The sequence below is a fragment of the Gigantopelta aegis genome, chromosome 7, assembly GCF_016097555.1.
Source record: "Gigantopelta aegis isolate Gae_Host chromosome 7, Gae_host_genome, whole genome shotgun sequence".
Taxonomy (NCBI): domain Eukaryota; kingdom Metazoa; phylum Mollusca; class Gastropoda; order Neomphalida; family Peltospiridae; genus Gigantopelta; species Gigantopelta aegis.
Window position 1 is genome coordinate 3627019 of NC_054705.1, and position 131377 is coordinate 3758395.

The 131377-nt window shown below is 39.0% G+C and overlaps 6 protein-coding genes and 2 long non-coding RNA genes across 14 annotated transcripts in view; 5 read left to right on the plus strand and 3 right to left on the minus strand.

The window, feature by feature from the left end:
• LOC121377061 (dnaJ homolog subfamily C member 27-like) overlaps positions 1–3259 on the plus strand; it is a 16340-nt gene extending 13081 nt beyond the window's left edge. The window contains exon 7 of the mRNA XM_041504920.1: positions 1891–3259. Within this exon, the coding sequence (XP_041360854.1) occupies positions 1891–2026 (136 nt within the window). The 3' untranslated portion in view covers positions 2027–3259. The remainder of the gene's footprint in view (positions 1–1890) is intronic.
• An 8705-nt stretch (positions 3260–11964) lies between these two features.
• Positions 11965–40327, minus strand: LOC121378129. Its single transcript, XM_041506233.1, has 3 exons — positions 38921–40327; positions 15080–15223; positions 11965–12188 (listed from the first exon to the last, which is right to left on the minus strand). The coding sequence occupies exons 1-3, from the start codon at positions 39132–39134 to the stop codon at positions 11989–11991; spliced, it is 558 nt and encodes a 185-aa protein (XP_041362167.1). The 5' UTR covers positions 39135–40327; the 3' UTR covers positions 11965–11988.
• Positions 40328–50145: 9818 nt separating this feature from the next.
• Positions 50146–96237, minus strand: LOC121378127. 5 transcript variants are annotated; one of them, XR_005958665.1, is made up of 11 exons: positions 96037–96201; positions 94411–94541; positions 92754–92880; positions 74806–74904; positions 71471–71543; positions 69281–69340; positions 67833–68014; positions 62354–62440; positions 60399–60434; positions 52192–52252; positions 51771–51847 (listed from the first exon to the last, which is right to left on the minus strand). XR_005958665.1 is itself a non-coding variant. In XM_041506228.1 (10 exons), exons 2-10 carry the CDS (start codon positions 94522–94524, stop codon positions 51706–51708), a joined length of 945 nt encoding a protein of 314 aa, XP_041362162.1. In that variant the 5' UTR covers positions 94525–94541; positions 96210–96237; the 3' UTR covers positions 50146–51705. The 5 variants fall into 5 exon arrangements, 4 of the variants coding, with proteins under 4 accessions (XP_041362162.1, XP_041362161.1, XP_041362164.1 ...); XM_041506228.1 differs by lacking the exons at positions 60399–60434; positions 96037–96201 and adding an exon at positions 96210–96237 and having other exon boundaries at positions 50146–51847; XM_041506227.1 differs by lacking the exon at positions 60399–60434 and having other exon boundaries at positions 50146–51847.
• LOC121378131 lies at positions 75617–76764 on the plus strand. Its single transcript, XR_005958667.1, has 2 exons — positions 75617–76012; positions 76303–76764. It is a non-coding gene; the product is annotated as an uncharacterized LOC121378131 (long non-coding RNA).
• On the plus strand, positions 81356–91841 carry LOC121378130. The gene is made up of 5 exons (XR_005958666.1): positions 81356–81888; positions 82225–82281; positions 82645–82850; positions 90089–90145; positions 91380–91841. It is a non-coding gene; the product is annotated as an uncharacterized LOC121378130 (long non-coding RNA).
• LOC121378128 (FK506-binding protein 2-like) lies at positions 91879–113836 on the plus strand. 2 transcript variants are annotated; one of them, XM_041506232.1, is made up of 6 exons: positions 91879–91936; positions 100585–100647; positions 101224–101317; positions 106868–106901; positions 108419–108489; positions 113617–113836. In XM_041506232.1, the coding sequence occupies exons 1-6, from the start codon at positions 91916–91918 to the stop codon at positions 113817–113819; spliced, it is 486 nt and encodes a 161-aa protein (XP_041362166.1). In that variant the 5' UTR covers positions 91879–91915; the 3' UTR covers positions 113820–113836. The 2 variants fall into 2 exon arrangements, with proteins under 2 accessions (XP_041362166.1, XP_041362165.1); XM_041506231.1 differs by lacking the exon at positions 91879–91936 and adding an exon at positions 98007–98168.
• A 1991-nt stretch (positions 113837–115827) lies between these two features.
• On the plus strand, positions 115828–119620 carry LOC121377057 (Golgi SNAP receptor complex member 2-like). Its single transcript, XM_041504916.1, has 2 exons — positions 115828–116346; positions 119197–119620. Exons 1-2 carry the CDS (start codon positions 116075–116077, stop codon positions 119567–119569), a joined length of 645 nt encoding a protein of 214 aa, XP_041360850.1. The 5' UTR covers positions 115828–116074; the 3' UTR covers positions 119570–119620.
• A 9107-nt stretch (positions 119621–128727) lies between these two features.
• LOC121377142 overlaps positions 128728–131377 on the minus strand; it is a 35748-nt gene continuing 33098 nt past the window's right edge. For both annotated transcript variants that reach the window (XM_041505036.1, XM_041505035.1), the window contains exons 13-14: positions 130797–130862; positions 128728–129856 (exon numbers count right to left, since the gene is read on the minus strand). In XM_041505036.1, coding sequence (XP_041360970.1) covers positions 130800–130862 — 63 coding nt within the window. In that variant the 3' untranslated portion in view covers positions 128728–129856; positions 130797–130799. The remainder of the gene's footprint in view (positions 129857–130796; positions 130863–131377) is intronic.

The window sequence follows — 131377 nt, forward strand, 5'->3', positions numbered from 1 at the left end:
GGTGGGTCCATTGGGCTATTTGTCATTCTAGCCAGTGCACCACGACTGGTATATCAAAGGCTGTGGTATGTGCTATCCTGTCTGGGATGGTGGATATAAATGATCCATTGCTATGAATGGAAACATGTAACGGCTTTTCTCTCTAAGACTATATATGTCAAAATTAGCAAATGTTTGACATCCAATAGCCAGTGATTAATAAATCAATGTGCTCTAGTAGTGTCGTTAAACAAAACAAACTTGATAAATTTGATAATAATTGATACTGAGTTTTTCTTTCTTTAATAACTTTCTATTTTCATTATGACTACATTTATTTAGAAACAATGTTAACAGCTTTACACGCTATTCTGAGTATTGCTGTGACTTTGTATTTTATTGACGATCACAGATCCTTTTTAATAACCAATGTTCTATTTATTCTGTCAAAAATGTTGTAATGAACTGTATAAAAATAGCATTTTATTACAAATTTAACTTTAAAAACTTAAGAGGGTTCGAAACTCGCCCAAAAATATAGTGGCCCCAAAAATAATAATGCATGTTGGTGAATTATGGTAAGCGAACCACGAGCAAGATTTTAATGTGGAATACAAATATTAATAGTGGCTCATATGTTATAGCTCTAAAGAAGATAATATTATTTGGACGACTAACGGCATTATTGTTTTAATATTTAAGTCGCCCAAACAGGACATTGGTTTCATTTGGCGACCTGGCTACAACCTGTTACAAGCCCTGGACATAAATGCAAACACTTTAAAGTATGTGACATCTTTGGGCATGTTTGTCAGATTGTGATGATGTCATATTTAGTCCCGACACAGTCATTGGTTTGTAAGGGTCATCCTGTAATATTGTACGTTGCACCAATAAATATTAATTTCTCAGTGAACAAATTATGATTTTTATTTTCCCGGTTATGAATGCCCGCTGGGGTAATAATAGTGTTCATTATTGTGTGAACTTTGACTCACTATTTTTCCTGTCTCAACCAGTGCTCCGTGACTGAGACGTGAAAGGACATTATCTGCATGTAGGCGTATGGACTTCCATTTTAATAATGGAGTAGAGTAGGGGGCAGGCTAATATTTGTTTGAATTAACATCTATCTTCTAAAGTTTTCATGAGATGGTTCTGAAATTTCTTGAGGATTGTTTGGGAAAATCTCCACAAACTATTACTTAAAGGTGTTTTTGTTTTTTTCTTCAAAATTTATTTCTGTTTTCACAGTTTTTAAATGTAAACTTGATGTTTCCTGATAAATATTTGATTGGTTGTGAAAGTTGATAGGCTACGGTCAGGGTTTCGACCAGAGGGTATAACGGGTATGGCGCCATACCTAAAAAAAATTGCAGATTTAAGTTTTTAAAGTTAACTTATTGACAAAATTAATTAATCTTATCATTAGTATACTGTATGATTTTCTTAACCCTAACCCTAAACTTAACCCATTTTTGTTCTATGTTTTTTATGAAAGTGCTTATTTAAAGGGACATTCCTGAGTTTGCTGCAATTTTTAAAAAGTTATCAACTAACAGAAACTTTTTAACGATTGTAATTACATATCAAATATATTTTTCTGCATAAAATATTTCTGTCTTTATATTAAACGTGTTTCTGATCGTTCTAATATTTGTACTAGGTTAAATTTCATTTTGTTTCCTAAAATAAAAAAATTCATACATACGAATTTTTTTATTTGCAGACCGAATCCAGTTTGGGCTTCTTACAAATATTAAGATGACCAGAAACACATTCAATATACAGACACTGATATTCTTAAGTTTAATCGTAGAAATATTTTATTAGTCGGAAACATCTTACAATGCAGCAAACTCAGGAATGTCCCTTTAAGTGTCGCTGTGACTAATTCGTGTTATTTTACAGGGATGATGTGAACAAGGCATATCGGAGACTGGCTGTTTTACTTCACCCAGACAAGAGTGTCGCACCGGGAAGTGAAGAGGCCTTCAAACTGCTGGTTTCTGCTCGCACAGCGCTACTCAAACGATGTCAGACATAGCCACGCCTCTTTGTGTGATTGACAGTTGAATGACAAGTGACGAGAACTAATAATGATACCTCCCACATTTTACTTATTTTAAGTGGGTGTATTGATTCAAGTACCTCCCACCGTTTATTGATTGATAGTGGGATGTATTAATTAAAGTACCTCTCACTTTTTATTGATTGACGGGTGTATTGATTCTAGTACCTCCCTCTATTTAAACGATTGACAGTGGGATGTATTGGTTCTTGTACCTCACACTTTTTATTGATTGACTGGGTGCAGTGACGTAGTGTGGGTGGGGCCACCGGGGCGATTGCACTGGGTGCAAAATTCTGGACTGGTTAAAGGGACTCGGGGAGTGCTAACGGTCCACTGGTTAGGGGACGCAATAATTGCCTTGCCCCGGGCGCTGGCAACCCACGCTATGTCACTGACTGGGTGTATCGAATCTAGAATCTCTCACTTTTTATTGATTGACTGTGGGTGTATTGATTCTAGTACCTCCCACTTTTTATTGATTGACAGTTGGAGGTATTGGTTCTTTTTCATCTCATGTTTGACAAGGTTAACAATATTAAAACCTGCCACCATGATGGATCGACAGTGGGACATTTTAACTCTGCTTCCTATTTCTATCAAGTAACTGTGACAAATAGTCTGGTCATACTGATTGACACTGTGATGTACTTTTCTAGATCCGCCCACAATCTGCTGATTGACAGATTTTGTGATACATGTGACTGTGTTTTATTTACTAGTGTATGAACTGTGTGTTAACAATAGACTGGACTATGAAAGGAAACTGTGAAAGGAATGAAAAATATTCTGATAATTCCAACTTGTGATTGTTTAAACTTGTATCAATCTAGATGTTGTTATTACAGATTGCTGTTACTCCATCTTCATCATGTACAATGCAATTCGATCCAACGCTGCTTAACTTTGATCTTTCTCAGTATAACTTGACCTTAACTTGATATAAGTTAATTCGACAAACTGTTACTACAAGTTGTCCTGTTAAAAATGTTTGATTTCTACTAAAGCAGTGTTATCATTATGTGATTTGTCATGGCGACTCGAATCGTGTGTATGGGAAGACGTTACGTCATAAGAATCCACGCGATCGGTGGGTCTATGGGCTATTTCTCACTCTAGCCAGTGCACCACAACTTGTATATCAAAGGCCGTGGTATGTGCTATCCTGTCTGGTGCATATAAAAGATCCCTTGCTACTAATGGAAAAAATGTAGCGGGTTTCATCTGTGACTGTCAAAATGACCATATGTTTGACATCCAATAGCCAATGATTAATAAATCAATGTGCTCTATTGGTGTTGTTAAACAAAACAAACTTCTTCTTTTTTTCATAAGAATCCATGATGTCGAACAAAGCTCAGTTAAAAATATTTTGTTGAAAATGTAAGTGCATCCAAATTTCCACTGAAAAAAAAATAAAAAATGAATGTAGAAATTTTACAAATGATATTATGCAACTAAACAATTATTGACCACATCTGTAAAATAATAGGTTTTATGGACCCATGAAATCCAGATATTTTGACATGTTTATAAACAAAAAACTGCGAGGTGACAAAACTAACGGTTGAACTTTAATGTGATTTGATTGGCTGAGAACTTAAGATTTGTCGTGAGAAATAGGACATGTTCTAATCAGTACAATTCCGACACGTATAATAGTAAAGACGTTCCAATTCGATCGCATGTGACAAGTCGGTGTGACTAATCGCGTAATAAGAATGCCCCTTAGCACATTTACTAGTGGATCGAATCACGAGCATTTTAATTATTTGATATTATTGACATGTTGGCCATACACACTGTGTAGAAGTGTACATAATCAAAATCATTTTACTTCATCCCGTGGATGTCCTGTTTTACAGCAGTTTTACTGTACTTACTTACGTCCGTCATCCCTTCTGGGTAATAGGCCACGGACTAGAGTTTTCCAGAGTTGTTTGTCCTGGGCTCTGGTTTCAAGCTGCCTCCAGGTGTAGCCTGTCTTCTTGGTGTCCCCCAGGAGGTCCCTTCGCCATGTGTTCTCTGGTTTCAAGCTGCCTCCAGGTGTATCCTGTCTTCTTGGTGTCCACCTGGAGGTCCCTTCGCCATGTGTTCTCTGGTTTCAAGCTGCCTCCAGGTGTATCCTGTCTTCTTGGTGTCCACCTGGAGGTCCCTTCGCCATGTGTTCTCTGGTTTCAAGCTGCCTCCAGGTGTATCCTGTCTTCTTGGTGTCCCCTAGGAGGTCCCTTCGCCATGTGTTCTCTGGTTTCAAGCTGCCTCCAGGTGTATCCTGTCTTCTTGGTGTCCACCTGGAGGTCCCTTCGCCATGTGTTCTCTGGTTTCAAGCTGCCTCCAGGTGTATCCTGTCTTCTTGGTGTCCCCCAGGAGGTCCCTTCGCCATGTGTTCTCTGGTTTCAAGCTGCCTCCAGGTGTATCCTGTCTTCTTGGTGTCCACCTGGAGGTCCCTTCGCCATGTGTTCTCTGGTTTCAAGCTGCCTCCAGGTGTATCCTGTCTTCTTGGTGTCCACCTGGAGGTCCCTTCGCCATGTGTTCTCTGGTTTCAAGCTGCCTCCAGGTGTATCCTGTCTTCTTGGTGTCCCCCAGGAGGTCCCTTCGCCATGTGTTCTCTGGTTTCAAGCTGCCTCCAGGTGTATCCTGTCTTCTTGGTGTCCACCTGGAGGTCCCTTCGCCATGTGTTCTCTGGTTTCAAGCTGCCTCCAGGTGTATCCTGTCTTCTTGGTGTCCACCTGGAGGTCCCTTCGCCATGTGTTCTCTGGTTTCAAGCTGCCTCCAGGTGTATCCTGTCTTCTTGGTGTCCCCTAGGAGGTCCCTTCGCCATGTGTTCTCTGGTTTCAAGCTGCCTCCAGGTGTATCCTGTCTTCTTGGTGTCCACCTGGAGGTCCCTTCGCCATGTGTTCTCTGGTTTCAAGCTGCCTCCAGGTGTATCCTGTCTTCTTGGTGTCCACCTGGAGGTCCCTTCGCCATGTGTTCTCTGGTTTCAAGCTGCCTCCAGGTGTATCCTGTCTTCTTGGTGTCCCCCAGGAGGTCCCTTCGCCATGTGTTCTCTGGTTTCAAGCTGCCTCCAGGTGTATCCTGTCTTCTTGGTGTCCCCCAGGAGGTCCCTTCGCCATGTGTTCTCTGGTTTCAAGCTGCCTCCAGGTGTATCCTGTCTTCTTGGTGTCCCCCAGGAGGTCCCTTCGCCATGTGTTCTCTGGTTTCAAGCTGCCTCCAGGTGTATCCTGTCTTCTTGGTGTCCACCTGGAGGTCCCTTCGCCATGTGTTCTCTGGTTTCAAGCTGCCTCCAGGTGTATCCTGTCTTCTTGGTGTCCACCTGGAGGTCCCTTCGCCATGTGTTCTCTGGTTTCAAGCTGCCTCCAGGTGTATCCTGTCTTCTTGGTGTCCACCTGGAGGTCCCTTCGCCATGTGTTCTCTGGTTTCAAGCTGCCTCCAGGTGTATCCTGTCTTCTTGGTGTCCCCCAGGAGGTCCCTTCGCCATGTGTTCTCTGGTTTCAAGCTGCCTCCAGGTGTATCCTGTCTTCTTGGTGTCCCCCAGGAGGTCCCTTCGCCATGTGTTCTCTGGTTTCAAGCTGCCTCCAGGTGTATCCTGTCTTCTTGGTGTCCCCCAGGAGGTCCCTTCGCCATGTGTTCTCTGGTTTCAAGCTGCCTCCAGGTGTATCCTGTCTTCTTGGTGTCCACCTGGAGGTCCCTTCGCCATGTGTTCTCTGGTTTCAAGCTGCCTCCAGGTGTATCCTGTCTTCTTGGTGTCCACCTGGAGGTCCCTTCGCCATGTGTTCTCTGGTTTCAAGCTGCCTCCAGGTGTATCCTGTCTTCTTGGTGTCCACCAGGAGGTACCTTCGCCATGTGTTCTCTGGTTTCAAGCTGCCTCCAGGTGTATCCTGTCTTCTTGGTGTCCCCCAGGAGGTCCCTTCGCCATGTGTTCTCTGGTTTCAAGCTGCCTCCAGGTGTATCCTGTCTTCTTGGTGTCCACCTGGAGGTCCCTTCGCCATGTGTTCTCTGGTTTCAAGCTGCCTCCAGGTGTATCCTGTCTTCTTGGTGTCCACCTGGAGGTCCCTTCGCCATGTGTTCTCTGGGCGGCCTCTTTCTCTTCGGCCTTGTGGATTCCAGTTTTACTGTACTCGTATATATTATATAAAATAGTGTTTTCTTTAGTTTTCGGTCTGGTTTGAACAGTAGTCGCTCTCTGTGAACTGCAGCTCCAAGACTAGAACTGTTATGTGATTTTCATTTTTCACCGTCAACCTGTGTGGTTTATTTTTATATATTTATTTTTAAAATATTCCAAATGTGCCGTCCACTTCGTCCAACTTCGATGAATAGTTGTTTATATCCATCCGTCCATGATTATGAAAAGCAGGAAGTTGTTTTGTGTGTGGGCGACTCAGTATAAAGCATGTAAACCATATCATGTCAGGGTTTGTTGTTTTGTGTGTGGGTGACTCAGTACAAAGCATGTAAACCATATGTCAGGCTTTGTTGTTTTGTGTGTGGGTGACTCAGTACAAAGCATGTAAACCATATCATGTCGGGGTTTGTTGTTTTGTGTGTAGGTGACTCAGTACAAAGCATGTAAACCATATGTCAGGGTTTGTTGTTTTGTGTGTGGGTGACTCAGTATAAAGCATGTAAACCATATCATGTCAGGGTTTGTTGTTTTGTCTTTTTAAACAATAAATACATAAACTGATTGTATTGTGTTGTAGTTTTCCATCCTCTGCTATCTTTAACTTCTTTTGCTGTCCACATCAACATTCCAGTCCTTGACTCCAACCTGTGATTGGTGTTTGTCTCTTGTTGCTGTCCATGCCATACACCTACCATTTCCCATTAGCTTTAGTTGTGGGCTATCTAATTAAAATTAGCTCCACTATTACATGTGGATCTAACGCCAGCCAGTTGGAGCTCATGTCCACCAAACAAAACCTTACTTGCAGAATCCTGCCAGTGATTTAAAAATAATTTGAAAACATTCCGAATTATCCTGAGGGTATACGACATGTTTCGTGTGAATTACAAATGCCTTAAAACATGTTTTATAAATAAATAAATACTTTTTAATGTAAAATTGAAGACTGATAACCCACCTCGTACGTATTGGTATGGTTCGCTGAACTCCGATCTCTGTCATTTATTTATCTAGTGAAGCGGGATATAGCCCAGTTGTAAAGCGGTCGGTTTGGTATCAATCCCCGTCTGTGAGCCCATTGGTCTATTTCTTGTTCCAGCCAGTGCACCACGACTGGTATATCAAAGGTCGTGGTATGTGCTATCCTGTCTGGGTTGATGCATATAAAAGATCCCTTGCTACTTAGTGAAACATGGCGCTTTTCTTCTCTAAGACTCAAAAATAGCAAATGTTTTGACATCCAAAAGTCGATGATTGGTAAATCAGTGTACTCTAGTGGTGTCGTTAGACAAAACAAACTGTTTTGTTTATCTAACAGCCAACAATTGTTATGCAGGAGACTTAAAAAGTGGTCCGAAGGTGTCACAAAAAACAACAACACGACCGTTAAATAAAACCCTGTTTATTCATTTTATAAATTATTTGGTCTCGTTCAGACAATACTCTTGCAAAAAACAAGTTGAGACCTTGTGTGAAATTATCTCTGGTCGTAAACAGATTTCTTGATAGCCATTACTAGGCCTACATAGATGATTTTCAATATATAATAAAATAATAATAATAAAATTTGTTGTCAAACGACTATACGTGTATCTAGTTTGAAACATTACCAGACCAACTGAAAAGTACCAAACGAGTACCTACAACAGACCATCAATTGCACCAGGGTATGTTGTAACGTTTTTCGGCCATTTTTAAACTCTTTTTTTTTTTACATCAACTAGACTGCAATAAAAGAATTTTTTTTTTTTTTTTTTTAAGTGGGAGGGGATTTGTTTACTTAAAACATTTTCCGGCCTTTTTAAAACATTTTTTTATATATCAACAACTTTACTGCAATAAAAGGTAACATTTCAAATAATTTGGGGGGAAATCAACATTTTCCGGCCTTTTAGAAACATTTTTTTATATCAACTAGACTGCAATAGAAGTTAACATTTAAAAAAAAAATTTTGGGGGGAGGGGGGTTGGGAATCTGTTTACTTAAATTTTTCGGCCTTTTTAAAAAATTTTTTTACATCAAATTGACTGCAATAAAAGTTAACAGTTTAAAAAAGGTTTTTTTTTGTTGGTTTTTGGGGGTTTTTGAGACAGAAATCTGTTTACTTATAAACTTGTGTTACGAAAGAACAAGGTCTGAACGAGAGAGAGTTCTGCGAAATTCGACGGACTGAAGACGACGTAAGCGGCAGGGCTCTAGATCTCACTGATCTGGGCGCAGCAGGGCACGATTTCACAAAACAACGCACGCCTAGCTTTACATGTAAATGTAAACGTAAATCTACGACTAAACCACCATTCTTGTTACTACTATAGTACAACAAATAGAGTTTGAAGTACACATATTTAATTTTTCTGTTATCTTCCGTATTGATGACATTTTCAGCATGAAATAGATGCTTAATACGCGTGAAGAAATGTACTGTATAACTTGCTAGTCGTAGACGTAAACTTACGAGGTCCCTGGCTTTTTGTCTGAGGTCTTTTCAGTGCAGTGATGTTTCTAATATCTGCTAAAGAGTTGTACATAACATTCACAAACGCATTTCAAGCTATTTCAGTCTAAATTACAGCTCAACATTCTATTGGTTTTGAGGTAAGCATGTTTGTGCTAACAGGCGCAGACCCTAGTTTCAACTCGTAAAAATGGACACTAAGTTTAGTTAAGCTACAAATCTGTAATACATCTGGAAAAAGTTACAACAGAGTGAACGATGAGTTTGTGATGTTAAAACCGGGAAATATCCTTTAAAAAATAGACCAGAACTCTAATTAAAAAAAACCGGTACTTCTTGGACGCACGTGTGTTTTAAAAAATATGAAAAATGCATTTTGTGGTATTAAAAACAACATGATGACCAGAAACACTTCGGTTGTACGGAAATGGAATAATCTAAACAATAAAATATAAGTAATGTTTGATTTCAATGATCATAAACGGCTCTAATAGTGACAAATATGCTGTAGTGTTTACAAACTAGGGTATGTCCATTTAATTTGGGCCACCCTTTATCGCCTCAACTTCGGTGCAATCGAAAGCCCTGCAAACGTTAAAATAATGAAACACAATTTAATTAGTATTCACATATAAAACACACAATATTCTTACCTAGCCTTTTCAAGTATAGTATTAACACAACATGCATGATTAGTATAAGTGACATACATACATATTTACAAAGAAAGTAGTTCCACCGGCAAGCCGCATTAACATAATATATGCAGATTGAGTGAACTCGTGATATTTTACACTGTTACCCTGTAGCAACGAATGCAAGAGCTTTGGCTCGTGAAATAATTTGAGGACACTGGGGGTTTTATAAGTGCATGTACCTTTTAGAAATGCATTCTGTAGATTTGTTTTCGTGTTTTACACTTCAGAACACTTCAATTCATCAAGAACAAAAAGTATTTAACTAATATTCAAATACGATTTGAAAATGTTGGGTTCCTGTTAAAGAGTTCTGGACAAATTTCTAGGTGACTACACTTGAGAAATAACTTTCATATTATGAATAAATTTTGTTTTAAAAATTATTTCCAGCAGGGAAGAAAGTTTTAAACGAAATACCATAAAATCAAAACTGTTACAAGAGAACCCAATAGGCTACCTTTAACACGAGCTGCATGCAAATGAGGATGCTCGCGCATTACCGGTTAACAGAACATTCGGACGACCTTGGTCCCAGTTAGGAAATCTGAATTTATTTATTTAGTACTAAATGTCCAGTTACTGACAAAAAGGCAAATATAACTGGCTTTAACAATTAAGTGAATTGTTGGTGTCATTACTCGAGTTAATTGTCAAGGGTAACTTCCGGCAATTTACATACTTGTTGTAAGTGGATTATATGTACTAATAAATAAATATGCGCGCGCATTCAGTAAGCTTATAGCCACAAAGCGTTCTTGAATTATCCTGTTATATACTAGTCTATAGAATTCTTAAGCTGGTTTCACGGTTTAAAAATTGTTCATAGTAGTAGAGAAGTAGATTCAATTCAGTCGTAAGAATACGCCTGCGAAGCCAAAGATCTTAGGATCGATACCCGCAAACCGTGTCACTGCAACTGTATACCTGTTGGGCTTCTCCCGTGTCAACCACAACAAAAGCAGTGGTATGTGCTGTCCTGTCTGTGGGGAAATACATACTCATGAACGAACCACATCAGCTAATTGCTCAACGATTTACTATGTGGCAGCAATGTGCTTTCTACGTACTTGCACTTAAATAGCTCGTTTGTCACAAGAACCAACCAGGGCCAAACTTAGCGGGGTGCGGGAGAGCAAGGGGGGTGGGGGGTTGCTCATCCAGAGAATACATAAAAATGTCCTTTTTGCTTCACAAATTCCCTTTTTAGTTTTAAAGTGTCCTGGTTTACCTCGTGAAGATCTCCGTTACTGTGCCCTGATTTTGCTTTTGACTGTCACCCCAGTTATTTTAGGATAGGTGCGGCCATGCCAGCTATTTATTCTAAATACCTGTATTCACGAACATACCGAGTAAGCAAGAGTGGAAACACACCACCCAATGTAGCACCTGTACAAAGTTGTTATGGATACAAGGGCAGATCAATTGTTGTTATAGGGGTATGTTCATCTTTCAAAGCACCATATGAAAAAATAAAATCACACAGTGTACATTGACGAGATTCGAACCTGAAGCACCGATTTCTATGGTATTCGACAGTCTTGAATGTCAGCATATCCCATACGAATCTTTGTCCGTGTTTAACAATTTAAAAAAAAATCAAAAATCAAACTGGACTCCATACCCGTTGACTCTGCCTTGGATCTTCGTACATGTACATCTGTAGTTTACAAAACTACATTTCTATTGGTTCAAAATGAGAATTCCCCTTTTAAAAGATTAGGTTCATAAATGTCAACATTAAAATCTTTAAAATAGCATTATTAGCCTAATACCGATATCTTTAAATATTAGACGTTTTATTGCAATGTCCCTTTAAAAATAGCATTATCAGCCTAATATTGATATATTTAAATATTAGACTTTTAATTGAAATGTCCCTTTAAAATAGCATTATTAGCCTAATATCGATATCTTTAAACATTACACTTTTCATTGCAATGTCCCTTTAAAAATGTCATTATTAGACCAATATTGATATCCTTAAATATTAGACTTGTCATTCCAATGTCCTTTTAAAAATAGCATTATTAGTCTAATATCGATATCCTTAAATATAAGCAATGAAAATCAATTCGCAGGTGAAAAGGAATAATATTGACTTCATTGCAATGTCCCTTTAAAAACAGCATTATAATTTATTAGCCTAATATGGACATCTTTAAATATAAGTTTTGTGATAGCAATGTACCATTAAAAATAAATATATTAGCCCAATATTGATATCCTTAATTATTGGACTTGTTATAGCAGTGTACCTTTAAAAATAACATTATTAGCCTAATATCGATATACTTAATTATTAGACTTGTCATAGCAATGTACCTTTAAAAAATACCCTTATCTGCCTAATATCAATATTTTTTAAATATTAGACTTGTCATAGCAATGTACCTTTAAAACAGGCCCATAAATGACAAGATCCTTTAAAATTATTAGGCTCACAATGTTCAGGTCCATTAAATATTATGCTCGTGGATACAGTGCCCCTTTAAAGAGAACACCATTATCCATAATGACATTGTCCTTAAAATATTTTTAACCAATCAACGTGACAGTTTCTGTTAAAAGTTGAGTGACGCAGAAAGTGAAAGTTGGCACAAATGGATTATATTTATAAATATAATACTGAATGGGTTTCAGGTGATCATCCATTTTTATTTAGTGACGTCTGGATTGCCTCCCTTCACAGGCGTAGATGAGTGACGTGAGAAAGGCGAGACCGGACGAGCCGACCCCAAGCCAAAACGACCAGCTAAAGCGAGCCCGAGCATGCTTAGTCCAGTTAATCTCCGCTTTGAACGACGAGTCGCTGTGTGCGTTGATTCCAAACACCACGACGCTCGTTCCCAGAACAAGGACTGGAAAATAGAACAATAAAATAGTGTGTAAAGTGCATCCTATAATCTCCCATAATCCCCGGACTTCTGGCATAAAAAACATAAAATAAATAGTTTCCAGCTGGCCGCGGTAGATCAATATCTATTATATTCAGAACTACTGGCACGGTTGGCCCATAGGAACGATATCTGAAGTGTGTGTGTGTGTGTGTGTGTGTGTGTGTGTGTGTGTGTGTGTGTGTGTGTGTGAGTGGGGGGGAGGAGGGACACAACTTCTTGAGGGGGTCACTTCCTCTATAGTGGGGACGAGGACACAAGCCATATTTTTACATTTATGTATATAGTTAAAAGTTAGTTGTTTCTTTATAACGACACAACTAGAGCACATTGATATATTAATCATTGACTATTGGATACCAAACATTTGGTAATTTTGACATATAGTCTTAAAGAGGAAACCCGCAACATTTTCTCCATTAGTTGCAAGGGATCTTTTATATATACACTATCCCACAGACAGGAGAGCACATACCACGTTATTTGATATACTAGTCGTGTTGCCTAGAACGAAAAAGAGCTCAATGGTCCCACCGACGGGGTTCGATCCTAGACCGACCGCGCATCAGGCGACCTAAGCTACGTCCACCGAGCAACGTCCCGCCCTTACAATGATGTATTACACACCCTACAATCATCATCATTCCCGGCATAAAATATTAACATAATAGTCCCCAACTGGCCGCAGTAGATCAATAGTCATTATATTCCTAACTTCTGCACTGCAGTGAGGGAAAGATATCTGGAGTAAAGGGCGCAACCACTATAGTGTGTGTGGTGGGGGGAGGGGGGGGGAGCACAAGTCAATGTTACATATAGGAAAAAAACGTCCATTTTCGACCTCGGGTGGGGGGCATACATACCTCCCATCTCCGCCTATATTCCCTCCCCTGTTTCCTTCAGGCTTGACACCCCCCGTCCCCCCCCCCACACACACACACACACCTCGTTGAAAGGCGAATTAATAAATGACTAGCTATGTTCTGTCTATTACGACCTGTTTTGAAGTGAACAGAGTAGGGGTCGGGAAGTATCCCAGTGGTAAAGCGTTTGCTTAATGCGCGATCGGTTTAGGATCGATCCCCGTCGGTGGGCCCATAGGGCTATTTCTCGTTCCAGCCAGTGCACAACGACTGGTATATCAATGGCCATGGTATGTGCTATCATGTCTGCAGGATGGTGCATATTAAAGATCCCTTGATGGAAAAATGTAGCGGGTTTCCTCTCTAAGACTATATATGTCAAAATTACTATATGTTTCACATCCAATAGCCGATTATTAATACAGCAATGTGCTCTAGTGGTGTCGTTAAACAAAACAAACTTCTTTTTTGAAAATAGTATATAATAGCTACTTCAAGATTATAACCCATGTAATTAAAATAAAAGGTCCATGGCAAAAAGCAAACAAAACAAAACAAAACAAACAAACAACGTTGCTGTTAAAAGAAAAACAAAAAATAGACCACGGCAAAAAAAAGTGCCGTGAAGAATTAAAAACTCCACGCTATTATCGATTGCCGTGGGCAATCGCAGGGTCTGCAAGTTAAACGATTCAAAATTATTTCAGGCAAACGTAATACTGTTCCTGTAATCAACAATATTAACAGTGGTGTGAGATCGTGTGTTAAACCAAGGTGTAGACAGCGACATTAATAGTGGTGTGAGACCGTGTGTGAAACCAAGGTGTAGACAGCGACATTAATAGAGGTGTGAGACCCGTGTGAAACCAAGGTGTAGACAGCGACATTAATAGTGGTGTGATACCGTGTGTGAAACAAAGGTGTAGACAGCGACATTAATAGTGGTGTCAGACCGTGTGTGAAACCAAGGTGTAGACAGCGACATTAATAGTGGTGTGAGACCGTGTGTGAAACCAAGGTGTAGACAGCAACATTAATACACAGGTTCCCAACATTCCCCGAAATACCCGGATGATTTCACACTGCATTTCTGCCGACTGCCGGTTACGAAGTCACCGATATTTGACTGCTCAAAGCGGTTTAACAGATTATAGTAGTGTTACTTGGAGCTCGTGTTACACACCACCTATTTGCAGTAAACATATAGATGTTTATTAGGCCAAACAAAAAACAAAAAACCCAACCAACGTGGAACTTTGGTCAGACCAAAGTTCCAGAATTGATCATTCCCAGTCTGGAGCTCGACGCGGTAAGACGTGTTTGTTTCGCTTGTGCACACTGCACGTGCTTTCGTGTGCTCGACTTGAGGATCCTTCATTTCGTTGTTTTTGTCAGCGAAATGAAGTTTTCTACTGGGATGTATGCGGCCATTGGAACTGATTGAACACTGGAACGCTTCTCGTTTCGACAGCCTGCACCACCAGATTGGATTCTTTTTTAGCGAGATTCCTTGCCTCCACGTCATTTCTCCGTCTGACTATGTCGAGTTTTTTCGTGCCTCATATGACGACCATTCTGCAGAACGCCACGGTTGTTCGCGTTTAGTCTCTACATGTCCGAGCCTGTCCTAGCAGCACTGGAAGATTGACCGCCCCACTCTAAGAAGAAATAGGAAGCGGGGTCGGCCCCTACTACTCTTTTCTAGACTTTACTTTGCTTTATGACGACTGGACTATACCCTAATCTGATACTCTCTCTAGTTCAGACTAGTTGCATCCCGTCAAGAAAATCCCTAGATTTACAGTCATGAGATGTTGAAGGTGAAATGCTGTGCTGAAATACAGATCTTGAGAAGCCGGATCCGTCTGAACGAGAGCGAGAATCAGACTAGGGTATAGTTCAGTCGTCATAGGTTGGTATAGTGGTGCGGACGGGCCCGACTCCGGAGGATACGAGATGGTATCACTATAAAATAAAAATGCTAATACTCACAGGCGATCATGAGCAAGCCGGCAATGGCGTGACTGCAGTTACATCCCCTACATTCACAGCACAGCGCCAGCGTGGCGAACAGCAGCGACATCAGTCCCAGAGCGAGTCCAACGGACATCAGAGCCTGGGTGGCGATCCACCAACCTGAAACAGGGGAGAAAAAAACAAAGAAAATGCATACGCATTTTAAGACACTCATATGAAATTAATTACTAGTATTTAGCATTACAAAATAGGCGTGCGTGCAGGGTGGGGGTGGGAGATCTAGACTGCTGCCAACGAAGTTTATAGAGGTATCGAGACATACTCGCCTGTATTTGAGAATCTCTGCACTTGCACACATACACATACATACACACACATTCTCTCTCTCTTTCTTTCTCTCTCTCTCTCTCTCTCTCTCTCTCTCTCTCTCTCTCTCTCTCTCTCACACACAGACACGTGTGAGTACATCCACACTCACACACGCACGCACAAACACACGCACACATACCAAACAAGTATCATAAGTACACATATACAGACAAATATATATGCACGCACACGCACACACACACACACACACAACACAATTTAATACTAATTCGCAACAAAATTTAATGCACTGCAACGATAATGGTTTCAATGGATATGAACTAAAACTTAACGATCGTTCAGATGTTGTTGTTCAGATGATGTTGTTCAGATGATATGTTATTTACTAGAATATTCGTCATAAACAAGTGAAATATTCCGTGTTGCCCGCTTGTTGTTGAGCTGACAGAATGAGAACACCTGACCTATGTCTCCGTAACGTCAGATTACCCGCACCGACCGTTTTCACGTGTCTTGTAAAGAATAGCACGTGATGGTGCAAAAACAAAAATGCTATTACCCTAGTTATTAGGAGAAAGTATGGCCATAACTAGTGGGGAGGGAGGGACATTGGGGGGGGGGGGGGGGGGGGGGAGTCCGCCCCAAGAAAAGGCTCTGTTCAGTTTACAAGTGCCTTTATATGTAGTTTGTCCTTTTGCATTGTCACCTCATTAAATTTGGCTGGCTACAACCTTGGAAAGGGTAGGACTATTTGTACCAAAGTATTCGATACACTTGTCATAAAATCAAAACTAAATTTTTTTATTTTTTAAATTGTTTTTAAATCTGGTGCCTGGTCACCAGCTGTAGCATACATGACTATGAATCTGTCACCCGCATATTATTTAACACCGTATATCTGCACTAGGCCGATTCCAAAAGACGTTATGAAAGAATCGTGAGAGTAAACACCCATGACTGTCGGGTGTTTTCACTACAGAGAAGAGCTGGTCGTGACCAAGATATATGGTTCCCACTTCGTCTGTAGGAGGGCGGGACGTAGCCCAGTGGTAAAGCGTTCGCTCGATGCGCGGTCGGTGTGGGATCGATCCTCGTCGGTGGGCCCATTGGGCTATTTCTCGTTCCAGCCAGTGCACCACGACTGGTATATCAAAGGCCGTGGTATGTACTACCCTGTCTGTAGGATGGTGCATATAAAAGATCCCTTGCTGCTAATCGGAAAGAGTAGCCCATGAAGTGGCAACAGCGGGTTTCCTCTCTCAATAACTGTGTGGTGCTTAACCATATGTCTTACGCCATATAACCGTAAATAAAATGTGTTGAGTGCATTGTTAAATAAAACATTTCTTTCCGTCTGTAGGAGGACTGCCACTATAGCGCAAACCAGATGCCAAGCATCTTTTTACAGTTTCCGTAAATAAAGGATGTGCAAATAATAATAATAATAATAATATTAATAATAATAATATTTCAAGCAAGCAAACTATTAAAGAGATTTTATAGAAATATATATTTTGAGAGAAAGTATCTTTAATTCAACCTGACTCGATTCCAGCCACAATCACGCCATTCTCGTACTGTTTCCCTAAAGAACACAGCGGCGCACACTATTGATTTGTTTCGTGATATTTTTGCGTTCTGTCTGTTAGCAGTGTGTATGATGATCCCCAGCGACATGAAGTCCAGCTCTCGACTTGCATCTTACAAGTGTAGGAGATTGAATGCGCGAAAATCTGTACTTGCTTACTTACTGGACCCCAGGACGTTTATAGCAAAGACAATGGTATGTGCTGTCTTATATTTGAGATAAAGTGCATACATACATGTGAGTGTGTGTGTGTGTGTGTGTGTGTGTGTGTGTGTGTGTGTGTGTGTGTGTGTGTCTGTGTATGAGATTGTGTGTATGTATACATGTATGTGTGTCTTTGTGTGTGTATGTGTGTGTGTACGTACATATATACATAAGGGGGTGTCAAAAATTATTGAGCCTTGCACAGTTTCTGGAATGATAGCTGACCTTTTCATAATATGTGTTACCATGTATCAGTGTTGGTCCATGTACTGTGCTTAGTGTTGTTACTTTTGCACATGTACTTACAATACAGATGTTATGCTTATAAAGCTGGTCATTCTGACAGAAGAAATTAACAAAACACACACCTAAACTTTAAAATGTGTGAAAATATATCGACAGAACATGGAACATAACATTTGACATTACAATTGTGAAAATCTGTCGACAGAACATGGAACATAACACTTGACACTACAATTGTGAAAATCTCGACATATTTATTGACTACATTGTACACAGAGGTGGCCGTTGGATACATCGATTTGCCATGGGTTTTTTTTTATTTCATAGGGTGGTATGGCATTGGTGACATGGTCATCACCTTGGAGCAGCCAGTCGTATGTCTTTAAATTGTTATCGCACGTATGTATGTTAACAGTATGTGTTATATAAAAAAAATAACGAATGATGTTCTCACCAACGTGTGTGTATTAAATAATATTACATACTGCAAGCATGTGCAAATCTGGACTTCGTTTTGGCAGTGCATGCAGGCTACCTTTACCGCATACTGCACATGTGTGCAAATCCAGACTTGTTTATTGATTACGCAGTGCATAATCCATAACATAGAGATCGGAAGCGAGGGGTGGGGGTGAAGACAGAGGCCAGTGACCTCGCCAGCTTTGAATATAATACACTGGCCTCCTCCTCCCCAGCAGCTGCAATGCTGAGATGCATATTTTGCGTAACGGGGATCAAATATCCACTACGACGAGATAAGTACTCAGGCTGGGTCGAACTCGACCAGGAAGCGAGTAGACTTCCTGGAGTTATCTCCACCGCTTACCGCACTCCAAATGTGTGCGCGGCGCTGATTGGACGAAACGATTGTAATCGTAACCTTAAAACTGCGACCCCTGGAGGTAAACTAGCTTGGTACGACCTTTAAAAAAATACGTCAGTTCATGTAATGAATTGTGGCGTGTTTCCAAATTCCAGTGATTCAACAGGGTCGTAACTAGTTGGTGGGTGGGGGGTGGGGGTAGGGGGTCACATGTTCCAAAGACTGCAACAGAGTTACCAAATTTTACTTTTGCTTGTTATTTTTATTCATCAAACCAACACAGCAATTTATTTGGTGAATACGTGGACACATTAACTAAAGAAGAAATTGTTCGTTTTGTTTAACGACACCACTAGAGCACATTGATTTATCAGACATGTTAATTGATGACATCATCATTAAGTAGTCTCATTAATTATCATTTAGTGTAAGTTTCGGGTGTCCATTCGACTTGCATTGTGTAGCGGTACGCCCCTGGGCCCCGTTCCACGAAGCGATCTTAGCCCTAAGATTACCTAAGGCGCATAGCTACCCTATGCACTTAAGTTGATCTTAGGGCTAAGATCGCTTCGTGGAACGGGGCCCTGACCATGTATTACGGTTTTGTTGTTAAGATTTATGTTTAGATTAGTACATAGTACACCCGCAGTGACGTATAATCAGGCTGTAGAGCTTCCCATGAGCCAGAATGACGTAAAACGTGTATTCAGACTTTCACGCAGTTTTACACTGAAAATCCTTTACAACATGTTTTCGGTTCAAGTCCGTAATGATCGGCGTTCCTCGGCAAGATTCGTTTGTCTCTGTCACGTCCAATCGGATCCGAAACATGGAGGTCAGTTTGCTTTCTCGTTAATAAAATTGAATTTTCGATACCAAATAGTCTCGATAATAGCATTACTCATAGAAAGCCTAAAAGGAAAACGCTGAAAGACGCTAAGAACAGAAGTGATCTTTCATTCCAGATCGAAATAGACCTGTAAACACGTGGCGCTCGAAATGGCGTCAATAATTCTGAAATAGACTGCTAGTGCTAATGTTCTTGTTGGAGACTATATTCGATTTGTTTTTCTCGGCCATTCAGTTACCATGATTATTTCTCTATTGTGTTATTTCTCATTCCTTTTTCGCCTGGTCGTTGAAATATCTTCTTTTGTAATTAAGTACCAGTGATGTCGTAGTTAAAGGGCGGATCTAGAGGTATCAGCAGGAAAGACATATGAGCACACCACTGAGTGTTTTGATAGAAAATTAAATCCGTACGAAGTTAAAGTTTGTTTGTTAAAGGGAGCGGGACGTAGCCCAGTGGTAATGCGCTCGCTTGATGCGCGGTTGCTCTGGGATCCATCCCCGTCGGTGGGCCCTTTGGGCTATTTCTCGCTTCAGCCAGTGCACCACGACTGGTATGTGTTATCCTGTCTATAGGATAGTGCATATAAAATATCCCTTGGAAAATGTAGCGGGTTTCCTTTCTTAGACTATATGTCGAAATTACCAAATGTTTGACATCCAACAGCCGATGATTAATATCTGAATGTGCTCTAGATTTGTCTTTAAAACTTTAAAAATGTTTAGGAGAGTGTGTATTTTAGATTATTTCAAGTGGCATGTGCCCGTTTTTAAATTGTCAGCCCATCCCTAAAACGACCTGTATCCGTCCCTCAAATTACTACGTCTAGGTTCAAAATGGCATCTTTTCTTCTGTCCTTATACTTTTCCGATTTCCTGGTATTCAAAATTAGATTCCTATATAAGCTTAATGATTTTGCTATTTCCGAACTGTTATTCTTTCCGTGAAAAACATCACCTAGAAACCTGGAAATCATACACATAAACACAGAATAGACATCCATAATACAAAAACGTAAACATATTAAGCTGTAACCCTTGGTTACTTATGCACAGAGTATTTCGAGCCATGCGCGACGTTTCGAACTCGGTGTTAACTGCCGCTAGTATTATACGGCACAAAGGTAAGTGAAAAAACACCTGCGCGTGCGAAGGCAGACATTTTGTGAATTACCGCCGCCCTACATACTTATCTCTGAGCGAGAAACTATGGAACCGACACGAATCCATCCCCAGAGTCTAGGTTTCCAAACTCCGTGCAGTCCCACTTGTCTGTTTTACATCACGAGTTCAGATTTATGGCGAAAACACACGATACCGCGTTAAAGGCGCGTTTACTGTACGTCGTGCATGTAATGTGTATGCGGGAAAGGAAAGGCATGTTTTAGGTTGTTTTTTCTAGAGACCTCTGTATATATTTCGTGTCGCTTGGTCTACAATGTCGTACACAAGGTCTACAATGTCGCACACAAGGTCTACAATGTCGCACACAAGGTCTACAATGTCGCACACAAGGTCTACAAGGTCTACAATGTCGCACACAAGGTCTACAATGTCGCACACAAGGTCTACAATGTCGCACACAAGGTCTACAATGTCTACAATGTCGCACACAAGGTCTACAAGGTCTACAATGTCGCACACAAGGTCTACAATATCGCACACAAGGTCTACAATGTCTACAATGTCGCACACAAGGTCTACAATGTCGCACACAAGGTCTACAATGTCGCACACAAGGTCTACAATGTCGCACACAAGGTCTACAATGTCTACAATGTCGCACACAAGGTCTACAATGTCTACAATGTCACACACAAGGTCTACAATGTCTACAATGTCGCACACAAGGTCTACAATGTCTACAATGTCGCACACAAGGTCTACAATGTCGCACACAAGGTCTACAATGTCGCACACAAGGTCTACAATGTCTACAATGTCACACACAAGGTCTACAATGTCTACAATGTCGCACACAAGGTCTACAATGTCGCACACAAGGTCTACAATGTCGCACACAAGGTCTACAATGTCGCACACAAGGTCTACAATGTCGCACACAAGGTCTACAATGTCTACAATGTCGCACACAAGGTCTACAATGTCGCACACAAGGTCTACAATGTCGCACACAAGGTCTACAATGTCTACAATGTCGCACACAAGGTCTACAATGTCGCACACAAGGTCTACAATGTCGCACACAAGGTCTACAATGTCTACAATGTCGCACACAAGGTCTACAATGTCTACAATGTCACACACAAGGTCTACAATGTCTACAATGTCGCACACAAGGTCTACAATGTCTACAATGTCGCACACAAGGTCTACAATGTCTACAATGTCGCACACAAGGTCTACAATGTCTACAAGGTCTACAATGTCGCACACAAGGTCTACAATGTCTACAAGGTCTACAATGTCTACAATGTCGCACACAAGGTCTACAATGTCTACAAGGTCTACAATGTCTACAATGTCGCACACAAGGTCTACAATGTCTACAAGGTCTACAATGTCTACAATGTCGCACACAATGTCTACAATGTCTACAATGTCTACAAGGTCTACAATGTCTACAATGTCGCACACAATGTCTACAATGTCTACAATGTCTACAATGTCGCACACAAGGTCTACAATGTCTACAATGTCTACAATGTCTACAAGGTCTACAATGTCTACAATGTCGCACACAAGGTCTACAATGTCTACAATGTCTACAATGTCTACAAGGTCTACAATGTCTACAATGTCGCACACAAGGTCTACAATGTCTACAATGTCTACAAGGTCTACAATGTCTACAATGTCACACACAAGGTCTACAATGTCTACAAGGTCTACAATGTCTACAATGTCACACACAAGGTCTACAATGTCTACAAGGTCTACAATGTCTACAATGTCGCACATAAGGCACACAATGTCACACACAAGGTCTACAATGTCGCACACAAGGTCCACAATGTCGCACACAAGGTCTACAAGGTCTACAATGTCTACAATGTCGCACACAAGGTCTACAATGTCTACAATGTCTACAATGTCACACACAAGGTCTACAAGGTCTACAATGTCTACAATGTCGCACACAAGGTCTACAATGTCTACAAGGTCTACAATGTCACACACAAGGTCTACAATGTCGCACACAAGGCACACAATGTCACACACAAGGTCTACAATGTCTACAAGGTCTACAATGTCTACAATGTCACACACAAGGTCTACAATGTCTACAAGGTCTACAATGTCTACAATGTCGCACACAAGGCACACAATGTCACACACAAGGTCTACAATGTCGCACACAAGGCACACAATGTCACACACAAGGTCTACAATGTCGCACACAAGGTCCACAATGTCGCACACAAGGTCTACAAGGTCTACAATGTCTACAATGTCTACAAGGTCTACAATGTCTACAATGTCGCACACAAGGTCTACAATGTCTACAATGTCGCACACAAGGTCTACAATGTCTACAATGTCGCACACAAGGTCTACAATGTCTACAAGGTCTACAATGTCGCACACAAGGTCTACAATGTCGCACACAAGGTCTACAATGTCTACAAGGTCTACAATGTCTACAATGTCGCACACAAGGTCTACAATGTCGCACACAAGGTCTACAATGTCTACAAGGTCTACAATGTCGCACACAAGGTCTACAATGTCGCACACAAGGTCTACAATGTCGCACACAAGGTCTACAATGTCGCACACAAGGTCTACAATGTCTACAATGTCGCACATAAGGTCTACAAGGTCTACAATGTCGCACACAAGGTCTACAATGTCGCACATAAGGTCTACAAGGTCTACAATGTCGCACATAAGGTCTACAAGGTCTACTATGTCGCACACAAGGTCTACAATGTCTACAATGTCGCACATAAGGTCTTCAAGGTCTACAATGTCGCACACAAGGTCTACAATGTCTACAATGTCGCACATAAGGTCTACAAGGTCTACAATGTCGCACACAAGGTCTACAATGTCGCACACAAGGTCTACAATGTCGCACATAAGGTCTACAATGTCTACAATGTCGCACACAAGGTCTACAATGTCGCACACAAGGTCTACAATGTCGCACATAAGGTCTACAAGGTCTACAATGTCGCACATAAGGTCTACAAGGTCTACAATGTCGCACACAAGGTCTACTATGTCGCACACAAGGTCTACAATGTCGCACACAAGGTCTACAATGTCGCACACAAGGTCTACAATGTCGCACACAAGGTCTACAATGTCTACAATGTCGCACACAAGGTCTACAATGTCGCACACAAGGTCTACAAGGTCTACAATGTCGCACACAAGGTCTACAATGTCGCACACAAGGTCTACAATGTCGCACATAAGGTCTACAAGGTCTACAATGTCGCACACAAGGTCTACAATGTCGCACACAAGGTCTACAAGGTCTACAATGTCGCACACAAGGTCTACAATGTCGCACACAAGGTCTACAATGTCGCACACAAGGTCTACAATGTCACACACAAGGTCTACAATGTCGCACACAAGGTCTACAAGGTCTACAATGTCGCACACAAGGTCTACAATGTCGCACACAAGGTCTACAATGTCGCACACAAGGTCTACAAGGTCTACAATGTCACACACAAGGTCTACAATGTCGCACACAAGGTCTACAATGTCGCACACAAGGTCTACAAGGTCTACAATGTCACACACAAGGTCTACAATGTCGCACACAAGGTCTACAATGTCGCACACAAGGTCTACAATGTCGCACACAAGGTCTACAATGTCTACAATGTCGCACATAAGGTCTACAATGTCTACAATGTCGCACACAAGGTCTACAAGGTCTACAATGTCACACACAAGGTCTACAATGTCGCACACAAGGTCTACAATGTCGCACACAAGGTCTACAAGGTCTACAATGTCGCACACAAGGTCTACAATGTCGCACACAAGGTCTACAATGTCACACACAAGGTCTACAATGTCACACACAAGGTCTACAATGTCGCACACAAGGTCTACAATGTCGCACACAAGGTCTACAAGGTCTACAATGTCGCACACAAGGTCTACAATGTCGCACACAAGGTCTACAATGTCGCACACAAGGTCTACAAGGTCTACAATATCGCACACAAGGTCTACAATGTCGCACACAAGGTCTACAATGTCGCACACAAGGTCTACAATGTCACACACAAGGTCTACAATGTCGCACACAAGGTCTACAATATCGCACACAAGGTCTACAATGTCGCACACAAGGTCTACAATATCGCACACAAGGTCTACAATGTCGCACACAAGGTCTACAATATCGCACACAAGGTCTACAATGTCGCACACAAGGTCTACAATGTCACACACAAGGTCTACAATGTCGCACACAAGGTCTACAATGTCGCACACAAGGTCTACAATATCGCACACAAGGTCTACAATGTCGCACACAAGGTCTACAATGTCGCACACAAAACAGTTACCACAGACAGGACAGCACACACTTCGGTCTTTGATGTTTCAACATGCGGAGCAAGTAATAACCGTACGAGACGGGATGGGGGAGGTACCCCCCCCCCCCCCCCCTCCCAGTGCTGGAGCAAAACTTCAAATTCGGGCAAAAATTAAACAGATATTCGGGAACAGTGTGCTAATCTGATACATTTTTACCATGTATTTCCATCATTCTACCCTCAAAATTAGTTGTAATCCATGTGAAAATGCGTAGTGACTCGTTTGCAATCCTATATAGCTGTTTGGTAGTAATGGTAATATGAATCTATGTTGTTATGTAGATTCGGGCATTTTCGTTTAATTCCGGCAAAACCCAGTCTGCCTCCTACAAAAATGGGAGCCGTACGCCTATGGTACCGGGTAAGTGTGTCATTAGATACTGCGTTTTGTTGAAAGTGAATGGGAGCCGTACGCCTATGGTACCGGGTAAGTGTGTCATTAGATACTGCGTTTTGTTGAAAGTGAATGGGAGCCGTACGCCTATGGCACCGGGTAAGTGTGTCATTAGATACTGCGTTTTGTTGAAAGTGAATGGGAGCCGTACGCCTATGGCACCGGGTAAGTGTGTCATTAGATACTGCGTTTTGTTGAAAGTGAATGGGAGCCGTACGCCTATGGCACCGGGTAAGTGTGTCATTAGATACTGCGTTTTGTTGAAAGTGAATGGGAGCCGTACGCCTATGGCACCGGGTAAGTGTGTCATTAGATACTGCGTTTTGTTGAAAGTGAATGGGAGCCGTACGCCTATGGCACCGGGTAAGTGTGTCATTAGATACTGCGTTTTGTTGAAAGTGAATGGGAGCCGTACGCCTATGGTACCGGGTAAGTGTGTCATTAGATACTGCGTTTTGTTGAAAGTGAATGGGAGCCGTACGCCTATGGCACCCGGTAAGTGTGTCATTAGATACTGCGTTTTGTTGAAAGTGAATGGGAGCCGTACGCCTATGGCACCGGGTAAGTGTGTCATTAGATACTGCGTTTTGTTGAAAGTGAATGGGAGCCGTACGCCTATGGTACCGGGTAAGTGTGTCATTAGATACTGCGTTTTGTTGAAAGTGAATGGGAGCCGTACGCCTATGGTACCCGGTAAGTGTGTCATTAGATACTGCGTTTTGTTGAAAGTGAATGCCGATGATTTGTTACTACTGGCCGAAACTGAGTTGGTATTATGGAAGGAAGGAAGGAAATGTTTACGGATATATGGCGTCAGACCCGCTGTCGCCATTCATGGGCTACTCTTTTCGATAGCAGCAAAGGATCTTTTATATGCACCATCCCACAGACAGGGTAGTACATACCAAGGAACGAGAAATAGCCCACTGGGCGCACCGACGGGATCGATCCTAGACCGACCGCGCATTAAGCAAACGCTTTACCACTGGGATACGTCCCGACCCCGGCATTACGGTGTAACAAAAACAAAATGGTGATCAATGCTGACAAGTTTTATATTATCCATTTTCGCAAACCATTGGTGAATAAAACCTCAACTGTTATTAATTGTGGCGACAGTGTGTTTGAGGCTGCTATTAATATAGAATACTAAACGAGCTTGGTTTGGTATTTGACGAGCGAAAGTGAGTCACATACCAACACTGTTTACGAGTTAGATATCAATTGAGTGATTGTTATGACATGAGCAATATCTTACACTGGTGTGTAATAAGTGAATATATTGGGTTACTAATAGTTTAAAATGTGCTGAGATTTTCGTTAAGCAAACACGTGTTCAAAGAATCTTGCAGAAGGTTGCATCGTACAAAAGCAGAAGTTAAAAGTTTGTTTTGTTTAACGACCCCACTAGAGCACATTGATTTATTAATCATCAGCTTTTGGATGTCAAACATGTGGTAATTTTTACATATAGTTTTAGAGAGGAAACCCGCTACATTTTTTCAAATTAGTAGAAAAGGATCTTTTATATGCACCATCCCAGAGACAGGATAGCACATACCACGGCCTTTGATATACCAGTCGTGGTGCGCTGGCTGGAACGAGAAATAGGCCGACCGCGCATCAAGCGGGCGCTTTACCACTGGGCTACGTCCCGCTCTACCTAAGAAGAAAGTTCCGTGTCAAAGTTCGATGTGGTCCTCACATAGTCAGGTCCGTGGGAATGATACCTGGAGAGTGGGCACAACCACTCGTTGGGAGGAACCACTGTCTCTAGTGGGGGAGGGGGAGGGGGAGGCAGCACAAGCTTGATTTTTTTCAATAGAGTAGGATAATCATAGATTTTCCTCGATTTTCGTCCTGAGTGTGTTGATACGCTACTTACAAATGTCGGTTTTATTAATAGACGTTAACATTATCGGTAATAGGAATTACTTGGTACAGTGGAACCTCAAATACTTACACTCTCGATATCAGTTTTAATACGTTAATCAGGCACCGCGGACGAAAGAAGACATGGCTGGCTGATATCGAGGGCGCAAAGCAAACGTTCTAAGGGATTTGGGGGTATGCTTCTTCGTAAATTTTGAAAAGATTTCCTGCATTCTACAAGTAAAATTCATATCTGCCTTAAGATTTACTACCAATAATATTTTGATACCCCCCAGCCACCACCCCCACTCCGCCGTGCCTGTTATTATTATCGGCAATAGGAAATGATTTAGTACACTAGAACCTCTAATAGTTACACTCTCGATATCAGCTTGAATATCTGATGTTCCAGAACGCGCTAAAACGAAACTGACATCGTCTGTAAGCTGATTGAAAACGTAATCCCACTGGCGCGTCTAGACGAAATGTGCATAAAATCTGATCATTAACTGGATGTATGCAGCGTCCGGAATCAATGATGACTTTGACCCCGGCCGTAGGTTATGAGATCGGGGAAACAATAAAAACTGATGGACCTTGCGCCAAGTACATACTACACTGGTGGAAAGAAATAAGACAACACATGAATAGTAACAGGACATTTTGACTGCAAACAAAGCCCTTATTCACAGCATCGGGAAATTAGCCAAGGCCACACGATGCGAGTTCTTCGTACGAGAACGACGCACTCAACACATATTTACGGTTATATGGCGTCAGACATATGGTTAAGCACCACACAGATATATAGAGAGAGGAAACCTGCTGTCGCTACTTCATGGGCTACTTTTTTCGATTAGTAGCAAGGGATCTTTTATATGCACCATCCCACAGACAGGATAGTCCATATCACGGCCTTTGCTATACCAGTCGTGGTGCACTGGCTGGAACGAGAAATAGCCCAATGGGCCCACCGACGGGGATCGATCCCACACCGACCGCTGGGCTACGTCTCGCCCCCAGAACAGCCACGAATAAATAAAACGGATTGCAAAGCAAACTATGAAATCGTAATATTACCGTGTCACAGTCGGCTAGTTTTCGAGTCAGTGCTCCATGACTGGTATATCAAAGGCCGTGGTATGTGCTATCTTCTCTGTGGGATTGTGCATATAAAATATCCCATACGACTAATGAAAAAATGTAGTGGGTTTCCTCTCTAAGACTATGTAGAATTTACCAAATGTTTGACATCCAATAGCCGATGATTAATAAATCAATGTGCTCCAGTGGTGTCGTTAAACAAAACAAACTTTAACAATCGGCTATTCTGGTTAGAGGCACTCGTTCAGTCCTACATTACATCTGTGTATATTATACCAGGGCCGTACCCTGATCAAAATCCTATTGGGGGGGGGGGGGGGGGGGGGGCACTACTTTTTATAAACAAATGAAACACTATACAAATTAAACCCTGAGATGTGTATGCTATTTTCTGGAGTAAAAAACAGAAGAAAAAAGTGAGATTCTCAGGGGGGGGGCAACTGCCCAACCGGTCACCCGCCGGAGGGTACGGCCCTGATAACTACGCCAGTAATGAATTAAATGTGGTCTCGAATACCACGTGTCCCTTATTCTGTTATTCAGTATATATCATGTCATGTCCCTAATCAATCTCACAGACGGGATAGCACATACCATGACCTTTGTTACACCAGTTGTGGAGCACTAACTGGAAAGAGAAATAGCCCAATGGGCTGACCGACGGGGGATCAATCCCAGCGGGCGCTTTACCACTGAGCTACGTCCCGCCCCGTTTCGAGAATATCTTAATTGAGTCAAGGGGGGGGGGGGGGGGCGTAAACTTAATGTCCTCGCCTTATGCAAAAACATTTGTTTTTGTTTTTTAATTACTTGACCAAAAATAGGTTCAGACCGCTTGGTCTCCGCCGAAAACTGTTTTAAAAAAAAGTTTGTTTAACGACACCACTCGAACACATTGATTTATTAATCATCGGCTATTGGATGTCAAACATTAGGTAATTCTGACGTATAGACATCAACAAGGGATCTTTTATATGCACTTTCTCTTTCACAGATAGGAAAGCACATACCCAGTCAGAAAACTGACACACTGGTTGGGGCGGTTAAAAAAAAATGCAGAAAAAGAAAAAAGGACTGACATAAGCGTATGAGACCAGGGTACACACGACTGGTACATCAAAGCCCCCCTCCCCCACCCCTCCCCCACCCAGTGCTGGAGCAAATCCTAAAATTCGGGCAAAAAAAATAGATATTTTCGGTAAAAATGAGGCTGAACTCAGTGCTCTGCAATGTTCGAGTAAAATACTCGCCATGGCGACTAAAAACATTCCCTGGCGTCTAAAAAATAAAATCACATTCGCCAGTTGGCGACTGTCCAATAATTTTACTTTAATCTGTAAACAAAACTGGACATCGGAAAACAGTGGACCAGAAGCAATTTATCTTCCATAAAATGTGTTTTCTATCGGTAGTTTTTTTTTTTTTAAATAAAAGTTTGAGACAACTTAATCGAACTATGAATAACAGTGACGTTAAGGGAGGTAATACTTCGTTATGATGTTATCTCCCTTAACTTGAATTTCAAGCGTTTGGAAATAATTTGGCCCCAGTTCAGTTTTGGACCAAGTCGGTCCTGTCCCATTTAGAGCCAGGTTTTATTTATGTATTAAAATGAGATTGTTGAATCACTGTGCGTCTTTACTTGTCTGTTTCAAACTCAAACGTTAATTATTTTGAATGTCGACTTATATATGCGTTATGCTGCGCTCCAATCATGTCGTGCTTATCGTGATAACGGGTCCCTCCACGATAACGACGTCTCCAGTCGTGAATCTTGTTTTAATCACGTCGGAAGTTATGTTCACCAGTGGAGGATGAAAACATGTTTATATTTTCATGACTCGACTTTAGGTGGCTTTAAAGACACAACTATTTACAAAACAGTATTTACAGATTTACAAGGCAGTTTTCGATTGGCAGCAAGGGATACATCTGCATCCGTGACGAAAATAAATATTATTTAAACCAAAAGTAAGGTAGCCGATTTGTAACTACTAGTAACATTTTGAAGCCTGGTAATTATTACAATGCTTTTATTTAACTTTTAATGAGTACTGCAATTTAAATGCATATCTTAGCAGTGCCATTAAAATAGGAATTCGCTTAATTTCGTTTAATAAAATTATTGGGTACGGAATTTGATAATGATAGTTAATAGTCCTTCACTGTTTTAGTGGAACCGGACACAAACAGTAACTTGTAATTACTATTTAACAACAAGGAATTACCCCTTCACGAGTTCATTCGAATGCAGTCCTAATGACAATTACGGCATTAGTAATGTGCCGTAAAATGGCAGATGAATCGATTTAATGACAAGTATATATTAGCTGGCTACTAAATATAAGTGGCTGGCGACTAAAACATTATACTTTACTGGCCTGGGAAGAGTAAATTTGAACTTGCTTTGTAGAGCACTGGAACTGAAAATTCCCACACTGTTTGTCCATCGTTCTACCAGTTGTAGTCCGTGTAGAAACGCGTAGTGATTCGTTTGCATCCCTATGCAGATGTATCCCTTGCTGCCAATCGAAAAGTGTAGCCCATTAAGTAGCGACAGCGGGTTTCCTCTCTCAATATAATATGTGTGGTCCTTAATCATGTCTGACGCCATATAACCGTAAATAGAATGTGTTGGGTGTGTCGTTAAATAAAACAGTTCCTTCCTTCCTTCCCTATACGGATGTTTGGCAGTAATGTTAATGTAAATAAATTATGTTGTTATTCAGATTCGGGCATTTTCGTTTAATTTGGACAAAAGCCAGCCTCCCTTCCTACAAAATTGTATTTCTCGTGTCAGCTAGTGCACAACGACTAGTATATCAAAGACCGTGGTGAGTGCTATCCTGTCTGTCCTTGCTACTAATGGGAAATGTAGCGGGTTTTCTCTCTAAGACTATGTCAAAATTACCCAATGTTTCACATCTAATAGCCGATGATTAATAAATCAATGTACTCTAGTGGTGTCGTTAAACATAAACAAACATCCTGCCCCATGTCAGTAATAACGTCCGTTGATGACTACTCCATTCCGCGAAATCCTAGACTGGTCGCCGTCACAAGATGAATATGAAGCTGAATGCCGCAAGCACTAACTCCGCCACTAGCGGTATGGTCACGAAATACGATCGCTTCAGCGGTACGATTACGAAATGCGATCGCTTCAGTGGCCAACAACAACAATTCAAGGTGTCAAACAGATTTGGCAACAGACGAAGAATCGGTTATTGTAACTGACAGTCGGACTAAACGACAAGTCAGATCGAACAACAAGAGAATTGGCGAAGTAGTCAAGAAAGAATTGAACGCGCATATTTCTGTCTGGGTCTGTAACATTGTTTCTTTATGTATGCCGCTTGCTTGCTATTTGGGGGCGGGACGTAACCCAGTGGTAAAACGCTCGCTTGATGCGCGGTCGGTCTGGGATCGATCCCTGTCGGTGGGCCCATTGAGCTATTTCTCGCTCCAGCCAGTGTACCACGACTGGCATATCAAAGGCCGTAGTATGTACTACCCTGTCTGTGGGATGGTGTATATAAAAGATCCCTTGCTACTAATGGGAAAATGTAGCAGGTTTCCTCTCCAAGACTATATGTTGTTAAACAAAATAAAAGAACCCTTGCTGTTAATCGAAAAAGAGTAGCCCATGAAGTAGTGACAGCGGGTTTCCTCTCTCAACATCTGTGTGGTCCTTAATCATATGTCTGACGCCATATAACCGTAAATAAAATGTGTTGAGTGCGTCGTTAAATAAAACATTTCCTTTCCTTTCCATATAACCGTAAATAAAACGTGTAGTTTGGTACATGTAGGTACCAAGTACGTTCTCTAGTGGTGTCAATAAATAAAACAAAAATTAACTTTTCGGTATATAAATGTACTGGTAATTCCCCTATTAGGTTGCATAGTATCAAAAGAAGAGAGTTCCGTGTCAAAGTTCGAGGTGCAGCGAATGTTTACGGAGTAAAAGCAGCTGTGGGTGTGATTGGTGGTAATATGTGAGATTGATTATTTGTGCAAGTACTATTATCCATTGACAATAAATAAATACACTTTTATTTGTTATACAGTTGTTATGCAGTATAAACCAGAGGTTGAAACTAATGCGGAGTACCCCCAAAAATGGAACTGCAATTTTCAGCAAAAATTACGGTTGCTATTAAAAACATTAATTAAATATCTTAAATCGTATGTGCCCCCCCTCGCCCCCCCCCCCCCCCCCCCCCCCCCCCCATTTTCTTGCAGGTAGATTAGATGCGAGGTTCCACACTTTTTATTGATGTACTTCCTCGGTGTGTTGATACGTTGCTTATATCAATTTTATTAGTAAACGTTAACATTATGGGCAATAGGAATTGAGTTGGTCTATTAGAACCTATTAGCTCAACTGGCAGAGCGATTTATTTTTAGAAAAACTCAATAAGGAGAGAGAGAAAAAGTTTGTGGAAACATTCTCCAAAGGACATCATCATGAATTCTATTCAACACATTTATAAATAAAAACCAGTCTTCTCCAGATCTTTTACGACCGTCGGGGCTAGAAAATCAATTCAGCAGACTTAGAAAGAAAATAGTACTCTGCCACAACAAGCGCAAGGAACAGTTCCCCAAACACGTCGAGTCGGTCGTCTGATTACGACTCCCCATCTGTGTGTGTGTTGGATTGTTATGACAGATGGCGCTCGAACTATGACATTCAGTCTCCCGCCACAGTTTGTATTGCTTTGTCAATGATCCAATGTTATCTGATTCCACGCAGGGTTCTATAAATAGACCTGGAACAATCTGACTTATGTTATACTAGTATGACTCTATTCGGAACACTTCGGTTGGTTACGGAAATTACACTATTTGTTGATGGATATGATCCAAAATGGGTGCGGGAGATAGCTCAGTGGTAATGCGGTCGGTCTGGGGTCGATCCCCGTCGGTGAGCCCATTGGGCTATTTCTCGCTCATAATTCGTTATTTATGATAATACATACTTGTTAACACATGTACGTGTGTTAACAATTTCAAGACATACGACTGGCTGCTCCTAGGTGATGACCTGGGGCCTAATTTAATAACTACTGGCAACTTTGCGATCTAGCAGTGCATTGTTAAAATATTTGCAAAGAGGATGCTTTGTTGTTTAGCAGAGCCTAAGAGATCTTTGTGAATTAGGCCCCTGGTCACCAGTGTCATATATCCAATGAAAAATAACACGAGGGAAATCGATTACAGTTTGACATATAGTTAACCTGACAATCATGTGTCTGTGACGCGTAAGTCAGCTACAAGTGCAAAGGATTGTTAGTCGAAAAATATTTTAACATTTGCTTAAAACCTGGTTTTTGAAGATACGTAAGAAATAGAATAATACATTCGTGTTCGTTAGATACCATTTATCTCACAACTCATTGGTTAAAAACGTATCAAACTCGCGTTCGCTTGTTAGATACATTTTAAAACAACTCGTGAGATAAATGGTATCTAACGGTCACTCGTGTATTATTCTCTATATGTAGCGGAGTTCCTCTTTAAGACTGTATGTCAGAATTATCAAATGTTTGACATCCAATAGCCGATGATTGTTTAATAACTCAGTGCGCTCTAGTGGTGTCGTTAAACAAAACAATCAAACAATGATCCAAAATGATGTTATTCCGTTTTGGACGCATGCGCTGGGCCTGGTTATAAACTGGGAACACAACGACCTTGTTTAAAACATTTCGTTGTGATTAGAAAGTTAATACGGGAATCGTCAACTTTCATTCAGGAGTCACCGGAAACGCCCGTTAATGGGTCAGCTTGAAGTAATTCCATTAAGGTGACAATGTATACTTGTATGACATTACAGCGGTCAAGCAGTATATATGACAGTTACAGTATACGGACTGTTTTGTTTAACGACACCACTAGAGCACATTTATTTATTAATCATCGGCTGTTGGGAAAAAAAAAGAGTAAAGTTTGTTTTATTTAACGACGCCGCTAGAGCACATTGATTTTTTATCTTATCATCGGCTATTGGACGTCAAACATATGGTCATTCTGACACTGTTTTTAGAGGAAACCCGCTGTCGCCACATAGGCTACTCTTTTTACGACAGGCAGCAAGGGATCTTTTATTTGCGCTTCCCACAGGCAGGATAGCACAAACCATGGCCTTTGTTGAACCAGTTATGGATCACTGGTCGGTGCAAGTGGTTTACACCTACCCATTGAGCCTTGCGGAGCACTCACTCAGGGTTTGGAGTCGGTATCTCGATTAAAAATCCCATGCCTCGACTGGCGTCGGAACCCAGTACCTACCAGCCTGTAGACCGATGGCCTGCCACGACGCCACCGAGGCCGGTCGGCTGTTGGATGTCAAACATTAGGTCACTTTTACGTCTAGTCTAAGAGAGGAAACCCGCTACATGTTTTCATTTGTAGCAAGGGGTCTTTTATATGCATCATCCCACAGACAGGATAGCACATACCACGGCTTTTGATATACCAGTCGTGGCGCACTGGCTGGAGACTACAGATAAAAGCAAACATGATGGTTATAATATAATGATGGTGATGATGATGATGGTAATGATGTTGATGATGATGTTGATGTTGATGATGGTAATGATGATGATGATGGTGATGATGATGGTGATGATGATGGTGGTGATGATGATGATAATGGTGATGATTGTGATGATTGTGATGATGATGTATTTTTAAAGAGTAACTAAGTCTAACTTATCAAACATGGGTGGCGAAAAGAAAGGAATATTCGTTTAACATTAAACATAGGTTACTTCTACCGGTAAAGCAGCGTTCTACCGGTAAAGTAGCGTTCTACCGGTAAAACAGCATTCTACCGGTAAAGTAGCGAAGTACTTTCACATCCGGAGGATATTACATACCACGGTATTTGTTTTACCAGTCGTGGGGGGAACTGGTTGGAACCGGAAAAACGAAACACAGAGTGACAACGATCTTGCGATCCACCACACCCACGCGCGTGTGCAGGGAATTTAGCAGGTGTGTGTTGGAGAGGGGGGGGGGGGGGGGGGGTCCTAGATTGGCCATCAAAGTTTGGGGGGGGGGGGGTCGAGACATGCTCTCCTAAAAAATGTATCGAAATAAAAAGAGAAAAAATTTTTTGGGAGCAGGGGGTGGGGTTCGACCACCAAAACCCTCCCCCTGCGCTCCTCACTCACTGAGCTACATTCTGTCCCACAGGATTGGTGATTATATCTCTGTTATTTGCTTGGCCGTGTAATAACCACGTCCAGTCCCATTCCGTTTAATTACAGATACACAAGTAATAACCGAGCATGAACACAGGGTCAGACATATTTTGTCTTGGAGCATTAACATTTGTCCAGAATGTTGTTTGAATTAAGTCCCCCCCCCCCCCCCCAAAAAAAAAAGTCGGGCCTCTGGTCAGACCAAACTTCCAGAATTGATACGGGGATACGGCTTTTTTTTTTTTTTTTTAAAGCATGGATTGCACAGAAAAGGTGGTTATATATATGATACCGAAATAAGGGACATAATTATTTAAATTGAAATTGCGCGATGGCATTTTGGCTCTAAATGCGGTTTCAGGCCCGTAGCCAGGATTTTGAGAGGGGGTCGTTTTGGCGTGAGGGCGCGAAGCGTTGACGAATATTGAAAAAAAAAGTCACTGGTTGGGTGAGGGGAGTCGACAGACACCCCCGACCCCCCCCCCCCCCGACCCCCACTGCCTACGGGCCTGGTTTTTACGTCCAGGCAAGTAAAGCCTACAATAACTTCCTATGGCCGACTAGCTCCCGTGGTCACTAATAACAACACTGCGTCCCAGTTCGTATAATTGTTACTTGAAACAATTTCAATTCGCCGACAGCGCTGTCCAGCTGTTTGGGGAAAGGACACATTTGCATAATATTGCTTAATAAGTGTTGCTACATTAGGTTTCAGTTAATTAATTCATTTCAAGTAATTTTCGTACTTACATCCAATTAAGGTTCAAACACACTGTCCTTAGCTATCTGTGCTGTCCAACATTTGGTAATTCTAACTCGAAGTCTTAAGAGGAAACCCGCTGCATTTCCCACTGGCAGCAAGGGAACTTTTATAGGCACTTTTTTTTACAGGCAATATAGCACATACAGTCGTCTTTGATATCTATAGAAGTCTTAGGGTACTGGTTGAGATAGTGAAAAATTCAGAGAATGAGTCTATCGCGGAGATTCGATCCTAAACAGACCACGCATCAGGCGAGCGCTTTAGCACTGGGCTACGTCCCGCACCCCGTGTCCTATATAGATGTTGCTTCTTACGCCAGACATATTCAGCAGCAGCCGCGCCTAACACTCACGTGCTGTCTCAAGATAGACGTGATTGTGTGTGTGTGTGTGTGTGGTGTATGTGTGTATGTGTGGTGTATGTGTGTATGTATTCAGCAGCAGCCGCGCCTAACACACACTTGCTGTCTCAAGATAGACGTGATTGTGTGTGTGTGTGGTGTGTATGTGTGTCTGTGTGGTGTATGTGTGTATGTATTCAGCAGCAGCCGCGCCTAACACACACTTGCTGTCTCAAGATAGACGTGATTGTGTGTGTGTGTGGTGTGTATGTATTCAGCAGCAGCCGCGCCTAACACACACTTGCTATCTCAAGATAGACGTGATTGTGTGTGTGTGTGGTGTGTATGTGTATGTGTGGTGTATGTGTGTATGTATTCAGCAGCAGCCGCGCCTAACACACACTTGCTGTCTCAAGATAGACGTGATTGTGTGTGTGTGTGGTGTGTGTGTGTGTGTGTGTGTGTGTATGTGGTGTATGCATTCAGCAGCAGCCGCGCCTAACACACACTTGCTGTCTCAAGATAGACGTGATTGTGTGTGTGTGTGGTGTATGTGTGTATGTGTGGTGTATGTGTGTATGTATTCAGCAGCAGCCGCGCCTAACACACACGTGCTGTCTCAAGATAGACGTGATTCTGTGTGTGTGTGGTGTATGTGTGTATGTGTGGTGTATGTGTGTATGTATTCAGCAGCAGCCGCGCCTAACACACACTTGCTGTCTCAAGATAGACGTGATTGTGTGTGTGTGTGGTGTGTATGTGTGGTGTATGTGTGTATGTATTCAGCAGCAGCCGCGCCTAACACACACTTGCTGTCTCAAGATAGACGTGATTGTGTGTGTGTGTGGTGTATGTGTGTATGTGTGGTGTATGTGTGTATGTATTCAGCAGCAGCCGCGCCTAACACACACGTGCTGTCTCAAGATAGACGTGATTGTGTGTGTGTGTATGTGGTGTATGTGTGTATGTGTGTATGTATTCAGCAGCAGCCGCGCCTAACACACACTTGCTGTCTCAAGATAGACGTGATTGTGTGTGTGGTGTGTATGTGTATGTGTGTATGTATTCAGCAGCAGCCGCGCCTAACACACACTTGCTGTCTCAAGATAGACGTGATTGTGTGTGTGTGGTGTATGTGTGGTGTATGTGTGTATGTATTCAGCAGCAGCCGCGCCTAACACACACTTGCTGTCTCAATATAGACGTGATTGTGTGTGTGTGTGGTGTATGTGTGTATGTGTGGTGTATGTGTGTATGTATGTATTCAGCAGCAGCCGCGCCTAACACACACTTGCTGTCTCAAGATAGACGTGATTGTGTGTGTGGTGTGTATGTGTATGTGTGGTGTATGTGTGTATGTATTCAGCAGCAGCCGCGCCTAACACACACTTGCTGTCTCAAGATAGACGTGATTGTGTGTGTGTGGTGTATGTGTGTATGTGTGGTGTATGTGTGTATGTATTCAGCAGCAGCCGCGCCTAACACACACTTGCTGTCTCAAGATAGACGTGATTGTGTGTGTGTGTGGTGTGTGTGTGTGTGTATGTGGTGTATGTATTCAGCAGCAGCCGCGCCTAACACACACTTGCTGTCTCAAGATAGACGTGATTGTGTGTGTGTGTGTGGTGTGTGTGTATGTGTGTATGTATTCAGCAGCAGCCGCGCCTAACACACTTGCTGTCTCAAGATAGACGTGATTGTGTGTGTGTGTGGTGTGTATGTGTGTATGTGTGGTGTATGTGTGTATGTATTCAGCAGCAGCCGCGCCTAACACACACTTGCTGTCTCAAGATAGACGTGATTGTGTGTGTGTGTGTGGTGTGTATGTGTGGTGTATGTGTGTATGTGATGTGTGTATGTATGTGTGTGCACGCGTCTCTCTCTCTCTCTCTCTCTCTCTCTCTCTCTCTCTCTCTCTCTCTCTCTCTCTCTCTCTCTCTCTCTCTCTCTCTCTCTCTCTCTCTCTCTCTCTCTCTCTCTCCGTATGTTTGTGCTTGTGTGTGTTTATATACGTCTTTGGATGTGTGTGTGTGTGTGGGGGGATCACGTTATACACACAGCACGTTTTCGTTTTCTCCAATATCACTTGGTCAGCCGAATGTTTATGCAGGAAGGTTGCCTTTAAATAATGAACATTAATTTACTTTGAAATGGAACCTAAACTGTCGGTGTTCTTTTCGACGCGGCACCCCCTACTAAGAAAAATCCCGCTTCAGCCCTTCTTATAGAACTAGACATTATTCACTTATCAGACGCGTTGTCTGCGAAATGAGAACCCAGGTACAATAAAGATGCCATGGTTACTGTTGTTGGGGGGGGGGGGGGGGTGTAGGCACAAGTTTCAATGGCGGATCCAGGAAATATTTTAAAGGGGGGAGGGGGATAACGGTAGAAGAACACATGAACCAACTCGTCAAAAGGACATCCCAATAAATAAAAAATATTAAAAGAAAAACGGGGAATTTGAATATTTTTAGACGGGGTGGGGAGGGGGGGGGGGTGTGCAGAGGGGAGGAATATGTCTGGGTTTTTTAATAGGTGCAGATTCATGGGTATGGGGTGCACACCCCTTCCCTGTTAAATAATTGCTTCTCTTACCGCTCTCTCGCTGTCTCCAGATAGAGTGGTCTTGGAACACCCACGTGCACGCCTCGTCGCTGCAGTATGCCCACAGCCCGCGGTTTTCTCCTCCAGTGAAGCTGTACGGCGACCTCAGTTCGAGCCAGTAGGGCGTGGCGAACGCGATGATGATCGCCAAGTTGGTGATCACCAAAAACACGAGTCCAAATATCGCACAGCAACTCGTCATCATCTTGAGTTCTTGAGTGTGTTGTCCAAGCAGCGGCAGACGACAGATGAAATAAGCAGACGACAAACACTAGCAGACGACAAACTTTAGCAGACGACAAACACTAGCAGACGTCAAACACTAGCAGACGTTAAACAACGATAGACGTCAAACCGATAGACGTCGGAAACAGACGTCAATTATAGGAGAGCCAAAGAACTATTATTCCATGGAGTCCTAAAGTATCTCCCCTTTTTTCTTCAACAGCAAAAGATAAATCTACGAATTGACGTTAAAGAGGATTGCTGGTTTTTTTTCGGTTTTTTCCCTTCCTTCGTCACTGAGATGTACGAATTAAGCAATAACAGCATGCAACAAATTCAAAGAACAATTTTAAGTAATGGATGGTTTTCCCCCCTTTTTTCTGTTTTAATTGGTGTCTACGAACGTATGAGTTTAGTACTAGACAAATAAAATTTCTAGCACAACAATTTTTGTTTTGTTAAATTTGTATCAGCGACAAATATTAGATCAAAACAGTTTGCAACACAAACCACAACGAAATCGAAATGTGAATTACGTTAAAACGGATTCAACGATTCCAGGTGCAGTTAGACGTACACGAGATTGTGTAACAAACTTTAGTCAAAATCCAATTCAACCGTTTCCACTTTAGTCAGACGCGGAACACATCACCATACACAGCGAAATTTGTATCTATCACAAAACCCGGAACATCCCCCAGTCTTTTAGCACTAGTCTGTTTCGAGGTCAGTATATCAACGTCTTCTTGATACTGTCTTTAAAAACCCGGGCGTTGTCGCTCCTTACATCTACGAAATCACAAACGATACATCACAGCCTCATTTAGAATCGAAATTTTTGTAAAGGAAAAAAAATAACATTCTTCTATATATTATTATTTATAAAATGCACCGAACTCCACAGGCAATCGTAAACCAAGAGCACAAGGAATGTCAGTTTGGTGTGTCTGCGAATATATTCAATCCTTTCTGTAGCTGCTTACTGCTTTTCGCCTGTAAACGATCTTTCTTCTCTCACGCGCTCTTGCCAGTCACGTGACCTGATTACCAGCTTCCCCAGCGTTTCCTGCTAATACTGGAAGACCTCGGGAATATATCTGGTAATATGCTCCGCTGCATTGCCACAGATATTTCCCAGAGTGCCTCAAACATCTGTACCGGCGTGCAGCGAGGGTAAACAGCGCACAGTGCACATGCTATATTGGTTTCATCATCGCGGTCCTGCCATCTGGAACACTGGAGGAGGGCTATTTTTAGATTTTGTGTGTGTGCATCAGATTCTGTGTACGTTTCGAAGAAGTTGTAGTGGACCAGTACCCGCTGTTAGGAACTGCACGGGGTGCCAGTCTGTCCGAGACACGCCGGCATACAGAGTGATTCTGACACAGCCCACCACATCTCTCCAATTAAACCAATTTAACTGTCGAGAGCAATTCTACTGATTTGCATATTACCCCGGCTGGGGCGGCCATGTACCAAGGATTTAGCTCAGTTGGTTGAGTGCTCGTCTGAGGTGCTTGCGTCGCAGGATCGAACCATCTCGGTAGATCCATTCAACTGATTGGGTTTTTTGTTTTTTTGTCGTTCCAACCAGTGCACCACAACTGGCCAAACATACATGCATACATATATATATATATATATATATATATATATATATATATATATATATATATATATATATATATATATATATACCCGGTACACATACATACATACATATACATACATGTATATATATATATATATATATATATATATATACACACACACACACCACGGCCTTTGTGTGTGTGTGTGTGTGCTTTCCTGTCTGTGAGAAAGTGCATATAAAAGATCCCTTGTATTAGGAAAAATGTAGCCGATTTCCTCTGATGACTACGTGTCAGAATTATCAAATGTTTGACATCCAGTAGCCGATGAATAATTAATAAATGTGCTCTAGTGGTGTTGTTAAACAAAACAAACTTTAACTTTGTGGCTTTAAACGGCCCGCGGAGTGCATGTGAAAGTGTATATGTGAGGGTGGTGGTTATCGTCACTTCGATGGTCTGGCGTGTGAAAATGCATGCATTTGAGGGTCCAAACCTGTTCACAGCATGCTCCCCGGAGACATTTTCGAATTTCATGTTAAAATACGGCATTTCCGGCCTTCTAAGCAAAATCCAATTAATTAATCAATGTACTCTATTGGTATCGTTAAACAAAACAAACCTTTAACTTTTGCTTGGGAAAAAGTAATTATGTTGAGTAAGCACGCATCAGTATATATTTTTATCAATTGATATTAGACCTAAAGGTGTTAAAGACATACTGTCACGGATTTAAGGACCTTATTTCTCTATAACTGAAAATTACATTAATTGTTGGAAACCAAATCTAGGTATCGCATCACCTTACCTGAACCATGATGGAGTGAAATCTATGTCAACCCTCTCGGCAATTTTAGTTTTTCAATTATGGACCATTGCCATAATTCAATTATTTTTACAAAATATTATTAATAAATGGAGTATGGTGGTTATGAAGATGGTTAAATAAAGTACATTTTGGGACAAATCAAATTATTTTTGTTCAGGTAATACTTTGTTAGACCATTAAATAGGTCAGTGGTCTGTCACAATATGCCTTTAAATGATTCGATTCCTACACAATATCAAAATCGTACAAGATGGCGGCAGCAGAAGCATACTTTTATCACCAAGGCTACTCGATTTAATTCTAGGTTCAGACTACCAACTGCCACGACAGATGAGGCCGACTTTCTGCTCTCACGACTTCTACGACTGTCCAGTTGCTAGTCTGAGCGCTCTTACAACTCGATTCTCGTCTTAGCGCACCCGTCATATGTCGGGAGTTGGAGAAAGTACAACTCAACCGTAGAGTTGACCAACTTTGTCGTGACAGTTGACAGTCTGACACTAGCACAGTGAATCAGATGTAGCCAGTTAGGGCTCCTGGGCATAGTGACCAGTAGAGGAACGACACCCCCACCACATTGTTTAAGTAACCGCTAACGGGCGCCTAACATGTCAGCTGTCATTCGATCATAGCTGAAAACACACCTGGCCTGGTGCTTATCAAGCTTTTAGTCTAGACTCGAGACTAACGTCATAGCAACGCCATACAAATTGTATGGGTGTGACGTCATTAGAGATGGAGTGTTAAAGCACGGGCCCTGGACCCCGTTCCACGAAGCGATCTTAGCGTTAAGATCACCTTAATTGCATAAGGTAGTTATGCACTTAAGGTGATCTTAGGGCTAAGATCTTTTTGTGGAACGGGGCACTGCACAGTACGTAGCAAATTACTGACGTCTTAAACAAGCTTGTCAATCCAGTCATACCCTGAAACACCCTAGCACATTGTCCAAGTAGCAGCGACTTTTACCCTCAACACGTGTATTCGATCATCATTCCCACCAAAACGCGGATCTAAGAACGGGGGGATGCTTTTTTTTAAACTATCAGGAAAACAGTCGATCCTTACACCTCAAAAAGGAAAGGAATGTTTGTTTAACGACAACTCAGCACATATTAAACTGCAGCTATTTAGAAAGGAAAGGAATGTTTGTTTAACGACACCTCAGCACATATTAAACTACAGCTATTTGGAAAGGAAAGGAATGTTTGTTAACGACACCTAGGCACATATTAAACTACAGCTATTTGGAAAGGAAAGGAATATTTGTTTAACGACACCTCTGCACATTTTAAACTACAGCTATTTGCAAAGGAAAGGAATGTTTGTTCAACGACACCTCAGCACATATTAAACTACAGCTATTTGCAAAGGAAAGGAATGTTTACTTAACGACATCTCAGCACATATTAAACTACAGCTATTTGGAAAGGAAAGGAATGTTTGTTCAACGACACCTCAGCACATATTAAACTGCAGCTATTTAGAAAGGAAAGGAATGTTTGTTTAACGACACCTCAGCACATATTAAACTGCAGCTATTTAGAAAGGAAAGGAATGTTTGTTTAACGACACCTCAGCACATATTAAACTACAGCTATTTGGAAAGGAAAGGAATGTTTGTTAACGACACCTCAGCACATATTAAACTACAGCTATTTGGAAAGGAAAGGAATATTTGTTTAACGACACCTCTGCACATTTTAAACTACAGCTATTTGCAAAGGAAAGGAATGTTTGTTCAACGACACCTCAGCACATATTAAACTACAGCTATTTGCAAAGGAAAGGAATGTTTACTTAACGACATCTCAGCACATATTAAACTACAGCTATTTGGAAAGGAAAGGAATGTTTGTTCAACGACACCTCAGCACATATTAAACTACAGCTATTTGGAAAGGAAAGGAATGTTTGTTCAACGACACCTCAGCACATATTAAACTACAGCTATTTGGAAAGGAAAGGAATGTTTGTTTAACGACACCTCAGCACATTTTAAACTACAGCTATTTGGAAAGGAAAGGAATGTTTGTTCAACGACACCTCAGTACATTTTAAACTACAGCTATTTGGAAAGGAAAGGAATGTTTGTTCAACGACACCTCAGCACATATTAAACTACAGCTATTTGGAAAGGAAAGGAATGTTTGTTTAACGACACCTCAGCACATTTTAAACTACAGCTATTTGGAAAGGAAAGGAATGTTTGTTCAACGACACCTCAGCACATATTAACTACAGCTATTTGGAAAGGAAAGGAATGTTTGTTTAACGACACCTCAGCACATTAAACTACAGCTATTTCGAAAGGAAAGGAATGTTTGTTCAACGACACCTCAGCACATTTTAAACTACAGCTATTTGGAAAGGAAAGGAATGTTTGTTCAACGACACCTCAGCACATATTAACTACAGCTATTTGGAAAGGAAAGGAATGTTTGTTCAACGACACCTCAGCACATTTTAAACTACAGCTATTTGGAAAGGAAAGGAATGTTTGTTTAACGACATCTCAGCACATATTAAACTACAGCTATTTGGAAAGGAAAGGAATGTTTGTTTAACGACACCTCAGTACATTTTAAACTACAGCTATTTGGAAAGGAAAGGAATGTTTGTTTAACGACACCTCAGCACATTAAACTACAGCTATTTGGAAAGGAAAGGAATGTTTGTTTAACGACACCTCAGTACATTTTAAACTACAGCTATTTAGAAAGGAAAGGAATGTTTGGTTAACGACATCTCAGCACATATTAAACTACAGCTATTTGGAAAGGAAAGGAATGTTTGTTTAACGACACCTCAGCACATATTAAACTACAGCTATTTGGAAAGGAAAGGAATGTTTGTTTAACGACACCTCAGCACATATTAAACTACAGCTATTTGGAAAGGAAAGGAATGTTTGTTTAACGACACCTCAGCACATATTAAACTACAGCTATTTGGAAAGGAAAGGAATGTTTACTTAACGACACCTCAGCACATATTAAACTACAGCTATTTGGAAAGGAAAGGAATGTTTGTTTAACGACACCTCAGCACATTAAACTACAGCTATTTCGAAAGGAAAGGAATGTTTGTTCAACGACACCTCAGCACATTTTAAACTACAGCTATTTGGAAAGGAAAGGAATGTTTGTTCAACGACACCTCAGCACATATTAAACTACAGCTATTTGGAAAGGAAAGGAATGTTTGTTTAATGCACCTCAGCACACATTAAACTACAGCTATTTGGAAAGGAAAGGAATGTTTGTTCAACGACACCTCAGCACATATTAAACTACAGCTATTTGGAAAGGAAAGGAATGTTTGTTTAACGACATCTCAGCACATATTAAACTACAGCTATTTGGAAAGGAAAGGAATGTTTGTTTAACGACACCTCAGTACATTTTAAACTACAGCTATTTGGAAAGGAAAGGAATGTTGGTTTATCGACACCTCAGCACATTAAACTACAGCTATTTGGAAAGGAAAGGAATGTTTGTTTAACGACATCTCAGTACATTTTAAACTACAGCTATTTGGAAAGGAAAGGAATGTTTGTTTAACGACACCTCAGCACATTAAACTACAGCTATTTGGAAAGGAAAGGAATGTTTGTTTAACGACACCTCAGTACATTTTAAACTACAGCTATTTGGAAAGGAAAGGAATGTTTGTTTAACGACACCTCAGCACATATTAAACTACAGCTATTTGGAAAGGAAAGGAATGTTTCTTTAACGACACCTCAGCACATTTTAAACTACAGCTATTTGGAAAGGAAAGGAATGTTTGTTTAACGACATCTCAGCACATTTTAAACCACAGCTATTTGGAAAGGAAAGGAATGTTTGTTTAACGACATCTCAGCACATATTAAACTACAGCTATTTGGAAAGGAAAGGAATGTTTGTTTAACGACATCTCAGCACATATTAAACCACAGCTATTTGGAAAGGAAAGGAATGTTTACTTAACGACACCTCAGCACATTTTAAACTACAGCTATTTGGAAAGGAAAGGAATGTTTACTTAACGACACCTCAGCACATTTTAAACTACAGCTATTTGGAAAGGAAAGGAATGTTTGTTTAACAACACCTCAGCACATATTAAACTACAGAATGTTTGCTTAACGACACCTCAGCACATATTAAACTACAGAATGTTTGTTTAACAACACCTCAGCACATATTAAACTACAGAATGTTTGCTTAACGATACCTCAGCACATATTAAACTACAGAATGTTTGTTTAACGACACCTCAGTACATTTTAAACTACAGCTATTTGGAAAGGAAAGGAATGTTGGTTTATCGACACCTCAGCACATTAAACTACAGCTATTTGGAAAGGAAAGGAATGTTTGTTTAACGACATCTCAGTACATTTTAAGCTACAGCTATTTGGAAAGGAAAGGAATGTTTGTTTAACGACACCTCAGCACATTAAACTACAGCTATTTGGAAAGGAAAGGAATGTTTGTTTAACGACACCTCAGTACATTTTAAACTACAGCTATTTGGAAAGGAAAGGAATGTTTGTTTAACGACACCTCAGCACATATTAAACTACAGCTATTTGGAAAGGAAAGGAATGTTTGTTTAACGACACCTCAGCACATTTTAAACTACAGCTATTTGGAAAGGAAAGGAATGTTTGTTTAACGACATCTCAGCACATTTTAAACCACAGCTATTTGGAAAGGAAAGGAATGTTTGTTTAACGACACCTCAGCACATATTAAACTACAGCTATTTGGAAAGGAAAGGAATGTTTGTTTAACGACACCTCAGTACATTTTAAACTACAGCTATTTGGAAAGGAAAGGAATGTTGGTTTATCGACACCTCAGCACATTAAACTACAGCTATTTGGAAAGGAAAGGAATGTTTGTTTAACGACATCTCAGTACATTTTAAACTACAGCTATTTGGAAAGGAAAGGAATGTTTGTTTAACGACACCTCAGCACATTAAACTACAGCTATTTGGAAAGGAAAGGAATGTTTGTTTAACGACACCTCAGTACATTTTAAACTACAGCTATTTGGAAAGGAAAGGAATGTTTGTTTAACGACACCTCAGCACATATTAAACTACAGCTATTTGGAAAGGAAAGGAATGTTTGTTTAACGACACCTCAGCACATTTTAAACTACAGCTATTTGGAAAGGAAAGGAATGTTTGTTTAACGACATCTCAGTACATTTTAAGCTACAGCTATTTGGAAAGGAAAGGAATGTTTGTTTAACGACACCTCAGCACATTAAACTACAGCTATTTGGAAAGGAAAGGAATGTTTGTTTAACGACACCTCAGTACATTTTAAACTACAGCTATTTGGAAAGGAAAGGAATGTTTGTTTAACGACACCTCAGCACATATTAAACTACAGCTATTTGGAAAGGAAAGGAATGTTTGTTTAACGACACCTCAGCACATTTTAAACTACAGCTATTTGGAAAGGAAAGGAATGTTTGTTTAACGACATCTCAGCACATTTTAAACCACAGCTATTTGGAAAGGAAAGGAATGTTTGTTTAACGACACCTCAGCACATATTAAACTACAGCTATTTGGAAAGGAAAGGAATGTTTGTTTAACGACATCTCAGCACATATTAAACCACAGCTATTTGGAAAGGAAAGGAATGTTTACTTAACGACACCTCAGCACATTTTAAACTACAGCTATTTGGAAAGGAAAGGAATGTTTGTTTAACAACACCTCAGCACATATTAAACTACAGAATGTTTGTTTAACAACACCTCAGCACATATTAAACTACAGAATGTTTGCTTAACGACACCTCAGCACATATTAAACTACAGAATGTTTGCTTAACGACACCTCAGCACATATTAAACTACAGAATGTTTGCTTAACGACACCTCAGCACATATTAAACTACAGCTATTTGGAAAGGAAAGGAATGTTTATTTAACGACACCTCAGCACATTTTAATGTGCAGCTATCTGGAAAGGAAAGAAATAACACGTAAGTATATTTTAAACAATGGCCATATGGTGTCTATCATACGGTTATGTCGATATCTAGTCCACAGGGAAGGGAATGTTTTAATTTAACGACTCACTCAACATATTTTATTTATGGTTATATGGCGTCAAACATATGGTTATGGACCACACAGCTATATAGAGAGGAAACTTGCTGTCGCCACTTCATGGGCTACTCTTTTCGATTAGCAGCAAGGGATCTTTTATATGCACCATCCCACAGACAGGATAGTACATACCACGGCCTTTGTTACACCAGTTGTGGAGCACTGGTTGGAACAACACTGGTGTAACAAAGGCCATGGTATGTACTATCCTGCCTGTGGGATGTTGCATATAAAAGATCCCTTGCCGCTAATCGTAAAAGTATTTGACCAGTTGTTGTGCACTGGTTGGAATGAGAAAAAAACAAACAATTATTTGAATGAATCCACCAAGGTGGTTTGATCCTGCGATGCAAGCACCTCAGGCGAGCACTCAACTTAGCTAAACCCCGCCCCAAAATTGAAATGAATGACAAAATCCCTGATGAGCTGCCTGTTTGATGATAGATTTTCATTATGTCATCAAAATACATATCAGTTATCAGTCATAACAAACAGTTTGCATGAAAAAAAAATTCATACCTGTTATCTTTAAACCAAAATACAGTTTATTTATCTTTGAAAACAAAAAACATTTCTATATGTCCCTGAAGCAATGTTACAGTAATACGGGTTAACACGTGATCTGCACTAACAATGACGAGTGTTATTTTAATGATGAAGTGTCATCAGTCTGTCGCAATAGTCATCGACAACTCATCACAGCAGCGTTTATAACAGCAGCAGGCAGGGGCGGATCCAACATTTTGTAAGGTGGGTATAATATTCTAAAAAGGGCAATTTGAGTTTGTCGAAGATAAATCAGCCAAGCTCCCAAAGGGGGTGAGATCTTTGGGGATTACGGGAGCATGTCCCGGTAAATGGTCTTGAAATATGGATGCTCAGATATTAGTTTTCAGGGAAATTTAGTTTTGTATGTTGTGGATGATATATATATTAAAGTCGCTGAAAAGGGCATTTCAAACTGCCTGGGGGCTGGTCGTGTTCACGGAATCCCTCGACTCCCTTCAGACCAGTAGGTTTCTGGGCCAACAAGTAACAAATACACCTAAGCACAAAGTAACTCACCCCCACCCTAAAAAAAAAGCATAATAAAATTATGGGTGAAAACAATGGGGAATTTAATTTATCAGAAGGTGCTGATCGACCAGTTTACAAAACAAGACTGTGGAAGTGCTCATGCATTCCAGAGCTTTTAAATAACCTGTCACTTTTTTTTTTTTTTTCAACCTATTTCTGTGCTCGTATTCATTGAATGTTCAAGCACGCTGCCCTAGGCACACACATCAGTAACCTGGGCTGTCAGTGTCCAGGTCAGTGGATTGCTGTACGTCTATAGAAAACAGTTAAAAGTTTGTTTTGTTTAACGATTCCACTAGAGCACACTGATTTATTAATCAAGTCCAGGTAAGTGGATTACTGTATGTCTATAAGAAATTGTTAGTTTTTTTTGTTTAACGATTCCACTAGAGCACATGGATTTATTAATCATCGGCTATTGGTTGTGTAACATTTTGTAATTTCGACTCCGTCTTAAGAGAGGAAACCTAAATTTCTTCACTGTATCACAGTAGAAGTTTTACAACTACATGTATATTCAAATGTACTTTATATATATTTAGCGTTCATATACGATTCAATTAATTGTTAGGGTGTCACCTGTCGATTATGCAATAACTTACACTTTAGTTACTTGGGGGCTAGCAATCGGACCAATTAGTTTGAAATTAAATCACAGCAATCAAGACACAGTGGGCTTTTAATGGATGTCCCCAGCTAATACCCGGTCTGCCAACTATTCAGCAGTTAACTATTATAATTTATCATGTGACACAATTCACAAAGATGTCTTTCTCTGAGTATGTGCCTAGGGAAATGCTACTGACGGGAAATAAATACCCAAGGAACATTAAGACATAACTGTTTAATTTTAGCAGAGTCTTATAAAAGAAAAACAGAACGAGACAGAAAAACATAGACCCCCAGAGATAGACCGGGAAGGTGGGGCCCAAGGGGAGACCCTCGAGGTCTCAAGTTGCAATGTCAACTCTATCATTCACCCAAGAGCTTAGACATATATATTTTATCTGTATCACCATGTTGGTAACTTATTAATCATGTTTCATGTTTGGAAAGTTAAATACAAGACACTTACATCACCAAAACAAATTACACTGTGTTAATTAGTAGCAAGGGATCATTTGTATGCACCATCCCACAGACAAGATATACCACAGCCTTTGTGGCACAAAAAGTGTTACCATAACAACCCATGTCTGACGCTGAACAAATATAAATAAAAATGTGCTGGGGTGTTATTACACAAAAATTACTTTCCTTCCAAAAATAGTTGGATTGTAAGAAAACGTCATGAGAATTAAATCACAGAAGAAAATCACTTTATTTTCACAAATAGTTGGATTGTAACAAAACGTCATGAGAATTAAATCACAGAAGAAAATCACTTTATTTTCTCTGATGAAATGAAAAAAAAAACCAAAACAAAAAAACAATCCTGTCAAATGCAATCATCCAGTCAAGGTCTAGTTCAGACTGACAGACGGATGGACGACAAGACTAAAATAACGTGTATTTCACTGTGATAGGAGGTAAGCAAAAACCAATATAACAAAAGAATTGTTTGTGTAAAGCATCTGATCAAACATCAGAGTCATTTCATAGATGGTTCCTTCCTTGACGTGGTGAGGTAGCTTGTAGAGATCAGTGGGCTTCAGCTCCTCGCCGAGTCATCCAAGACAGGCGGGAGACAAAAGCCAACATAACAAAACACTTCTCTTTGTTTAAAGGCACAGTCTATAGGTTTTTAAACACTAAGGCATATTTTTTAATATTAGAGCCATTTATGATCACTGAAATCAAACATTACTTATATTTTGTTGCTTAGATTATCCATTTCCGTACAAACGAAGTGTTTCTGGTCATCCTGGTCTTTTTAATACCACAAAATGCATTTTTCATATTTTTAAAAATACACACGCGTCTGACAAGTAAGGGTTATGGAGTCGCGTTTTAGTCTATTTTTAAAAATACACACGCGTCTGACAAGTAAGGGTTATGGAGTCGTGTTTTAGTCTATTTTTAAGGGTATTTCACTCTCAGACTTGTTTCACTCTGTTGTATCCAAATATGTTACAGGTTTGTAAATTAACCAAACTTAATGTCCTATTTTATGAGATGATACGATGGTCTAGATGAAAAATATGCCATAGTGTTTAAAAACTAGGGTCTGTCCCTTTGAAGAAGTTGATCGTACATCAGACTGTTCATTCCTTGACGAGGTTAGGTAGTTTGCACGTCTCAGTGACTTGGAGAGCTATACCAGTCGTAGCTTGGACTTCTGGAAGTTGATCCAACATCAGACTGTTCATTCCTTGACGAGGCGAGGTAGTTTACACGTCTCAGTGACTTCGAGAGCTATACCAGTCGTAGCTTGGACTTCTGGTAGAGTCATCCAAGCTGAATTACTCAAAGGGTAGATGTAAGTCTAAAATATACACGTGTTTTCCAGTCTTATAGGAGGATGACAAAAACCAATATGACAAAACACTTTGTTTATGTGTAAAGCAGATGATCAAACATCAGACTGTCTGGTGGTTCATTCCTTGACATGGTGAGGTAGTTAACTGTTTGTATGTCTCAGTGACCCAGATAGCTATACCAGTGGGAGCTTCATCTCATTACAGGGTCACACGAACTGAACTGGTCAAAGGGTAGATGTAAGTCTAAAATATAAATGTATTTTCCAGTCCAATAAGAGGCAGACAAAAACCAAAAGTGTTTTTTTTGTGTAAAGAAGTTGATTAAACATCACTCTTATATCATGATCCACTCCTTGACATGGAGAGGTAGATAATGACTGCATGCCTCACTGTCGAGAAAAGTTACAACAGGATTCGCCTCCTCGTAGAGTCATCTAAGTTCGACTGGTCAAAGGGTCAACTAAACTAGCAACTCGTTTTCAGTCTGACAGGAATTAGCTGGTTCAAACTATATGCAGGGAGGCACCCAACCAAAGATCAATGCACATTTGCTCTTGAGAGTTCGAAGAGAAGAATAAGAAACATCAGACTTTGTGCATATTTTTGAACAAACATAATGAAGATTTGTCATGGAAACTGCATAACAAACCCTGAAAATAAAAAATAAAAAATATCAACAATTTGTCATCAAAACTGTTTAACAAACACTGAAATGATAAAATAACAAAATATATGTATATCAGTTATCTTTAAAATGTATACATTCAATTCAATTCTTTATTTAACTTTGAGCTGTTACAACTCATCAGTTAGACAAGTTAAAAAAGAAAATTGGAAAAAAAGAAAAAACAAAAAGAGTCTCGAAAACCATTTGTGGGACAAACGGACAGATGGTGACAAAACCAATGGTCCCCTCCAGTTAAACAGGTAGGGGACTAAAAAATGTGCTGACAATAACAAAACTAGAAAAACATGGACATTTTAAGTAACTTACCTGAAACACAAAAAATGACTGGACAATTTCTTATCACCTTCAGAAAAAAGCAAAGTCCAATCTGAAAATAAAGAAAACAAATATTAGGGTTTTATTCACCAACCACAGTGTGAATATAAGTCATTTTTATTTTTCTCCTACTGATGGTGTCAGTACCGTAAATACTCATTTATAAGTTGTTGGGGTTTTTTGGGGTTTTTTTTGGTTTAATGCCACCACTAGAGCATATTGATTTATTAATCATCAGCTGCTGGATTTCAAACATACTGTATGGTAATTTTGACACAGTCATAGAGAGAAAACCCGCCACATTTTTCCATTAGTAGCAAGGGATCTTTTATATGCACCACAGCACATGCCATGGCCTTTGACATATCAGCCATGGTGCACTGGTTTGAACGAGAAATAGCCCAATGTGATCACCAACGGGGATTGACCCTAGACCGACCGCGCATCGGGCGTACGCTTTACCACTAGGCTACATCTCATGATTCTCATCCCTTACTCATTTACAAGCCTGGGTCTTCTAGTTTTCAGACGGATGGTGGACTCAATCCAGACTCAGCTACTATTTGAGACCAGCTCATATTTTATGGGGCATACTCATACTTATGGGGCATATTTATACTTATGGGACATACTCATATTTATGGAACATACTCATACTTATGGGGCATACTCATACTTATGGGGCATACTCATACTTATGGGACATACTCATAATTATGGGACATATTTGTAGAAGGACAAGGACAAGGACAAATTGTTTTACGTGCACATTCAAAACAAGCGGTTATAGCACACGCCTGTCATGGGCGCATGTGTCGACTCTTGCTGGCTCCTCCGTGCAGGACAGGAAAGGATTGAGGGGGGGGGGGGGGGGGGGGGGGGGGGGGGGGGGGGGGGGGGGGGGGGGGAGAAGAGGGATTGGTTTTGTGTGATTGAATTTGCAAATGTTCCATAGGATTGAAGTCAGATAGAAATTGTTTTGTGATTTCTTGAAGATAATTTGACGCCTAATTTAGAACAGTTTGACGAAATTGAAACAGAGCTAATTGGATGGTTTGATGTAGTTGATCGATAGGCAGCTCATTGTGGAATAACAAGAATTCTGCAGAATGAAATGTCTCGCTTACCATAAACTTATTTGATGTCACTCTTAGCTGCTCCCATAGATGTTTCTGCCAGAGCGTAAAATGGGGATGGCGCCATACTCAATGTTTTGCAGATTTAATTTTTTTTAAGTTGACCTTTTGACAAAATTAATGACTCTTATCATTACTGTATGATTTTCTTAACCCTAACCCATTTTCTTTCTGGGGGTGACCCCCATACCTCCTATCGAATTCAGCACACACACTGTAAATATTCAATTTCATAGCACCATACCCAACATTTTCTTTCTGGCAGAAACACTGATTAAGTACAATGTAAAACAAATGTTTTTAACATGCATGGAGATAAACATTCATATAGATGCAACTACAAACCAAATTTTATTAATCTAGGATGTGGGGTTTGTTAGCTAAAGTATTTTCATCAAAACTTAAAATTAAAACCCAACTTTAACAAGCATTGAGATGGACATATATACCAGTAATAACTATACACCAAGTTTCATTAGTTTAGAACTGAGAGAAATGGAGCTAACACACAAATGTTATATTACAGGTAAATGCAACAGTAATAATTATATCTCGCCAATTGACTTTTAACAGCAATACAAAAATAACAATTCCCATGTATTTCAACATACAATGAAGGGCTTTAAATATACTTTAATACATTTGTATTCTACAATGTTACAACCCAGTTTTTATTTGAGAAGAAGTTTGTTTTGTTTAATGACACCACTAGAGCAGATTGATTTATTAATCATCGGCTACTGGATGTCAAACATATGGTCATTTTGACAGTCAGAGAGAAAACCTGCTAAATTTTTTCATTAGTAGCAAGGGATCTTTTATATGTACCATCCTACAGACAGGATAGCACATACCACAACCTTTGATATACCAGTCATGGTGTACTGGATGGAACGAGAAATAGCCCAATGGGCCCACTGACAGGGATCGATAGTTTTTATTTGAGGAAGGAAGAAGGAAATGTTTTATTTAACGACGCACTCAACACATTTTATTTACAGTTATATGGCGTCGGACATATGGTTAAGGACCACACAGATATTAAGGGAGGAAACCCGCTGTCACCACTTCATGGGCTACTCTTTTCGATTAGTAGCAAGGGATCTTTTATATGCACTATCCCATACACAGGATAGCACATACCACGGCCTTTGATAAGCCAGTCATGGTACACTGGCTGGAGCGAGAAATAGCACAATGGGCCCATCGATGGAGATCGATCCCAAACAGACTTTATTTGAGAGTCTGGGTTCTATATTTTCCACCTATTTAAGTCTTTGGCAGTGATCAAGTATTTTGTTGATGAAATCTGTGGCTTGTAACCAAGTTGTGGTTGTGTGTTTACACGTACATTACTAAATCTATTGAAGCAACGAGGAAGAGAAAACAGGAAACAAGCCATCATGTTTAACAATGAACACTGTCACCTAGTCACTGCCGGCTCCATCCAGCACAAGCATGATGAAGACACGAAAACAACAAAATAGACACAGACAGACAGACAGAGAGAGAGAGAGAGAGAGAGAGAGAGAGAGAGAGAGAGAGAGAGAGAGAGAGAGAGAGAGAGAGAGAGAGAGAGACAGAGACAGAGAGACACACACACACACAGAGAGAGAGAGAGAGAGAGACAGAGAGACAGAGACACACACACACAGAGAGAGGAAGAGAGAGACAGACAGAGACACACACACACACACACACAGAGAGAGAGGAAGAGAGAAGGGGAGGGACGGAAGGAGAGACAATGAGACAGGAAGAGAGAGGGGGAGGGACGGAAGGAGAGACAATGAGACAGGAAGAGACTGAGAGGAAGAGAGCGAGAAAGAGTAAAATTAAAGTTTGTTTTCTTTAATGACACCACTAGAGCACAATGATTGATTAATTAATCATTGGCTATTTGGATGTTAAACATTTGTACATTCTGACAAGAAGTAGTCATCAGAGGAAACCCGCTACATTTTTCCTAATGCAGCAAGGGATCTTTTATATGCACCATCCCACAGACAGGATAGTAAATACCATGGACTTTGATATATCAGTCTATGTGCACTGGCTGCAACGAGAAATAGCACAATGGGCCCTCTGACGAAGATCAATCCCAAACTGACCGCGCATCAAGCAAGTGCTCTACCACTGGGCTAAAGACAGACAGACAGACAGACAGACACACAGACACACAGACAGACAGACAGACAGACACACAGACAGACACACACACAGACACACACACAGACAGACAGACACATTGGGCTATCTCTCGTTCCAGCCTGTGCTCCACAAATGGTGTAACAAAGGCTGTGGTATGTACTATCCTGTCTGTGGGATAGTGCATATAAAAGATCCCTTGCCGCTAATCGAAAAGAGTAGCCGATGAAGTACCGACAGCAAGTTTCCTCTCTCATTATCTGTGTGGTCCTTAGCCATATATCTGACGCCATATAACCATAAATAAAAAGTGTTGAATTTGTCGTTCAATAAAACATTTCCTTCCTTCCTTCCTTTACAATGTCAGATGTAACATTCTCAGAAGTGGTCAGACTAAGCCCACAGATAAAAGAACAGGAAATGGCAGGTGTGTGACATGGATGGCCCCAACAGACAAGCACCTGTCGTGGGTGGAGAGATAAGGACTGGTATGTGGAGGTGGACAGCAAAAGAAAGAGATGGAATTAAAAGGAGAGAAAAGAAAGGGGGATGTGGGATTAAAAAATAAAAATAATGATAAAATAAGTAAATAAATAAATAAATAGTTAAAAACACTCCCTCTAAAAAAAAAAACACCCCCAAAACCACCACTGAAAAAAACATAGTGTCACAATACGCCCACATATTTTACAGGACAAATTGTCTAGTGTATTAAGTTAAGGAAATAGCCAATTGAAAAAAGGGTGTTACATTGTCGTTTGTGACTTACAACAACAACAAAAATCTTTATTTCTATATTTGGGTTGTCATACACATATACAAATATATTACAAACAATAATAGTTGTATATTGTACAGCAATATTTATAGAAATATGTAACGTATTAAAAACCCATTGAAGGAAATCCAACCGGCCTCGTTGGCGCAGTGGTTAAGCCATCGGACTACAGGCCGGTACATGTAGGTACAGGGTTCGCAGCCCTGTACTAGCTCCAACCCAGACCGAGTTCTTAAGGGCTAAGTGGGTAGGTGTAAGGCCACTACACCCTCTTCTTTCTCACTAACACACTAACAACTAACCCACTGTCCTGGACAAACAACCCAGATAGCTGATGTGTGTGCCCAGGACAACGTGCTTGAACCTTAATTGGATATTAGCACAGAAATAAGTTGAAATGAAATGAAGGAAATCCAGGAGAAACCATTAGTATGCATTGTTGATCTATATTGGGCACTAAACAAAAACACTCCATGGTTTCAGTGACTTATTTAATTAACATGAACAGAGATCAAGTATACAAAATGAAGAGCTCTTAACACTCTAGTATGCATTTCAGAAAACGTACTTAATTACTTTACATAAAGAGAAAGTTAAAACGTTCTTAATTACATGACATAAAAGGAAACTTAATCATTGCTACAAGTGATCCAATGTTGCAAAAGGAAAAAAAAAAGGGAATACATAGTGACATCTCACCCAGTTTTTAAATTACACCAATTTGGAGTCGATTAAATGGTTATTTTGACATCTGTTTAACAGAGAAAAACAGCTCACATCGCAATGAATTTTGTTTTAGCCTTATTTTTAGATATATAGATTATTTGCTAGAAAACTATTCAAAAGTGGCTCATTATAATACATTTTATTAGCCAATGACTGAATGTTGTAGCCAGTGTTTCTGTCAGAAAGTGATTTTTTGGTACGGCACTATGAATTGAATGGAACCAGTCAATGGGGGGGGGGGGGGGGGAATGGGGGGAATGGGGGGATGGGGGGGCCTCCCCCAAAAAGAAAATGGGTTAAGTTTAGGGTTAGGGTTAAGAAAACCATACAGTAATGGTAAGAGTAATTAATTTTCTCAAAAGGTTAACTCAACAGAATCAAATCTGCGAAAACATTTGGGTATGGCACCATACCCGTTTTACTTTGTGGCAGAAACCGTGGTAGCCATACATGTATTGTGGCAGAAACCGTGGTAGCCATACATGTATTGTGGCAGAAACCGTGGTAGCCATACATGTATTGTGGCAGAAACCGTGGTAGCCATACATGTATTGTATTAGCAACTGGCTTACTAGGCAATGGACAGGGTCAGCCCTGGACACAGATGAAATCGCTTGCTTTCACCTACTGATAAATTCATTCATTTATGGCTATTTTAGTGCTTATATCCAATTAGGTTCAAGCACGCTGTCCTGGGCACACACACACCTCGGCTGTCTGTCCAGGAAAGTAGGTTAGTAGTTAGTGAGAGAGAAGTTGGTGTAGTGGTCTTACACCTACCCATTGAGTCTTTTAAACTCGCTCCAGATGGGTGGGAGCTGGTACCGGGTTGTGAACCCAGTACCTACCAGCCTTATTTCTGATGGCTTAACCACGACGCCGCTGAGGACAATTACCGATAAAGCAGCCACAGACAAGAATGTACATAGCATAACCTTTGGTATACCAGTTATTGGGCATTGGCTGTTAAGTGGAACACACCCCTTCCCCCCCCCTCCCCCCCACCCCACCTGCCCTCCACCCGAGAGGACAATTACCGATAAAGCAGCCAGGAATCTTTTAATAATATGTACTTCCCCGCAGACAAGAATGTACATAGCATAACCTTTTGTGTACCAGTTATTGGGCACTGGCTGTTAAGTGGGACACCCCCCTTCCCCCCAAAGTCCATTGACAGCGATCGAACATGTGACCCATCGTAGCTCAAGCAAGCACTTAATCCCTGAGCGACATCCTGCCTGTTCCATTGTGAATATACTGTCTGTATTAGCTCACATGTGGATACACCCAAGTAAGATATCCGCTTCATGGTCAGTGTCACATGAATGTCAGGTCACACAGAGATTCTAATTTCCACATGCAACACACCAGCTTTCATGGTCAGTGTCACATGAATGTTAGGCCACATAGAGATTCTAATTTCCACATGCAACACACCAGCTTTCATGGTCAGTGTCACATGAATGTTAGGCCACATAGAGATTCTAATTTCCACATGCAACACCCCAGCTTTCATAGTCAGTGTCACATGAATGGTAGGTCACATAGAGACTCTAATTTCCACATGCAACACACCAGCTTTCATGTTCAGTGTATTCCCACACCAGGCTTGATGATGATGATACAACAAAACATACAGAAGAAAATGTCACGCATGTACACCATGTCCCAGCATCTGCTAAATGGGGTTTTTCGGCAATAATTGACTTGAAGTAGAACAAACAAAAAAAAGTGTTTTGGAAATAACAAAAATGAACTATTTCATGTTGTTTGTAAAACCACTGGTCAAGATCATAAGTGGGGCAAGACGTGGCCCAGTGGTAAAGCACTCGCTTGATACATGGTCGGTCTAGGATCAATTCCCGTCTGTGAGCCCATTAATCTATTTCTCATTCCACCCAGTGTACCACGACTGGTATATCAAAGACTGTGGTATGTGATATCCTGTATGTGGGATAGAGAATATAAAAGATCCCTTGCCATTAATGGAAAAATGTAGCAGGTTTCTTCTCTAAGACTATTTGTCAGAATTACCTGATGTTTGACATCCAATAGCTGATGATTAATAAATCAATGTGCTCTAGTGGTGATGTTAAACAACACAAACGTTTTTCAATCCTAATTCTCGTATACAATTTTTGGGTTATTTATTGCCTCCCAGAATACTCACAGTTACACAAAATTAGTTTAATGTTGTTGTTTTTTCCTTGTTGTATAATTTTTGAAGAGCGCCAGTAATGAAAAACATACTTTGCTATGTTTTGGTATCTGTATATCACATTTACAATGTATATGAATTGTACCAAATTTTAAAAAGAACCGACATGATGTTTTTTTTATATATATTTGTAATAATTGGTTGCATTTTTAGCCCTCTCTGGAAAAAACACTGGAAGCTACACACCAAGATACGTAATGCCGTAATAACTTCAATGAGAGAAGAAACCTGCTGCCACCACTCGATGGGCTACTCTTTCCCATTAGCAGCAAGGGGTCTTTTATATGCAGCATTCCACAGACATGGGTCTACAGGCTGGTAGGTACTGGGTTCGGATCCCAGTCGAGGCATGGGATTTTTAATCCAGATACCGACTCCAAACCCCGAGTGAGTGCTCCACAAGGCTCAATGGGTAGGTGTAAACCACTTGCACCGACCAGTGATCCATAACTGGTTCAACAAAGGCCATGGTTTGTGCTATCCTGCCTGTGGGAAGCGCAAATAAAAGATCCCTTGCTGCTAATCGGAAGAGTAGCCCATGTAGTGGCGACAGCGGGTTTCCTCTCAAAATCTGTGTGGTCCTTAACCATATGTCTGACACCATATAACCGTAAATAAAATGTGTTGAGTGCGTCGTTAAATAAAACATTTCTTTCTTTCTTTCTTTCTTTCCACAGACATGATAGTACATACCACGGCCTTTGTTACACCAGTCGTGAAGCACTGGCTGGAATAAGAAATAGCCTAATGGGACCACCGATGGGGATTGATCCCAGGTGAGTGCTTTACCACTGAGCTGAATCCCGCCACCAATAAACTAAGAGGATTTTCCAACGAGCAGACATTTTTCCTTTCTTTTTTTCCATCAAACTGAACTGATAAAATAAACAAAGGGCCAACTTTACACAGCCTGTTTTTCACTTACATGAATGTAACTACGTGTATTCACAGTGCTGAAACATGAATGTAACTACGTGTATTCACAGTGCTGAAACATGAATGTAACTACGTGTATTCACAGTGCTGAAACATGAATGTAACTACGTGTATTCACAGTGCTGAAACATGAATGTAACTACGTGTATTCACAGTGCTGAAACATGAATGTAACTACGTGTATTCACAATGCTGAAACATCTGTAGTTGAGAGAAAAAACAGGCTGTGTAAATTCTGCTCAAAAACTTTCATACTTACTACATTGTCATTGTTAGAGTCGTAAAAATTATTGTTCTGAAATGAGGAAAAGAACAGGCAATACAAGTTCAAAAGAAAAATCTGAATTCTTAGGGTTCTAGATCTCACAACTTTGGGTGCAACAGTTGGGGGTTTTTTTTAGAGTTCTGAAAATAGCAAGGTCTTTTTAGTGCAGTATAGTTGTTAACAGTTTCTGAACAGTTGTGAATATTGAAAAAGAATACATTCAAGATATTTTAATTTAATTAAAGATGAACATTTTAGTGATTTTTTTGTGAGATCAGCAGGTCTGAATTTAATTTGGGTGTGATTATTTTTGGCATACATATGTTCAATCTAATTTAATTAATCAATGTTCTATAGTTTAAAAAAAACAAATATTGATGCTACAAGACATCATTATCATAAGCGTACGAGATGGGGTGGGAGGGGATGGGGTTTGGGGGGCAACTGATCCCCCAGTGCTGGAGAAAATACTAAAATCTATAAAAGCGATAGAGATATTCGGGCAAAATGAGCTGGCCTAAAACCTTTTCACAATGGATTTTCATCATTCTACTACAATATTAGTTGTAATCCATTTAAAAATATGTAGTGATTCGTTTCCAACCCTACATAGCTGTTGGGTAGTAATGCTGATATGAATAAATATTGTTATCCAGACTCGAGGTAATTTTGTTTAATTCGGGCAAAAATCAGTTTGTAAATTAGTGTTAAAGAATCTGTAACAGCCAAAGCTATTTCACACTGTTTAACAAGCATTCGGAGAGAACTGCTACAGCAATACACGTCCCCTACCAACCGGGTCCCACAAAGTTTCATATCTCCTACATTCAAGGTCCATAACTTTTTCTTGTTTTAATAATTAACCAATTTCAATGTAGGCTCAAACCAGTGTAATATTGATATGTAGATGATGTTTGTCAAACATTTTAAAACCTTGATATAATTTACACAAAATTTAGTAATGTCAGTTTTGATTCGTTGGAAATTAGAAATTCTGTAAAATGCTATTCTTAGTAACGAGAACATAAGTTTCTTGTGACATTGGCACAATATTCCACACACCACGGTGCATATTTGTAATACATGGTACATACTCATGTGACAAGCAAAATGGGTTTTAAACAAAATCAATCTAATGGTAGCTGCATTGGTACCTTCACGTGAGCCATGTACGGGTATGCTTTAATAGTCACAAACTTAATATTAGCGGTCATTCTGTCCGACACTAGGTACAGTCGTTAGAATGCCATAGCGTTTGCTATTAATAGACCCGAATCAACTGAAAGAAGCTACAAGTGTCGAACTCTGCAGAAAATCTGTTATCAGCCAGTTATTCCACTTGGCTCAGAATAGCAGTGAGAGAGATTTTCATGACAACCATTTGTTATTGTTTTTTAAACATATTTTGTTTTCATCAGTGTCATTAAATTGCATCAGTATGTAATATAATATTCAAAGAAACTACACTAAAAATTCTGTGACGTACTTTAAACACCAAATATCGTGACGTCAGAATTTCAGCAAACCTCCGTAAATTGTAAATGTGTCGGTGGCATGCCAATGTAGGCAGCGTTTTATGACGAAAGTTGACGGTAGTCATGAAGGAAATAGCTGAACACGTTGAACGATGGAGGAAAAGCTAGTTAGAACATTACCATCAAGCACATATGACATATATCTAGGTCGGTGATTTCCCACTGCACGCAGTTTTCCAAAACACTGATGATATTAATTCAGCCAACACACATTTGTTTGGATTTTTTGACAAGCGATTACAGCTTTTGCACGAACAATCCATCGTTTATGTTGATATTGGTTTTGCGTAACCGACAGCCGAACGACAAAATCATTCCTGTTAAATTTTATGCCCTGCTATAGTCCCCTCCGACTGGACCAGTACAGGACTAATAAGCCGTGCGGGGATGAAATGACTGCAGTGAAAAACCAACCTGCTACTCCTCTTCCAATGCCCATCAATCCTCTTCCTACCCCTGTAGAGATGCCCAGTGTCGGTCCTTTGTCCACATTGACTAACACTGAAAAATAACAAATATATGAGTAATGATCCCCTCCCTACCCCTGTGGAGATGCCCAGTGTCGGTCCTTTGTCCATATTCACTAACACTGAAAACTAACAAATATATGAGTAATGATCCCCTCCCTACCCCTGTGGAGATGCCCAGTGTCAGTCCTTTGTCCATATTCACTAACACTGAAAAATAACAAATATATGAGTAATGATCCCCTCCCTACCCCTGTGGAGATGCCCAGTGTCGGTCCTTTGTCCACATTGACTAACACTGAAAACTAACAAATATATGAGTAATGATCCCCTCCCTACCCCTGTGGAGATGCCCAGTGTCGGTCCTTTGTCCATATTCACTAACACTGAAAACTAACAAATATATGAGTAATGATCCCCTCCCTACCCCTGTGGAGATGCCCAGTGTCGGTCCTTTGTCCACATTGACTAACACTGAAAACTAACAAATATGTCACCCCCCTGTGGAGGTGCCCAGTGATGGCCACTAACACTGAAAAATAACAAATATGTCACCCCCCTGTGGAGGTGCCCAGTGTTGGCCCTTCGTCCACATTCACTAACACTGAAAAATAACAAATATGTCACCCCCCTGTGGAGGTGCCCAGTGTTGGCCCTTCGTCCACATTCACTAACACTGAAAACTAACAAATATGTCACCCCCCTGTGGAGGTGCCCAGTGTTGGCCCTTCGTCCACATTCACTAACACTGAAAAATAACAAATATGTCACCCCCCTGTGGAGGTGCCCAGTTTTGGCCCTTCGTCCACATTCACTAACACTGAAAAATAACAAATATGTCACCCCCCTGTGGAGGTGCCCAGTTTTGGCCCTTCGTCCACATTCACTAACACTGAAAAATAACAAATATGTCACCCCCCTGTGGAGGTGCCCAGTGTTGGCCCTTCGTCCACATTCACTAACACTGAAAACTAACAAATATGTCACCCCCCTGTGGAGGTGCCCAGTGTTGGCCCTTCGTCCACATTCACTAACACTGAAAAATAACAAATATGTCACCCCCCTGTGGAGGTGCCCAGTTTTGGCCCTTCGTCCACATTCACTAACACTGAAAAATAACAAATATGTCACCCCCCTGTGGAGGTGCCCAGTTTTGGCCCTTCGTCCACATTCACTAACACTGAAAACTAACAAATATGTCACCCCCCTGTGGAGGTGCCCAGTGTTGGCCCTTTGTCCACATTCACTAACACTGAAAAATAACAAATATGTCACCCCCCTGTGGAGGTGCCCAGTGTTGGCCCTTTGTCCACATTCACTAACACTGAAAAATAACAAATATGTCACCCCCCTGTGGAGGTGCCCAGTGTTGGCCCTTTGTCCACATTCACTAACACTGAAAAATAACAAATATGTCACCCCTGTGGAGGTGCCCAGTTTTGGCCCTTCATCCACATTCACTAACATTGAAAAATAACAAATATGTCACCCCCCTGTGGAGGTGCCCAGTGTTGGCCCTTCGTCCACATTCACTAACACTGAAAACTAACAAATATGTCACCCCCCTGTGGAGGTGCCCAGTGTTGGCCCTTCGTCCACATTCACTAACACTGAAAACTAACAAATATGTCACCCCCCTGTGGAGGTGCCCAGTGTTGGCCCTTCGTCCACATTCACTAACACTGAAAAATAACAAATATGTCACCCCCCTGTGGAGGTGCCCAGTGTTGGCCCTTTGTCCACATTCACTAACACTGAAAAATAACAAATATGTCACCCCCCTGTGGAGGTGCCCAGTGTTGGCCCTTTGTCCACATTCACTAACACTGAAAAATAACAAATATGTCACCCCCCTGTGGAGGTGCCCAGTGTTGGCCCTTTGTCCACATTCACTAACACTGAAAAATAACAAATATGTCACCCCCCTGTGGAGGTGCCCAGTGTTGGCCCTTCACTCCACATTCACTAACACTAACACTGAAAAATAACAAATATGTCACCCCCCTGTGGAGGTGCCCAGTGTTGGCCCTTCGTCCACATTCACTAACACTGAAAAATAACAAATATGTCACCCCCCTGTGGAGGTGCCCAGTGTTGGCCCTTGTCCACATTCACTAACACTAACAAATATGTCACCCCCCTGTGGAGGTGCCCAGTGTTGGCCCTTCGTCCACATTCACTAACACTGAAAACTAACAAATATGTCACCCCCCTGTGGAGGTGCCCAGTGTTGGCCCTTCGTCCACATTCACTAACACTGAAAAATAACAAATATGTCACCCCCCTGTGGAGGTGCCCAGTGTTGGCCCTTTGTCCACATTCACTAACACATTCAGTGTTGGCCCTTTGTCCACATTCACTAACACTGAAAAATAACAAATATGTCACCCCTGTGGAGGTGCCCAGTGTTGGCCCTTTGTCCACATTCACTAACACTGAAAAATAACAAATATGTCACCCCCCTGTGGAGGTGCCCAGTGTTGGCCCTTTGTCCACATTCACTAACACTGAAAAATAACAAATATGTCACCCCTGTGGAGGTGCCCAGTGTTGGCCCTTTGTCCACATTCACTAACATTGAAAAATAACAAATATGTCACCCCCCTGTGGAGGTGCCCAGTGTTGGCCCTTCGTCCACATTCACTAACACTGAAAAATAACAAATATGTCACCCCCCTGTGGAGGTGCCCAGTGTTGGCCCTTCGTCCACATTCACTAACATTGAAAAATAACAAATATGTCACCCCCCTGTGGAGGTGCCCAGTGTTGGCCCTTTGTCCACATTCACTAACATTGAAAAATAACAAATATGTCACCCCCCTGTGGAGGTGCCCAGTGTTGGCCCTTCGTCCACATTCACTAACACTGAAAAATAACAAATATGTCACCCCCCTGTGGAGGTGCCCAGTGTTGGCCCTTCGTCCACATTCACTAACATTGAAAAATAACAAATATGTCACCCCCCTATGGAGGTGCCCAGTGTTGGCCCTTTGTCCACATTCACTAACACTGAAAAATAACAAATATGTCACCCCTGTGGAGGTGCCCAGTGTTGGCCCTTCGTCCACATTCACTAACACTGAAAAATAACAAATATGTCACCCCCCCTGTGGAGGTGCCCAGTGTTGGCCCTTTGTCCACATTCACTAACACTGAAAAATAACAAATATGTCACCCCCCTATGGAGGTGCCCAGTGTTGGCTCTCTGTGAGTAATGATTATCTTAAACGCCAGTCTTTCATTTATGTTGCATGTCAGTGCAAACATAAGTCTGTCTGTCTGTACCCCTAAAGTCAACTTGAGGGGTACACATATACTGTGTAGGATGAGTCCATAAAGAGATATCAATCCTGCAACACTGCACATACCATACTTTTAGCATGACATATCATAATATCATCAATACAGAACTAGCTCTGCTTGAGCAAAACATTTCGTCAAGTTATCTGTTAAAACTTCAAAAAGCAAAGAAAAACTGAATTTTCTAATAAAATAGCAATTATTTTGCCAAATTAAAATAAAATATTGATGGGGTGGGGGTGCATCTTGTCATATATATTCATTGGTGAAAGCCATCCATTAAACAATGCATTCATAAGTCCAAATGTAAAGAACATTTAATCAAACTTTCACCGGGTTGTGTTTGGAGAAATTTAGTTACAGTAGAAACCAGTGATAAAGAAAGAAAGAAATGTTTTATTTAATGACACACTCAACACATTTTATTTACGGTTATATGGCGTCAGACATATGGTTAAGGACCACATAGATACTGAGAGAGGAAACCCGCTGTCGCCACTTCATGGGCTACTCTTTTCGATAAGCAGCAAGGGATCTTTTATATGCACCATGCCACAGACAGGATAGGACATACCACAACCTTTGATGTGCCAGTCGTGGTGCAATGGCTGGAATGCCAGTGATAAGGGCGTTGTATTTGGCAAAGTACATGAACGGCAGTGTCCAATTTTAAAAGATTTCAAACCCATAATCGCCATAGTAATAAAGACACTTATGGTGTCTTTTGTTTTATTTTTTGTTTTACATAGGGTACCATTAAAATATTTTCTGATAAATAACTAATTTTAACCAATTCCACATCATAATCTCATATCATATTTCTAATGAACTGCCACTTGGTGTAAACAGTGGTTTCCTCAACAATCCTTGATGATTAATGTGAAGTGAGAAGAAAATATCCATCATGTATCCATTACAATTGCAGCCAGTTCTTTGCCAATATGGAGATGCAAATCAGCTTTAAATACAAGTATATTAAATTATTTTCATGTAATTTTTTCAGGGTATTTTTTGTTATGCAACTTTAAAATAGCATCTTTAAGTGGTCTTTGGTCAAAATGTGATCCTGTACACTTCACAAAGTAGGGGCCAGACGTAGCCTAGTGGTAAAGCACTCACTTGGTGCGCGGTTGGTTTGGGATCGATCCCCGTCAGTGAGCCCATTGGGTTATTTCTCGTTCCAGCCAGTTTTCCCTCGACTGCTACATCAAAGGCCGTGGTATGTGCTATCCTGTCTATGGGATGGCGCATATAAAAGATCCTTTGTTATTAATACAAAAATGTAGGTTTCCTCAAATGCTTGACATCCAATAGCCGATTATTAATAAATCAAGGTGCTCTAGTGGTGTCATTAAAACAAAACAAACTTCACAAAGTAAACAAACATTGTTCACCTATTACTAGTCAGGCAAAATCTCTAAATGAGACAAAGTTCCACAACTCACTCATGTTGTATCACGAGTACACCTCTCTTTCCTCAGACAATATTCATTGGTGAATATACGGCTAACCTCGCATTCCAATCATGGACAAAGAACAGTGAGCACACAAGTTACCTCCCCTTCAACCGATTCACTGACAATGAATATACCACTTACCTCCCCTTCATCACAGTCAATATACTACTTACCTGTCCTTCCTCAACTGATTCCCATCATGGTCAGAGTACACTAACTGCCGCTACGACCGACTGACACTGCAGAACACTCATTACCTCCCCTGCTTCAAACAACATACACACTAATTACCTACCTTGCCACCCCAGAACCCTAAATTACCTCCCCTGCCACCCCAGAACAAGAATGACCTCACCTGCCACCACAGAATACTAATTGCCTCCCCTGACACCCCAGAACACTAACTGCCTCTCCTGACACCCCAGAACACTAATTGCCTCTCCTGACACCACAGAACACTAATTACCTCCCCTGACACCACAGAACACTAATTCCCTCCCCTGACACCACAGAACACCAATTACCTCCCCTGACACCCAAGAACACTAATTATCTCGCCTGACACCACAGAACACCAATTACCTCCCCTGACACCCAAGAACACTAATTATCTCGCCTGACATCACATAACACTAATTATCTCCCCTGACACCACAGAACACTAATTACCTCCCCTGCCGCGCCCGACTCCCGCCATGGATAGTGAGTACATGAAGACGTTGTTCGGTGGTTTCGGCGTTACCGTGGGAACGGTGGGCATCAGCTTGAGTGCCTCAGAGGCTTTGTGTGGAACTCTTAGTCGACTCGCTACATCCATGGCAGAACTCATTTCGGTCTGGGTCCTCGGGACACTGCAACAGTGACAAATTGTTGAGGGTTTTTAAAAAAGAAGGTTTATTTAATGTGGTGAATTTTTATACTGACATATTCTAAAAATTCAAATCTCATGGCAAAATCAGTTTGTTTAACTTTCTAACTACTGCAGGCGAGATATTTCGACCGACGTCATGCAAGTCAACAAAGTGTACACTATATGGAGTGCATTCCCCAATTCATATTTCCCGCCGTTTTGCACATGGCACTCACCGGAAATAATAATAGAACAGAAAATAGATTAATTTGGAGAAAACTTGGAGTGTTTTCTCTTTTCTCACGGATTTATTCTTGCCCGAGCCTCCCCTTTTTCTGTTCTCCGTTGATGCGCTCATGGAAAAGAAGGAAGTTGAAGTCACATGACCGGAACTACAGGGAGCATACAGTGAAGAATTTTAGGCCATCCCATTGGCTGTTGGGATGTTCGGACCAGACCACTTGCGTGGGGAGGGGGGGGGGGGGGGAGGTGTACTTGTGAGGACAGGTAATGTGAAAAGAAATAGAGTATGGCAGCTTTAGCTTTTCATTTTTCAATGGAAAATACCTGGGAATTATTATTTTTAAAAGTGGTTTTCAGGTTTGCTTGACAACAATGGTGAAACATTGCAGTAATCGATAACTGATTGTGACAGTTAAACTAATAATAAATTTGACCGTCTTACCAACAACAAACATCATGAAATACTGGGATGTGAATCGTAGTTCGTTTCTGAAAAAAAATCTGGCCACAAATGCCCGTAAGAAAACACAACTTTTAAAATTTTTGGGCTAATTTTAATCAAAATAAAACCCTATTTTTTTTAGAAAAACCAATACAAATAATACTTACCAATTCAAATATAAACTTTATTTTATGGATTTATGAAACTATACCAGTAAAAGTTATACATTTGCAACCCTTCAACATGGTTTTTGTCAAAAATTAATCCAGTAGTCAGAAGGTTAAAATACATTTTGAATTTTAACTATAGTACAAGTCTGTTTGAAAGATTTTAAAATATTGTCCCCACAAGTTATATTCTACCTGGAGTAATAAGAACAAAAACAATTTTAAAATATTGTCCCCACAAGTTATATTCTACCTGGAGTAATAAGAACAAAATAAGCACATTTTGCTGGTCATGAAGCCTCTAACTTTAGGTAAAATTAAAATGTATAACAGATGCATGAGAGCTTGGTGGTGTGATATGTTGATAATATACCCCACTAAACGAGACTTTAAAACATCTGTCATCTTTACTTACAGCCCATCATGGCCCTCTTTGAGATTCTCGTAAAATGCTCTCTTCTGTGCTGGGGTGAACCTGCAGAAAACACCAAACACACATCAAGTAGATAAATATATACACAATGTATATAAATATACAGGGTAAAAATCCCATTTCTATTCTATCTACTTTCTACCTTTTATTGCTACAATGAAACCTCTCAAAACCGGACCCTCTATAAACTGGAATCTCCTCAAAGCCGGACCCTTTATATACCGGAATCCCCTCAAATTTCAAAACTGGACGTTTTTCATGGCCCCCTTTTAAATATCTGTACAGAAGAGAACCTCTCTAAACCAGATACCTCTTAAAACCAGACATTTTACTTAGTCACGAGGGTGTCCGGTTTAAAGGAGTTTCACTGTATATATTAATAAATATTAATTATGTTAAATACTTTATGCCATTGGACATTATGTTATTATGTTTTATATATGATTATGAATATTGATTATTGTCTGATGTTCATCTTGTTTAGAAGAGCACTTATATAGGCTCTGCCTGTTGTGCAATCCTTTCAACATTTTTCTGATCAATAAAATATCCCAAAACAGGATAAAACATACATACAGTATAAATAAATTCATAGGATAAACATGATAAAGTATAAACATGCAGTATGTATTTTGGATAACCATGCAGTATGTATTTTGGATAACCATGCAGTATGTATTTTGGATAAACATACAGCATGTATTTTGGATAAACATGCAGGATGTATTTTGGATAAACATACAGCATGTATTTTGGATAAACATACAGTATATAAGCATGGGATAAACATGTATTATAGATATACAGTGTAACACAGAGTATAACCACAGTACAAAGACAGTTGTTTTCCCAATGGCGTCTGATCTGAAATAATTAAATTCACATTACTTTCATTACAACATAACATCATCCCAGTGGTCCAGACGTAGCAACGGGAGTTTGTTCATTTCTCGATGAATGTTAAAAATATGTCATCAGGGAAGGTCGTATCTGATGACGTCATTTTATATGGACAAGTTGTCTTATTGAGCGTTATTGTTTAGGGACCAAAAAGAATTCAAAATAAAGTATGCAGTTTTAATGTTATTATTAACAAGTAACTTTCAAATTTAATTATAAGTATTGTCTGTCATTTCTTTTACATTCATCTGGGTACGAACAAAAACAAATCATCTGCAAACTTATGTGAGAACATCTTCGCTGATTCATACAGTTTGCTGATGATTTTTTTTGTTTATACCCCGATGAATGTAAAAGAAGTAACAGACAATCCTTAAATATACGGATTGAAAGAAATAAGGGAACACTAATTATAACAGCATATACAGACTACAGCCAATGTATCAAGAATTTAACCGTATTACTGGCAGTCAATTCCACAAATACGGACTGCAGCCAAGGTATCAAGAGTTTAACCGTATTACTTGCAGTTAATTCCACAAATACGGACTGCAGCCACGGTATCAATTACTTAACCATATTACTGGCAGTCAATTCCACAAATACAGAGTGCAGCCACTGTATCAATTACTTAACCGTATTACTGGCAGTCAATTCCACAAATACGGACTGCAGCCACGGTATCAATTACTTAACCGTATTACTGGCAGTCAATTCCACAAATACGGACTGCAGCCACGGTATCAATTACTTAACCGTATTACTGGCAGTCAATTCCACACTGCATCTCAGTCTTTCATACATGTGTCATTACTTTTCCAGTGAATTAAATTTGGTCTCATATACAGTGGTGTAGCAGGGGGAGGGGCACAGGGTCCATGCCCCCCCCCCAATCAATTGTTTTTAATGCATTAAATTTTATAAAATCATACATACATACATAGTGTGGGTTGGCTCAACCCAATATGACTTGCCCCTCACCCACTCACCCACCCACTCACCCACTCACCCACTCCAATATAAAATCCTGGCTACGTCAGTGCTCATATACTATGTGTTTCCTTATTTTTTCCATTAATATATTCCTGTGGAACAACATTTAAACATTAGGCAGAAAAACATTCATTTAATTTATTTTGACTGAATGACATTTAGACATGTATATTAGTCTAACATCTTAGTTACTTATTCTTGAATATATTGTACAGTTTCGGTTTCTTTGTTTCACAGTAAGCAATTTTAGTTTTTCATGTACAACCGAACTCAACTTACCCTGTGAGATTTTTGTACTGACATTTCTCAAAGAAGCTCGGATGTACGCCAATACGGACAGACATCGGCAGTTCTGATCAACAGAAAACAAATAATAAACAGTAAAATGATTTACATTAATCATTCCAATTTTTAGCATTTAAATACAGTGGACTCTGTACAAACCGGCATCGATTGGGACCAACAAAATATGCCGGTTTAGACAGAGTGCCGGTTTATAAATATTTCATTCAGAGTTATGGTTCTTGCCATAATTATCAATATCGTAAATTACCAACGTAAATAAAATGTCATTATCCACAACAACCTGACTAACAGTAACAGGAATAGCCGAGACCTACGTTTTCAACCAATGAAATTAAAGATCGACAGTAGCAATCGAGATTAGGCATGGCTGGGACAGAAGTTCGGACCAGACTTGAATTGTAAAAATTACCAAAACAAAAACCATAAAAATAATAATAAACACACACAAACTGAATAAACACAATTTTATTTTATTGAATAAAATCACATGAAATGGAATTACAAACTTGATAAACACAATATCATTTTAATAATTAAAATCACATAATAATTAGAATTTGAGTTCATTGTTTATTATGAATGTCACAGTCTATCGAGTGTCAGCTGAGAAAAAGTCTGTAACTGTTGATTGTGTTTTCTTTACGTGCTTCTTCAAAGCAGACTTCTCTGTCATGGCCTCCAGGTTTAATATTGGTTGTAACAGTTCGTCATCGGTTGTAGCAGCAAAGGTTTTCAGTTGTCTTAACATTTTAAGCGCATCGGCGTAAGAAAGTTCTGGTGTTGTGTCACAAGGTGTGTCATCTTCATCTCCCGAACTGTCGTCTGCTGGTTTCTCCTCGGTTTTAGCAACAGGTGTAAGGGCAGTTACTAGCTGAGCTTTCCACTCTGTCGTATCCGGATTCTCTGTTGGGATGTCGTGATCAAAGTCAACAAACTCGGCCGCATTAATATCACGGGATATGGTGGCTACCAACGAAGAAAGAGGAACATTGTCGTCATCAGCATAGTCATCATCAGCATCATCGGAATCAGAAGTGACAGGAAAACCACAAACCATGAAACACTTGACAATTGTTGTTGTCTGTGTTTCCTTCCAGGCAACGTTAATCCAATTAACCGCATCCAACACTGTGATTGCCTTGCATAGTTCACTTACATTAGCGCAATCTTCCATCCGTAAAATGAGCAATCTCATCATGTGTTTTCTGTACCTGGTCTTGAAAGCCTTAATTATGCCCTGGTCTAATGGTTGTAGCACTGAGGTGGTGTTAGCTGGTAGAAATTTAACAGTTACATTGCTCACTCTCAGATCACAGCCGTGGGATGGTGCGTTGTCGATGAATAAAATAATATTTCTTCCCTGTCGGCGCATCTGTCGATTAAGTTTCTCTAACCAATCATTGAACAGTTGTGAATTCATCCACGCTTTCCGATTGGCTGTCCAGGTCACAGGGAGTGACTCCTTTCTAATGTTCTTAAAACAGCAAGGATTTTGGGCTTTCCCTATTACCAATGGTTTCGTTTTTTCTCCTGTTGCACTACAACACAATAAAACAGTTAATCGTTCTTTTGAAACCTTCCCACCTTTTGCCGCTTGTGTTTTATAAGCCAGTGTCCTGTCTGGTAATGCACGAAAAAACAGACCTGTCTCGTCACAGTTAAAGATATCCTTCATCTCGTAATCTCCAAGAATGGTTGGTAGGCATGTCTTAAAGTCGTCCACGATATCAAGATTGACACCTGCACTCTCCCCGCTAACTTTGAACTGTTTTATGTTGAACCAAATTTTCCATGACGTCAGCCAGCCATCGGATGCTTTGAAGTCAGGTACACCTAGCTGTTCGGCGAACTGAAGGGCTTTTTCTTTTAAAATCGGACCGGAAATTGGCAGTGCTTTGGATCTTGCCTGCTTAAACCACTGATGCATTAATCCATTTAGATTTTCGAACTTTCCGCTGGATATTCGTTTTCTCTCTGCCGAAATGTTGCTTTCATACAATTGCCGGTAATGATCACCACGTTTTAGAATGTCAGATACTGTCTGTCTTCCTTTCTTAAATTTCACTGCTAAATCCTTCTGTTTACATAGTGGATTCGATGAAAACTCTTCTATTAATTTAACTTTAGTCTGCAGTGAAAGTTCCGTGTGTTGCCGTTTTCTAGGTCGCCCTGCCATTACTAATTCAATAAGACACGGCAAAACATGCGCCATACGTATTTATGCAGACTGCTTGATACTAAGTCGATATGAGTGAATTCATTTAGGTTTCAACACACACTAATACTAATCCAGTTGATCTAGCTGCATATTGTAATTACAAGAAGTGTGGATCATTGTTTATTAAACGTTCAAAGAAGCGCGATTATGTCATCTCACTCGGTTACAGTCAGTAGCCTAATTACTTGCAAATTGTCGTCTTTGTTTAACAATTGACCAAAGGCAGACCGAACTTGCAAAATTGTGTGCCGGTATAGACAGAGCTAATTACTATGTAAACCATTCTTTTATTCTGGAATTTGCATCCGTAATCCGAAGTACACAGCTTCCGGATTAGCCAGAGTTTTGTTCCTAATAGATTAACGGTAGCTGGACAGGACTTTGATATTGTGCCGGTTTACACAGAAATCCGGATTACTCAAATGCCGGTTTGTAAAGAGTCCACTGTACTCTTTTAGAATTACAGATCGTTAATAAAGAAAAGTAGATAAAAACAATGTACTGGAATTGGAAAACTGGGTGATTAATAGCACAATAAGATATGACACTTAAAGAACAAAAAAAAAAAGTTTTTGTTTTGTTTAACGACACCACTAGAGCACATTGATTAATTAATCATTGGCTATTGGATGTCAACCATTTGGTAATTCTGACTCGTAGCCAACAGAGGAAACCCGCTACATTTTCCTTAATGCAGTAAGGAATCTTTTATATACACTTTCCCACAGACAGGAAAACACATACCACGGCCTTTGACCAGTTGCGGTGCACTGGTTGGAACGAGAAAAAACCCAATTATGTGAATGGATCCACTGAGGTGATTCGATCCTGTGACGCAAGCACCTCAGGCGAGCGCTCAAGCGACTGAGTTAAATCGTACCTCGAGTCATTAATAACACAGTAAGATATGACACTTAAAGAACAATGAAATGGATGAAAAATCTTTTTACTACACAATCAAGAGAAAGAGTAAATTTTTTGTAATTTTTAAAACAGAAACACTATGGCTAACAAAAAACAGCTACATCAGTCAATTTTTAATTACATCAGAATGAAAATTTTAATTACATCAGTAACCATGGTTACATACCATGATCCCAGTTTTCGTTCATGTCGACAGATGACTTGTATGCCGGAACATCGGTGCAGCCTTTAAACAGCGACCCATCTTCACTTTTTAAACTGGACTCTACAACAAGATTTATTTAATACTTGAATAAGATTTATATCCCTGCACCCACCTGGCATCCTCGTCCTCTGCCGCTAATAAAGCTGGTCTGACCCACGGCACTAACTAACCACCGCCGGTAGTAGGGGTGCATACCTGTAGTAGGTGGTTACAAGTGCCTCTTAACAATGCCAGAAGTAACTACTGAACGCTCTCCGAAGTGGTGGTGTATGGCATGGATAGCCAAAAGAGACAAGCACCTGTCGCATATGAAGAGACAAGGACGGATGTGGAGGTGGACAGCAAAAGAAGTTGAAAGATAAAGAGAAGTTGCCAGATCGGCAAGAAATGAGATGGAATTCGAAGGAGTAAAAGGAAAGGGGGTCAGTGGGATAAAAAAAAAGAGAGAAAAAAAAGAAGATTTATTTAATATTCAAATAAGAACGTACAGAAATTTAAGAAACAAATTGGACATTACAAACATGGCTGATGAGGTGGTGAATGGTGAAGACGCAGTATTTCCATTTCAGTATGGGACTACTTGACAGGGCCGTGCTCCACATTTTCTGTCAGTTGAGCTATCTCGTTATCACCTGAGCCAGGTGTATGCATTTCAATCAAAGAAACGAAGTATTGGTGGGTCAATGGAGCGGGCTCCAACTTAACGACAGCACTGATAGCAATTGTTGTAGTTGCGATATCAATTAGCTATTGGTGTTTAGGCGTGTCACAAGTCAAATGTATTTTGTAAATTATTATTATTATTTTTTGTATTGAGCTACATTGTCACTGTTCACTTTGTCAGTATGTTTTGTGTAGCTGAGGCAATGTAGCATTAGAAGTCACAAATAGCTTGGTGTATAATTATTGACAGCCTTGTGCGTTACTATTAATGCAATAGAACAATAGAGCTGTAGCTTGGCTTGTAGTTGTTGAGAATGACTGTAGAGTGTGGGTATGAAATACTGTGTGGTGCATGCTTTGGGAGCTTGGGTGTGAGTAGTTTTGGTGAATAAAAGCAGTGTGGTGTAGTGTACTGGTCACTGGTAACACATTCTTTGGTAGAGACGTTTGGAAAAATATATTGGAACGAGATATGTGGGTGTACATTAAAAGCTGGTATAAGAGCGTGAGTAGAATCATGTGTATATGTTTTACATTAAGCTGAAATGTTAAAGCTTGTAAAATATGTGATATGAGATAAATGTTGGTTTGTGGATCTTTATGTATTTAAACATTGTGTGCATATTATGAGTTTGTGTAAACGAAGAAAGGAATGGATTATTAATTGAATGTATTAATAACTGAACTAGTTTATGAGCGTGTAATACATGTATGTATGTATGTGAACTAGTACTGGGTATGTGGTTAAATATGGATGTGGTACAATGTAGTGAGTTCAATAATCTTTTGTTGTAGTTTTTATGCTACGTGAGATGTGCCCAGGTGTGGTGGAAGTTATAACAAGAGGTGCGTCACGGGGTCAGGGCTGTCTTTTGTGATGTTGAGGGGTCTCTTAGTTCGTAAGAGATAATGCAATGGAAAACTGGATGGAGAGCTGAGAGAGGTGGTGAATTCGGTGTTTGGTGTATCTAAGTAGATACTAGGTGCTCCGTGGACTGAGAACTGGTTACTTGTGTAATAACATGACTTTGCAACTTGTGTGATTCATTGATAGTTTGTTGGTGGACTATTATGCAATATTATGTAATATTATGTGACGACATAATATTGTAAACTATTGTTGTGAATTTGGTGTGAATGGGATGCGGGAATGAATGATTGTGTTAAATATGAAATCGATGGGTGGTATGAAAGGGTATGGTGTGTTATATTTGTGAATATTTATGAGATTATTGTAAATTAAAATTATTGTTTATATCCTGAATTATGTTGTTCTTCATAGTTGCTAGTACGTGACATAATTTTGGTGGAGATGCAGGGCAAATATTTGATTTGTTAAAAGTCACTGTACTGGTAGCTAAGAAGAGCAAGATGGGACGTGTATTTAACTTGATACTTACTGTATTGTAGTTTGCCAGTTGTTCAAAGCCGCGTGACTTGTTAGATCAGTGTAATTTGACTGCTTTTTAACACATGTGTTCCGAATGTTTCACTGCAGATGTGTGATGGATGGGATTGTAGATATTGTAAATATGTGATGCAACACTGGTAAGTATGTGGTGAGTATTAGTTGTTTAGTACATTGTTTTGGTTGGTCATAGAAGAGTTGGTGATAGTCATACCAGGTATGTATAATATTGTCATATTTTAAGGTTCAAATGTGGGTTAATTATTTGTGCATTTGTTTTTTTGTATATAGCCTTCATGTCTAAATTCAGTATGGATATTGAAAGATTTATTACAGTAGGCAAGAGTTTGTGTTTAGAGAAGGGAGAATTGCAAAAGTTTGTTCAAGAACAAAAAGAGGAATGGAGAGAGAAGGAGAGACTTGAGAGAGAAGATCGTCAGAGGGAAAGAGAGGACAGAGAAAATGAAAGGAGAGCAGTTAAAGAGTTGGCTGAAATGGAGCTGGAAGAAAAAGAAAGGGAGAGAAAAGCTGTAAAAGAGATGGCAGAACTGGAAATTGAGAGAGAAAGAATGAAGTTGGAGTTGGAACGGCAAGGAGGTAACATGAATAGAGGCGATCCATCTTCGATTTCTAAGGTGAGTAACATAAAATTAAAATTGCCTATATTCCAAGATGGTAGGGACGATATGGATGCTTATTTGACAAGTTTTGAGAGACTTATGGAAGTACAGGAAACTCCTCAAAGAGATTGGGCTATTCATTTGGGAATATTACTAACGGGTAAAGCAAGGGACGTATATGTGAGATTGGAAACTGAAGATGCAGTTAATTATGAAAAACTAAAACGTGCTCTACTACATAGATATGAATTAACTGAGGAAGGATTTAGGTTAAAGTTTAGAAACGCACAAGTGGAAGATGGGGAGACTTACACTCAATTTTTAAGCAGATTGCGTGGTTATGCAAATAGATGGATTAAATTGAGTAGCATTGATTTGACGTTTGCGGATTTATTAGATTTGTTGCTCAGAGAACAATTGTTGAATTCGGCAAGTATTGACTTAACTTTGTTTTTGAAAGAAAGGATACCCGAGAATGCATGTAAGATGGCAGAATTAGCGGAGAAGTTCACTGAGGCAAGGAAAGGAATTGTACAGCCTAGAAAAGGAGACGGTAATAACAGAAGTAGATTTCAACAAAGTCATGGATCTGGAAGAGGTTTTGTGGAAAAGAGAGAGGTTGGCAAGTTCAGTAGACCAAAGTTTTCAGGTAATGATAAACATTCAGAATCGGTATCATGGCAACCAAAATGTTTTATTTGTGAAAGGAAAGGTCATTTGGCAAGGACATGTCCTAATAGATTTAAGAGAAAAGAAACTATTGGATGCATGGTGAACATGAACAGAGAAAGAAGTACTTTTACTGAAAATGATAAAAATATGAATGTGCTAATTGGAAATGCATTTGGAAAGGAACTAAAAATTATCAGAGATACTGGTTGTTCCACAGTAACGATTAAAAGATCCTTAGTGCCTGAGTGTGCTATGACAGGAGAAATAGGAAGCTATGTAGGATTAGATGGAATTGTGAAAGATCAACCTTGGTGTGAAGTGTACCTGAGGACACCCTTTTATACAGGAAAAGTGAAAGCATTGGTGTTTGATAATCCCATTTATGACATTGGTATTGGTAACATACCAGGGGCGCGTGATGTAAAGCAACCGGATCCGACTGGGACAACAATCAAAATACAGACCATTGGTGTGATGGAAACATGGTCACAAAAGAAGGAAAAGAAGGTGAAACAATTGATAACTGCAAAGGTCAAGTTAGATGTAATAAACTCGGAAGAGATGAAGACAGCACAGAGGAAAGACGTGAGTTTGGAAAAGCTGTTTCAGTTAGCGGAAAAAGGAGTGGAAAAGGTTAAAGGTAAGAATGTCTCAAGGTTTGTGGTGAGAAAAGATTTGCTAATGAGAGTTTAAATCGCCAAATGTGGAAAATGGAGAATTATTTTTACAATTAGTTGTTCCTACAGAGATGAGAATGCAAGTAATGAGAGTTGGTCATGAGACAATAATGGCAGGACATTTAGCCACAAAGAAATCAAGTGATAGAATACAGAGACACTTTTACTGGCCTGGGTTGAATAGTGACGTTCGTAGATTTTGTCAGTCATGTGATGTCTGTCAAAAGACAATACCGAAAGGTAGAATAGGTAAGACATTATTAGGACAAATGCCAATAATTGATATACCTTTTCAGAGGATAGCAGTAGACTTGATTGGGCCTATTGAACCAATGTCATAGAGAAAGAACCGCTACATTTTGACCATCGTGGACTATGCTACAAGATACCCTGAAGCTGTTCCATTAGCGAAGATTGACACAGAAACCGTGGCAGAAGCGCTGGTATCAGTATTTAGGAGAGTTGATGTACCGAATGAAATTTTGACTGATATGGGGACTCAATTCACTTCAGATCTAATGAAAGAGGTAGGACGTTTATTATCATTACATCAACTCACTACCACTCCTTATCACCCCATGTGTAATGGACTTGTAGAGCGCTTTAATGGGACATTGAAAACCATGTTGAAAAAAATGTGTGTTGAACGGCCCAAAGATTGGGATAGATATGTAGCACCATTATTGTTTGCTTATAGAGAAGTGCCACAAGAGAGTCTTGGATTTTCACCGTTTGAATTGTTATATGGGAGAACAGTGAGGGGACCCATGCACATTCTAAAAGAACTGTGGACAGGAGAAGTTCAGGATCAAGAAGTAAAGACAACTTATGAGTATGTGTTAGATTTACGGGAAAGGTTAGAAAGAACATGTGAAATGGCAAACAAAGAATTGAAAAAGGCCTCAGCGAGGTACCGTGGGTATTTCAACAAGCGAGCGAGGGACCGTAGATTTAGTGTAGGTGATAGAGTATTACTTCTATTACCAGTTCAGAACAACAAACTATTGATGAAATGGCAAGAACCTTTTGTAATCAAAGAGAAAGTGAGCAACTTGGATTATAGGATTGAGATCAATGGAAAGAGGAAAACATATCATGTAAACTTATTAAAGAAGTATTTGGAAAGACCGGGGCATAATGTGGAAACAGTTTGCATTGGTGTGGTAGAAGATGATGGGGAGAGGGATATGGACAAACCATTAGACATAGAATTACCATCACTATGTGTGACGAAAACCTGGAAAGAGTGTAACATTTCACATGAACTGCAAGTGAATAAAATAGAATCAGTGCAGAATTTGTTACAACAATTTGGGGATGTGTTAACAGATAAACCTGGATTGACAACGTTAGACACATTTCAGTTGAAACTAACATCAGATGAACCAGTTAGATTAAAACCTTATCCAACACCTCACAGCTTAACCGATATTGTAAGAAAGGAGTTGGACCAAATGCTTGAACTGAATGTTATTGAACCATCGAAATCATCTTATGCGAGTCCAATAGTCTTAGTTAAGAAGAAGGAAGGTACTTACAGGTTTTGTACAGACTATAGACGTCTGAACAGAATAGTGGTTTTCGATGCAGAGCCTATTCCTAACATAGAAGAGTTATTTAGTAAATTGTCAAAAGCTACATTCTTTACAAAAATGGACCTATGTAAAGGTTATTGGCAAATTCCAATAACTGAGGAATTCAGAGAAATGACTGCATTTGTTACTCCTCATGGACTATTTCAATGGAAAGTTATGCCTTTTGGTATCGTAAGTGCACCAGCCATGTTTTTGAGAATGATGAGGAAACTTCTGAAAGATATTGACCATGTGATGAATTATATAGATGACATATTAATTTACACAGAAACTTGGGAAGAACAGATGAACTTAGTAAGGCAAGTGCTACAGAGACTGAGAAATGCAAACTTAACAGCAAAACCAAGTAAGTGTTTCTTTGGATATCACAATGTGGAGTTTTTGGGTCATATTATCGGGAAAGGAGAAATAAAACCCGATGTGAAGAAAGTCAGTAAAATACTGTTAGTGACAAAACCACAGAACAAAAAACAGATGAGGTCGTTTCTTGGCTTAATTGGATATTATAGAAAATTCATTCCAAATTTTTCAGCAGTTTCATCTCCATTGACAGATATGACAAAGAAAGGTAACCCAAATGAACTGAAATGGACAGACCAAACAACTCGGACGTTTGAGACGTTAAAGCAGTTGATGTCTAGTGCACCTATCTTGAGACTGCCAGATTTTAATAAGCCTTTTATAATTCGAACTGATGCGTCAGGTACTGGTATAGGGGCAGTACTGTTGCAGGAAGATGAAGGTAAGACATTTCCTGTATTGTATCTGAGTAGGAAGTTGAAACTGAGGGGAAACCAGATATGCAAACTGTGGAAATGGAATGTTTGGCCATAGTGTGGGCAATTGGTAAGTTGAAGCAGTATGTGTATGGGACAGAATTAATTTTAGAGACAGACCATAAGTCACTGATTTGGTTAAACAGTGCAAAGATGACCAACAGCCGGATCATGAGGTGGGCACTCAGTCTACAACCGTACAGGTTTGTATGTCATAGCATCCGGGGTGTAGACAATGTTGGAGCAGATTTGTTGAGCAGGTGTGGCGACACTGGTATGTAAATATCGGATATTGAGGACCTGGCAAATATATGTGTAACGGGGTAAAAATATATAACACTGTATGTATATATGTTTTATTTTATTTGCTACTTATTTTATAATATTTTATTAATGGGTTATTTCGTTTGTTTTTAGGATATTCGTCGTAGAGAATACCCTATTAGACAACGCCCTAACCTTTCTTTCCGGTCAAATTGGAGTTTAGCCAATGATATTTTATTCTGGTGTCATGTGACATTGGTCACGGCTAGTCCGTGCCACATTCACATTGAACAGCAAGCCATCAACACACGACATAATTCTCAACTATTTCTTGATTATTTTTTCATCTTTTCTGCGACGGTTACACAGGTTTGACTAACATGAATTTATATATTTATATAATTATTGTGCACATTATGTTCCATTATGATTTAAGTATTAACTATTGATAAATAAAAATCATAATCTGTATTAACTATGGATAGATATAAATTGATAATGTAGTTGACACTAGGGAAAGGTAGTGGTTATAAGTATTTAAAAGTATATTTAATGTAATTTTAATGTATTTTTAAATATATATTCTTAATTTACTAACTGTAAAGACAATAATTATTAGGGTAATTATATTGTATACAATAACGATATATATATATAGGTCTAACCATTATATATTTTCGCTTATATTATGATGTTTGTTTATAGGATGAGGAATTGTCATTAATACTCGGCAACCAGTTCGGTCCATAGCCCACAGCCAAGGTGTGTAACTTAACTATTTATAGGTGTTTGTGTGTATAGTTTCCAGTAACAACGCACGCATTTTTCGTGTGTTGTTGGTTTCACAAGCGTGTTGGCCAGCGCTTGTCATTTTGTAAGCTGGATCGATGAACCAGTAGTGTATTTATGTTGTATTGAATCAGTGGGTTATGTCCACGGATGAGGTTTTGGATGTATATACATGTTTATTCTGATAACGTATAACTGTTAAGTAATCTATAACTTGGTATCCTTGACGATGTGTATTTTGTCAAGTTGTGAGATGTATAACATTTGCATTGTATGATGATGACACGGTGTTTTACCAATTATATTATATTACATATTTTTATATACTATTTTCAGGACCTTTATTTGACGGTTGCCAAATAAACCGAATCCTACCCAGCATTGTTGTCTTTCTGATTTGAGGGATTTAACCCAAATGCTACAATGGAGCCGACGTAGGGACTCGAGATGACGTCATTTCCTGTGTTGGGACAATCCGTGAACGGACAGACGGACAGTGCGGAGTGTTGTGTTGGACATTGAACAGTACAAAAACTTGCTTAGTGAGCATTTTGTGTGTTGTGTTCTGTGTTCTGTGTTCTGTGTTCTGTGTATTGTGTATTCTCTATTCTGAACTGCAGTTCAATTTAATGTGAGTAGAAGCTTGTTTTATTGACAGAGCTCTGGTATTTGTGTGTTTATGTATACATATATTTTTTTGTAATTAGGTGGATGTAATTTTTTTATATAACCACTCATCAAATGTTAAAATACTTTGAAATGTTGATAGTATCATTTGTTTATCACTTGTGAGATTTTTTTTTTTCTGCTGTACATCTCACAATCTTTGATTTTTTTTAGGACTGTTAAATCTTGTTTGATGAACATGTGTTTATTATTTTATTTTTTTTGCTTGTTTATATTTACGTTACACACTTGGTCAACATAGCCATAGTTGTGCTTACCTGTTGAGTAGTTTGTAGTTTGCAGTTTGAAAGCTAGTTTAATTTCGCTCATATTTGCGAATTAAATGTGTATTGTAGGTTAGTTTAATATAAACTTATGAATTAAATTTCGAATTAAATTAGAAATTTAAATTTAAATTTAAAATTAAAAATTAAATTATTATTTATTTATTTTTATTTTTCATTGCACGTGTTCAACTCACAACTAACATAAGCACGCACATGACAGTCCTTTTCTGACTTGATTTAGCCTTACCAGTTGTTTTCCTTTCAGCTTTCTTCATTCCTTATTCTGTGTAATAAAACACAGCTACTCGTTAATATATTATTGTGATTGACAATCAACATTTAAGGATGTCTTGATAATTAAGTGGTAGTGCTTACAATTACAATCTGCAAGGATACTGAAACACTCTTGGTTATATAGTTCCCTTAGTTGTTTTATGTCCCAAGCGGTACAGGGTGAAGTTTATTTTCTACCCTGTGGTCCTCTTGGTATTATATTCTTTGTGTTTGGTGGTATTGCTGAGGTATTGAATGATGATATCGGGATATAGTTGCTAGATTTATTTCAGTTTTATGACTTGAGTTTCTCGTGCTGTAAATAACTAGATTTGTTTCTATTCCAGAGAGGTCCTGTGATTATAGTCTGGTTTATTGTTTTGTTACGGGATGGCAAAGTTTTTAGGTCATTGGTCTGACGAGGAGCAGGTTGAGGACGAACCTCCTGAAAACATTACTATGGAAGAACTTCCAACCTTGCTCGCCACTTTTAAACAGTTTGGTATTAAACCTAAGTCTGACACTCCAGAAGATTTTAAAGCTTGGGCTTTAGAATATGCGAAGTCTTTAAGTGATTCCTCTCCAGCTGGGCAGACGCCGCCGATTGCTAATACTTATCAGCTAAACCAACCACCAAGAATCTCAGTCTTTTCAGGTGATAGTGGAATTAAGCATGAAAGTTCCTTTGATACTTGGGTGTACGAGGTTGAGTGTTTGCAGAGAGATAAGAAACACTCCACAGATGTCGTGGCTAGGGTTGTACGCTCTTCTCTGAAAGGTGATGCAGCTCGAGTTGCGATGAGGTTGGGTCCAGAGGCGAGTGTGAATCAGCTTATTCATAAGTTGAAGAGTATTTATGGTTCAGTGGATGAGGGCGAAGCGTTGCTTGCAGAATTTTATAGTGCTCATCAAAGGGATGATGAGGATGTTTCATCTTGGGGTTGCCGAGTTGAGCAGTTGTACTACAAAGCTTTCAAGTCTAGTGGGCATCTTGCAAACTCCAACCATACGTTACGAACTCGTTTCTGGGGTGGACTTAGACAATGGATGAAGGATTGTAGTGGACACATCTTCGATAAAACTCAGGACTTTGATAGATTAAGAGTTGAGTTACGTCGGGTAGAACAGAATCATCATGAGTTTATTTTGACAGAGAAATCTATTCCCAGCAAGAAACCAATCCCCGCTAAGAGAAGCACTGTTGCTGTAGATGCATCATCGATTGACGAGGCAGATGGTATTAAAAGATTGGAAGCTATGATGTACAAACTGTCAGCACGATTTGATAAGCTTGAGAACAGGTTGAATGACACCGCGCCCAAGACTACAAATCAAGATTTTCCAGCCAAACCGATATCTACATCGATTTCACAAGATGTGAGACGACAGTCTACCGTGGACAATGGACAAAGACAGAGACGCAGACAACAAATAGAGTGTTACAAGTGTGGTCAGCCAGGTCACATTGCCCGAGGTTGCAGAAACGAGTCCGTTCATTTAAACTGAACAGAACTTTTGTTGCGGAGCAAACAAAGGTAAACAAGGAAAGTAGCTCCACTGTATTTGCCAATTTTGTACCCGATGGTCTTTTAGGAAAAGCCAACGAGGTATCAGTTTTGGTTAATGATCACGTATGCACTGCTCTGTTAGACACTGGCTCGACAGTGTCTACAGTTAGTGAAAAGTTTTACTGTGAGTATTTGTCGGATGAAGAGATTCACCCACTTACTGAACTTTTGAACGTTGAATGTGCAGATGGGGAGTCTTTGCCGTATAGTGGTTATGTGGAAGTCTCTTTGGTTTTACAGGGGTTTACTGATAAACCAATGTGTTGTTTGTGCTTAGTGGTTCCCAACAGCGCATACAATGCTACTGTGCCTGTTTTATTGGGGACTAATGTTTTAATTCCAGCTTTGAATGACTGCCGTCATAAACATGGCGAAAGGTTTTTACAGGTTGCAAACTTACACACTCCATGGTATCTAGCCTTTCGTAGTATTGTTTTACAGGACAAAGGACTTTCTAGAAGTAAAGGAAGATTGGGACTTGTTCGAAGTGCACAGAGGAATAGTATGGCCATCTCACCAAACTCTTGTGTTACTCTTTCAGGTTTCATAGACAAGAAGATTCCTTTCAGGAGTACGTGTGCTATGATGGTAGCTGCCGGAGAGTGTGTTCAACCTGATTTGGAAGTTGCTCCAGTGGTTGTTAATTACCAGTTTAACTCTGTTGCTCCAATAGAAGTTAGATTGTCTAATGTTACGACTAGGACAGTTGTTATACCACCCAAGGGTTTGTTATGCGAGTTACATGAGGTAACATTGGAAGATGATATTTCATCTGACAATGATACAAACGGTGATTGGTTACTCCAGAAGATGACACTCCCGAAGGAAGGTCTTACTGAGGGGCAACTACAAAGGGGTACAGACCTGATTTTAGAGTATCAGGATGTATTTTCGTCTGGCGACGTTGACATTGGGCACTGCACAAAAGTACAACATCGGATCAATTTGGTTGATGAGACGCCCATCAAGCAACGCCATCGCCGGATACCTCCATCTATGTATGAAGAAGTCAAGCAACATCTTCGACAATTATTGGTTGCAGGTATTATTCGAAAGTCACATAGTCCATGGGCTTCCCCTGTTGTGATTGCCAAGAAGAAAGATGGTTCACTTCGCATGTGTGTTGACTACAGACAGTTAAACCAGCGCACAGTGAAAGACTCTTATGCCTTGCCAAGAACAGAAGAACTATTCGACTGCTTGTCTGGTTCTAAGTTTTTTTCGGTAGTCGACATGAAGAGTGGTTATCACCAAGTGGAGATAGCAGAGGAGCATAAACCCAGGACTGCATTCACAGTAGGACCACTTGGCTTTTATGAATATAACAGGATGGGTTTTTGGACAGACTAACAGTCCAGCAAACTTACCAGCGTCTTATGGAGGATTGCCTGGGGGATCTTTATTTACAGAAGTGCTGTATCTTCATAGACAATCTCATAATTTTTTCAACCACGTTTGAAGAGCATCTTCAAAGGCTCAAACTGGTGTGTTGAACGTCTGAGAGACTACAATCTAAAGTTGGCACCAAAAAAATGCTCATTCTTTCAAGATCAAGTGAAATATCTTGGTCATATAGTGTCAGCTGAAGGAGTTAAAGTCGATCCAGAGAAAGTGGAAAAGATTGTTAATTGGCCAGCTCCATCAAATCCTGATCAACTTCGACAGTTACTCGGATTTATGGGATATTATCGCAAATATATTCCCAATTTTTCAGCAATAGCTCGACCCCTCAACAGTCTTCTTCCACCGACCAGAACCAAACAGAAGAAAAAGTCAAAGTCAAAGATGAAGCGACTTGAGGTTGAGTGGGTGTGGGGTGTAGACCAGCAGATTGCCTTTCAACGACTGAAGGAAGCCTTAACATCGCCACCCATACTTGCCTATGCTGATTACTCTCTTCCTTTTGAGCTTCACACAGATGCAAGTGCGTCGGGGCTTGGTGCGGTTCTTTACCAGGAACAAGATGGGTTGAAGAGGGTTATCGCGTATGCAAGTCGTGGAGTTTCCAGATCTGAGAGGAACTATCCTGCACACAAGCTTGAATTTTTAGCTTTGAAATGGGCCGTCACAGATAAATTCAGTGATTATCTTTATGGTCATAAGTTTGTGGTGTATACTGATAACAATCCCCTCACATACGTGTTAACAACGGCCAAGCTCGATTCCACAGGGCACAGGTGGTTAGCAGCTTTAGCATCCTATGACTTTTCTATTTTGTACAAGCCAGGGAAAAGTAATTCGGATGCTGATGCTCTTTCTCGACTTCCAGGTAGAGACGATACAGGTGATGCAACATTTGGTATTACAGCAGAATCCATCAAAGCTATCTCTGCGGCATGTCAAATTCCCTGTTATGTTGAGAGTCTTTGTATGTCAGCTGGTGTCATTGACAATGATGATGAAGAGGGTGCCTCGATAAACAGCATGACGTCCCGAGATTGGAGACGCCACCAGACTGAAGATTCTACTATTGAACCTTTCCTGAGAAGCATGACTCAAGGTAGACGGCCACCATTGCATGCATTACCTCGTACAGCAGAAGCCGTGTCCATGCACAGGGAGCTTGATCACTTGATGCTGCATAGAGGTGTTCTTTATCGCTCGACTACTGTCAGGGGAGAAGAGAAGATGCAATTAGTGCTTCCTACAAAGTTTAGAGACGCAGCATTGCGAGGTTTGCATGATGATATTGGTCATATGGGACGTGAGCGAACTCTTTCTCTTTTGAAAGATCGTTTTTTCTGGCCGTTTATGTCCAAGAGTGTGGATGAGTGGGTGAAGAGATGTGGTAGGTGTTTGCGACGTAAGGGTCCAACAAACAGCAGAGCTCCACTTGTAAGCATAACCACCAGTCAGCCGCTTGAACTTATTTGTATTGACTTTTTAACACTAGAAACGTCCAAAGGTGGCTTTCAAAACATCTTGGTCATTACAGACCACTTCACAAGATATGCTCAAGCCGTACCTACAAAGAACCAGACTGCAAAAACCACTGCAGAAGTTTTGTTCAATCATTTCTTTGTTCACTATGGTTTTCCTCAGCGCTTACATTCTGACCAGGGTGCTAACTTTGAAAGTAAACTGTTGAAAGAGGTGTGTGACATTGCAGGTATCAATAAGTCTAGAACAACGCCATATCATCCTATGGGTAATGGCATGACAGAAAGATTCAACAGAACTTTACTGGATATGCTTGGCACCTTGGATCCAGGTAAGAAGGTTGATTGGAAGAGTCACGTAGCACCCTTAGTTCATGCCTATAACTGTACTAGACATGAGTCGACAGGTTTTTCACCATTCTTTCTTATGTTTGGCAGAAATGCACGACTTCCTGTAGATGTTGCTCTGGGGTTGGAATCGATCCAGGGTGAGAAGAACCTGAGTGACTACACAGCAGGCTTGCGCAAACGATTACTGGATTCTTATGGGTTAGCAGTCAGAGCAGCAGAACATAGTCGACAGCATCAAAAGAAAAACTATGATCTCAAGGTGTGTGGTTCAATCCTACAGATAGGGGATAGAGTGTTAGTTCGTTGCTTGGCGTTTGATGGCAAACACAAGATTGCGGATAAGTGGGAAGAGGATCCTTATATTGTGCAAAACCAGCCGAATAAGGATATCCCTGTCTTTGTAGTTCGTAAAGAGGATGGACACGGTCGATGCAGAACACTGCACAGAAATCTGTTGTTGCCAATAGGATCTCTTCCGGTTTCCGCAGACGACAAATCTGGAACACTTAAGCCAAAGCCAAAACCACGAACAATACCTGCGGCAAGGATACCTTCACCAGAATCCGATGACAAATTGGACTCGTCAGTAGATGAAGATTATGTTGATCTTTATGGGGATTCTGTAGTGTCGGTTATGGAGTCAACGGTCCCACTAACAGAGGTCAGCACCCCTTCCGCTGCTGACTCAGAATCTGTTAGTACGGTGCGTTCAGGCAGCTCTTCTACAGTAGAAGATGGGGAATCATCTCTAGAAGACGCTGATACAGATCACAGACCTGTTGAAAAAAAGCCAGCAGAAGATGTTCCTTGTTCTGATTCAACTCTGGAATCTGATACCAATTCAAGAAGCCCTATACCGGTTCCCAGGCGATCTACGAGGGAGAGACGTCCTCCTAAGTGGTTCACCCAGGGAGATTTTGTCATGATGCAGAATCATGATTGGAGAGATCGGGCTGGGTTCCTGGCTAACATGGCTTCAAACAGGTTATTTGAACAGATGCCTTCAGACGCAGTGAATGCTGTTTTACAAATTGTTTTGAGTGCGTCGAAACAATTTGATGTCAAATGACGAGGACGTCATTTTTTAAACTGTGGGGAGTATGTAACGGGGTAAAAATATATAACACTGTATGTATATATGTTTTATTTTATTTGCTACTTATTTTATAATATTTTATTAATGGGTTATTTCGTTTGTTTTTAGGATATTCGTCGTAGAGAATACCCTATTAGACAATGCCCTAACCTTTCTTTCCGGTCAAATTGGAGTTTAGCCAATGATATTTTATTCTGGTGTCGTGTGACATTGGTCACGGCTAGTCCGTGCCACATTCACATTGAACAGCAAGCCATCAACACACGACATAATTCTCAACTATTTCTTGATTATTTTTTCATCTTTTCTGCGACGGTTACACAGGTTTGACTAACATGAATTTATATATTTATATAATTATTGTGCACATTATGTTCCATTATGATTTAAGTATTAACTATTGATAAATAAAAATCATAATCTGTATTAACTATGGATAGATATAAATTGATAATGTAGTTGACACTAGGGAAAGGTAGTGGTTATAAGTATTTAAAAGTATATTTAATGTAATTTTAATGTATTTTTAAATATATATTCTTAATTTACTAACTGTAAAGACAATAATTATTAGGGTAATTATATTGTATACAATAACGATATATATATATAGGTCTAACCATTATATATTTTCGCTTATATTATGATGTTTGTTTATAGGATGAGGAATTGTCATTAATACTCGGCAACCAGTTCGGTCCATAGCCCACAGCCAAGGTGTGTAATTTAACTATTTATAGGTGTTTGTGTGTATAGTTTCCAGTAACAACGCACGCATTTTTCGTGTGTTGTTGGTTTCACAAGCGTGTTGGCCAGCGCTTGTCATTTTGTAAGCTGGATCGATGAACCAGTAGTGTATTTATGTTGTATTGAATCAGTGGGTTATGTCCACGGATGAGGTTTTGGATGTATATACATGTTTATTCTGATAACGTATAACTGTTAAGTAATCTATAACTTGGTATCCTTGACGATGTGTATTTTGTCAAGTTGTGAGATGTATAACATTTGCATTGTATGATGATGACACGGTGTTTTACCAATTATATTATATTACATATTTTATATACTATTTTCAGGACCTTTATTTGACGGTTGCCAAATAAACCGAATCCTACCCAGCATTGTTGTCTTTCTGATTTGAGGGATTTAACCCAAATGCTACATATGTATATACGTTCAGTAGTAAAGTAGAATTTGACTTGTGATTTTGGTTTTAATTTTCTTACGGGAAGAAAATTCTAAAGTAGGGGGATGTGTCACAAGTCAAATGTATTTTGTAAATTATTATTATTATTTTTTGTATTGAGCTACATTGTCACTGTTCACTTTGTCAGTATGTTTTGTGTAGCTGAGGCAATGTAGCATTAGAAGTCACAAATAGCTTGGTGTATAATTATTGACAGCCTTGTGCGTTACTATTAATGCAATAGAACAATAGAGCTGTAGCTTGGCTTGTAGTTGTTGAGAATGACTGTAGAGTGTGGGTATGAAATACTGTGTGGTGCATGCTTTGGGAGCTTGGGTGTGAGTAGTTTTGGTGAATAAAAGCAGTGTGGTGTAGTGTACTGGTCACTGGTAACACATTCTTTGGTAGAGACGTTTGGAAAAATATATTGGAACGAGATATGTGGGTGTACATTAAAAGCTGGTATAAGAGCGTGAGTAGAATCATGTGTATATGTTTTACATTAAGCTGAAATGTTAAAGCTTGTAAAATATGTGATATGAGATAAATGTTGGTTTGTGGATCTTTATGTATTTAAACATTGCATGCATATTATGAGTTTGTGTAAACGAAGAAAGGAATGGATTATTAATTGAATGTATTAATAACTGAACTAGTTTATGAGCGTGTAATACATGTATGTATGTATGTGAACTAGTACTGGGTATGTGGTTAAATATGGATGTGGTACAATGTAGTGAGTTCAATAATCTTTTGTTGTAGTTTTTATGCTACGTGAGATGTGCCCAGGTGTGGTGGAAGTTATAACAAGAGGTGCGTCACGGGGTCAGGGCTGTCTTTTGTGATGTTGAGGGGTCTCTTAGTTCGTAAGAGATAATGCAATGGAAAACTGGATGGAGAGCTGAGAGAGGTGGTGAATTCGGTGTTTGGTGTATCTAAGTAGATACTAGGTGCTCCGTGGACTGAGAACTGGTTACTTGTGTAATATCATGACTTTGCAACTTGTGTGATTCACTGATAGTTTGTTGGTGGACTATTATGCAATATTATGTAATATTATGTGACGACATAATATTGTAAACTATTGTTGTGAATTTGGTGTGAATGGGATGCGGGAATGAATGATTGTGTTAAATATGAAATCGATGGGTGGTATGAAAGGGTATGGTGTGTTATATTTGTGAATATTTATGAGATTATTGTAAATTAAAATTATTGTTTATATCCTGAATTATGTTGTTCTTCATAGTTGCTAGTACGTGACAAGGCGTGATAGTGCTCGTGCCCATCAAAAACAAATGTTTGGTTCTCACCAACAGGTGAGTAAGAAATTTGTTTCTAAAGTTACTACTTTAAAATTGATGTATGCAGTAGGATCTCCACGAGTACTCGAGTACTCGGGCACGAGTCGAGTCTAACAAGACAGGAGCATTTTACCTACGACAAGAATATTTCAAAAGTGCTGTAGTAACACATTCTGAAGTCTGAACCCCGCAGGTAACTACTTGGTGATAACCAGTACATGCTGGCCTCTGATAATTGAACGTTTGCTGAAACTATTTATCGGTTACGCAAAAAACTAATTTAGGTCACCTATTTAGCTTTTGGGTAACCCATCATGAACAGGTAAAGGAAGGAAGGAAATGTTTTATTTAGTGACGCACTCAACACATTTTATTTACGGTTATATGGTGTCGGATATATGGTTAAGGACCACACATATATTGAGGGAGGAAACCTGCTGTTACCATTTCATGGGCTACTCTTTTGGATTAGCAGAAAGGGATCTTTTATATGCACCATCCCATAAACTGGACAGCACATACCACGGGCTTTGATGTACCAGTCGTGGTGCACTGGCTGGAGCAAGAAATAGCCCAATGGGGACTGATCCCAAACCGACCATGCACGCAACAAGCGAGCACTTTACCACTTGGCTACATCTCGTCCCCGAACAGGTAAATGATGTCATAAATTCAATGCGCTAATGAAAAATGGGTTACACAAACTATATCCTTATGCGAGCAACACACAAATGAAAAAAATTGGTCTTGCAATTTTCAGAGACCTGACGTGGGCACACCCTATGCTTATTCCGACGCCTGTGTTAAAGATATAAAAAGTTGACGTACTCACCGTACGCGAGATCCTTCTCCAGTCTGGCACGGTCAGGACAGTTGGCCATGTGATACCGGAGTTCGGGTTTCGGCATCTCGTGGCGCGCGTTGAAAGGGCACACTGAGAATTCACTTCCTACATAGTTCTTTAAAATAAAATACAAAAAACTGCATGAAGAATTAATTTCTTACATAGTTCTTTAAAATATAATTTTAAAAACTTCACAATTCTTTAAAATAAAATATAAAAATTACATGAAGAATTCATTTCTCAGGGTTCGAGATTAACGGTATCCTGATATCCCTGGGATACCAGAATTTAATTTTGGATACTAGACTTCAATAACCCAGTATCCCACCGGGATACCATATAATGTTGCTTTTGTTTTTTTAATCCTGTGGTTTTATTTTTCGCTGAAACAATGAAAGTCGTCATTTACTGGTGAAGTTAACTAACAGTATTTTCGAGCTCATACCCAATCTAATGCTATACCATAACAATACCAACTCAATTAAGTGGGATACAAAATTCTCAGTTGGGATACCAGATTTTGAAATGTTAGTATCCAACTGGGATACTGCCCAAAATATTTAATCTCGAACACTGTTTCTTATATAGTTCTTTAAAATAAAATTAAAAAATCAGGTGAACAATGCATTGCTTACATAATTCTTTAAAAATAAAACTACCATGTAAATAATTCTTTTCTTATACACAGTTCATGGTCAACCTAATAAAAAAGACTTTGCTAAACAGCATCAGGGCGAAGGGAAAACACTATTGGACCTCATTATGAAAGAACTAAATCATGTAATTAACTGCTGCTACAATTCAGATTATGTGGATCCATTTAAGGTAAATGAACATCAGTAAGTAATCCATTTTTGTCCAGCAAAACCCTCTAAACTGGATCCTCTCTAAAACAGAATTCCCTAAAAAACATCCTGGACAACTCTCATATTCCCTTTTAAAACATCAGTACAGAAAATAACCCTCTAAATTGGATACCCCTTAAATGAGACTTTTTATCTGGTCTCTCAGGTGTTCGGGTTGTTTTGGTTTTTTAATTCAACTGCTAAGGGGAGCAACTCTCCATGATCTGGTTTCAGGGGAGCCGGAGTAATGGTTCTAACTCACCCAGTGGCAGATCCAGAAAGTCCATTTAGGGGGCCCCAGTGACATGAGATGGAATGTCAAGGGAACTTTGGGGGGAGGCTTGGAGGAGGATCGTAAAAAAAAATGAAAATTAATATATAATATAATTATAACTATCGCAAAATTTAGAGTGGGCGGGTCCCTGGGACCCCTCTCTAGATCCACCTCTGTCATCCCATGCCCATCCTGTCACAAGTATAATTTTCCCAATGCCTCCAATTAACCCTTCGATCCCCCACCACTGTAGTTTTATAACAAAAATTGGGAACAGGGCTCGAATTTAAGAAATTGTTACCTCCAGCATTTTTTTTTTTTTTTTTTTTGCTATAGGCATTGGTGAAGCCCCTGATCAAGTTTGAGCCCTAGGGTACAACCCCCCCCCCCTCCCCCGAAAAACCCACATACATGTTTAACGACACCCCAGCACAAAAATAACAATCGGCTATTGGGTGTCAAACTAGGTAAGTACATCAACATGATTATAGCCCTGGGGTACCACAACAGAAAAGATCAGACCAACCTTTTTACACTTTAACAGATGGTACGGGAAGCGTTTGGCTCGGATCATGTGCACTTTGTCGTACGGACATTCTATCAGCGCCTCTGGGTCCGAAATAACACTGTACTCCGACATGGTCAGATTTTATATCACTGTAGTTTTATAGTCAAAGGAAAAGAAAGGAAAGGAATGTGTAACAGGAAGGAAATGTTTTATTTAACTACGCACTCAACACATTTTATTTACAGTTATATGGCATCAGACATAGGGTTAAGGACCACACAGATATTGAGAGAGGCAACTCGCTGTTGCCACTTCATGAGCTACTCTTTTTGATTAGCAGCAAGGGATCTTTTATATGCACCATCCCAGAGACAGGGTAGTACATACCACGGCCTTTGATATGCCAGTCATGGTGCACTGGCTGTAATTGCCACGGATGAAATGGCACACCGACTGCAATCTTCAGCCTGCCTATGGCAATATTTTAAAGAGATATTTGCAGTAGCCTAAACAAACATGAATGAAAGGTTATTTTGCTGTACCTGTAGACGGTAACCAATCAATTCGTACCATAGTCAATTCATACCATAGTCATTTCATACCCAATTTTACCATTTCGTACCCAAGTCATTTCGTACCCTGGTCATTTTGTACCAGTCATTTGGTCATTTCGTACCATTGTTACTCCGTACCATGTCTGTTTGGTCATTTCGTACCTTGTTCTTTTCATTCCAGTCATTTCGTACCTCAATCATTTAGTTGAATGATAGATGGTAAAATGTCGAATTACTGATTTAAAAAATAAACATTAGGCTAATGCATCTATATTGAATGTAGGCTTTTATAAGATGGGGGTGGGAGGCGTCGTGTATCATATAAAATGATCATCAGTGCCATGGGTTACTTGTCAGTTTGTCTTAAAAATAAACTATCACATTCATGTGGCAATATACAAGTGAATTCAACAGGGTTAATGGTCATTGAAACACATTTCATCGTTAATTTACTTCTCTTATTCATTTAAACCTTTATTCATTTAAACCTTTGCTCACTTTATAAGGTATACACGTCAACGTTTATTCGTCAACAATAAAAATAAGAAGTGGCATACCATGACAAAAATAAGATACCGAGTACGAAATGACCAAACATTGTGGTACGAGATGGCTATGGTACGAAAGGATTATGGTTCGAAATGACCAAACATTATGGTATGAGATGGTAAAAAGTAGGTATGAAATGGCTATGGTACGAAATGACTGTGGTACGAAATAACCAAAGCACTATTGTACGAAATGACCATTACGAAATGGATGGTACAAAAAGACTTTGATACGAAATCACTAGTAACCATGTAGACATATTTCAAATGTGCAAATGTTAAATATTCAATTATTGGGTCGTCATTAAGTTCGACCCTTAAAAATATATCTATATTTTTTTAAAGTAATAATTAAATAAATAAATTTACAAAAAAATAATTAGCATTTCAGTTTAACAATATTCAAAATGTATATGTGTTGGGTTTTTCTATAAATTAACATATCGTAACAAAAAATAACACGATTTCAATTTAAGGAACTGGTCGAAAACATATACATAAAGCACACCTTACACACCAAAAATTCACTTTGCACCACTTACTTAAAATATTCAATAATAACCCCCAAAACGTTGAAGATTTTAATCGGAATACGTTATCACTGAAAAATGATCAAAGGTTCTTTTAATGATCAATTTTTTGGGCTATAAGTTGTCTTGGAACTACGTAATATAGGCATATTTCTTTTACGTCTAGGTTTTTACTGTTTACCCACCAACATTACGCTTGTAAACCGCGTGTCAACACGCCAGGAAACGTTAGTGGCACGCAACCATTGGACAAGACATTGGTATCAGTAGCGGCAAAAATATTGTTTTGTTTAATGACATCACTAGAGTACATTGACTTATTAATCGTCAACTATTGGATATCAAACATTTGGTACTTTTGACGTATAGTCTTAGAGAGGAAACCCGCCACATTTATTCATCAGTAGCACCTGAGGGATATTTTGTATGCACCATCCCACAGACAGAATAGCACATACCACGGCCTTTGATATACCAGTCGTGGTGCTCTTGCTGGAACGAGATTTTTTTTTTTTAGAGCTCTACAGTTAGTTCATAAAACTGATAAATAATCTGCTAGAATGTTATAGCATTGTTTGCAATATCAGCATATATATATATATATATATATATATATATATATATATATATATATATATATATATATATATATATATATATATAATGATCATGGCCTAATGTATCTCATATTTTATGATATAACGACATTAAAAGCTGGAGCAGAAGAGATATTGTTCACTCATTGGGTTAACCGAGGGCTATGACGCCAACCACACTTTTTCTTTCTTTCTTGAGGGCAAGACGTAGCCCAGTGGTACAGCGCTCGCTCGATGCGCGGTCGGTGTGAGATCGATCCCCGTCGGTGGGCCCATTGGGCTATTTCTTGTTCCAGCCAGTGCACCACGACTGGTATATCAAAGGCCGTGGTATGTACTACCCTGTCTGTGGGATGGTGCATATAAATGATCCCTTGCTGCTAATCGAAAAGAGTAGCCCATGAAGTGGCGACAGCGGGTTTCCTCTCTCAATATCTGTGTGGTCCTTAACTATATGTCTGAGGCCATATAACCGTAAATACAATGTGTCGAGTGCGTCGTTAAATAAAACATTTCTTTCTTTCTTTCTTTCTTGATAAGATAAAAAATCACTGTGCTCTAGTGGCGTCGTTAAATAAAACAAAACTTACTTTCTTTCTTTTTTTTTCTTTTTTTTTTGGCCCACCACTTTTTATATATGCCTCTTTTCCTAATCCGAACTTGGTTGTTTGTTAGAACCTTAATGGGCAACTTGCACTATCTAGCTGTAGATCCATAACACGATTCATAAATAGCGTGGGTTCGAAACATCTGCCGTCAACTTAGTTGACGGCAGATGTTTCGGACAATAATAATTCTCTATATTTTGGGTCCCCCCCCCCCCCCATCTCCCTCCCTTCCGTTATAAAATCCAAGATTAGACTGTTATGCTAATAATAATTATTATTTTAATGATATGTGCATGGTCATCAATATTTGATAGCGGAAACGATAAATGATCGAGTCTTTTGAGAGCGATCGATCCTGCGACTCATTGCACGTCAGGCGGCCGATGTACCACTAACCAACAACCCGCCCCTTCAACACCCCTTCCCCTAAAATATTTCAACAAAGGAAATAAACAAAACCAATAACAACGAAAAAATAATCATTTTTAAATCCGCATCCCTCCGCCAACACACCCAACCCTAGTGTCAGCCCTAAAGACAGAATTATAATTTTGACCTATTTCACTGACTATTAAATCTAGTAACGCAGGGGGACTGGGTTCTTTATATAAACTTAAAATCATTCCACTAGTGTAGTAAGCTTCCATTATAAAACAACTATCCAAAACATGGTCACTATAGTAAACAAATAATGCCAAGCACCAACATTTTATAAAACCAGAACCATTTATGACTCACTCGTCACAACCTACCACCCCTACAAAAACACACCATTTGTTTCGTCCCGGTCACACGCGTCGCGTACCGATTGGAAAGGTCCAAGTACCCGAATTAAACAACGAAAATGCAGTACCGCTTTATACACATCTTTTCGTTTGTTCTAATTTTATCGACTGATTGTGATGGAAAGAAAAAGAAAGAGTTAGAGGTCCATGTGCAGGTAGGATATGCTAATATACGTCTGACAATCAATAAAATATTATATCCAGAATAGCTTTCTTGTTCGCCTGCATTGACGTTTATTTGTATGGTGTTAATACGGGTACTAAAGACTAAAGTCGACGGTATACTACAAGACACGCAAAACAGACTGATGTCAACGCTTGTCTGTTTCCGTGCGTAATGGGTCTACAGTCAAAACATAAATTATCACGTAGCTGAGGATTCTGGGAACGCATATAAAAGCAGAATGGCAGGTGCGTCAGTGGAGTTGGGGGGGGGGGGGGGTCAAGGGTGTATTCTATTCATGTATTTAAAAAAAAATTAATTGGGGGGGGTATTTTATTTTATTTTTTTAATTTATTGTTTTTAAATTATTTTTAATGCAAAAATCATAATATGAAAATGTACCTTATTTAATTGTATTTGTAATATCATTTATGAACGTTTGCTCCATTTGTAAATACCCTAGCCATGTTTAAAATGTGCTGAGGTGTATACAAGATCCCTTGCTGTTAAATCGAAAAAAGAGTAGCCCATGAAGTGGCAACAGGGGGTTTCCTCTCTCAATAATATATCTGTGTGGTCCTTAACCATATGTCCGACCCCATATAACCGTAAATAAAATGTGTTGAGTGCATCATTAAATAAAACATTTTCTTCCTTCTTTCCTTGCTAAGATTTAAGATGTGCTGAGTTGTCATTAAACAGACATTCCTTTTCATTTCAAATAGTCGTAGTTTAAAATATTCTGTTGTCATTAAACAAACATTCCAGGGGCTGGATCTAGCTTAGTCAGTTTAAAATATTCTGTTGTCATAGAACAAACATTCCAGGGGCTGGATCTAGCTTAGTCAGTTTAAAATATTCTGTTGTCATAGAACAAACATTCCAGGGGCTGGATCTAGCTTAGTCAGTTTAAAATATTCTGTTGTCATAGAACAAACATTCCAGGGGCTGGATCTAGCTTAGTCAGTTTAAAATATTCTGTTGTCATAGAACAAACATTCCAGGGGATGGATCTAGCTTAGTCAGTTGAGTGCTCACTTGAGGTGTTTGCATCGCAGGATTGAATGACCTTGGTGGATGCATTCAGCTGTTGGGATTTTTTCTCTCATTCCAACCAGTGCAGCACAGCTGGTTAAAGGCCGTGGTTACTATGTTTTCCTGTCTGTGGGATGGCACATATAAAAGATCTCTTGCTGCATTAGGAAAAATGTAGCGGGTTTCCTCTGGTGACTATGTGTTAGAATTACCAAATGTTTGAGATCCAATACCCTGATGATACTAGATTAATTAATCAATGTGCTCCAGTGGTGTCGTTGAACAAAACAAACTTTAAACAAACATTCCTTTCCTTTCCAAATGGCCATGTTTAAAATGTGCCGAGATGTCATTTAAAAAACAATATTCTATTCAAGTATTCCAAATAACCAATCTTTAAGATGTGATAATGAATATATATATATATATATATATATAGGGAATAACTGGTCACTGTCTTAAGATATCGGCTTTATCCTGCCGAGCTGCATTCGCCATTCGTCCTGAGCAGGATAAAGCCGATATCTTAAGACAGTAACCAGTTATTTCTTTTATTCTGCAATATCCTACAGGGATATTCGGCAAATTGTTATTTATTCCAGTTTTGTGTACGCAAATCGAATATTGTCAACCTAGCAAGGCTTTTGCCGTATGACGTCATACAAGATACATGACGTTATTATTTGTAAGACACTAGCTGCATTCTGTCACATTAAAAAAACGTTTCTAAACTCTAATTCACAAATAAATATACAAGTTTTGTATTGTTATCGCAAAACTAAAAGTTATTTGTATTTACTGTACTTCAACAAATGATTTAAAGAGTATGTTTATTGAAAATCTACTCTGAAATACGGGCTTATGTCACGGTCGGGCTTATGTCACGTGACCTATATTTTTAGTCAGTGACCAAAAATATAGAGATTTATGTAGTCATCATATGTTGCCAATGTATACAGTGATTGCTGGATAAATATATATATATATATATATGTTGTTTGTGTTGAGAGGGTGGGACGTATTCCAGTGGTAAAGTGTTTGCTTCATGCATGGTCAGTCTGTCCCCCTTGGTGGACACAATGGGCTGTTTCTCCACAACTGGTGTAACAAAGGCCATGGTATGTAGTATTCTGTCTGTGGGATGGTGCATGTAAAAGATCCCATGCTGCTAATCGAAAAGAGTAGCCCATGAAGTGGCAACAGCAGGTTTCCTCTCTCAATATCTGGGTGGTTAACCATATGTCTGGTGCCATATAACCATAAATAAAATGTGTTGAGTACGTCATTAAATAAAAACATTTCCTTCCTTCCTTCTTTGTGTTGAGTGTGGACAAGTAGGCCTATATTTAATTGAAGTTTGATTGTTTTTCCAGTTCAAGCCAGAAGATTGCGGAACGAAGGCGTCAGCTGGAGACCAGGTGGCTCTCCACTACACCGTGAGTTAACCCTTCGACTGCCATTCATTACCATGCTTTGAGTTAACCCTTTAACTGCCAGATTACCATTTCTGACAGCAGGCATTTAATCTAGATATTTTTTGTTAGGTTTTTGCATCAATCTGGAATCGTAAAATGATGTAATATATATATAGAGGATATTTCGTGTTTTTTGTCAAATATGATTCATATCTCACGAGTTGCGCTTGCATGACATGAAACATGAAATTTTCTATTTATTAGATAACTTTTGGCAATTTACCTTTATTTTTAAAAATAGTTCTGGCTTTCTTACAGTGAAGATAACACTTTCTACAGCACTTGACGATAACACATTTTAGAGTGAAATAGTGAAATTTTCACTCTAAAATGTATTATCATCACTGAGTGACTGATAACACTTTGATTTCAGTGATATTTTAAGATATTTCACTAAATGTTATATAATAAAGATAGATATTTGGAGATTCCAAACAAACAAACACACTACTACATTAATTTATAAATTAATAAAATATGTTAGGGCATAAATAGTGGAAAGTTGTTTTGTCCAATGTGTTTGTTGCTGGTTTCCAGGGCACCTTGGAGTCGGGCGTGGTTTTTGACTCGTCCATCCAGAAGAACCGAGACCCCATAGCGTTCACACTGGGAGAACACACGGTCATTAAAGGTACACTATCTAGCGGTCATTAAAGGTACACAACGGATGGTCATTAAAGGTGCACTATCTAGCGTTCGCACTGGTAGAAAACACAGTCATTAAAGGGGCACTATCTAGCGTTCACACTGGTAGAACGCATGGTCATTAAAGGTACACTATCTAGCGTTCGCACTGGTAGAATGCACGGTCATTAAAGGCACACTATCTAGCGTTCACACTGTTAGAACACAGTCATTAAAGGCACACTATCTAGCGTTTACACTTGTAGAACACACATTCATTAAAGGCACACTATCTAGCATTCACACTGGGAGAACGCATGGTCATTAAAGGTACACTATCTAGCGTTCGCACTGGTAGAATGCACGGTCATTAAAGGCACACTATCTAGCGTTCACACTGTTAGAACACAGTCATTAAAGGCACACTATCTAGCGTTTACACTTGTAGAACACACAGTCATTAAAGGCACACTATCTAGCATTCACACTGGGAAAACACACGGGTCATTAAAGGTACACTATCTGCTATAAGTATGTGGACAAATCACTCTCTTGGATTGTTTGTTATTTAAAATGGCAGACATTGCCACGAAAAAACATCACAGGGAAGCAATTAATTGCTTATGGGGAGATATGTGTGGTCAAGGGTAGGGCCTCCACAAGTCCAAAATATTCGACTCGAGTACTCGAGGGTCAAACTCGACCCGGACCCGAGTACCCGAAACTTCTCTAGAAGATAATGAGACTGAGGAATAAAATAAAATAGTATTATGCAACCTGATTCCAAATCATGCCATTGTATTGAATTCCACACATTCGACTTTTGTTTTCCCTTCATATCTAATGTAAACGGTGACAAGCATATGGCAAAATGACATTGTACTCAAGTACCTGTGGATACCCTAGTCAAGGGGAATAACTTGACACTAGTGTAGGCTGTGTTGTACAACACCACCGTCAGTTCTTTCAAGTTTGTGCCTTTATACATATTCTGGGCACAATGTTTATCACCTTGACTTTGTTGCAATCTAAAGCCCTGATCATGTATGCTAGATCATAACTATCCTGTTAAAAATATAGACCTCTAAATATTGCATACGTTTAAGTTAGTTTTTTGTTTAACGACACCACTAGAGCACATTGATTTATTAATCATCGGCTACAGGATGTCAAACATATGGTCATTTTAACAGAGACATAGAGAGGAAAGCTGCTACATTTTTTCCATTAGTAGCAAGGGATCTTTTATATGCACCATCCCACAGACAGAATAGCACATACCATGGCCTTTGATATACCAGTCGTGGTGCACTGGCTGGAACGAGAAATAGCCCAATGGGTCCACTGACGGGGATCGATCATAGACCAACCGCGCATAAGGCGTGCGCTTTACCACTGGGCTAAGTCCCGAACCAAAATATTGCATAAAGTAAGATAAATATTTAGTTTGACTGTCCACAATGAATACAAATGCATTGTCATCTATTTAGTTTGACTGTTCACAATGAATACAAATGCATTGTCATCTATTTAGTTTGACTGTTCACAATTAATACAAATGCATTGTCATCTATTTAGTTTGACTGTTCACAATTAATACAAATGCATTGTCATCTATTTAGTTTGACTGTTCACAATTAAGATGGGAAACCTCGAAATCCACAATCCATTTCTTATCGTAATTATAAAAATGCGAAACGTGTGTTCCGGAAAAACAACAGACATTCGAAATTGAATTATAAAGATTATTTGTATACGGAAATTGAAAATAGTTCAAATGTTGATGTGGGGTATTTTTATAAAACTGTTAGGCGTTTTAGACAATCGTCTTCAACAATAAACATACTCAAATATGACGGGACTGAAGCAATAACTCCATATCAAATTACATGTTTATGGAAGGATTATTTCGCTGATCTTGCCACAGAAAATACTGAATGCCAGAATTCAGAAAAAATAAACATTGAACAACTTTTAGGCGATAGTTATTCACAAGAAGAAACAATTTTAGCTGACCTCGTGACATTTGGTGAAGTAGCCTCTGTTATTAAACCCCTTAATAATAACAAATCACCAGGACCAGATGGCATCTCTAACGAACACTTAAGATATGCAGGAGATATATTTATGCAACATATTCAAATTCTTTTTAACCTGATTATTGAAAAAGAATATATTCCTAAAGCTTATAGAATTGGATGCACTATTCCATTATATAAACAAAATGGAAAAGACAAAAGTGACCCACGGAACTACAGAGGTATAACTTTGACATCTTCATGAGGCAAATTGCTAGAAAAAATTATCCTTAACCGGATTCAACAGTGGTTCGAGAAATCAAATGTAAACTTCCCTGATCCACTTCAATTTGGATTTTGTAAAAACAGTGGTGCCCAATTAGCTGCCTGGACATTACAAGAATGTATAAGTCATTATTCCCAATCCCAGACTGGTCTCCATGCTACATTTCTTGATAATGAAAAGGCCTTTGACTGCGTGTGGCAAGATGGCCTGCTTCACAAACTTTATAAATTAGGAATAAAATCTAAGAGCTGGCGTCTTATTAGACACTCTTATACGACAGCTTGTGCCTTTGTTGCTTTTCAGGGATGTGCTTCCGAACAATTCTGTATTACCCGTGGTGTTGGACAAGGCAGAGTTATGTCTGCTTGGTTATTTTTGGTTTTTATCAATGACTTGATGACCGAACTGAGAATGACTGGCTATGGTATAAGTATGGCACATATAAAAATACCAGGACTATTGCTTGCGGATGATACCATTATATTAAGTGCAACAACTAAAGGTATGCAAACACTGATTAATACGGTTTACTCGTATGCTACCAAATGGCGTTTAAAATATAATCCCAACAAAAGTTGTTCCATATTATTTAATAACAAACGCAAATGTAACACTGGAAATACATTTCTTCTGGGGCAAAGTAAAATTAACCATGTTGAAGAAACGAAATATGCAGGTGTTTTATTTACCAGTAATAATTCCTGTCAGAAAAGAATCGAACGTGCATGTGAAAAAGCTACTAAAACAGTTAACTCACTGTACATGACTGGATTACAAATAAACGGTTTGAATCCTATTGCAAGCGCTAAAATCTGGAAACGAGTTATATTGCCATCATCATTTTATGCCTGTGAACTATATTTTGATATCTCTGATACTAATATTCATAAGATGGAACAGGTTCAAAGACAGTTTGCTAGAAGAGCCCAAGGTCTAGATCAGCGATCGCCTAGTATTACAACCACGGCCACTCTGGGGCTATGGTCAATGCAGACCTATATTGACAAGTGCAAGCTACTGCTACTTGGACGTTTGTGCCGACAGGAAACTAAACATATATCGAAGAAACTCTTTCTTTGGAAACTTGGACAATATCTTATTGGCATAAGAACACATGCCGACTTTATAAGCGATATATTTAATGTGATTAAGAAATATAATCTTACTGATGTGATATACAGATATGTGAAATACGGAGAATTCATAGATAAACTCCATTGGCGTGCAATAGTAAACAGAAAACTAATGGAATTTGAGAATACGAGTCACCAAACTAAACTTCATAGAACGCCTGAACTTTCCCGCTTCTGTGACATTCACCCCGATATCGGTGTCCACATTCTTTGGAAAATAGCGTACGTTCATCCAAATTGTAAAATAACTTTATCATCAGTCATAAAAATAGGTAGCATGATCACCTTTCCAAGGAAATGTATTCTATGTGATAAACAAACGTTAGATTATACTAAACATATTTTATTACACTGTGAAATGCTGCTTTTGAATTACTAGCAAACATTATGTCTATTGACCAGTATGTTACAATATGTGACCAAAGTGACGAAAATTTCATGAACTGTATTTTGGGAGGAGAAAACAATGACCTGAATGGTCTTGATTTTCATCAGTGGATTGCGTTTATTTTAAGCATATCAAAATATATACATCTTTGTCGTCAGCACATCCGGTTGGATTTCTGAACTGTTATAAATAGTTATGAAGGGCATGTCCTTCCTCTCTCTGTGTGTGTGTGTGTGTGTGTGTGTCTCTCTCTCTCTCTCTCTCTCTCTCTCTCTCTCTCTCTCTCTCTCTCTCTCTCTCTCTCGATATATATATATATATATATATATATATATATATAATAATGTATTACAGTACCTGTATTTTTGTGTTATTTATTTAATTTGAACGTGTGATTGTATGCAATCTTCATTTATGGAGGAAATAAAGAATATCATCATCATTATCATTGTCATCTATTTAGTTTGACTGTTCACAATGAATACAAATGCATTGTCATCTATTTAGTTTGACTGTTCACAATTAATACAAATGCATTGTCATCTATTTAGTTTGACTGTTCACAATGAATACAAATGCATTGTCATCTATTTAGTTTGACTGTTCACAATGAATACAAATGCATTGTCATATATTTAGTTTGACTGTTCACAATTAATACAAATAGTTTGACTGTTCACAATTAATACAAATGCATTGTCATCTATTTAGTTTGACTGTTCACAATTAATACAAGTGCATTGTCATCTATTTAGTTTGACTGTTCACAATTAATACAAATAGTTTGACTGTTCACAATTAATACAAATGCATTGTCATCTATTTAGTTTGACTGTTCACAATGAATACAAGTGCATTGTCATCTATTTAGTTTGACTGTTCACAATGAATACAAATGCATTGTCATCTATTTAGTTTGACTGTTCACAATGAATACAAATGCATTGTCATCTATTTAGTTTGACTGTTCACAATTAATACAAATGCATTGTCATATATTTAGTTTGACTGTTCACAATTAATACAAATTGTTTGACTGTTCACAATTAATACAAATGCATTGTCATCTATTTAGTTTGACTGTTCACAATTAATACAAATAGTTTGACTGTTCACAATTAATACAAATGCATTGTCATCTATTTAGTTTGACTGTTCACAATTAATACAAGTGCATTGTCATCTATTTAGTTTGACTGTTCACAATTAATACAAATAGTTTGACTGTTCACAATTAATACAAATGCATTGTCATCTATTTAGTTTGACTGTTCACAATTAATACAAATGCATTGTCATATATTTAGTTTGACTGTTCACAATTAATACAAATTGTTTGACTGTTCACAATTAATACAAATTGTTTGACTGTTCACAATTAATACAAATGCATTGTCATCTATTTAGTTTGACTGTTCACAATTAATACAAATAGTTTGACTGTTCACAATTAATACAAATGCATTGTCATCTATTTAGTTTGACTGTTCACAATTAATACAAGTGCATTGTCATCTATTTAGTTTGACTGTTCACAATTAATACAAATAGTTTGACTGTTCACAATTAATACAAATGCATTGTCATCTATTTAGTTTGACTGTTCACAATTAATACAAATGCATTGTCATCTATTTAGTTTGACTGTTCACAATTAATACAAATGCATTGTCATCTATTTTGTTTAACTGTTCACAATTAATACAAATGCATTGTCATCTATATTTTCCAGGATGGGAAGAAGGCATTGAGGGCATGTGTGTGGGGTAAGATTTACACACTTTTATTCATTAAAGGCCCACTTTATTTGTGAAATAATTTTTAAAAAGTTAATTTGTTAAAGGGACACGCCCTAGTTGTTAACCATTACACCATTTGTTTTTCGCTATTAAACCCATTTTCTCACAAATAAAATTGCACTTTACTTACATTTTATTATTTAGAATATACTTTTCCATTCACCTGGTAATCCTGGTAATTCTGGTGTTTGTAATACCACAAAATGCATTTTTCGTATTTCTTAAAAACGCTGAGCAGACAAGGTCTAATCTATTTTTAGAGGGGATCTTCCCGTTTCAACGTCACAGATGTTGGTATATCACGTGACCATTATCATTTTGTTTAGGTTTGTTTTCTCGTGCACGGTTCGCGCAATCAACATCCGATTTGTTGTCGTGTGCTTGTCGTTCATTTGTGAGGGTTTTTTTTCAGTTCGTGAACATTTTCATTAACAATAAAGTTCAGACAAGTAAGTATCTCAATACAAAATGTTACAAACCCGTAAAACCAATAATTCTGCTATGTCTTACGATATCTGGAGAGGGGATACAACCTTGGGGGGTGGGGGTGGGAGCACAAGCTGTATTGTTACCTTTATTTAACCTTTATGTAGGACAAACAAAACCTTACATTTTCGTCTTGGGGAGGGGAAGTGCCTCCCCACCTCTGGTTCCTACAGACTACTACTACTACCACTACCACTATCACTACCACTATCACTACCAACAATAATAAACGGTGCATCTAATTGCTAATAACAATAGGTTAGCCACTAGTACCCGGTACCGAATAGCAAATGTAGGCTAATTGCGGTTTATATATAAAATTTATTATTTCAAACACTGTATAGTCAACATGGTCAGTGACGGACTATCATTGTCATCTTATTCCGATTCAAGTATCATGATTGCTGCAGCAGCCACTTCCTCAACAGAAGCACCCATGTTGGTAAAGTAACTTCCTGTTCCAAACTCATTCCTTTCGCTGTCCAGGACAGAACAGTTGGAACATGCCCAGGAGAGGTGAAAGGAATGCACCCCAAGTATGTGTGCACTCTGGGAAATTTGTCGTGACATAGGCATTTCTGTGCTTCGAGCGACATCTACCAGTGACATCAGAATACTAATTTTCAAAATTATTTCAAGTAATTGGGTAACGGGGATTCCCATGGTATTTATAGATATAAAACCTGCTTTTTCACTCTATTTTATAAAAATGTGATCTAAATATGTTACAGTTTTGTAGATTACCCAAAATTATAATTAATTTTTGCGTGCTGAAACTAGGGCGTGCGACTTTAAATTCAAAATTTCCCAAGATACACTTACAATACCATACAACACTTCCTGGGGAACTTGCTCCCCAGACATCCACCCTATGAAGAACTTGACCCCAGACATCCACTAAAACATATTTGTAATTTATACTCCCTGATAAGCCTGTTGTAACAGAAGGTGTTAATCGTTTTTCATTCAGCATTTCATTTTTCATCTTTATTTTTCAGAGAAAAGCGCAAGTTGACCATTCCACCACACTTGGCATACGGGTCTCAAGGTCGACCCCCGGTCATACCAGGTAATTCAAATGTATACTTCTCGGCTTAGCCTACGGGTCTCAAGGTCGACCCCCGGTCATACCAGGTAATTCAAATGTATACTTCTCGGCTTAGCATACGGGTCTCAAGGTCGACCCCCGGTCATACCAGGTAATTCAAATGTATACTTCTCGGCATCAGCAATGCACACAAAACAACAGACATTAATTCAAAATGCTATTTCGGAGTTTTTGTGCAACCATTGTTAGGAGCTTTTTGTAATCACTAAACATTTAATAAAAATATCCCATGTGTTTAAGAATGTCGCTCTCTACATACTAGCAGGGTTTCACAGATGTTTTTAGCACAGACATGCACATACACATTATACCCACACATTCTGTGGACATGAAAATAACACAAAAGTTTGTAAACATGATGAAAGAGCCATTCCATTGACCCTGTGCACGCACACACTGAAGTCAACACATTGCTTCATGACTTCAATATAAATCAGTCTGGAAGTGAACATTGACCCTGTGTACGCACACACTGAAGTCAACACATTGCTTCATAACTTCAATATAAATCAGTCTGGAAGTGAACATTGACCCTGTGCACGCACACACTGAAGTCAACACATTGCTTCATGACTTCAATATAAATCAGTCTGGAAGTGAACATTGACCCTGTGCACGCACACACTGAAGTCAACACATTGCTTCATGACTTCAATATAAATCAGTCTGGAAGTGAACATTGACCCTGTGCACGCACACACTGAAGTCAACACATTGCTTCATGACTTCAATATAAATCAGTCTGGAAGTGAACATTCTGTTGGCTATAACAGGCATGTTCATTGGAGACTGTTTGTTTTGTTTAACGACACCACTAGAGCACATTGATTTTATTAATCATCGGCTATTGGATGTCAAACATTTGGTAATTTTTATTATAGTCTTGGAGAAGAAACCCGCTACATTTTTCCATTAGTAGCAAGGGATCTTTTATATGCACTATTCTATAGACACGATAGCACATACCATAGCCTTTGTTATACCAGTCATGGTGCACTAGCTAGTCATGGTGCACCGACGGGGATCGATCCTAGACCGACCGCGCATCAAGCAAGCGTTTTACCATTGGGCTACGTCCCACTCTCCAGTTGAGACGGATGCACACAAATGACATTGTCCTGGGTTTTTTGTGGGCCTTAGTCAGAAGTATGTCACTATAAGTATAACAACAAACCTCGGATATTTTGTTTTCAACTTTCCTCATAAGTGTATGACGCAGGGAGGTTGTGCAAAACCTCAAATTCGGGCAAAAATTATACAGATATTCGGGCAAAATGTCTTAACATGAGACCTGTTTACCATGTATTTCCATCATTCGACCCTCAAAATTAGTTGTAATCCATGTAAAAATGTGTAGTGATTCGTTTTGCAATCCTACATAGCTGTTTGATAGTAATGCTAATATAAATGTTGTCATGCAGATTCGGGCATTTTTGTTTAATTCGGGCAAAAGCCAGCCTGCCCCCATACAAAAATGGGAGCCCGTACGCCTATGACTTTCCTTGCTTTTTCCAATAGCCCCAGATTAAACAACGTACGGGGTTTTATTAATATTCCTTTATTTTCCTATTAACCACGGATTAAACAATTTGCCGGGGTGTGATTAAAGATGTTTTTATTACATCATATAAGACTCTTTTATATTGTTTGCAACCCCTGTAATTTAGAAAATGTCCACCGCAAGAAAAAAAAGAAACGTCATTGAAAAAAACTGAATATGGCCTTAAAGGAAACATGACACGAGACCATATTATAGCTCATTTTAAAAGAAAAATGATATAAAAATAATATACAAATAACTTTATAACAATAAAATACGTGTAGTTAACTTAAAATGAAGAAATTACGCTCATCAGTATCAAAGTACGATTTATGCATATTTCTTCGTGAGCGTTCGGAAAAAAAGGGAAGTGTTAACTGTTTATATATGGAGTAAGGGGCTTACGATCTTTTCAGTCCAACAGTGCCGTACTGCGCGGCCTTTGGGTGTAAAAATAAACAGTTTAAACGATCGGGATTGTCTTTTTATGGTTTTCCAAAGGATTGTATCCGAAGAAAGACGCGTGTATTTTATCGCAAAAGAAAAGATTGGACACCAACACCGCATAGTACTTTGGTGTCGGCCTATTTACACCCCGGAGCCCGAACGTTACCCGGAGACAAAAACAGTACTCGGTTGCGAATGCCGAGGTGTACATTGTACATATTTGGCACAAAGATACACCTCAGCATGATGTATTTATATATGTTAAAACAAAAATGTAGAATTTTTTATTTATTTATTTTTTTGGAAAAAAACAGATTTTTCATGTTAGGACTGTAGGCCTACATAACAAAATCTGTATTCACCGTCCGAAGAAGGAAACGTCAATAAGTAATTAAATATGGCATATACAAACATGGGATTTGGCATGAGGATACATCTCAGTACGATGTATTTAAATGTTTTTAAAAAACGTGTAGAAAACAATAATAATTTTAAATAATGTTTTTAATCTTCGGGCGGAATACGTCACAAAAACGTTCCTCATCGCCCGAAGCCCCAAAGCAACACGAAGTTCATACAAAATAAACCACTACTGTCGGTGTCGAAATAACTATTATGTTTCATCCACGGGCTGACTTGAGAATCGGAGTTTTGTTTTAGTTAATTGGTCCTTTCTTTCCGTGGCCTGCACATGTGATTCCTGATTGGCAGGTGTATATTGCAGGGTATCGACTAGCCCGAGTACTCTGACTGTAAGAGAGCTAGACGGACATTTGGACATAAACACGCTCTCATTACAGTCAGAGACCAGCCTATGTCTTTTTTTGGCAATTCCTGACTACCAAACGGTAGGCAACGAATCCCGCTCTAATACCACAACAATCCTATGTTTGACGTCAAATACCTTTACATCAATCATTTTCGAGTTAAGTGATACAAAAAATCCACATATTAATCACTAATACACTTACTACAGAAAGAAACCCGACAGCACCCACATTCAGCTACGCTTCGTGACACTCCGTCGCAACAATTACAAAGCTCGGCGTTCGAGACTGGGCGATTCCGCCTTGTGCAGCAGTTACATCATAAGAGGAGGCAGTACGTAGCACATACTTTTGCCGTATCCTGTCGATAACACCCCAAATGTATCCTTCAAATTCAAAATGGAATCAATAATGTGTAATTGTTTTGGTTTAATGACGTAATGAAATCCAAATTCATCCAAAACGGCATTAGCCAACTCTTCCATGTTGTAACTTCGCTTTATATGAGACGGCCCCTGTAACTGCTGCACAAGGCGGAATCGCCCAGTGCGCGATCACGTGGTCTACGTCTCGAAATAGATCGCCGAGCTTTGCAATTGTTGCGACGGAGTGTCACGAAGCGTAGCTAAATGTGGGTGCTGTCGGGTTTCTTTCTGTAGTAAGTGTATTAGTGATTAATATGTGGATTTTTTGTATCACTTAACTCGAAAATGATTGATGTAAAGGTATTTGACGTCAAACATAGGATTGTTGTGGTATTAGAGCGGGACTCGTTGCCTACCGTTTGGTAGTCAGGAATTGCCAAAAAAAGACATAGGCTGGTCTCTGACTGTAATGAGAGCGTGTTTATGTCCAAATGTCCGTCTAGCTCTCTTACAGTCAGAGTACTCGGGCTAGGTATCGACCAGGTAAGTGATTATCACGGTCTAGACATACGTACAAAATACGTGCCAGTTTTTTTTAAGATCACAGGGTATTGTGGCGTAACCTGTCGCGACTATAGTACAATGTTAATGGACATTATCAGCCGCCCTGCTTCATTACTGTAAATAATGCTGTAAAACCCTTGATTAAGTAGACTTTCCCCATCTAAAATTACAAAACTGACCAATTACGTAGTACCAAAGAAAAGAAAATGATCACTTGGGTATCGTGAGTGGTCGTTTTTACTCTAACGCACCCTACCAATAGGCCTAATAATATGCTACTTTTTTTTATGAGAGAAAAATACTATAACCCCATTTCGTTCTATTGATGCAAATAGAAATATATTTAGTTTAAAAGTTGATTATACTCTCAAGTCATTTATGTTGTTTTACAAGCCAGGTTAATGAAAGTGAAGCGCCTTGTCGTAAATTAGAGCGTTTGTTTACACTGTGCATACAGATTTTATTATGTACAGCCCGAACATAAAAAATGCGATATTTTCTATAAAAAAAAAACACCAAAAAATGTTTGTCCTACATTTATATTTTTTACATATTTAAATACATCATATCGAGGTGTATCTTTATGCTAAATATGAACAGTATACACCTCGGCATTAGCATCCGAGTTTTGGTTTTGTCTCCGGGTTACTTTCGGGCTCCGGGCTGTAAATTGGTCGACCGGTCTGGTCTGGCACCATCAGTTTCTCCACCCTCCGACTCGCTATCCGTTTTGTCTTCAGTATCACTGTTGTAAGTAAATGTGTGTCTTTCTTCATTTACTAACAGCTCATATTGATACGGCAAAACGTTTTGCGAACGAACACTCATTGTTTTGGTAAGCTGTGCAAGTCTTATATTCTTTATGAGTGGTACGGACTAATGCTTTTAAGTGTAAGGCTTCAGATCAAGCGACGCGTCTCTGACGTCACGGACCTCGTGATTGCCCTGCTCATTAAAGATCGGCAATTTCCGCTAAGAGCTCGTATCTGGGGTTCTTTTATGGAGATATTTTAAGTAATTTATTTTTTATAAAAATTTTTTTTAGGTGATTCAATTTATAATTAATTGTACATGGTTGGTGCCAAATATGGTTTACGTGACATGTTTCCTTTAAGGTAAAATAAAAACTGAATATGGTCTTACGGTAAAATAAAAACTGAATATGGTCTTAAGGTAAAATAAAAACTGAATATGGTCTTAAGGTAAAATAAAAAGTGCCGTGGAAAATTAAAACTCCACGGTAATCACCACGACATTGCCGATTGCCTTGGGTAATTGCAGGGGTTGGTTTTGGGGTGGATTAAACAACACATATTTTTCCTTCAAGTCTTTGATGGAAAATTAATTTATTTATAATATTTAGTTTTAAAAAATACATTTCTCTCTTCTTCTTTTTTGTCCACAGCCGATGCAACATTAATATTTGAGCTGGAGTTGATGTCCTTGAAGAAAAAGTCTTTTGAGCAGTCCATACTGAAGACGGCTCAATTCCTAGCTGTCCCTGCTCTAATAGTTTATGTTATTTACTACCTGTACGACAAATACAAGAAAGAGACACAAACACAGGGCAGAACCAAAGAAGACAAACGAGGGAAAAAAAGGAAATAAATGGTGTTTTTATTTTTCTTCATTGTTATGTTTTATTCGTTGATTTTGCATGAGTGTACTGAGAGATTTGTCAGGATCGCTCGTCAACCACTGCATTTCATTGGCTGTGTGGGGCAGGATGTAGCCCAGTGGTAAAGCTCTCCCTTAATGCACAGTCGGTCTCCTTCGGCTATATCTGGTACCAGCCAGTGCACTACGACTGGTATATCATTGGTTATTGTATGTGCTAACCTGTCTGTGGGATGGTTCATGTAAAAGATCCCTTGCTACTGTAACTGAAAAATCAACCTCCACTGAGGGGATTTGAACCACAGACTCTCAGTACTAGAGTCCAGCACTCTACCAACTGAGCTAATAAGGAAATTCTGCCAGCAGGAGCACTTTACACTAACACAAACACACCACTAATTGAAAAGTGTAGCGGGTTTTCTAAGACTATATATCAAATTTACTAAATGTTTGGCATCCTATAATCAATGATTAATAAATCAATGTGCCCTAGTGGTGTCGTTAAACAAAAGCAACCCTTTTTTTCCATTGGCTGTTTTACTATGCAACTTCTTTTGTTATCATTTCTTATTTGGGGGGGGGGGGGGGGGTGGCGAGTGGAAGGGAAGGATTTAGTTTAGGCAGTAGAGGTGTGTAGATGAAGGAACAAATCCACTTGGCAGCCAGATTACTGGGTATTTTCTGCACCAAACCAGTGCCTCACTGTTCATTTATCAGAGTGATATCAGTCATGGTATGTACTGCCCTGTCTGGGAAGAAGCATGTAGACGATCCTTTGCTACTTATTTGGTACAAGTGCAGTATGTGGTGCAGTATGTGGTGGCAGCAGGTTTCCTCTCGACAATATGTTGACATAATCACTTGCTGGTCACTTAAGAGCCGTAATTTAAAAAGTGCTGAGGTGTTAAATATTAATTTTCTTTAACTCGTTATATAGACCCTATTTATATTTTATGTAAAGTAAGGACCCAAATCAATTTGAATATACTAATACATGTATTTCTAAGTGACATATTAAACAATATCGCTGTCGGTGGTCACTATAACATTTTAACTATGTATAATACACATTGTCACAAATGATTTGCACGTACAGAAATGACTTAAAATCATAAATTATAATTAGTAATATAAGTTTATTTTTCATTGGGAAATATTCTTGCCAGAGAAAAAAATAATGCAAATTTACAATATGTACATGATGTTAAGAAATTGTGTTAAGTTTCACATGTGTGCAATTGCGTTTACACAACCAATTTACACCTGTAAAAATGTACTAAGCTTAGTAAGCAACAGTTAGGTGTGAGCAGGATACTAGCAAAAGATGTACGTGTTTTATGGATTTTCAAATTAGCTTTCTGGGAAAAAGAAATATATTCGACAAATTCAGCGTTAATTCACATTTAGTTATTAGGCGACCAACATCTTAAACCCAGGTTTGTAATACATGTAGTTGCAAATGTATGCTCACAGACGTACTATATAGGCCTAGTCCGTCATATCATTCTGTTAAAATGGGGGTTTTTGTAAGTAATTTCACTTTAGTTTGACGTAAGAAGAAAAGTAAAAGTGTTTTGGAAATAACAAAGAAATATAATTTATGTGTGCAATTCACAAATCAATCGGCTCGGAAATAAATAACTTGTAACATGGGGGGGGGGGGTCGATGGGTTCGACCGACACACACACACACCCCCCCCCCCCCCGAAATAGCTTTTTTTTATAATTTAATATATCTGACATTATCATATTTACTCAACATAGAAATATATGCCCAATATCTCTGCAATCTATTTTGGAACCCCCTTTTTCAAAACTCAACATAAAAATATATGCCCAATATCTCTGCAGTCTATTTTGGAACCCCCCTTTTCAAAATCCTACGTACGCCTATATGTAGTAAATTACATAGTATGAAAAGAATGCGATCTTTGTGGGACGGACTATAAGTGGTTCATTTTCTGTGGAGGAAAATACGCAGAACCAACCAACGAAACGTAGGAGGCGCTGTCATCCCGGAAATAAAATTTTCTAGAGGCCACGTCTGAAATTAGTGTTAAAAAATGACATAATCAGGCGATATGATGTTCATAGTCCACTCCTGCAATCACATATTGTTCCATCTGTAATGACAGCGTCTTTTCATCCTTATCCTGCTATGGTGAATGCCATAAAATTAATATTTAGAGCTTAGTTTTGAGTAATAAACATTAAAAAAGTCTTCGTATTTACTATTTGCCAAAAATATGGAATCTCTGTACCACCAAACGAACCGACTGGTGCAGGATGTTCAGGGCGAGCTGGGTCGGCTGGAGCGAGCTAAGGGAGACAGCGTGCACCTGGTGGAGAATGAGGTTCAGGCGAGGATCGACCATATCCTCAGTAACTGTGAACGACTGGAAATCCTCGTCAACAAGGAGCCGCCGACTCGACGGGCGAACGCCAAACTCCGCGTCGACCAGCTCAAGTATGACTGTCAGCATCTACAGAGTGCCATGAGGCAGTTACAGCACAAGAGGTAAGCAGAATGACATTTTTATTAGACTTTGCAGCCCGCTACATTGCGACTGTTTTGGTAACATATGTGACTAGTCCGAATGGAAATAGAAAGTGTGGTTGTTTCTCGGTATCAGGTCGTTTCGTAACCATACCGGTTCGTACCCAAAAGCATACCAGTTCGTACCCAAAGGCATACCAGTTCGTACCCAAAGGCATACCAAACAAAGGCATAAATTAAAACAAAAAGTTGTATTCTTCTATCAAAAATGTATTATATCGGACAATGTATATTTGGAAGGACTTTCCTTTGGCACTGTCAGTAACCCTAACCCTAACTCTTAACTCTATTTTAAGTATTTATAATGTTCTTTATATGTGACAGTGCCAAAGGAAAGCCCTACCGTATATTTTTGTTATATGTGCGTGCGTGTGCGCACGTAAGTACGTGTGCGTGTATGAATGTTTTTGTTTTGAGCATATATACGTACGAAGAGAGGATCGGTCTTGTGAAATATTCCGATCGATATCTCGGAACGGTTATGCATAACAATAAACACCATCGCTGCACTGTGGAATCGACACCAAATTACAAGACAAAAGTATTGCTCTTTGGTTACGAAACGGCATGCTTCAGTGATGCACAGCACATAATTGCTCATTTAATGCTTATAAAAGATACTGAGTGATTATTACAACAATTTTTTTGCTAAATGTTACAATATGTTTGTAATATAACATTATAATTGTGTATTTAAAAAAAATATTAATGTTAGGTGTAATGTATGACATTATTTAATTGGTTACGAACTGGTATGCTAGTGGTTACGAACTGGTATGCTAGTGGTTACGAAACGGTATGGTACGAACGTGTTTGGGTACGAAACGTCTAGAAACCTTGTTTCTCTATCTCCGAAAATTGTTACATTACCCTATATATAGCTGGTATTAAACAATTGTGGCACCATGTTTCAACGATTTCTCAACTGAAATGGTGCAACAAATGGACACAAACCAAAAATGTATAACCTACCGTATAGGGATAGAAGCTAATGGTAGCCCCTTGCCCCAGGCGAGTAGAAATCCCTGGGGGGGAGTCCAATTAAATGGCGCTAGTCTCCCGGGCAAGTAATACTGGGCAGTTGTGACCAAGATTCATGATGCAGAGAGTTAAACTATTTTGCCAATGAAATTTGTTAAACATATAAACTGTAGATGTATTTCATCAAAATAAATTACCATGACAGATTGACAAAGTCAAAAAGTATCGCAATTTCGTTTGATCTCGATAAATCCAGATATTTACTGCAAACACAATCAGAACTTTCCGGTTTTTGTTTTCCGAATTCCGAAAATTGCCGTAATCCGATTATAGATGAGGCATGTTTGGAATGGAAAATGTTTTTTATTTGTGTGTGTGTGTGTTGGTGCTTTGTGTTCGTTTCGTCGGTAATAAATAAACACATTGTAATAGATCATGTTGGCATCAATTGATTTTAACTAGATGCTTCCAAACGTCTCAAGTTTACCAGTGGACATCCAAGTGTATTAGGACAGAATAAAATAATTCAGTACCGTAACAGTAAAGATAATTCCTGAGTTGTTCGACTTAATTAATTTAATATAATTATAATTGCTATTATTATTTTGTAAATACCCCACCCTTTACTGCCACGTGTGTGTGTGTGTGTGGGGGGGGGGGGGTAATTAAAAACAAAAAAACTACTGAATGGCGACCAAGGTGGTGTACTTTACTGTAATGTTTATCATATATAATTATGATCTTTTAAAAAGTATTGTTAGCCAGAAACTTGTGACAATGGCTTCTAAGTAAGTAATCTCCATTAAACAAATATGAAAACTAATCTCCATTAAACAAATATGAAAACTAACTACAAATGACAACACATTTGAAACTTCGCTTTTATTCATTTTATTATGGATGTCTATTATATTTGCACCATTAAAGATAAAGTACAAGCAACATAGTAATGTGTTTTCAGTCCTTGCTAGATTCTATATAGATTTTGTCTTCTCATACTGCTAAATAATAAAGTGGTGCAGGGGGGGGGGGGGGAGGGGCTAGTGATTTTTCCTGGGGACTAGTAACTTTCTTCAGCTACTAGTCCCTCGGGCCAGTGAAAATATTTCTTAATTTCTACCACTGCCGTACTCACTAAATCCTGATTGAAGTACTTGCATAATTATTAATAAAATAAATCTTCCAACGACAACCTTCAAAACTTTCCCCGCCATTTTAAATTTGCTACATAAGAGGGAAGCAACTTGCCCTGCACATTAAGAAAAGTATTCACCTGATGTGCACCTTGCACTAATGTGCGACCATCTTTTTTCCTATTTACTATTTACTATTTACTATTATGATAGTTATATTAAGTACGTTTTGTCCGAATATTAAAACATTGCATACTGTTATGATAGTTATATTAAGTACGTTTTGTCCGAATATTAAAACATTGCATACTGTTATGATAGTTCTATCAAGTACGAATATTAAAACATTTCATACTGTTATGATAGTTCTATCAAGTACGAATATTAAAACATTTCATACTATTATGATAGTTCTATCAAGTACGAATATTCAACGGAACTTAAAAACAGTTTCTGGTGAGTTCGTTCCCATGATCAGAAGACACGGAACCGAAAAAGTGTTTGAACTTTCCCATGAAATTTGCCAAAAACCTAATGTAAAAAAAATGCATGTTTATTGGAGATCTATGGTCATTTTGGCTTTTTTGCTAATTGAAATTTATTGGGGTACAGTTTAAACCTTGCATCCAAACATCTCTAACATTTTGAAGATAATAATATTAATATGTACATATATATATATATGTTTTGTTTCCAGGTATGTCCGGGAGGAAGAGGAACGTGAGAGAGAGGCTCTTCTGTCTCGAACATTCACAACAAACGACCACGATCACGACACTTCGATTCTGATCGATGCATCGGTTCAGCACAACATCGGTTTGTCGAACGCCCACCGCGACATGGACAACATCATCGGTCATAGCTCCAGCATCCTCACCAACCTCCGCGAACAGAGGATGACACTGAAGGGTGTGCACAAGAAAATATTAGACATCAGCAACTCACTGGGTTTGACCAACACAGTGATGAGACTGATCGAGAAGCGGACATTCCAGGACAAGATTGTGTTCTTCGTCGGTGTGGTGGTAACATGTGTTGTTATGTACCTGGTGTGGAAGTATTTCTCATGATGTGACCAGGTTTTAGTGTGAATACAGAGATTATAAAAATGTATATATAAATTATTTTGTTGGATTTTTTTTTGGGTTAGTTTTATTCAGGTCTAGTTTTCAGATGAAATGTAACAACCAGGGCCGAATTTACGAAGCCTGTGTTTCTTAAATGCAGGTGTTTAAGCATTGTAACTTTTATGTATACATGTAGTTATGTAAGTCATAAACAGACTTTGTAAATTTGACTCTTAATGTTTAATGACAGTTCAGTGTTTCTGCCAGAAAGAAAGTTTTGGGTATGGCGCTATGGAATTGAATATTTACAATGTGTGTGATGAATGCAACCGCAATTGACAAGGGTATGTGGGGCCTCTCCCAGAAAAAAAATGGGTTAGGTTTACGATTACGGTTAAGAAAATCGTACAGTAATGATAAAGAGTCATTAATTTTGTCAAAAGGTTAACTTAAAAAATAATATCTGCCAAAATAATTGGGTATTGCGCTATACCCGTTTTACCCTCTGGCAGAAGCCCTGCTCCAGCTATTAGGGGAGTCAAACAAAGATAAATACATTTATTATCCACATGGTTCAAGATATTCAGGGAAATATAACCAGTATAACACATACATGTATGTGTCATTATAATTTCATGTTCACATCGAAGGAAGGAAATGTGCACATTTTATTTACGGTTATATGGCATCGGCCATATGGTTAAGGACCACACAGATATTGAGAGAAGAAACCCAATGTTGCCACTTCATGGGCTACTATTTTGTCAGTTAGCAGCAAGCGGTCTTTTATATGCACCGTTCCACAGACAGGATAGCTCATACCAGCCGTGGTACACTTACTGGAACGAGAAATAACGTGCACAATGAATGACATCATTTTGGGAAGTGACACCATAACTTAACGCAGCTTCTCCAGTCTTAACTCTGTAATCGCTTACCAAAATGACATCCTTTCGTCGTCTCCTTCTAGTTACATTTCAAACATTTTGACATGGTCCATGTTATTCGTACAAATAATTGTGTGTAATGTGGACAATAAAGAAATGATTACACTCGTGTGTGAATTGTACTCATTTTACAAACCTTATGTCAGGTTTCATGTCTTACCGGGGCAGGACGTAGCCCAGTGGTATAGCTTTCGCTTGATGCACGGTCGGTCTGGGATTGATCCCCGTCGGTGGACCCATTGGACTATTTCTCGTTCCAACCAGTGCTCCACAACTGGTGTAACAAAGGCCGTGGTATGTACTATCCTGTCTCTGGGATGGTGCATATAAAAGATCCCTCGCTGCTAATCAAAAAAAAAGAGTAGCCCATGAAGTGGCGACAGCGGGTTTCCTCTCTCAATACCTGTGTGGTTCTTAACAATATGTCCGTTGACTGCAAAGTTGAATAAAACATTTCCATTAGCAGACAATTGTAACCATTGGTTATACTAAACACTAAACAAGAAAAAGGCTGTTTTACTGTTACAGCAAATACACACTGGATGCTGTGCCTGTGTGCAGTTTGACTGTTACGGCAAATACACACTGGATGCTGTGCCTGTGTGCAGTTTGACTGTTACGGCAAATACACACTGGATGCTGTGCCTGTGTGCAGTTTGACTGTTGTCCGAGGTTTGCATTTTGGGTACATAATATTATAAATTGTATACAATTAGTTTTTAACGCTGGCTGCGTGTATTTTGCAGACATACACAGCACACATGCGTCACAGACAGAAACGTGGCCCAGTGGTAAAGTGTTTGCCTAATGCACAGTCTCGGGGCTAGCTCTGGCACTCGCCAATTGCAAATTTTTAAAGCAGTTGGCAAATGTTATTTGGCACTCAAGTACGCCAGCAACTTGGGGTGGGAGTGCATAATGTAGGGTAGGGTAGGGTAGTGCTGCCTTATGAACAGAGCTGTTAAAACAAATAACAAAAAACCCACCACCATACACCCATCCCAACTAAAAAATGGGAAAGTGCATACAGTAAATTCCTTGCTGTCTATGGGGAAAATGCAAATGGTGTGAGCACAATTTTCCATAAATGACACAAAAACAAAACTCAACATGATATATGATAAAAATAATTTTATTAACTGGAAATATAACAAACATTTGAATCAAGATTTTCAAAACGCTTTCATTCAGAACTTGCTGCATACCAGCATATGACTTAAACGATCCCAAGGTTAGTGTAAATAGGTGGTTAATAGACGAGAACTATGCGACATACTAGTATATAATATTGAATAAGAAAGAATATATGCTTGTTATAAAATGACAAATCACCTGAATATGTAGAATATATAAAACCTTTATGTATAAAATTATTACCAACATGGTTAAAAATATCTTGATACATATCAAAGTGATACGTCCCACTAGAACGCCAAGTGGGATGTAACACTTTGTGACATGGTCGTTTGGCGCACTACCACCATACAGGAACATTAAACATACGAGTTGAGTGAAATAAATTAAGATTGATTACGGGTAACAAATAGGATATTGAACTCTCGTGAAATAATTTTCATCGTCACTCGCTAAAGCTTGTGACAACTGAAAATTATTTCACTCGGGACAAACATAATAAGAAATGGAAGCTCATTTAATATCCTATAAATCTGATATACCTATTTATCCAACAATCATTGTATACATTGGTAAGATATGGTGACTAGATAAATCTCGATTTTTTTCGGTCACTGACCAAAAATATAGGTTACGTGACATAAGCCCAACTCGACTAGTGTTTCAGATTAGATTTTCAATAAACATACTCTTTAAATCATTTAAGTACAGTAAATACAAATAACTTTTAGTTTTGCGATAACAATACAAAACGTGTATATTTATTTATGAATTAGAGTTTAGAAACGCTTTTTTAATGCGACAGAATGTAGCTAGCTTCTTACAAATAATGTCATATATCTTGTATGACGTCATACGGCAAAAGCCTTGCTAGGTTGACAATGTTCGATTTGTGAACACAAAATTGGAATAAATAATGATTTTCCGAATATTTCTGTAGGATTGCAGGATAAAAGAAATAACTGGTGACTGTCTTAAGATAGCAGCTTTATCCTGCTCAGGACGAATGGCGTATGTAGCTCCGCACAGCCTCGCTACATTTGCCATTCTAATCTTTGCAGTATAATGCCGATATCTTAAGACAGTAACCAGTTATTCCCTATTTACACTCGTGTGCATCACCAGAAATTGTTTTTAAAGAGTACTGCATTGTATGGCTCTAATTATACTGACCTTCAATGAAAATACACTAGTCCGATTTTATGTTGTAAATAGGACACGAGATTCGGAAAAGAAAAATAGTACATTTGACAGATTTTGTATAACTTGATACATTCTTGTAGGCAATTACTTTTATAACCCCAATAATATTAATAAACTAAAAAAAAAAAAAAAATTGTAAAAAAGATTGAACGAAAAAAACAACCCCACATTTAAATGAGTTTGTATAAGGATATATTCTGGTAGGAAATAACTTGTATAAAGCCAATCGTTTTATAACCCCAATATTATTAATAAATTCGAAAGTTGTACTTGTAAAAATGGTATAAGAAGGAAAAAAATACACTTAAATGATTTTGTATAACTTGATATATTGTGGTAAGCAATACCTTTGATAAAGCCAATATTATTAATAAAGCTAGAAATACACAGTATACACGGGTTAGTATTATTATATGTTGTATAATAAGCTCACACATGCAATAGCAATAAGTTAAAATTGAGGTGCATTTTCTATGGCATTCAGAATATTTCCAAACAAAGAAGTGCTATGAAGAAAAATAACTGCGGAAAGGGGTTTATTCATACCCACCCTGGTGTTGCTCCCACCATTAAACAACTTGTGTACAATATTTTGGCAGCCAAATTGTGAAATGTTTTAAAATGATGTTAAAATAATTATTAAGTAAGCATGTAACATTTTGTTTGAAAACAGTTTTGGCGCAGCACTCCAGACCGAGCTGCAGAAATAGGTTTTAATCTTATTTAAATATTAAAAGGCATTAATAATTTTATTTCACACAAATTGTAATTCATTAATGACAGCCAGCTGTCTTGTGTATAAAATGATAAACTTCACAAGTTGGCGAAACCAAAATATACATTCTACACAAAATAAAACAGCTCAACAATGGGGGCAATGCTGCGATGATTACTATGCATTACAAAAGGAATGAATGAACGAATAAATGTTAACACCCCAGCACAAAAATACACATCAGCTATTGGGTGTCACAAATGGTAAGTATATGAAAGTATTATTTATATATATATAATTATGTAAATTACAAATGGTGGAACTCAAATAACAGCTATCAAGAGTTGCCAGAAATGAATGCTCTCCCTTTGTGTGTTGGCTTTTTCAACTCGTCCAAATGTCTTTTGCCTCACCCTATACAAGAAGTGCTATTTTTGGTTTTTAATATTTATATATAAAGAAGCTATTACCAGAGTGCTTTTCGGTATTGGGAATAAAAATTATATTATGTGACCTTTGGCAAAGTTATCAAATTCTTAAAGTATAAAAAATATCACATACTTTGATTGCACTGAAAATGTAACATATATCGAGGGGTTAGTGCCAGAACCACTTATCTCCTTCCCACTTCAGTCTGAGAAAACTGCACTGAAAACTTTGGAATGAACTTAAAAATCGGAAACTTAACTTTTGCTAAACATTTTGCTTTTAGATGCTAGCAGTTATTTTTGTTAGTATAAAACTTAAAAGTTTTGTCTGCTAATAATAATAGATCATGGTGTAATTAGATGAAGAAATATTTAATTTATTCTGGCGCCTGGAATTTGAATACAAACAGCTCCAACAAGCATGCCAGAGCAAGCTATTTTATAAACAGTGTTTCTTACAGCCCAGCATGTGACAAATTGTGTGAAATCTCAAGTGAAGAATAACGTTATCTTGCAGTGAGTCCACATGGCATACTGTAAACTTTCAATTTCGCAGCAGCTCTGAAACACCTAATTGGGCCTGTGTTGTTAATACTTTGAAAATGTACTGGAGGCAGGAAGTAATTGTAAACAATAACAAATTATCTCTGGATGGCAGACACTGGCAAGGGTCATGGGTGTTTCCAGCTGTGTGCACAGTAACCTTATCCTACACTGAGATGGTGAATCAGGTTCCCTGGTATTGTAGCAGGTTGCTAGAAGCACTTAAAAACTTTAGAAAAACAATTTGTTAAGCAAAGCCAATCCTGAAAACATTAATTATTACATGAAATGTAAGCTATCATACCAGTTATAACAGATATATTTATTACATTAATTATTACATGAAATGTAAGCTATCATACCAGTTATAACAGATATATTTATTACACTAATTAAACACGAAATGTAAGCTATCAGAGTAAACTGCACCATATCTGTAGTGTTGAGGTACTGACTGAATTAATAATGTTAATTTAACAGTTAAGATAAGTTAATACGTTTAATGAATTTTGATACACAGTAATTTAACGATTCAAAATGAATACAGGGCCAGTAACTATATTCGGCATTTTTTTCTTAAAAGTTTCCATTCGTTGTAAAGTGTTTACGTTTTAACATGTTCTAAAACAAATGTTCTTTAACTTAATATTTAAACAGCAATTTAAAGAGAATAAAATGACAAATATATTTACAATCAACGTGTAATGATTTCTAGCAGAATACGCATTTTCATAGGTTTTACAAAAATGCACAAAAAAAATCATTGTGTGCAAGATGTTTGCATGTAACATGGATCAGATATTACTGAAACAATGTTTACAAGTTATCTGTGAAAAGCACTGGTCCTTAATTCATTTTGTTGAGTATATTTTAAATATGCAAGTAATACTACTAAAGATACCTGTGTTGAAACCAAAATCTATCGATTGATATACTTTAAATTGTACAGTTATGCACTGGTGTATCCGGGTAGCCAGGGATTGGGTACAAGAGGACCTTTCCTTCTCAAATATACCTCTTTTTTTCACAATACCAACTTTTATAATGCATGTCGCCCCATAACATGTGTAAAAGCAGTGCCCTCTATCCCTACTCCACCCCCAGTATAAAATCCTGGCTACCCTAATATATATGCTCCGTTAAGGTTTATTAACTAGTTGGATATTGGCATGGATGGGAAAGAAATATTTAATGGCACGCAAGCACATATTTTTATATGTCCTCTCTGTGAGGTATTTCGACACTTGGCCTATAAAATGGAAAAGGAAAATTGTCACCAGCATAGTAGCTGCTCCAAGAAAACAGCTACTAGGTATCATTTGTAGGCACTTCCTCATTGACAGGAAAGTACATACCACAATCTTTAATTTAATGTACCAGTCCTGGGCACTGTTTGAAGTAAGACAAAAGCCGATGGGTCCACTAAGGGCAATCACTCCTATATCCACTGAACTATGCTGACATGGGTGATATACTGTATGCGTGTACAGGAATGAACTTCTCTACTAGTCTTATTATAAATTGCAAATACATTGCGGTAACTGTAGATAAAAAATAAGACACATTTTCAGGTATAGTTTCATGTTCTGATTGTCAATGTTTTGAAACATTTTAATTTGTTCATTGAATAAAGATTGTTGATTAACATTTTTAATAAATTGATATTATAATAATGATAACAGTGAATGCGATTAAGTACAATGAGATCAGGCGTAAAAAAATATCTAAATACAGTTTAATGCATTCGTCGTCAGCATTGATCTGGTGCGTGATTAAGTATAATGTTTGTCTAATGCGCTCGTACAATGATAATCATGTACACACACATATTTTATTTAAACACACTATAGCAGTAACCACTTTGTTATAATGACCAGAGATCCCTCATTATTGGAACATCTGAACTGTTACAATTATTCCAGTTAGTGTAGTAATATCTAGATATTTTAGCCCAGAAAATATGAATGTGCATACATTTCAACTACTACAATGAACAATATTTATTAGTACTATGCATATTTATGTTATGTCATTTACATAAAGGGGTCGCTTCTTCTAACCAATTAGTTATAATATGAACGGACTCTAATTTAAAGAAAAATGCTTGACCTTTATCTACTAATTCATTTTCAACTACTATATGTATTTCAGGTTTGTCCGAGCTTTTTTTAACCACTGCAAAACTGAACCTGCCATAATGCTAAATGTAGTTGATTTTTGGAACAGACATTCTTACTGGTATTGTTAAGCTATGAATAAACATTTAGAAATTAGTATAATGAGCCATTTTTAATTGGCCAATCAAAATAAGGGACACAAATGGTTTTGTAAACTTCCGGGAAAACGTCGTCGACAAGTGACAAAAACAAAAGAGGTGAGACGTTTTTAACAACCGGTGTTTAAACATTAAAACAAGATTACTAGTACAAGTGTTTGTCTTTATTTCACACTTTCTGGAGATTTGATTGAACCACATCCTGGATTAATTTCATTAATTGTATACACAGTGTGGTCGCGGCTGGACATGTGGCTGCAGCACTTAGTGGAGTCGCTCAGAAAGGGATAATATTACGTATACCTCTGTTGACCACTCTAGTATCGATTTAATTTTATGTACCAAAGTATAGTTTTGTACGTGTTAGTAATTTAAAAAACAAACAAACAAAAAACAAAAAAACAAAAACCATAACACCGCGAAAATTAAAAACCGCGAACTGCCTGCATTTTTGATATCGCGAAAATTTACTGCCGCGAATAATACCCGTTTTACAGTATGTGTCAAATATTATATAATGTCTATAAAATATACAATGACTAGAAAAGTTAAAATCCTGTGTTGATGCCTTCGAAATAATATAAACTAATTTCCCTCTATGCTAAGTAACTTAAAATATTTTATTGCGTATGGTCATAAAACATTTATCATCTTTGGGCCAGCATCCTTATTTTCATTTTTTATATATAATATTCACATTGTCTACGCAATACAGACATAGCTAGCTCATAATTTTTAACTAAGGTTGTTGTGTATGGGAGCCATGTTTAAAAAAAGAAAGAAAGAAAGAAAGAAAACAATTTTATATTTAATGACACAATCAACACAACTACAGGTATGTGGTGTCAGACATATTTTAGAGAGGAAACTATGGGCAACTATTTTTTTTTTTTATTAGCACCAAGGGATCTTTAATACATGCATCATCCCACAGACAGGATAGTACATAGCATGGTCTGTAACACCAGTTGTGAAGCACTGGCTGGAATGAGAAATAGTCCAATGATTCCACTAACAGGGATCGATCCTAGACTGACTGCACATCAGGCCAACACTTTACTACTGGGCTACATCCTGCCTCCGGCAAATTAATTTAGTTATATTATTTTTTCTCTAATACACATAGTAACTATTCAAACTAAAATAAGGGAAAATAACTTTCCTTTTTAACTACCCGGTAGTTTCTCTATGTCTCTGTTCAGTTAATATTTTCTCAACTGCATGTTTCTTCTGTAGAGATAAATGAACTCTGCAATCACTTCTAATTAAACTATTTACATAACCAACATTTATTCAGCAACTAGTTAACACACATTTACCACATTCCAGATGTCCAGCGCGCCCCCCCCCCCCCCCCCCCCCCCCCATTGTCTGCAGCCCATCTCAGATTATCACCAACAGACTGGTCATCGTGTAGCGTAAACAATTAATTCTAGCTACCTGCTATTTCTTTGTAAGCCAAAACATCCAGCCAGAGATAGTTTAAATAAAACACCATCGCTGGATGTAAACACTTAGAGCTAGCATGTGTCATTAGCGTGTCATGCGGTCTGGCACCTAGGATTCAATCTTGTCAGACAGTTTACAGCCCACCACGATCCAGTGTTGTAAGCTAACATGTTATGTCTGTCAGCTATGGGTGGTACTACAAAATTCTAGAGAGACAGAATAAGGTAGTGCTGAAAACATGGTTTTGGCTTTTTGTGGAAATGGACATACAAAATAACTGGTTTGGGTTCTGATGTATAAAAGCACAAATAAATGATTGATTTGAATGAGATATTGTGAAATGATAGTACACATTTCCATGATGCTGACAAGGTAATTAACTCATTTTTGTATAATTCACCATATAATAGGTTCTGACACTAACCCCTCGATGATAAATATATACCCATATTATATATATATATATATATTTTTTTTTTTTTAAAGTAAAAACTCATTCTAAAAATGATTAATACATATTTTCTGTAGTTCTGAGTCAGCTGTTTTGGGCATCATAACAATTTTAATTGATAAAAATATCTCTTATATAAAATATTCAATAATAAAAAGTGTCTAAAATACATGCATTTTACATGGAACACACCTTCAACAGTAAGGCAACACAACCAGTAAGCTGCATACTCAAAAAACATTAAAACAGACTCTTCACATTTGTAATAGCACTAACATATTAAAAGTTTAAAGCGGGTGATTATTAATAAAAGTTATACACGTCATACAAGCACGAAGATAATGGAATGACAACGCGATCGCCACCTGGTTGAAGATTTCTGGTAAGCAAACCACCATTCTATGGTGACTCTTCTTGTCGTATAGAAACCATGTGTCTATAGTTTTAGTCCTTGTATTCCCGCAGGAAAACCCCCAAAAAGAAACCCCTCATCTTTCGGTTTATAATTATAAATGTTAAAACTGTGTACCGTATCGTTTTCCTCCTACTTGTGAAGGAACTCCCAAACCTAAACGCGATCCAGCACTAGGTCAGAATGTGAACAATTAATTGTTCTCTTCTGAAGAAACCACCTCTGTACACCGCATTTAAAATTAGAAAGTGGGTGGTGGGCAGATTGATTGTACAAGTTTGTGAATGGCTGTCTTTGTCGAAGGAAATGTGCTGCATAGTTTAAAATATTTTTTATATACATCACAAAGTCAAGCATGCACAGAATTTCACAACACTTAAGTAAAAACTTTGATGTTGGCTACTGATTTTTCAATATGTTTATGAAGACGTTTTACCAGGAATCTCCAGCCAGTTATGACTGATTAACGTGTTGGAATGGTGTGAACCATGTAATCAAAGTGTGTTACATACTTTACTCTCACAAGATGAAACCAGCCACAATGTGATCAGTAAAAAATGACTGCGTACTTTAGTCTCAAAAAGATGAGGATAAAATTATGATTGTTAAAAAATGATTGGGTTAATAAAAACAACGTAACACTTCAAAGTCCGTCTATTCGTACAGCACAGTGTTGAACACACTGGAAGAGAATCGAGGTTACGGCAATTCTCAGGTTGTCACGGTCTTGAGCCTGCAATTAGAAAAGACAAACTTACAATTCAGTAGGAAAATAATTGGCTACGGAACATTTGCTTTTTTTTGACAATTAGTTAAAATATTGAGTTCATTAACAAACATCCTGCAAGCTGCTACAGCAATACAACTGATTTTATTTCATCAGTTCGAGGAATACACCTCTGTCAAAAACAGACTCATCTCCAGGAAACTCAAACTGGATCTCTCACTCTGTAGGAAACTCAAACTGGATCTCTCACTCTGTAGGAAAGTCAAACTGGATCTCTCACTCTGTAGGAAAGTCAAACTGGATCTCTCACTCTGTAGGAAAGTCAAACTGGATCTCTCACTGTAGGAAACTCAAACTGGATCTCTCACTCTGTAGGAAACTCAAACTGGATCTCTCACTCTGTAGGTTTTGTTGTAGAGTTTATTTATCGACCATTAATTAGAAGAAAAAATAAAGTTTGTTTTGTTTAATGACACCATACTATCAGATGTCAAATTTTGACAGTCTTAGAGAGGAAACCCGGTACATTTTTCCAAGGGTAGTAAGGGATCTTTTGTATGCACCACCCCGCAGACAAGGTAGCACATACCACAGCCTTTGAAATACCAGTAGTGGTGCACTGGCTGGGACAAGAAATAGCCTCTTAGAGAGAAAATCCGCTACATTTTTCCAAGGGTAGTAAGGGATATTTTGTATGCACCATCCCGCAGACAAGGTAGCACATACCACGGGCCTTTGAAATACCAGTAGTGGTGCACCGGCTGGAACGAGAAATAGCTTCTTAGAGAGAAAACCTGCTACATTTTTCCAAGGGTAGTAAGGGATATTTTGTATGCACCACCCCACAGACAAGGTAGCACATACCACAGCCTTTGATATACCAGTCATGGTGCACTGGCCGGGATGATCATTAGATAGAGGTCAGGCGAAGGTGAGAATAAAATACCTTTCAGTTCATCGCGAGAGCGGCCATCTGTTTCTTCACTTCCTTTTTCTTGGAAAGCTTTTCTTTCTGCAAGAAAAAGAAAACACCCCTCACCGTAGTGATATTCTACTAGACGAGGCCTGGTCCCGCACTTTTAAAAGTGGCCCAATTTACAAAGAAAACACCCCTCACCGTAGTGACATTCTACTAGACGAGGCCTGGTCCCGCACTTTAAAAAGTGGCCCAATTTACAAAGAAAACACCCATCACCTTAGTGACATTCTACTAGACGAGGCCTGGTCCCGCACTTTTAAAAGTGGCCCAATTTACAAAGAAAACACCCATCACCTTAGTGACATTCTACTAGACGAGGCCTGGTCCCGCACTTTTAAAAGTGGCCCAATTTACAAAGAAAACACCCATCACCGTAGTGACATTCTACTAGACGAGGCCTGGTCCCGCACTTTAAAAAGTGGCCCAATTTACAAAGAAAACACCCATCACCTTAGTGACATTCTACTAGACGAGGCCTGGTCCCGCACTTTAAAAAGTGGCCCAATTTACAAAGAAAACACCCATCACCGTAGTGACATTCTACTAGA

Bases quoted from the DNA above. Each gene is read 5' to 3' on its own strand.
- LOC121377057 (XM_041504916.1), top strand. From the start codon at position 116,075: ATGGAATCTCTGTACCACCAAACGAACCGACTGGTGCAGGATGTTCAG. The intron at 116,347-119,196 runs GTAAGCAGAATG...TTTTGTTTCCAG, and splicing joins AGGCAGTTACAGCACAAGAG to GTATGTCCGGGAGGAAGAGG.
- LOC121378127 (XM_041506228.1), bottom strand. From the start codon at position 94,524: ATGTCGGAGTACAGTGTTATTTCGGACCCAGAGGCGCTGATAGAATGT. The intron at 62,441-67,832 runs GTAATTAGTGTT...GTTATTTTTCAG, and splicing joins AGTCGGGCGCGGCAGGGGAG to TGTTAGTCAATGTGGACAAA. The intron at 51,848-52,191 runs GTAAGTTACTTA...TTTTATTTTCAG, and splicing joins AGTCATTTTTTGTGTTTCAG to GGTTTGTTATGCAGTTTCCA.
- LOC121378128 (XM_041506231.1), top strand. From the start codon at position 98,073: ATGCAGTACCGCTTTATACACATCTTTTCGTTTGTTCTAATTTTATCG. The intron at 101,318-106,867 runs GTACACTATCTA...TATATTTTCCAG, and splicing joins AGAACACACGGTCATTAAAG to GATGGGAAGAAGGCATTGAG. The intron at 108,490-113,616 runs GTAATTCAAATG...TTTTGTCCACAG, and splicing joins TCGACCCCCGGTCATACCAG to CCGATGCAACATTAATATTT.
- LOC121378129 (XM_041506233.1), bottom strand. From the start codon at position 39,134: ATGATGACGAGTTGCTGTGCGATATTTGGACTCGTGTTTTTGGTGATC. The intron at 15,224-38,920 runs GTAAGAGAAGCA...CCCCTGTTTCAG, and splicing joins CTGGAGACAGCGAGAGAGCG to GTTGGTGGATCGCCACCCAG. The intron at 12,189-15,079 runs GTGAGTATTAGC...TCTATTTTCCAG, and splicing joins CGGCTTGCTCATGATCGCCT to TCCTTGTTCTGGGAACGAGC.